Here is a 144,179-nt window from a genome sequence, read left to right on the forward strand (position 1 = left end):
GCACCCTAGAATACCAATATACTTCCTACTGAAAATACAGAACAAGTCAGACTGCTACAGAAAAGAACCAGTAGCAGAATACCAAACGGTCACACACACATAACACAGAGACAGATCCAAAATAAATATGAAACAAGGGACCACACATCAGTAAAGAGATAAGACAAAAAGACTGAACTGGAAACCTCACAAAGTCAGGTGCTGCATGTTCAGTAATGCTAGAGAAACAGATATTGAAATGTAAGATATCAGAGAAGCACATTTGCCAAAATTGGCATAGTCCAATTAATAAATTCAGAACAAATATTGTTTTTTCTACCTGTTGTCTAAGCATTTTTTTTTTTCCATTTGCTTTGGTCTCAGTGTCTCTTTTCTGCTCCTGTCCATTTCACATTTCATCTCCTCTCTGTCCTCCAGCCATCTTCCCTTTGTCCCTAATGCATCCTGTCCAGTATCTCCCCTCTATGTCCCTGACTCCATCCCCCAATGTTCACATCTCCACTCTCAGTGTCCCTATCCCTCCCCTCTGCATCCAGCATTGTCCCTCTGTAGCCCTATCCTATGCTCCCTCCATGTCTAACATCTTTTTTCTATGTCCCTGTCCCATCCGTTGTCCAGTTTATCTCCTCTCTCTTCCACTTCTCCCAACATGGGGCCAGCATCTCTCCTCTCTCCCCTGCCTCCCCCTCCCTCAGTTTGGCATCTCTCTCTCTAGCCCCCCCCCCCCTCCCGGAGTCCAGCACCCCTCCTTTCTTCTTCCCCACTCTGGTCCAGTATCTCCACCCCTTACTCTCACACTACCCCCAAAGTCTGACATTTCTCTCCCCTTCCTCTGGCACCCATGGGTCTGGGTTCTCCCCCTCTCTCCCACCTCTGGTTTCTTCTCCCTCACGTGGCATCTCTCCCTCTCCCCCCCAGTTTGCCATCTCTCTCCCCTCCTCCCCAGTCTGCAATGCTAGCACCTCTCCATCTGTTCACAGTCCTCCAAAAGCAGTGAGTGACCAGCATCCTATAGGATGCCTGCCTATAGGACAGTTACATCAGAGGAGGCAGGACAGCAGCAGAGAGAAGCCCCAGGCAGCTGGAAGTAGTGTGTTTTCCTAGATTCTGGTGACTCACTGCTTTTGGAGAACCACAGGGTGGAAGAGAGGCAGGAGAGATGCTGTTGAACCCATGGGGGCCTGGGGATGAAGAGAAAGGTACATTGAGAGATGCCGGATTTAAGGGAGAGAGGGAGGGAAGGGAGAGAGAGTTGCCACCCAGCTGACAAATGACTAGTTGGCAACACTAAAGGGATATACATATGTTTGAATCATAGTCTCCAAATATTTGTAGTGAATATTAGCTCCCTTCCCGCCCCTCCCAAAATCCCACTATATTCCTTCACTCTTCAATTTTTAAGACTGTCATAAAAATTGGATAGTTGGGACTAGATTCAGTAAATGGCGCCCAAATTTGAGTGCTGAAAAAAAAGAGTCTTGATCACTATTCTATAAATGGCGCTCCAAGTGGAGCAATGTTTATAGAATAGCTGGGATCCGTGCCTGAGGATTTATACCAATGGAAACCTGGTGTAAATCCTTGTGTCTAAATTAGGTGTGGATCCCCCGGATTCTATAATACCGCACGCATCTTTAGTGAATTCCCCAGACCCCCCATGCCCCCTTTTCAGTTGTCTGCTAAAAAATTCAGACGCACATCTTTATAGAAAAGCACCTAGCAAAATGCATATGTAAGTTCAAACTGTTGCCACTTAGTGCTGATTGATTATTAGCATCCAATTATTGGCACTAATTGACTCAATTAAATTGTGCGGACAAATTGGGTGCCTACCCAAATATGCATGCACAATTTTGAACACCATTTATAGAATTTGGGGGTTTATTAGGATTTATTTACCGCCTTTTTGAAGGAATTCGCTCAAGGCGGTGTACAGTAAGAGTAGATCAAACATGAGCAGGAGGCAATTAGAGCAGTAAAAATATTCAAACAACAATACAAAGTATGGCATGGTATATTAGCAATGACAAACAATATGCACTAGAACATTATAATTGGTAGTGAAGGGTAAGGCAAAGTTGTAACATATAGATGAGTAAGAAAGTAGGAAGAATTAGAAAGTAAGGTGATTGATTTGAAGAAAGTTGCACGTGAGGTCAGAGAGATGGTTAAATATTATCTCAGCTAGAGTAGGACTGGATAAACATGTCCCGCTGCAGTATGTGCAGCCCGAGTCAATCCTTGTGTGTGTGAGTGAGACTAACAAGTTAGTTACTTCTTCCGTTAAAAGCTTGATTGAAGAGTCAAGCTTTCACCTGCTTCCTGAAGTAGAGGTAGTCTTGTGTTAAGTGGAGCCTTTCAGGCAATGCATGCCGGAGTGTGGGGGCTACTCCTGAGAAGGCTCACTTGCGGGTATCACATCGTGGTTGATTTTTTAAACAAGGCCAGATCATCCACTGAATTTTCAATAGTGAGGGACAGGCAAGCTCTGCTGGACTCCAGGTAATCTGCCATTGAAAATACTCCCCACCAGTAACAAGCAGACCCTAGGTGCCACTTCCCCAGTTAGCAAAAGCTATATAACTCCTAGAAGGAGAGAATATGACAATGATCCTTATTGCACAAAATCTGAAAATTCTTGGAGTTACCATTGACCGAAACCTCACACTCAATGCTCATGTGAAGAACACAATGAAAAAGATGTTCCACACCATGTCGAAACTCAAAAGAGTAAAACCTTTCTTCCCAAGATACATATTCCGTACCCTAGTACAGTCAATGGTAATAAGTCATCTGGACTACTGCAATGCACTGTACGCTGGCTGCAAAGACCAGACTATCAAAAAACTCCAAACAGCCCAGAATACCGCCGCTAGACTCATATTTGGAAAAACCAAATACGAAAGTGCAAAACCCCTAAGAGAGAAACTTCACTGGCTCCCACTCAAGGAACGCATTGCGTTCAAGTTCTGCACGATTGTACACAAAATCATTCATGCAGATGCCCCAATCTACATGCTAAGCCTCATGGACTTGCCTCCCAGGAACGCCATAAGATCATCCCGCAAATTTCTCAATCTGCACTTCCCCAGCTGTAAAGGACTAAAATACAAGCTGATACACGACATCACCTTCTCTTACATGAGCAAGCAGCTGTGGAATGCACTACCTACAGCCCTGAAAGCTATTGACTAAACAACCAACTTCCGCATATCCTTGAAGACACATCTCTTCAACAAGGCCTACAAAGAGAACCCATAACCTCACAAAACTACCTCACCAATCCTTCCAATTATCAAAGTCCACCTTCCATACTATCCTGCCTAACACCTTCCTACTCTCTTCCCTTACTTAATCTTTATTCAATACTATGTATATCTGATATCATGTAATGACTTTGTCATAACAAACTCTGTAAGCCACATTGAGCCTGCAAATAGGTGGGAAAATGTGGGATACAAATGCAATAAAATAAATAAATATTGAGCTTTTGCTTAGAATCAGGTCATATGTTTATAGTTTGCATATTGTCATGTTTCCAATTTCACATCCACATCTCTGATATCTAGCAATCCAGACTGATTCTCCTAATACAGAGTAGAAGAGCAGCCAGGTTGTGACGCCAGGGGGAGCGAAAAGGGGTGTGAACGCAGGTGCAACAGACTGCCTGAAAAATAGGTGCCGGTGCCGTCCAAAGTCCGTTTGGGGGAGCAGTAGCTCCCCTGGTGCCCCACCTAGCTACCCATAAATATTTTGGTTGTAATAGGCTTTCTTTACTTGTAAGCATGACTACAGGTACCAAATACATCAGGATGAAAGTTACCTGAGACTACAGGTACTAGAATGTATCAGGATGAAAGTTATCATGACAAATTGGCTCCCTTTTCTGCAAAAAGTTCTCTCAGATGTGCAAAGTCTATCTATCTCTCACTTCCAAAAGAGGGACCACAGTCAACCCAGAAAATACACTCAGGTAGTATGTGAAGCCGTGACTTGCTTTTGTTTAATCTAGTAAAAGGGCCTCTTTGGGAGCAGGCTGAAATGTGAAATAGGATGGGGGAGGGGAACAGAGGGACAAGGAGCTGTTTGTGCCAGTCATGAGTGAAAGCAGCTGTCTGAAGAAGGTGTTTAAAGAGAAACTTGCCTGGTGCTGCCAGTCCGACATGGTGTAGTGTGGCAGGAAGCAGGACTGCCAGCTGCTCCACCACTGGAATGCCCAGTGTAGAAATTGTAGACAGTGCCCCAAGGGACTCACATAGCAAAGAATTAAACCCACTGACAACAGGAAAAGGAAAGACAGGTAGTGTAACAGAACAGAAGAGACTAACAAAAGCTCCATGGGCAGAAAGAGAAACAGGAAATGCAGGACAAGAAAACATTTAATTTTTGTAAGTGATGCTAGTCACAAAAGTCAAAATCAAATCAAAAGAGAGAGCGGGGGGTGGGGGGGGGGAGTTAAAAAAAAAAGTATTGTACTAGGATATCAGCAGATGCATAAGAGCTTTCAGAGATCAGAGCCAGTTCCCACCAATATCCCCCTTCCCTCTCTTCCAAAATGAGGCAGAATTTTTTTTATATTTTCAAGGTAGAAAACAAAGACACGAGTAAGCATTCTCCGCCTAATTATAATGTAATTAAAACTTTGCTGATATAGAATAATACAGAGACTACAAACTGCATAATTACTATATTCTGTGCCGGGCAGACTTGTGCGGTCTGTATCCCATGTGTGGCGGTCCGGTTTGGATGGGCTGGAGAGGGCTTTGAAGGCAACTCCAGTACTTGGAATGTGAGGACAGGGCCGGGCAGACTTTGATGGTCTGTGTCCCACAAATGACAAGATGGATTCAGATAGGCTACAGTGGGCTTTGACTGCAAATCCAGTAGTTGAACCTAAGGACAGTGCCGAGCAGACTTCTACAGTCTATGTCCCAGAAATGCCAAAGAAAAACAATGATCAAGTATTTTATATCCTATTCATTGTTGGTTTAATCATGAATTGATAATGAGTGTGACAGTTGGACAGTCTGGATGGACAGTTCAGGTCTTTACCTGCCGTCATTTACTATGTTACCTGCACCATGCTCTGATCGCTTTAGAATAGAGCCTGTTATTTATTTATTTCAGAGTTTATAAACACACTTTTAGCTGAATATTCCGGAGAGCAGTAAGTACAATTCCTTACTATTGCTGACGGGGGGGGGGGGGGGGGGGGGGGGGGATCAGCACAAAAGCCTAACTCACCTGTTATGTTGCTCCATTCCTGACAGCTTCTCCTAGCCATCCACCCCCAGTTCTCAGAGGGGGGCAGGGAAGAAGTAGCACTGTTAACACTGAATGCATTCCTGTCCCTGAAGCACAGCCCAGAGGAGATGTCTTGCTGCCTCCTGGTATCTAGGAGAAGCTGCAAACTCAGGAATGTAGGGTGTGCTGGTTCCTCCTGTTTTTAACTTAAAGTTAGTCTAGCCTCTGATACTTAGGGGAGTTTCTCAGTATGAAACAGAAGTAGAGGGACCTCTCCCATTCCTTATAAGCTGGATCTGGGTAACACTCCTATTATCCATGGGACAGTTTCAGGGCAGGGCAGCTTTAAAGGCACATATTCTCCAAAAATGACAGTTATCCACTCCGACAGGTTTTTCTCCACCAGTATACATGACAAAGATTCAAGGAAGCATAACCTGTCTTCAGGAAATGCTGCTCATGTCGATGACTATCCTAATGTATTAATGCATACCAGTCTGTGTGACAGAAGAAAATAAAATGTGCTAAGCCCTGTGAGACATGAGCTGGTAAGGGACAAATGGGGAGAAGGTGACCTAGTTCTCTCATAAATGATTTCATCACTTTCTACAGATTAGATTTTCAATCTGATGTGAGTTTGGCTGTTGAATCTCAAGCACATTTAGATTTGCCAATTGGATCCAGATTTGCCCAACAGGGTTGATTCAGTCCTGGGCATACCCCATTGCATGCAGGGACTTGTAGTTCTGATGTCCTCATTGTACTCCCTAAGAAAAGCTTGACTAAAAGTCCCTGCAAGTAATGGGGTAAACCCAGGACAGGTTCAACCCTGACAGGTGAATTTGGATCTAGATGACAACCTTACGTATGTTTTAGAGTAGGTATTTCCCAACTCCACCTGCCCCCAGCTCCAACTAGTCAACCCTGGGCTAGCATTCTTGACTTACAACTTGAGGACTGCAGAACGCTTCCCCAACATCATTTTCCACAAAGTCCCTGTAGCAAATGGTTTCACTGGCTCCACCTGTCACTTCTGAAATCATTTTCTTCACCTCCAAGTGGGTCTTGGGAACCCCCAACTTCTCCATCATCCTCTTCAGGGACATCATGTCTGTGGCAAGGACAAAGTAAATGTAAGACAAAAAGTGGCAGACTGCACCCAGAGTCAGAAACACTGTGGATTATGATATCTGACAGAAACAGGTATCAATGGAACAGTACTTGCCTGGTTACTACTACTACTATTTAGCATTTCTATGGCGCTACAAGGCATACGCAGCGCTGCACAAACATAGAAGAAAGACAGTCCCTGCTCAAAGAGCTTACAATCTAATAGACAAAAAATATATAAGTAAGCAAATCAAATCAATTAATGTGAACGGGAAGGAAGAGAGGAGGGTAGGTGGAGGCGAGTGGTTACGAGTCAAAAGCAATGTTAAAGAGGTGGGCTTTCAGTCTAGATTTAAAGGTGGCCAAGGATGGGGCAAGACGTAGGGGCTCAGGAAGTTTATTCCAGGCGTAGGGTGCAGCGAGACAGAAGGCGCGAAGTCTGGAGTTGGCAGTAGTGGAGAAGGGAACAGATAAGAAGGATTTATCCATGGAGCGGAGTGCACGGGAAGGGGTGTAGGGAAGGACGAGTGTGGAGAGATACTGGGGAGCAGCAGAGTGAGTACATTTATAGGTTAGTAAAAGAAGTTTGAACAGGATGCGAAAATGGATAGGGAGCCAGTGAAGGGTCTTGAGGAGAGGGGTAGTATGAGTAAAGCGACCCTGGCGGAAGATGAGACGGGCAGCAGAGTTTTGAACCGACTGGAGAGGGAGAGGTGACAAGTGGGAGGCCAGCAAAAAGCAGATTGCAGTAGTCTAAACGAGAGGTGACAAGGGTGTGGATGAGGGTTTTGGTAGAGTGCTCGGAAAGAAAGGGGCGGATTTTACGGATGTTGTAAAGAAAGAAACGACAGGTCTTGGCAATCTGCTGGATATGAGCAGAGAAGGAGAGGAAGAGTCAAAGATGACCCCAAGGTTTCGAGCTGAGGAGACAGGGAGAATGAGAGAGCCATCAACAAAAATAGAAAACGGGGGGAGCGGGGAGGTGGGTTTGGGGGGGAAAATGAGAAGCTCGGTTTTGGTCATATTTAATTTCAGGTGGCGTTGAGACATCCAGACAGCAATGTCAGACAAGCACACTGAAACTTTGATTTGGATGCAAGGTGAGATATCAGGGGTAGAAAGGTAGATTTGGGAGTCATCAGCATAGAGATGGTAGGAAAAGCCATGGGATGAGATTAATGAACCAAGGGAAGAAGTGTAGATAGAAAAGAGGAGGGGACCAAGAACAGAACCCTGAGGTACGCCGACAGGCAGAGGGATAGAAGTAGAAGAGGATCCACCAGAGTGAACACTAAAGGTGCGGAGGGAGAGGTAGGAAGAGAACCAGGAAAGGACAGAGCCCTGGAATCCAAGTGAGGACAGGGTATCGAGAAGTATGCTGTGATCGACAGTGTCAAAAGCAGCGGAAAGATCAAGAAGAATGAGGATGGAATATTGACCTCTGGATTTAGCCAGTAATAGGTCATTGGAGACTTTAGTAAGCGCAGTTTCGGTTGAGTGGAGAGGGCGAAAACCAGATTGTAGTGGGTCAAGAATAGCATGTGAGGAGAGAAAATCAAGGCAGCGGCGGTGAACAGCACGCTCAAGTAATTTGGAGAGAAAAGGAAGGAGGGAGATGGGTCGGTAATTAGAGGGACAAGTAGGGTCGAGTGAAGGCTTCTTAAGGAGAGGTGTGACCACAGCATGTTTAAAGGCAGCAGGGACAGTCGCAGTGGAAAGTGAGAGGTTGAGAATGTGACAGATAAAAGGAATAAGAGCAGGAGAGATGGCATTAAGAAGGTGGGTGGGAATGGGATCAGAGGAACAGGTGGTACATTTTGAGGAAGAAAGGAGAAGTGTAGTTTCCTCAATAGTAACTTCAGGAAAGGAGGAAAGGGAATGAGGGGAAGGAGAGAGAGGGGAACGGACTAGTGGGAGAGGTGGTGAGGTAGAGAACCAAGGTTTATCTTTTCAATCTTGTGAAGAATCAGCAAGGGTCTGAGGAGATAATGAAGGGGAGTTGGGGGAGGGGGCACCTTGAGGAGAGAGTTCAATGTGGTGAAGAGAAGTCGAGGATTAGAGCCAAGAGAGTTGGTCAGTTGGATATAATAATCCTGTTTTGCACGTAAAAGAGCAGATTTGGAAGGAGGTCAGCATGAACTTAAAGTGTAAGAAATCAGCAAGGGCCCGAGATTTCCGCCAGAGGCGTTCGGTCAGAGCGGGTACAGGAACGTAGGTAGCGGATATTAGAAGTCAGCCAAGGTGGGGTTTTGTAGCGCCTTACAGGGCAAGAGTGCAAGAGTATCTAAGGCAGAGGATAGAGTATTGTTGTAAGAAGAAACAGCCTCGTTGACAGATGTGGATGGTGCCACAGTAGAGAGGAGGTTTGAAACATGGGAGGATAGAGATGAAGGGTCAATATCGTGAAGATTCCTAGATAAATAGATAAGATAGGACGGGACTGGGAGGGAGGAGAATTTAAGTGTGAAAAGTTATAGAGGTGATCAGAGGAGGGAAGATCAGAGGCAAGGAAACTAGAGGGTGAACAGTTGGAGGAGAAGATGAGATCAAGACAGTGACCATTTTGATGAGTGGGGGAGGTGGAGCATAGTTGGAGATTAAAGGAGGACCGTTAAGCGAGTAACTTGGAAATATAAGAGTTGGAAGGATCATTAGCAGGAATATTAAAGTCACCAAGTGAGAGAGGGGGAGGAAGGATCATGGAAGAAGGCAAGCCAGGCATCAAAGTCACTGAGAAAGGATGAAAGGGACTTATCAGGGGGACGACTAAATGACCACTATTCGAAGAGGCAGAGGAGAGAAAAGGCGGATAGAGTGGACTTCAAAGGAGGAAAACAGTGAGATTGAGGTGAAGAAGGGGTTGAAATCTGGAGGAGGGAGAGAGAAGTAGTCCAACACGGCCAGCAGGGCAAGGAGTATGTGAAAACCGCCATGGCACAGGGCTGCGACTGAAGCAGAGTCATCAGGGCGAGCCAGGTTTCTGTTATGGCGAGCAGATGGAGGTGACGCGAGATAAAGAGGTCATGGATATAGGTGAGTTTGTTACAGATAGAGCGGGCATTCCATAGGGCGCAAGTGAAGGGCAGAGAAGAGGAGGGGAGTAGAGAATAGAGATGAGGTTAGAGAGGTCGCGGTGAGATCTGTAGAGTTGGGATAATAGTTGGTGAGGGGGGCCAGGATTGGGATTGATGTCACCGGCTGAGAGTAAGAGTAGGAGTAAAAGAGAGCGGAGGAGAGTAGGAGAGGTGTGGTCACGAAGGCGTCAAGGCCGAGAGGTATTTAGGTGGAATGGGGAAGGCAAAATGGACGGAAGAAAGAGGCAAAGATTAAAAGACAAGAGGGAGGAAGAGGGTAGAGAGAGAAGGTGAGGTGATGAAGTCGATGGATGGATGGTTGGTTCAGATCCTATCTATCAGACAGGCAACAATCCATAATGATTGGCAGTATACTCATGGACACTGACCTGCGGGGTAAACGAGGATCGATACTGTCACCTATTCTGTTCAATATCTACCTCAAGTCCACTAGCTGAGCTGTTTCGGTCAATGGACACTCTGTTCTACATCTATGTGGATGACATGCAGCTACTCAACCATAGTGAACACTAATCTACCTACAGCCTGAATAAACTGATCACTTGTCTAACATCAATTCAAGAATGAGCTAACTCAACAAACTTTGCCTGAACCCAAGTAAACCGAGTTCTCTGGGTCCCTAACACAAGTGGATACATACCTGACATACAAAATCCCTCTTTGGGCTACGAGTATGAACTGCCCCTCAAATCACAAGTCAGGAATCTTGGAATACAGGTTAGATCAACACTTAGCTCTGATCCCCCAAATCCAAGCAACCCTTCAAGAGCTGCTTTACTATTTGCGACAGCTACGCTGCCTCTCTCCTTACATTGAGAAGGTAAATCTCTATCCCAGTTGTGCATGCCATGGTAACATCAACACTGGATTACTGCAATGCACTATACAATGGTCTGACTACAAAGGGCCTGCACCAGCTCCAGTTGATTCAGAATGCAGCAGCAAGACTCATAGAAGGTTGCAAGCGACGTGACCACATCACACCATTTTTGCAAAATCTTAATTGGCTACCAGTACAATACAGGGCTAAATTTAAAACTCTATGTCTGATCTTCAAGGCCCTGAAAGGAAATGGCCCCGAGTATCTGAAGAATAGGATGATCCTCCACACACCGCTAAGGACACTAAGGCCCTCCCAAAGACTTTCACTAACTACACCTCTCCAAAGGACTTACACGATGTGATACCCACAAGCGAGGCCTTCTCCGGAGTAGCCCCCACACTCTGGAATGCATTGCCTGAAAGGCTCCGCTTAACACAAGACTACCTCTACTTCAGGAAGCAGATGAAAGCTTGGCTCTTCAACCAAGCCTTTAATGGAAGAAGTAACTAACTTGTTAGTCTCCCTCACACACACACAAGGATTGACTCGGGCTGCACATACTGCAGCGGGACATGTTTATCCACTCCTACCCTAGCTGAGATAATATTTAACCAACTCTCTGACCTCACATGCAACTTTCTTTAAATCAATCACCTTACTTTCTAATTCTTCCTACTTTCTTACTCATCTATATGTTACAACTTTGCATTACCCTTCACTACCAATAATGTTCTAGTTACATATTGTGTTGTCATTGCAAGTAGGATACCATTATTCGAATATTTTTTACTGCTCTAATTGCCTATTGACCATTATATTTGATCTATTCTTACTGTACACCGCCTTGAGTGAATTCCTTCAAAAAGGCGTAAAATACAATCCTAATAAATAAAAATAATGTCTAGGTTCAATCCTTCCATCTTTTCCAATGAGCTGGCAAAAACCCATAGCCATGACTGTGGGTGAACTCAGGTGGCCTAATACAGTTCAAATGGTAATACAACCTCCCCCTCATTCTATAATCTTACCCATCCAATTTACACTCAATGTGCAAAATTTCATACATGGATTACAGAATGCCTACAGTTACACATGTAATTTAATCGACAAATTAGTCACTAATTATTTGCCATAACTGGTGTTAATTGATGCGAACTGGAACTAATTTGATCATAATTGATGTTAATAGATGCTGATTGACATTAATTATTGTCACAATTGGTGTTAATCAACGCAAATTGTACTAATTAGTCATAATTTGTTAATTGATGCTAATTGGCACTAATTGTTCATAACTGGTTTTAATAAATGCTAATTGGCATTAGTTGTTGGTCATAATCAGTGTTAATCAATCTCATTGACACTTATTATTGTAATAACAGGTGTTAATTGGTGCTGATTTGCACTAATGTGCAGTTACACATGTAACTGCAAATAGTCTGTGTTCTACAACCTTCGTGCACCTCCGAAAGTTATACTGCAATAAATTTCACAAGTAATCTGATGGTTGTGTCAGAGATATTCTGGCTTTTCTCTCTTGTGTGCCCATATACACTCTGTTACCACCACTACATTTTTCCTTCCTGAGTGAGGCGTACTCAACCTATCTCGCCTTCATCGTTCAGATCAAACTCCTAAGAACTTCTCTACAAGATAAAACAAATAAGCTGAAATCACTAGTATCACTGGAAAAAAACTTCTAGTCTTGTCTCCACTAGAAGCATACTTCAAATCTCTTCAATCTTGATTGAACCTTTCATCTTAATTATCTCCTCCAGGTTGTAGGCAAACAGCAAATATACTGTTTCCTCCTCCCCCGTTTTTTCCCTTCTATGTTCTTCCCCCTTATGCCTTACCTTTGAATAGCGCTGATAACACTGTCTCTTTATCTTCTCATTTATATGACACGTTTTTTCTTATTTATACTTTTTTGTTTCCCCCTTTTCTTTTGTGTACCAAGATGGAACATGTTCATACTGTTATATATTGAATTTTTATTCATTAAAAATTAATACATTTCATGAAAAAAAAAATCAGCCTTACAAATACTGCATCTAAACTTTGGGAACTGTCTGAGGTACGGACAGTCAACTCTCTCTCCTCCAGGGTCACAAACAGGATTTGATTTTCTGGATAGCTACAATTAATACTGTTTCTCAATATACTGTATGCACACTGTGCAGCAAAAATCAGGTCCATGCAGCCCTGAAGGATTGGAATTGGTCATTTCTTGTGCAAGTGAAGTTTTCACACTCTGCAGCATTAAGCTGTTTTAACTTACAAATAATTTAAACTTTCACTTTCCTAAGACAGAGACCCATGTGCTCAACTAAAAAACAAACTCGCTTTTCTGCTTACAGTATGCATTCCTCCTCCTATTACTGCTTCTTCCCATCACACAGACATATTCTTTCCTTTGTGTGTGTGTGTGTGTGTGTGTGTGTGTGTGTGTGTGGAGTGAATGGAGGAGGTGCTGTACTAAAGTGAAATGCATTAAAGTAATTCCTTTTTCATTCTATTAATGATATCACCTCTAGATTCACTGCACCCCATAGCATAAGTTAGAAGTTTCTTCCACAGCCAGCTGCTCATATGTAGTTAAAGGCCTCCTTGACCTGACTTCTCTGTGCACTGCTATACAAGCTGCAGGAAAAGGCATTCAGGATCTAAGCAGACAGTGCACTAATTGTTGGAGAGCTGCGGGTGGAGAGATTGCAAAGCAGAAGGCAGAAAAGCCTACAGAGAGACATGTGCACAAGGAGAAAGGGCTGCCTGTTCCAAGGGTGACACAGAATAACTTTGCACCTACAGACAAAATATTTCCAGAAAGCAATACAGAACTGATCCTCACCAGTGACAGGCACAGCACTACAGCAGTCACTGAAATCAGGACCTGACATGGCCAGTCACATTGAAATCAGTCAATACTTTCAATCATATCTTCAAGAACCTCCCAACCAATATTTACAGTTGAATTTGCATGTGCTACCTTCATTGTATGTAGATACTAGTAAAAAAGGCCCGTTTCTGACACAAATGAAACGGGCGCTAGCAAGGTTTTCCTCGGAGTGTGTATGTTTGAGAGAGTGTATGTGAGAGTGACTGTGTGTGAGAGACAGAGAGAGTGAATGTGCGAGTGTGTGTGTGTGAGAGACAGAGAGAGTGAGTCTGGGTGCGAGTGTGTCTGTGAGAGAGAGCGAGTGTGTGTGTGAGAATGAGAGTGTATGCAAGTGCATATGTGAGACACAGTGTGAGAGAGAAAGAGTGTGTTTCACACACATACAGTGTGTGCGAGAGAGAGAGAGAGTGTGTGTGTGAGACACAGACTCTCTGTGAGACTCAGTGTATGAGACCAAGAGAGTGTGTGAGTGACTGTGTGACACATAGAGAGTGAATGTGATACAGTGTGAGACATAGAGTGTGTGAGAGACAGTGTATGTGAGAGAGAAAGACATTGACTGTGAGAGAGAGAGAGAGAGTGTGTGTGTGACAGAGATACATCCCCCCTCTCTGGTGTCAGGCCCCCCTCCCTCCCTCTTTCTGCTGTCTGAGCGTTACTGTGCAGGATGCTGAGCTCTGGCTGTGCTTCAAGGAACTGACCAATCCTATTTAATAGAATGCACCTCCAACATTCTGAAGCCGAGAAACCTCGTGTGGTTGGTCACTTCTGCTTGTGACGAACCCGGAAGTATGTGATGTCAATTCAGGAGATGGATACAGAGAGCAGGAATGCCTCAGCCATGCAGTCAGCTTCAGAATGTTGGAGGTGCATTTTATTACATAGGATATCTCATGAATGACCAGGTACTCCTCAAGGAGATATCACCTGTAGCCGAAGCAGGTCACCTAGGGTGTTGGAATTTGGGGGAAGGGGGAAATTGCAAACAGCTAGTAGAGTCGGCTCAGCAAAGCAGCAAAGCTCATGGGGATCCCCAAGACTCCATCAGTCACAGAAAGAGCTGAGCTGGCCAGGCAGGATCGTGGGTCCCTGTGCTGCATCTACCCACCCACTCCTCTGCTTTTTCTCAAAATATGTGGTCACAGAGCAGAATGTCCTGATGCAGATTTTGTGCATATTGAAATCACCAGGAAGTTTTGGCACTGCAACCCTGTGTTCCTGGCTTTAAGGAAGAGAAAGAAGAACAGCAAGTGATTTGGAGTTGGAGACATGGGAACAAAGCTGATTTGCCTATGGTGCCCAGTATCCTTACTGGTATTGTCAATGACAAAACCAAACTGGAAACAAGGGAGAGAAGAAACTCCTGGGGCTCGAGTATGGTTATAAAATGTTTTCCACACCAACTGCACCCCTAGATAATTTTAAACAGAAACCATAGACAACTCTAGGGTGGAAATAAAGCAGCAATTAAAATTATCGCCTGGAAGAAGATTGCCAAGAAATTAGGGAGATATTGTATTTTGTGTCTCTCTGGAATCTCAGCACTAATATGTCCTTCCAGAGAAATTTCAGCTGGGTCTGACAAAACACATCTTACGTTTAAAAGAGGTGAGTTTTTCTTCCGAATCATCTTCATTGTTGAACTTTTCATCATCCAGAAACTCCTACAACAGAAAAAACAAGGGTCTGAGAAATAATCCAAAGCTTCCAACATGGGACAGTAAACCAGGCTCAGAGGTACTGTTACAAAATGAAGTGTAATACTGGAGGATGTTGTACTTTCTGTATGGCTCATCTTTCTGTTTCACAGAACCAGAAAGGAAAAGGGGATGGGATCTGATATACTGCCTTTCTGTGGTTACAATCAAAGCGGTTTACATAATATGCAGGGACTTATTTTTGTACCTGGAGCAATGGAGGGTTAAGTGATATATCTGTGGCTCCTATATCAGTCCAGGATTCCAAGTTTGTTAGAATTGCGTAGGTGGAACATGATGGGATGGCACAAAGAAAATATCCTTTATTCCAGAACAGGGTGGCAATGGAGGAAGGGGGGATAGGTGTCGGGTCCTCGAGGCAGAACCGGAATATGTGAGCCCTTGGGCCATTGCCAAGGAGCGGTAGCGGCAGGCAAGACCACCCTGGAACTGGATACACAGAAGAGCAGGACTGGAACTCTGGACTGGAGTAGTACTGAGACAGGCAACTAGAACAGGCAGAACAGGAACAACTTCACTTGCGCTTGACCACCGTTCCTCCGGAGTTGAGCTCCGGAGTGCGGGTGGCCGGCAGGACTTGCAGGATAAGGCAGGAACTGACGATCCAGAGGACCCACCCTGGGGCTGGGATACACGAAGAAAGCTAGGCTAAATACTAGACTCGGACTGAAGGCTGCATGCAGCCACTAAGCCAGAAACACAAGACAGACCAAGGGAACAAGACGTACACAAAGGCTAGGCAGAGACAGGATTCAGGATATACACTCAGGATATACACAGTAGCTAGGCAGAGACAGGATTCAGGAAATACAAGCAAGCTAGGCAGAAACATGACGCAGGATACACAAGCAAGCTTGGCAGAAACAAGTCTCGGGATATACAAGCAAAGCAAGCTAGGCAGAGCAGACAGAAGAAGAACTAGGAACTCGTCTTTGGGTAGGCTAGCGGACAATAGAATAATCCAGGAGCAAACAGAGTCTTGGGCAGGCCGAAGCAGAGGATAACCAGGAGCTAACAGAGTCTAGGGCAGGCAGTGGATAATAGAATAAAACCAGGAGCAAACAGAGTCTTTGGGCAGGCAGCAAGCACAATAGAATAAACCAGGAGCTAACAGAGTCTTAGGGCCAGCAGCAGACAATAGCTAACCAGGGATTGCAAAGTTCTTGGGGTGGCTGCAGGACGAGAAATAAACAGGGAGTCGGGCTGGAGCTTCAGACAGCTCCCAACACAGACAGGGAGTACACAAAGGCTGAAGCTTCAGACTCCAACACAGAGCAGGGACACGACGGACTAGCAGTCACAGACACCGAGCAAAAGGGGCAGGAACACACACAGAAGGACTAGCAGTCCACAGACACAAGAACAGAAGGGCCAGAGCCCACATGGAAAGACAGGCTTGTAGCAGCGCAACAGCACACTCACTAACCTGACGACCTTTTTGGCATAACCACCACACCTTACTAGCAAAGGCCCTGACATGCAAGCACAGCACTTCCACTTATGAAGACCTCTCCCTGATGATGTCACCTACTGCAGGACAGAAGCAGGAAACCACACTGACACCAAGAAGAGGCTTGGAACCCCATAGGAAGTGAGCACACAGGAAGGACAGGCCGCAGCCATCTTGGAAGCTGGAACAGAACAGGCGGGAGCCCATCTTAGATGCTGGCTCCCCAGCGAAGCATAGCCCACACAGGTGCCCCTTAGTGAAGTAATCAGCACACAAGGCAGAGACAGAACTAACCACAGATGCAAACAAAGGCCACCAGAACGGTAAGCCGAGGTGGTCACGGCCACAGACATGACAATAGGGATATGGGGACCTCCATGGTGAGATGAATCAGGGCTATCCTGAGGGATTGTGCAGCCCACTTTGGACTCAACCCCATCCAAAATTCTGGCACCCTTATTATGGCTGATGGGGATCCCTAAGCCACGCCAGCTGAAGAGGTCCTCCTGTGACCAGAAGTCACTCCCCTATTCATTGCAGCTGGTAGTACTGCTATGCCATCCCCACCTCCCTGTGCATGCTCAGTTTTTGCACATGCATGAAAACGGAGCATGCATGGGATAGGGTAGGCCAGCATGATGGCAGTGTGTGGACAGCACTGCTGGCTGCATCTAGAAGGGGAGTGACTTGTTCTGGCAGTTGGAAGACCTCTTCAGCTGGCAGGGCTTGGGATCCTCACCAGCTCAGGTATTTATTTGTTGAGGGTCACTGGGGTGGGGGCTGAGGGTGAATTGTGTGCCCACCCATGTTGGGCTCAGGCCCACCCAAAATAGCTTGCCTGGTTACAATACTGTTATGCAGGCAGTGTGGCTATATGGCTCACAAGAAAGACAGGGGCACAAACATTGCTCCTTCTCCATAGTCTCCCTTGCAGTGACGTGGGGTGGGGGTACTAAGGGGCATATCCACACAGGGGTGAAATTCCAGCTTAGGTGATGTGCCTGAGCTGTCACTGGTAGTAGTTCACGGTGCCAGACACTGAAGCGGGGTCCCACTGGGTCCAATACAGCCATGTTCCTTAAACATGTAGAATACTGATATCTCCTATTGAACCAAGATGAATACATTTGAGAAACTGAGATCATACTCCACACACCCACCTTAGGAATGAGGTTTCATTCCTGTCAAGGTATGGGGCAAAACTGATTCATTTGGAAATATTTGCTCTGAGAGAAACAACACAAGAAACCAGGTCAACAGTTTCCCATCTTCCAAAGTGATTCAGATTTTTAAATCCAGCTGAGGGAAATGGCACAAAATGATAGTTACTTAGCTAGTACCTACTGGCCCCCATAAGCTTGCCCTCATTAACAAGGAAGTGAGCCCTTAGGATAGTTATGGCCAGTGCTGCTTTGAGAGCCAGAAAAGTTTTATGAAAAGAGGAAGACTACTATTACTACTACTTATCACTTCTATAGCGCTACAAGGCATATGCAGTGCTGTACACCATACATGAAAAGACAGTCCCTGCTCAAAGAGCTTACAATCTAAATAGGACAAGCAAACAGACAGAACAACTAAGAGGTAAGGGAATTAAAGAGGAGGGGATAGAAGGGTACAACTAAGAGGTAAGTGAATTAAAGAGGTGGGATAGAAGGGTACAGGGCAAGAGAGTAGTGGTTAGGAGGTCAAAAGCAGCGTTAAAGAGGTGGGCTTTTAGCCTGGATTTGAAAACGGCCAAAGAGGGGGCTAGATGTACAGGCTTAGGGAAGACTATTCCAGGCGTGAGGTGCAGTGAGATAAAAGGAACGGAGTCTGGAATTAGCAATAGAGGAGAAGGGGACAGACAAGAGAGTTTTATCCACAGAATGGAGTACCCAAGGGGGGCGTAGGGAGAGGTACTGGGGAGCGGTAGAATTAATGCACTTATAGGTAAGTAAGATAAATTTGAATTGAATGCAAAAAAGGATAGGGAGTCAGTGAAGTGATTTGAGGAGAGGGCTAGTGGTGAGCATAGCGACTCTGGCGAAAATGAGTCCGCGCAGCAGAGTTTTGGACATTGAAGAGGAGAGAGATGGATAAGTGGGAGGCCGGTGAGAAGAGGTTGCAATAATCTAGGCGAGAGGTGATAAGAGTATGGATAAGGGTTCTGGCAGAGTGCTCAGAGAGGAAGGGATGGATTTTGCTAATGTTATAGAGAAAGAAACGACAGGTTTTTGGCAATCTGCTGAATGTGAGCAGAGAAGAAGAGAGAAGAGTTGAAGATGACCCCAAGGTTATGAGCTGAAGAGACAGGGAGAATGAAAGTGTCATCCACAGAAATAGTGAAAGGAGGGAGAGGAGAGGTGGGTTTAGGGGGAAAGATGAGAAGCTCAGTTTTGGCCATGTTAAGTTTCAGATGGCGTTGAGACATCCAGGCAGCGATATCAGATAGGCAGGCTGATACACTGGTCTGGATGCTGGTAGAGATTTCGGGGGTAGAGAGGTAGATCTGGGAGTCATCAGCGTAGAGATGGTATTGAAAGCCATGGGATGATATCAGAGAGCCAAGGGAAGAAGTGTAGATGGAGAACAGGGAGAGGACCCGAGAACCGAACCCTGAGGTACACCGATGGTAGAGGGATAGAAGTGGAAGAGGATCCACCAGAGTGTACATTAAAGGTGCAAAGCGAGAGGTAAGAGGAGAACCAGGAAAGAACAGAACCCTGGAATCCAAGTGAAGACAACATATCCAGGAGTCAGCTGTGATCAACAGTGTCAAAAGCGGCAGTAGATCAAGAAGGATGAGGATAGACTAGAGACCTTGGATTTGGCCAGTAACAGGTCGTTAGAAACTTTTGCAAGTGCAAGTTTCAGTTGAATGAAGATGGGCGAAAGCCAGATTGGAGTGGGTCAAGAACAGCTTGAGATGAAAGGAAGTCAAGACAGCGGCGGTGACGGCATGTTCAAGTATCTTGGAGAGGAAGGGGAGGAGGGAGATGGGTCGATAGTTGGAAGGACAGGTGAGGGCTTCTTAAGGAGCGGTGTGACCACGGCATGTTTGAAGGCATCAGGAACGGTCACAGTGGAAAGTGAAAGATTGAGGATATGACAGATAAAAGGGGTGAAAGTAGGGGAAGATGGTGTTAAGAAGGTGGGTAGGAATGGGATCAGAACAGGTAGTCATTTTGAGGAGGAGAGAAGATGTGTTGTTTCCTCATCAGTGATTTTGGAAAGAAGGAAAAGGACGGAGGGGTTGGGGGATAGGGGAACGGATAGGGGGAGGGAGAGGTGGGGGTGGCTTGGTTGAGAATTCAAGGTTTATCTTCTGGACCTTGTCATAGAAGAACTCAGCTAGGGTCTGAGGAGATAGTGAGGGGGAGTTGGAGATGGAGGCACCTTGAGGAAAGAGTTCAGTGTGGCGAAGAGAGACGATGGTTTGAGCTGAGAGGAATTAGTCAGCTGGATGTAATAGTTCTGTTTGGCAAGCAAAAGAGCAGATGAAGGAGGTCAGCAAAGATGTCCACAATATAAAGGCTAAGCAGCTGCAGTTTTAACATCTATTCTATGCCTCTGAACCAAAATGATTATCTACTTCATAGTGAAAACAGCATTACTAATGTTGTACATGATGTCTTAAGAAGATTATGCAGATCTATCTTATGCATATTCACTATGGATATCTTGAAAATCTGACTGGCTAGATATGTCCCAGGACTGGCTGAGAACCCTACTTACCTGTGCCTTCCTTTCTCAGTGCTCAGAGGTGCTGGCACATTTCGTAAACCTGCAGGCAATCTTTTTAAAACCTTTCCTCGGCCTCTTGTATCTGAACATAAGTGCTGCTTTCTGTTTGTTGGTATACCACCTTTCTATGTTAGAACCAAATCAGTTTATAGATTATTATTATTTGCTACATTTGTATCCCACATTTTCCACCTATTTGCAGGCTCAAGTGGCTTACATGGTACTGGAGAGGCGGTACACAGCCTTATGGTGTGAACAAATACAAGTGATGTTGTGGTAAGATAAAGTTCGTGTGGAATTAGTCAGCGGAAACGAGTTGTGTTATGTCTGTTATGTACTTTACTTTTGTGTGTCGCAGAGATCAGGCATTTAGTTGGCTCTGCGGGGTATGCCTTTTTAAACGATTAGCCTTTAGTGATTCCGGACGTTTAGGTGGTCATACGTTGTTTTCAAGGCTTTTGGTAATGCGTTCCACAGTTGTGTGCTTATGTAGGACAAAAATGGATGCGTAAGTTGACTTGTATTTAAGTCCTTTGCAGCTTGGGTAGTGCAGATTAGATATGTTCATGCTGATTTGGATGTGTTTCTGGGTTGGTATGTCAATGAGGTCTGTCATGTATCTCGGGGCTTCACCGTTAGATAATTTTGTGACCAAGGTACAGGCTTTGAAGGCAATGCATTCTTTGATTGGGAGCCAGTGTAGTTTTCATGGAGGAGGTTTGCGCTTTTCAAATCGCGTTTTTCCCAGATTAAGCCTGGCTGCTGTGTTTGGGCGGTCTGAAGTTTCTTTAAGGTTTGTTCTTTGCATCCCGCATACAATTCCATGCAGTAGTCTACGGGTTTAGTACCATTGATTGTATCCGGTTGCAAATATTTCCTCAGGAAGAATGGTTTCACGCGTTCGAGTTTCCACATTGAGTGGAACATTTTCTTTGTTGTGGATTCACCTTGGCTGTCTAGTGTTAAGTACGGTCAATGTAACCACCGAGGATTTCCGGTTGTCTGAGATAGGGAGGGTGTTAGTCTGGGGTGTTGATACTTGTGGGGTGTCCATGCTGTATTGGGATGAGAGAATGAGACAGTGTGTTTTTCTTTATTGAGTTTTAGTTGAAATGCATTTGCCCATGAGTCCATGATGTTCAAGCTGAGCTTGATTTCGTTGGTGATTTCTGTCAGTTCGTGTTTATAAGGAATGTATTTTATGACACCGTCTGCATAGATGAAAGGGTTGAGGCCTTGTTGAATAATGACTTGGCTAGTGGGGTCCTCATTAGGTTGAGAGGATCGGTGATATGGTGATCCTTGAGGTACTCCGAGGTCTGCTTTTCCATGGTGATTGATATGTAGAGTTTGATTTCACTTGATATGTTCTTGTGGTAGGAAACCCTTGATACGGCTAAGTATATTTCCACCAATCCTGAAGTAATCTAGTAGTCTTAGTAGTTTATTATGGTTTACCATGTGAATGCACTAGACTATTTCCTGTTGAATTTGGCTAGGAGAGTAATTAGTACTGTTTTAGTGCTGTGGAGGGGGGCGGAATCCTAATTGTGATTCGTGTAATACTTGAGAAATTGTTTATATAATAGTAATTGTTTGGTTGCCATGCTTTCCATCAGTTGATTTACCAGCGGGATAGATGCTACTGGATTTCATTTTGTTTTTTTTCTTGGTATCTTTTGGTATTGGGATGTGAGTAGGATATTGCCATTTTCCTTAGGGAAGAGGCCCTTGCTGAAGCATGTAATTTAGGTGGGAGTGAGGTCTGCTATGAAGCGGTCAGGGGGGATTTATTAGGTCGTGGGACAGGTATCTAGTTTACATACAGGCACTGTATTTCTCTGTCCCTATGGATTCACAATCTAAATATGTACTTGGGGGTAATGGAGGGTTGATTGATTTGCTCAGAGTCACAGGGACTGCAGTGGGAATTGAACCTGGTTCTCAGCCTACTGTACTTTCTGTACTCTGCAGAAAAGCAATGATATAGATCTTTTTGATGAGTTAATCATCAGCTCATCTATTTTTAAGTCAGGACAAGTCTTGTCACAGGGGATAGAGACATGCCTGCGTAAGGAGGTTCTTGTTACTGAAGAAAGGTTGCTGTTGTGGTCAGATAGTGTCATGTTCTGAATTAAATCTGAATCAAGGTGAGGTCAAGAAAGCAAAGACGGGTGAATCAAGGCGAAGCCAAGAAACTCAACAGTAGTCACTCACCACCTCCTGATGAACTACAGTGCCAAGAGTGTGGCACAAAGCTTCATATAATGTTAATACTATATGAATCATCCTCAGGCAACAAAGATGGCAAAAAGAGGGAAAAGATCACTAGAACCGGAACCGCTTGGCTACCACAGCTGTCATCAGAACTCATGAGGTGTGAAAAAATCCTGTTGCTCCACTGGTATGGGAATGCAACTTTGCTAATGAGGGTTTGATAAATACTATATATTACAGCTGTCATCAGAAATCATGGAGTATGATAAATGCTGTGCATCACAATGAAGGAATGCAGCTTACTAACCAAGGCATTAGTTATATGCAGAGAATGGAATTAAAGGTTTCAGCCCTCCCTCTGTATTCTTTGTGTGTCCCACATACCATTTATTTTCTCTTTGTCTATTTTAGGAAGTCACTGATGCAGAGTGGAGGAGTAGCTTTTAGTGGCTAAAGTACTTGCCTTGTTTAAATCTCACTATTGCTCCTTGTGACCTTGGGCTTGTCACTTAACCCTCCAGAGACAGGGAGGTACCCAGTGTATCTGAATGTAACTCACCTTGAGCTACTACTGAAAAAGGTGTGAGCAAAATCCAAATGAATAAATGGATTATGTTTGTTCTTTTGATTGGTCAACTTCCTTCTGGCTGGGAACCTGGCACTATATATCATAATTTGCGAGGGGCACTCAGAGATTTCCCCCCCCCCCCCATTACATTTTATACTTCCCTCTTCTCTTGCCCCTAGCCTCGCTATTGATTACAATTTTTCGTGGGGGTGGGGGCTGTAAAGTTGGTTCTCCAGCATTCTCATTCCCAGCCCATCTGGGTGCCAAAGATCTGCCCGCGATTGAAGGGAGGACCTTGGTCATGGCAGTGCCACTGAGTCACTCGCCAGTCCTACAGACAGTAATGCTTATGGCATGGTTTGTAGAAGAAATGGAAGTAACACTGCTTGAATAATCAGAGATGCTGAGGAAGACTCCCCTGTCTCTCAGTGTGAGGCTCTCTGGATGTGCCTGTCTTTTTTTTCTGTGTGAGAAAGAGCAGTTTCCCATATAAGGTTACTGCTTTCTGCTCCCTGGTATGTCAACTATGTACAGATTTAGCTCTGCTGCCTGTGCCCCGATAAAATGCAACATGAGATCAATTAAAAGTGAAAGAAAAAGGTGAGTCCGACCTGCTACAACACGACTTATCCTATAAGACAAAGGCCATGAGGGCCAGATGAAGACGACGGTACACTTCCAAATGCTATTCTTCCTCCAAGTCTCTGTAAAGTTCTGGGTCCCTACCAGGAGCTTATTCACTAGGGACAGACTCGTGGTGTGGTCATGCAAGTTCTATTTATTAGTAGTGAGGGAGTAAATCCACAGATTTTTTTTTGTTAGGACTTTTGGTCCAAGTGAACAGCATTTCCTTCCTAGGATTATTTGTGGTTAATGGGTATATCAGAAGCCTGTTTATGCAGAGATTTTATAAGTCACATCACACATAGTGAACATCTTACAGTTAGAAACAGAGGTCAGAAAGATGAAACATATCAAAGGTCACATAGAGACAGAGCATTTCTTGAACCCGAGTCCTTTGAACATCAGCAGCAATGGAATTACAGTGTTAACAGTGGATGGCATTCAGAGGGTGCTACCTCTCAGCAGCTTGACCCTTTCACCACCAGATACAAATAGATATTTTCACCTGTAAGTGACTTCTCAGAGCTCAAGCTGGCACTGGCCAGAATAGAGTCTCGTGACCTTTGCTGATGAAAAGGTCACTCATCGCTGACAGCCCCATTACCTGGACGAATGCTCTCTTTTCTCTCCCTCCACATCTTTCCCCACATCCCATTAGGGACCCTTTCATAGTCTGCCCAAATTGGGAGGGAAATCAGCAGACTGGGCTCATGTACTTTTTCAGTTACAGCTTGTTTCATTGTAATGCACAGAAAAGGGTGACATTGAGAGAGGTGAAAACTGCAGACTAGCCAGAGGCAGGATCTATAGCAGGCTTCTATTCCAGCAGCATGGAGGATGGGAAGGTTTTTGATGTGGAAGAGTGGTGCATTTCGAACTTCAAGGACGTTGGCAACAGGGTTGGTATTATGCCCCCAAACTGGGCATCTTTACTGATGTTTTTGGGAACAGTCCTGATGCAGGTAATTTTGGATTGGGTTTTAGTTTTGGTCCTAAAGTTAGTAGGAAAGGTGTAGTTTCTTTGTGCTCCTGTTTTCAAGTTGCCCTTCAGTGGATTAATTGTGTTTATATGTGTATGTTTTCATGCTCTGGTGTTTGTTTTCATCTGTCATTCTCTCATTTTTCTTCCTTTTTTTTTTCCTTTGGCTGAGTTTGTTTCTTGAATGTGAGTGAGGTTCTTTCCTATTGATATTGTAGTTCCTTTCCTCTTGTCGATTTTGTTTTAGATGGGAGTGTGGTAGCCGTGTTAGTCCACTCTTAAGGTTATCAATAGAAATCAAACAAAATAAAACATGGAAAAGAAAATAAGATGATACCTTTTATATTGGACATAACTTAATACATTTATTGATTAGCTTTTGAAGGTCGCCCTTCTTCCTCAGATCCTTTCCGATCTGAGGAAGAAGGGCGACCTTTGAAAGCTAATCAAGAAATGTATTAAGTTATGTCCAATAAAAAAGGTATCATCTTATTTTCTTTTCCATGTTTTATTTTGTTTGATGTTTTAGATGGTAAACCGTTTAGATCTGCCAGTTAGTTTAGGTGGTATAGTAAGTTTCAATAAACCGTAAATTATAATATATTTTTATGTTTTAATTTTATTCTTTGTTGAAATGTTTCATATGTTGTAATTAACCTTATTTAACATTTTGCTACAAAGATATTTATTTATTTAGATTTTGCTCAAACCTTTTTAAGTAGTAGCTCAAGGTGAGTTACATTCATGTACTCTGGATATTTCTCTGTCCCAGGAGGGCTCACAATCTAAGTTTGTATCTGAGGCAATGGAGGGTTAGGTGACTTGCCCAAGATCACAAGGAGCAGCAGTGGGATTTGAACCCAGCCACTTCTGGATTGCAAGACCGGTGCTCTAACCACTAGGCCACTCCTCCACTCCAGACTATAAACCTTTAACATTTGCATACAGTTAAGAGGGGTTAGGAATTATGCGATCCACCCCCCTTCGCCGCACACAACCCCGGGACAGGGGCAAGAGTGGGGCCCCCCCTCTCACCTGATTCACTTCTTGCAGCCTGAGGTCCTGCTGCGCCTTCAGCAGTCCGAACATTTTCCCACCTGAGAGAGACGTATAAGAGACCAATGATAGCAGTGCATCAACCCCCCTCCTCCCCATCACTTATATACAAAAGCCCTGAGACCACTCCTTCCCCGCCACCACCTTTGAATTAAAGTTAAGCCAAAGATCCTCAGCTCCTCTAACCTTTCTACTAAAGTCTTAAAACTCTCTCTTTCAAGTACTTTCCCGGGACAGATCGGAGTAGAAGTTCCCAGGAGAGAGAAGCAGTCCCTGAAGCCTTGTGCCTCCCTGTGGCTGCAGCAAGTTTTCCAGTGACTGACTGGATACTATACCTTGGGTGTTGTGCACGGCAGTCATGTTGTTGATAAGAAGATGCCCGAAGACGTGTCCTCCTCCTCTCTGGCTGCTGCCAGCACTGCGCAGCGCTTCTCCCGGGTTCCCCCTTTATGCTCCCGTCCCTGGGCAGCAGCAGCAGCGCTTCCCGAACACGTGGCGCCCTCTGCTGGCAAACCCGGAGAGACCAGCGATTTCCGTTCCTGTCCGGGACAGTGCATAGCTTTCCACTCCCTCTTTCGCTCTCCTCCCTTTCGATGACTGCTTATCTCTTTTCCACTGTTGCCCTCCGCGGGTCAGTCAGCTGTTAGCACAGAAATGGCACAGTCGCCCAGCGAGGGAACTCACGCCTCTGGCATTCGCTTATATGCATCAACGTCTTCTCTTAAATCTTGCAAGTTTGTTCAAAAGTCTGCACATCTGTCTCGTTCATCCCCAATACACAAAGCAGCGTGCGGGGGGGGGGGGGGAGGTCTGGGTGTGAGAAGACCCTAGAGTGTTTACCGCCCTTGAAACCTTGGACAAACTCTGAGAAGTCAAGAAGGTCGGTCTAGTTCCAGGAGATCCTTGTGCTTTTCAGACCAGCTGTGCATTCGAAATACGCCTCCACCCAACAGCTGTTTCTATTTATATTCGGGCAGAAACATCACTTGTTCAAGTAAGGGAACCAGAAGAGTGTACATAGCATTCTTCGCATTAGTCATTTTCACGTTCGTTTTCTTGAATTCTGTCTCCAAAGGCTCTAAACAGACTGAAAACAAATGACTTCATTTCAAGGAGAGGATCAGGAAGAGGGAATGAGAGAAAGAAGCAGAGAAACAGACGGTAACAGAGGGAGAGAAATGCCCATACACAAGGAGAGAGACTGAACAGGGAAATATGTTGAAAAACAAACAGGAAAGAGAGATAGAGGCACTCTCTATCTCTTATATCTTGTCCTGAGTTGGCTCAAAGGTTTCTTAATGTGCAGATTGTTATTTGGTCATATAGATGGTGTTTACTCTTATAAGCGGGATACAGTTTCTGTCCCCCCCCCCCCCCCCCCCCGTTCTATTCAATGTATTTATGGCATCTCTGGGCTTTGATTTGCAATCGGCTGGATTTAAAGTACTTATGTATGCCGATGATATTGCGGTTTTAATTCCAGTAATAATGAGTGTTGGAGATAGGTTTGGTTTCTACATGAATGGTCGGTTATCATTTAAATCTTAACAGTGAGAAAACCAAATTTCTCTTGGTTGGTTGTAAGGAAGCTAACTTGATACCTGGTCCCTTCATAATATTATTACTGCTTATTATCTTTATATACTGCCTGAGTATGAGTTGAGGTGGTTTTTACATACAATTGTACAGGTACTTGCACTGTCCCTAATAGGCTCACAATCTAAGTGGTATATTGTACCTGGGGCAATAGAGGGCTAGGTGACTTACCCAGGGAGACTAGACTTGAACTCAGCTCACCAGGATCACAGTCCACTGTTAGGTAGCAGTGGGAATTGAACCTGGTTTGTGAAGAAACAGTGTATTTTAAGCCTGTAAAATATATTGGATATTTTCCTGCCTTAATTATGTCCTAAAGTGTATTTCTCCTATTTGGCCAGCAGGCAGTGTTTTTTTGCTGTAAAGCGGTTGCAGAGAAATGAATTATCTTTCTTTAGTTTTAGCACACAGATAGGAAGTAAGAAATTTGTTGTTCCAGGCTCTGATTGGCCCAGGAGCTCATTTCTTTTAGAGTGTAATGGTTTTGCCTCCAGTCTTAGTCAGGGAGAAAAGAGAGACAGATCTCTTGTTGAGGTTCGGTGAACAGTTATATGTCCTGATCTTCCCGGGTACTTTTAGAAAGTAAACAAATGTTTAGATAGTTTATAATTGATCCTATTTTAGTTACCTGCCACAAAAAAAGAAAAGTACTAAAGGTCTGTCACAAAATACCTAGCCACTCGCTTGGGGTTACCCCAGGCAGGTGGCTAGGAGTTTTTGACAGTTATGAACAAGTTAAGATGAGTATAGAAATATTTTGTTCAAGAGAAATTTAGATTATTAGTGCAAGCTCTAATCCTAACTAAAATTGACTATTACAATATCATATATTTGGAATATACTAAACATCTAATTAGAAAACTCCACACAATTTAGAATATAGCCATTCGACTTATCTGTGGTTTAAAGAAATTTCCTTAGGAGAAGTAGCCTAGTGGTCAGTGCAGCAGACTTTGATCCTGGGGAACTGGGTTCAATTCTCACTACAGTTCCTTGTGACTCTGGGCAAGTCACTTAACCCTCCATTGCCCCAGCATATACTATGCAAACCACTTTGAATGTAGTTGCAAAAACCACAGAAAGGCAGTATATCAAGTCCCATTTCCATTCCCATTATGCTTGGTTCCACCGATTAGCAGTGGAAGCTCAGATAAGTTTCAAAGTTTGCTGTTTTGTTTTTAAGCTTGTCCAAGGTTTTGCTCCAGTTTATCTATACCCTTGGATTACAGTACTAACATCAACAAATAACACTCAGAATTATTTTCCTTTATCTTTACCCTCTTTCAAAGGATTGTGTTCTAAGAAAATGTTTTCTAATTTTTTTGTTTATCAGCCTCCAAAATTTGGAATGCTTTGTCTGCCTTGATTATTACTGTCTCCTCTTACAAATCTTTCTATAAACTTCTTAAGGTAGTCTTTTATTTATTTATTTATTTTAGGAAACATGTACTTTCAGACCAGTGATGGTTAGTTTGTATGTTATGATTTTCTAAGTACCTTTTGTAAGCTCTCAGGACTGGTGCCAGGCAGCATTAAAAATGGGCTCAGCATGTGGGAAAGCCCCATGTTAAGACACACTAAGCCCATTTTTAATGCATTTTACTAAGAGGGCCCCAAAATTAGCACCAGTAGTTTGGAAGTAGGACTGGTGCCAGGCAGACTTCTACGGTCTGTGCCCAAAAATCGTTAGGGAGAGACAGAGGCATACCAGTGTTTAATCATAAAGAAGTGGCAGATTCAACTCTGGGCACCTTGACTGGATGGACCATATAGGGCTTTGTCTACCAACATTTACTATGTTACTATGGGGCTCATTTTCGATGGATAAAAATGTCTAAAAAGTGGCATAAAGCAGCATTTGGACATTTTTCTCACAAAATGTCCAAATTAGTATTTTCAGAAGATTTTCTATAGGGCGTGTCAGGGGCATGTTAAGGGTGTGATTTGAGCATTCCTAAGATGTTTTTCAGCCATAATGTAACAAAACTAAAACTAAGATGTTTTGAGCTAAACCTGTTTTTATAACAAATAAGGCACAAAAGGTGCCCTAAATGACCAGATGACCACTGGAGGGAATCACAGATGACCCCACAATACCCCCCAGTGATCACTGACACCCTCCCACCCCCCAAAAATGTAAAATAAAATATGACTTACCAGCCTCTATGACAGCCTCAGATGTTGTAGCCGGGCCTATTAGAGCAGCATGCAAGTCCCTAGAGTAGTGTTGTGGTCAATGCAGTGCACTATGGAGTGAGGGGACACAGGTCCTTATCTCCCTCTACCTGTCACACTTGTGGTGGAAACTGTGACCCTTCCCAAAGTCACTAAACCTTACTGTACCCACATATAGGTGCCCCCTTCACCCATAAGGGCTATTGTAGTGGTGGACAGTGTGTTTTGGGTGGGCTTTGGAGGGCTCAGGGGACAAGATAAGGGAACAAAGGTGAGATGTGTACCTGGGAGCATTTTTTATGAAGTGCACAGAAGTGCCCCCTAGAGTGCCCCATTGCTCTCCTGTGATGTCTAGGGGACCAGTCTGCTAAAAATGCTGACTCCTCCTATACCCCAATGGCAAGAATCTCTATGTTTTGCACTTATTCTTTTTTTTTTTTCCAAAAATGGAGCAAACCCAAATGTCCAAAGCATAAACCCTTGTTTGAAATAGTATTAAAAAAATAATGACCTTCTTTCCTATTTGGATTTTGGACATTTTGTGCAAAACGTCCAAAGTTGGACTTAGATGTCATATCGAAAATGCCCATCCACGTTACCTGAGGCAATGGAAGGTTAAGTGACTTGCTCAAGATCACAAGGAGCCAGAGTGGAATTTGGATGGATTTCTGGTTTTCAGCCTGCTGCTGTAACCAAAAGGAGAGAGAAAAAGAAAAGCAAAGAACAGGTCATAAATCCAGAAAGAGGGAGGGAGAAGGACAGAGGAGAGACTCAGACAGAAATATAGGGGAGAGAGAGAGAAAAAGATATTTAAAAAAAACGTGGCGAAAGAACGCTGACTGCGTTAGTTAGCATAGAATGCCCTCTAGTGGCAAAACTATAAAATGTAACCTGATGAAGGTAGTGTGATTGCCCTGTTAGTACAGAAATAAGGGGGAAAGTTATCAACATGAGCTTACATTAAGATGGAGTATTTTACTACAAGTTGTGTTATTTTAACACTGCATCCTATTTTATGCAATCAGACCCTGTGTTAAAATTACCTGTCTTAACTGTAGCCCATGTTGATAACGTTCTCCCTAAATGCCAACAAATAGATTACAGTAACATGGTAACCTCTCTATGCCCTCTTTGAAGTATGAAGGCCAGTTAAGTTTTGCTTTGATCCCATCCTCTTTCTATATAGGGATCCTCTATGTTTATCTCACATGTTTTTGAATGTTGTCACAATTTTGTCCCCCACCTCCTCCATTGGGAGATCAAGTATTCCAGGTCTCCATCATCCTCTCCCTTAAAAGATATTTCCTGATGTTACTCATAAGTCTACCATCCTACAGCCATGTCTGCTAGTTTTACTGCTTCCCCATCTCTGGAAAAGATTTGCCTGTATATTAACACCTTTCAAGTATTTACAGGTCTGTATCATAGCTCCCTCCTTTCCTCTAGATAATACATGTTCAGGGTATACAGCGCAGGTGAGATGTTTTATTTGAACTAACATTGCCTATGTGCCTTCTTATAAAATTATCCTCCCTATGTATTATTTTGACAACCCATATAAAACTTTTTATGCCAGTACAGTTATTTGAATCATATCAGGGGTTGGGAACAATTTATTTTTTATTTTTTTTACTGCTGCAGAACTGGCTACATAGGGACGGTGGCTTGTCATTCATCCCCAGATTACACCTGTTGCGCAATAAGAAGAAAGTTGGGCTTTTTGGATCCCTGGTTGCCCGTCAGCCTAGCTGTGGAACTAAAGCCACTCTCCCCCCTGTCTCAATCTGAAGGGTACAACAAGACAATAGTTTGGAGTCTGGTTTCTCCAGTAGAATAATTTTATGTCCCTTCTGGCAAGCATTGTCCTATTGTAGACTGGCAATTGGTTAACAGATTTTAAAAAACAGAAAGTAGGGTTAAATGGTTGATTTTTGCAGTGGAGAAAGGTGAATAGTAGAGTTCCTCGAGGATTTGTATGGTGACCATCAAACATATAAATGGCAAGTGACCGACTCACCTGCAAATGCGCAGTAGAGACTGGTTTTGGACAATTGTGCATGATTTATCAGATTAAGGCCTTTAGGACTACATACCATTTCCGTATGGTTGTTTTATGCATTGATTTTCCACAGATTGGATTAAGATGCTTTGTGATTTGATGCAGAGTACTGCAAAATGTTTGGTCCATGGGTTGGGTATAAATATTGGTTAAGATCTTGCATTTGTTAGAGCCTACTGGCTGGATATCACTCCCTAGAAAATTTGAGGGCTGCTACTAAGGAGTTTTTGTGGGTACCCACACTGAATGATTTGGGGTTGAGGTTCACACAGCTTGGATCCTTTTTGGTTGTTGCACCGACCTTATGGAATAAATTTCCAAAGAGTGTTCAATTGGAATCAAACTATTTGCAAATTTGTATATAGGTTAAGTCCTGGCTTTTGGAGCTGTGTCAAGGTGCAGAGTTTTGAATGGGGTAGGTCGGAGTTTCCTGTGTAGGGGTGGAAGGTTAGCTAGTGGTTCTCTTTATTGTATTGGATGTGTGTGTGGTGGGGGAGGGGGAGGGGGATAGGTTAGCTACCATTTCTCTTATTGTGTTGAGGGGGATTTTCCTGTGAGGTTACAGGAAGGTTATCTAACTTTACCTGTAATGTATTGGGGGGGGGGGGGGGGAGAAGTTTCCTGTGTAAGGGTGGAAAGGTTATCTAGGTTTGCTCTTATTGTATCAGATAGGTATGAGGAAATGTATGGGTTGTAAAGTGTTTTTGTTGGGAGCAATGTCCTTTATTATTTAGGGTTAAAACTCATCTTTATTGAAGAATCATTCCATTACATCTGAGCATTATATAATAATTACATATTTTCAAGCATTCATATCAAACCTCTCTATGCCATTTAGTATTTTATCCCTCCCTGATTCCCCCCCCCCCCATACCATACTACTATCAATCACTTAGGGCTTGTTTTACTAAGCAGCTCTAGTGATTCCCATGAGGCAAATGGGAGGAAGCCCATAGGAACTGAATGAGCTTCCTCTCATTTACTGCACTGGGAATCAGTAGCATGGCTTAATAAAAGAAGCCCTAGCATGTTTGTAATGGGCTTGAATCTCTACTTCCACCTCTGCACCTTACTAGTCATTTGCAGTGTATTAAGAAGAGCACTATGGAGCTGTATTATCAGTGTCACATATTCTTACAAACTTTTAAATCATTCTCCCAACCCCCTCCTATTTAATGCTGTCATCCGTTCCACACATAATAAAGTGTGCATCTGATTTCCCCATACTGTAACTGTAGGAGCTTCCAGCTGTATCCATTGTAATAATATACTTTTCTTAGCAATCAAACAAGCTTTTCTAGCAAATATAATCTGTTCCATTGAGTCCGCTTCCAGCTTATCCTCTGTATTTGACAAGCATAGTTCTTGTGTTCTGGGCTGTCTCATCATTGCTATTAGATGAGTGCATAAATCAGCCCAGTTTGTACTAATTTCAGGGCATTCCCGCAGGCACTGAAGATATGTCCCTTCTATATCTTTACATTTGGCACGTGCTCCTGAGATGCTGTTCCATATTTTACTAACCCATTTGGGATACATATATAATCTGTGCAGTATTTTCTACTGCATCTCTAAATTGCGCTTTCTTCACTACTGATTCTCTCCCCAACAATCCCTCTAATAAATCTTCCCCTCCATATATTCTCGTTGGAAGACCTGAGCCCATTTTTGTACCATTGTTTGGAATAGAGTGGCCACAATCTTTTTAATGTATTTCTTATAATAAGAACCTACAAACCCTTTATCCACTCCCTTCTGGGGCCACATCCTGTCAAACAGAGTCCCCCTTTCATGGCCTCAGCATTTGTTTTTAGTATTTCTGACACATGATGATATATTTGTGCATAGCAAACTCTATCTTGTTCATTCAGGTGATAGGGGGCCTGCAGTATCTCAAAGAGAATGACCATGATTGGGTCTGGTTCTGTCAAATGTTTCAGCCATTAAATGCCCTTGCTGTGTCATTGCCCATATCCTTAACTCTCCACCCATGGCGGAAACTGTCCATTGCCTAGAATAGGCAAATGAGGAGAGCTCTTTGCCTTTATCACATATCTTTTACAGCTCTCCCTCCATGTCCAACTTGTTGATAAAATGAGTGGATTACATTTGAATAGTGATCACTTTGCATGGAATAAATATGCTAGGGTATAAAGCTTGGCCATCTATTTTTCCAGTTTCAGATTACAAAACTGTGATGTATCCCATATCCAATGCCATGTTTGCCTAAGAAGGTATGCAATGTAATGTATCCTGATGTCAGACAATCCCATGCCTCCTTTAGTTTTAGGAATTTGCAAAAGGGGTTCATATGCGGCTTCCTTCCTGCCCATAGAAAGATACTAAGCATTGTGTTCCACTTCTTAATGTCTACTCGTTTTAATGCTATAGGTACATTTTGGAGCAAATACAACATTTTGGCAATAGTATCATTTTAAATGGTAAATGTTTCCATGTTCTCATTAGATTATTTATTATTTCCATCACTGGTTTTATATTCACTTGATAAAGTTTATGACTCTGTCTTGGGATGATGACTACTAAATATTTTAATTTATAGGGCGCAGTCACCTCTCCATTGGGAATCTCTTGTTTACCCCATAAATGTGGATTTCATTACATTTACCTTCAGCCCCGTAAATCTATTAGTTATAATTTGTTTTTATTTAGGATATTTTGTTAATCATTACATTGTAATCAGTGTTTTGATTGTTTATGTTTGTTGTAAACCAGATTGAACCTCAGAAACAGTGGGTTATAAGCTGCTAAAACAAAATAAAGTGAAATAAATGTTTGTATTGGAGGAGTTTTCTGTGTGGGCGCGGGAAGGTTAGCCAGTTTTTCTCTTATTGTATTGGACAGATGTGACTGAACGTATGGGTTGTGAAATGTTTTGTTGGGGGGGGAGGGCAATGTCTCCAAATGGGTCAGTTCCTAGGGTATGTGGAGCAAGATCGCTATCTCTGGAAGTTACTGCTAACACTCTCGGTAGTATTGCATCACACTAAAGAGAGCTTCCTTCTGGAGTTCATAAGATGTAACATGCATAGTCACCCTATCCTGGTGTGCCTGAAAATTTCATTGCAATCAAGCCTGTGCACCCAAAATAATGGGAAATATTTCTGTAACTTTCTGCCACATTTTTTCAGTCTTGGACTGCATTTCTTGGTACTTGAGGATCTTTTCTCTCTCTCTCCATATGATTCTTAATCACTTGAGACTGACACCTCTATGATCAATGTCATTCTGGTGTTTTTCACTTTTATCACTATGTCCAGTTTCCTTGCATATAGCTTTTTATCAGCCAGAATGGGGATATCCCAAGTGATTATAACCTGTTCATTCTCTGTAATTCTCTTAAGGTTATGATCCCAGTGCTTTTTCAGCACAACAATACTGTAATGTTTGCAAAATGTCTAATGGATAAGATGTGCCACCATATATTGTGTCTTTTTGTGTACAAACCTCTTGTCATCAAAACTCTGCAGCCAGAGTGACCGTTTCCAGCTCTTTTTTTACAGAATCTACAGATGTCTGTTGTACCATCTTTTTTCTAGGCAGCAGGACACCAGTGGTTCCCAAACCTGGTCTGGAGGAACCCCAGCCAGTCAGGTTTTCAGGATATCCACAATGAATATCCATGTGCTAGATTTGCATGCAATGGGGGCAGTGCATGCAAATCTAACTCATGAATATTCATTGCCGATATCCTGGAAACCCGACTGTCTTGGGTTCCCCCAGGACATGTTTGGGAACCATTGCTGAACACCATCTCATTTGTAATCCACTGTCCTAGGCTCAACTCTCAGTTGGTCATCCTTAAAAATGTCCTTCTTTTTGGACATAGATGTTTCTTCCCATTCGAAAATCCCTGTTGGACATCCTACTTTTAGGCCTTCCCTTGCTATTTGGATGACCTGCAGTGTGAAATGTCCAAATTCTGACTTTCCATAATCAGGAGCTGGACGCTTTTAGTAGACGGGCATTTTTTTTAGGCATTTTATGTTGTTCCTCTTTGAAAATGAGCACCTTACTTTAATATTTCAACACTTTTTATGTATTTGGATCTGAAGAAACTATTAAGCAAACCTGAAGGCCTATGATAGCAGCTCTATAGGTATAAATTGATTCTTCTCTTTTTCCAAGAATCTCTTTACTGGTTAATCAAATATTCCAACCTGAGAAACAAATTCAGCAGTACAACTTATTAAATTTTACATTTTCCTTCCCATCCTTTTTTCTCATCTTTATCCTCAGAAAGCTTTGATGTTTGTAGTGTAACCCGCTTTGGGTTTAAAGTGGAATTAAATGTTTTAAATAAATAAATAAAGTAGGGGCCCTTTTACTAAGTCGCATAGGTGCCTATGTGCATACAACGCGTGTCAGATTAGAACTACCACCCAGCTATCGCGTGCCCCAGGCGGTAATTGTAATTTTGACACACATCCAAAACGCGTGGCAGAAAATAATTTCTATTTTCTACCATGTGTCGCTATCCGGGAGGTAATCGTCAGTGTACTTGCGCTAATGATTACTGCCCAGTTAACGCGTGAGACCTTACCGCTAAGTCAATGGGCCTCAGGCCCCAAGTGGGTGCACGCTGATTTTTATTTTGCTGCACGTCCATTTTTGGCAAAAAAGGGCTTTTTTGTAGGCATGCTGAAAAGTGGACCTGCTCGTGTCCAATACACATGCCTACACCAGCACAGGCCATTTTTCGGCACACCGTAGTAAAAAGGCCCTTAATTTGTTACCTTCCACCTCCTTTTCAATCCTTCAACAACACCCCTCCTTATAACAAGTCCCCATCTCCCTCTTAAATCTCCCCCTCCTCCTCTGGCATTCGCTGATTCTTATAAATTACCTCATGGGCATGGAGGAGTTTTCTTGTTTGTACATCCAGTTTGTCAAGGTCTTTAAGAGGCTGGTCTACAATTCCAAAGCTGTATGAGAGTGTGGGAATTGCCAGATGATTAACAGCTTGCATCTTATTCCATGATGTTAATACACTCTTCAGTATTCTGTAATATTCTTTAGTGATCTTTTCTCTCAGTGATTTATGCTTCATTTTTGCTCCTCTCTCCACTCCGAAATATTTATATACACCTTCCTGTTCAAGTTCCTTTACCTCTTCTCAGCCATCAGCCAGAGGGATGTTTTCAGTTTTGCTCAATTTTCTTCTGGTGAATGTTTTTTTTTGTTTTGTTATCTGGGATCTGTTTTAAATCATGCTATTTGTCTAGAACAAAAGTCATCTTGATGTCATCTGAGAAGCTTTTCACTACACTGAGTTGTTTTGCTAATTGTTGGTCACTGGAACTGTGGAGCTTCAGGTCATCTACAAACAGTAAATGTGATGTAACCTTTGGATCATTACCATCTTTAGAATTAAGGCTAAGCCCATAGTCCAAAGAGTTAATAAGAGTACTCAGTGGATTAAGTGCCATACAAAACAAAAGTGGAGACAGGGAGTCTCTCTGAAATATGTCTTGCTTGATCTGGATGTTAGGAATAACAAACTGTCCATCTTATTCATACTTCAGACAGAATGTTGTTTGTCACATTTTCATGGTGATTTTGATGTACTTGAACAATTCATGAGTTTATTTTGTATATTTATTACTAAGGAACGTGGGATGCTATTAAAGGCCTTCTTATAATCGATCTATGCTATACTGAGATTTTTGCTTTTCTTAGAACTGGTCATGATGGCTTTATTCAGCATTAACTGGTCCTTGTTTCCATGTGTGCCTTCTTATTACCCTTCTGTTCTATTCCTATGTTGTTATTAGAGTTGACTGGACTTAATATGATCATTATATTTTGTTGTAAGTTACCTCCAGAGGTCTGGTAAAGGCAAGTGAATAAATAAATACATTTAATAATTCAGAGTTTGCTCTGTGACATTTAAACTTGACTTTCTATTTTTTAAGGGAAATAGAATTGATTTTTCACTTCATGCTAATTGTATTTTGAGGATTCATTATATTTAAGTTTGCATGTTAATTATGGTAATGAGCACTTATGCTTTTGTTTCATTAACACGAATGAAATATTAAACAGGGAAATTATTTCTTCAGGCTGAAAGGACTCTGTCATTTCTCTGCATTTTGTGAAATGAAAACCTCCGGCATCTCTCCAACTGCTGCCTGCTCAGTGGCTTGGTCTTACAGTACCCAAGTTCTCCTGCAGTGTAAACATCAAACTGTATGATCTTGACTGACAGGGAGTTTAATTATCTTAAGATTTATATTCCACAATTCTTGGTGTTTATCCTATCCAAATTGGATTATGTAGGAACCCAGTAGATGACAGCAATAAAGAGCAAAATGGCCCATCTAATCTGCCCAGTAAGATGGTTAGGACAGTAAATGCCACTTTTGATAGGTTGCTTTCCTCCCCCCCCCCCCCCCCGCATTATTAATAAGTGCAAAGTCATTTCACTGGTGTTCTGAGCCAAAACCCTCCATGGTTGGTTTCCATCCTCTTCCTATTTAAGAATCCTCTATAAATAGAGATAACAGCAACAAAATACAGAGATAAAAATGGCAAAGAACATCTATATTCCACAAATAGGAGTGGCCTAGTGGTTAGGGTAGGGTCCTGAGGAACTGAGTTCGATTCCCATTTCAGGCACAGGCAGCTCCTTGTGACTCTGGGCAAGTCACTTAACCCTCCATTGCCCCAGGTACAAATAAGTACCTGTATACAATATGTAAGCCGCATTGAGCCTGCCATGAGTGGGAAAGCGCGAGTTACAAATGTAACAACAACAAAAAATAGAACAGGCCCCTCTCATCCACATAAACATATTCTATAAAGCAGACCCCTCATGTACCTCCCAAGCTCATAAATGGGAAGAAATTCATTTGCAAATTTATCTTCCAGCTATCTCCCCATGGGGAGCATCTCTGATATAGATAACAAAATCCTGGTCAGTCATAAAAGAAACAGGAGCTGGCCAAACAGCCAAAGTCTTCAGGAGTTTCTGAAATATGTCATATTGCTTCAATTCTGAACTTGAATCAGTTAATTCCATAAAGAAGGAGTGCTACCCCCCTCCCCCAATGGAAGACCTTTCCCTGAATTTTACAAATCAATAGGTCATATTCATCACTAAAAAAAAAAGCCAGTTGGCTTGGGTTGAAGCAAAAGGGTAGAACCAGACTGCAGCACTGAATCTGAACTAGGAGGACCTCTGGGTTTTGGCTTTGAAGGTCAAACACATGATATTTGAACAGGAGTCAATGGAGTGACATTAACAGGAGGGTGGTGTTGTACCATCTTCTACCTTTGCAATGCTTGGGCACAAGCTGGTTGCATCTTCGGGTGACTAACTGGATTAATGCAGAATCAATAGTAGCTCCCAACTCTTCATCTCCTACTTTAAGGCACACCTGCTTTTCCCAGCCAGGGTAGCTCTCTTTTATTGGTGTTTAGATTAGGTCTAGTGATCTGTGACAGAGGTATATAAAATCATGGGACATAGGAACAGGCACATAGGGAATGGTTCTTTACCAAATATTAGTATAATTAAGGGACACTGCATGAAAGTAATAGGTAGCAGGTTTAAAACAAACTGCATTTCCTCCATCAGCACAGTTAATCTGTATTAGCAGTGCTATAGCAGTGATCAAAAATGATTTGAACACATTTTCAAAGGATAGGTTAATTTTAAAAATGATTAACCAGACGGACAAGTGGCCTAATGGTTAGTGCAGTGGCCTGACAACCTGGGTTCAATTTCCACTGCAGCTCCTTGTGACTCTGGGCAAGTTGCCTAACCCTCCATTGCCCCAGGTACAAAATAAGTACCTGTATATAATATGCAAACCACTTTGATTGTAACCACAGAAACGTAGAATATCAAATCCCATCCCCTTTACTTCAGGGAATGAGTAACATGGAATGGAGTTTTCTATTAACATGTTCTGGGTACTTCCGTATCACCTGCCTGGTCATTGGTAGTGACAGAATGGACCTAGGGTCTGACTCAGCATGGCACTTCTTACGTTCTTAGGACCTCACCTGACAAAGGACTGCATACAGTTGGTAATGGCATAAACAGGAAGAACACAGCCTGAACTGATTAATCTTTTGACACAGTGCAGTTAATCAGAGATAAGTGGAAAGCGTAACTTAAAGACACAGGATTCCCACTGAAAAATGGAACATTCCCTACCGCAATCCAGATGGTGACAAGAATCCACAGGCTGATGGGGGTCGATGTACTAGGGATATTGCCCATTTCTGGGATCTTCAGCCTTTGTCAGTTCACATTTTGCTGATTACTGACAGTGTTCCACTCAACTCTCTTGAAAAAAAATATATATATATTTCCAAGAAACCAAACCTCAGCAGTTGTTCCCAACTATAACAATAACTTTAATGTGTCATTTCCACCACTGAACACACTAATTTCTGACCACGGGCTCCTCTTGTGCAGAGCAGAACAGATAAAACCACAGAAATGTAACTGTACAGCTCATCAGTACCTGCTCCAGTGTCCTGTGATTCAGCTGCAGCCCTTGGTACATTCAAAGGTAACAGGAGCAGGGAAATCACAGGAAGAGCATCCCATTCTGAGTGGTGTATCCTCACCTAAGAAGGGCAGCAGATTGTCCCACATCAGAAAGGGTGCAAGAGGGGAAGGGTTACATTTCCACCTCAGAAGAGAACTGTAAACCATCAATGGATGTGAAATGCTTACATGCTTTAAATTACTAATGTTCCTAAGAATGATGTTTCTTACAGTATAAGAGGTGTCATCTCATATGTACTGGAAAAAAATACAGTCTCTCAATCCTCTGCCCCACAATCTTGATTATGTGTGTCAACAGGACAGATATAGCTCATTGCAGCTTCACTTTCAGATTCCAGGTCATTCAGGAACATTCTAGAGGTTTAATTTTTCTCAAAAAGAGCACATCGGTCATCAGACTCGGTGGGTGTTTCTGCAGGCAGATCTGGGAGATGTCGCCCGCTCAGTCTTAAACTGGGCAGTCCCTGGGCAAGGTGCGGACAATATCCTCCAGACTCTGTTTCTCAGCTTGGATCTCATTAATCTCCCGCTCGTATTCCTGGATCTTTAACCTCTGCTCTTCTGCCCCCTGCTGGAGCTGCTGCAGCTTCTGGTCCAGGGCCCCAGACTGTGCCAGGCGCTGCTGCAGGAGTTCCAGCTCAGCCCAGCTCTTGCTCAGCACTCTGCTGCTATGTCCATCCTGGCCCGGTGTTTCTAGAGGATGGGTAAGAGGACAAAATTGATGTTAGCACTGTAAAATTGTGTACTATCGTTTTGGTCTTGTATTTTATTTAAAGTTTGATTTGCAGTAATCTGCTTAAGCTAGTTTGTTTGTATTACAGGAATGTAAACGAGACCTTTAGCTACACTCTCAGATCTCTGCTTTTGCGATATTGATCTGTCCAGTAGCGTAGCCAGGTTGAGGGCGCGAGGGGAGCGGAGAGTGGATTGCCGATGGAGCCGGCGCGAATTTTAAACACGACAGATTGCGTGAAAAATAGGCACAGGTGCTGTTGGTAGTCTGTTTGGGGGAGCGGTCGCTCCCCTGGCGACCCACCTAGCTACGCCTCTGGCTCTGTCCCTCTATTGGCCTGTCTTTCATTGCTGGATGCAGACATGAGCCTCACCTCCTTCACTCCCCCTTAACTTGTTGTATTGCACTGCTCTGATGAGCATTTTTTAAGGTGCTGGAAGAAAATCTCATTATGTTCAGACCCATTATTACTGACTCTCCCCCTTACTTCCCTACCCTGTTTCCTTTGGGTTTTGTCGCCTTACCTACTAAAGATTTTATTCTAGTTTATATGTATTTGTGGTATATCAAATACATATAAACTATGATATATTAAAAAAAATAAGGGAAGAGAAGTGGCTCAGAATAGTTTCAGGGCAGACCCTAGTGTAAGGGTGTGAAAGGAAGCAACTGGAAAAGTCACATATAATACTTTTAATGCCAAATCAGTACTGCAGCCTTTGCCATGGGTATGGGGAGCTCTGGCACAGCCCAACCTCTAATCAAGTGCTGTGACATTCAATGTAAAAGGAAAGCGTGTCTTAAAGAGTTTCTCAGCCTTATGGGCAGGGGGAAAGGTCTTGTATGACGTATGTGTGAGGGTTGTAGTGGCACAATATATGGTAAGTGCTGTCTCTCATTCAGTATACAGAGCAAGATACCAATAACTCGTCTTACCTAAAGCATTGAGCAGATTGGCTAATGCCTCCATGTCCAGTTTCAGGGAGTGCCAGGCATTCAGGAAAGTCTTTTTAACACTCCTCATCCCAGCCTTTACCTTCCTCCCCAGCACAGAAACAGAAAACGGTTACCACCAAATGACAAAAAGGATTTATACAATATACCCACCAGCAGTTCCCAAGCAGTACAGAAGAGGGAAACAGGGTGGAAGAGGCTTTTCTGAAGCTGGGTGCCTGATATGCATGTAGAGTAAATGTGTATAGTCTGTATGCATGTAACTTTGTCTGGACTGAGCACAAATGTTCCCAGGTGCAAGGCCTCACATTTCATGCATAGGCTTGAAAATTCATCCTCATGTATGTAAATAAATGGAGAAAAGTGGGTGGTAAAGAGCAGGTATAAATGTAAGTACATGAATTCCCTGAGTTAACTCTGAACATTTTCTGAAGTTCTGCACAGGGAAAAGAATCCATGTACTATTTTGCACTTATAATATTACATCCAAGTTGCCCAATAAGATTCCGATGTGTCAATACCAACCCAGCAATGTCATGCAGCGTGGGGCTAATTTCATATTGGGTGCTTATGCCTGTGCCTTTATAACATAGGCTTGTGCGATGACTCCCGGTGGAACACAAATTTATATCTGCTCTGAAGAAGGTATAAATGTGTGCTGATTCTTTATGAGGGTAATTTTATAACATCTCACTTTGGTTGACAGGGCAAGAAGGCACCTACATGTCCTTATAAAATTACCCCTTGAAAACTGCATACATCGCTTAGGAGCAGGTGGACATGAATTCACTCCTGCTCCACAATGGACCTAGACCTGGGCTGCATAAAAGTACAACACATCGAAGACACCAATTATCGCACCTTATTAAAAGTAAAGTTGCTAGCTCAGAATAACACGTTCTAGCAAGATAAGCATTGATAAGTGTTGTCTGAGCTGGCAACTTCTTATTCAAAGTAAAGGAGTAATAATTGGTGTTTATTTTGAATAAGAACATAAGAATGTAAGAGTAGCCATACTTGGTCAGACCAATGGTCCATCTAGCCCAGTATCCTGTTTTCCAAACAGTGCCCAAGCCGGGTCACAAGTGCTTAGCAGAAGCCCCGGGGCAAGCAGTTGTTTCCCCATGTCTGTCTCAATAGCAGACTATGGACTTTTCCTCCAGGAATTTGTCTAAACCTTTTATAAACCCAGATAGGCTAACTGCTCTTACTATATCCTCCGGCAAAGAGTTCCAGAACTTAACTATTTGTTGAGTGAAAAAATATTTCCTCCTATTTGTTTTGAAAGTATTTCCGTGTAACTTCCTTGAGTGTCCCATAGTCTTTGTACTTTTGGAATGAGTAAAAAAAACGATTTACTTCTACTCGTTCTACACCACTCAGAATTTTGTAGACCTAACATAGTAACATAGTAGATGATGGCAGAAAAAGACCTGTACGGTCCATCCAGTCTGCCCAACAAGATAACTCATATGTGCTACTTTTTGTGTATACCCTACTTTGATTTGTACCTGTGCTCTTCAGGGCACAGACCGTATAAGTCTGCCCAGCACTATCCCCGCCTCCCAACCACCAGCCCCGCCTCCCAACCACCGGCTCTGGCACAGACTGTATAAGTCTGCCCAGCACTATCCCCGCCTCCCACCACCGGCTCTGGCACAGACCGTATAAGTCTGCCCAGCACTATCCCCGCCTCCCAACCACCAGCCCCGCCTCCCACCACCGGCTCTGGCACAGACCATATAAGTCTGCCCAGCACTATCCCTGCCTCCCAACCACCAGCCCCGCCTCCCGATCTTGACTACGCTCCTGAGGATCCATTCCTTCTGCACGGGATTCCTTTATGCTTATCCCACGCATGTTTGAATTCCGTTACTGTTTTCATTTCCACCACCTCCCGCGGGAGGGCATTCATATCTCCCCTTATCTGTCTCTTTCCAAGCGGAAGAGCCATAACCTCTTTAGCCTTTACTCTTACAAGAGGAGTTCCATCTCCTTTATTATTTTGGTCGCTCTTCTTTGAACTTTTTCTAATTCTGCTATATCTTTTTTGAGATACGGCGACCAGAACTGAATGCAATACTCAAGGTGCGGTTGCACCATGGAGCAATACATAGGCATTATAGTATTTTCAGTCTTATTCACCATCGCTTTCCTAATAATTCGTAGCATCCTGTTTGCTTTTATGGCAGCCGCCGCACACCGAGCAGAAGATTTCAGCGTATTATCTACAACTACACCTAGATCTTTTTCTTGAGTGCTGACCCCTAAGGTGGACCCTAGCATCAGGTAACTATGATTCAGATTATTCTTCCCAATGTGCATCACCTTGCATTTGTCCACATTAAACTTCATCTGCCATTTGGATGCCCAGTTTCCTAAGGTCTTCCTGCAATATTTCACAGTCTGCTCATGTTTTAACAACCTTGAATAGTTTTGTATCATCTGCAAATTTAATCACCTTACTTGTCGTTCTGATTTCCATATCATTTATAAATATGTTAAATAGTACTGGTCCCAATTCAGATCCCTGTGGCACTCCACTTTTCAACCTTCTTCACTAAGAGAAATGACCATTTAACCCTACCCTCTGTTTTCTGTCTAATCAATTCATAATCCACACCAGAACCTTGCCTCCTATCCCATGACTCTTTAATTTTCTCAGGAGTCTCTCATGAAGAACTTTATCAAAAGCTTTCTGAAAATCTAGATACACTACATCAACTGGCTCACCTTTATCCACATGTTTATTCACGCCTTCAAAGGAATGAAGCGAGTTGGTGAGGCAAGACTTCTCTCAGCTGAACCCATGCTGTCCCATTAAACCATAGTTGTCTAGATGTTCTATAATTTTACTCTTTGTAACAATTTCCACTATTTTGTCTGGCACCAACATCAGGCTTACTGGTCTATAATTTCCCAGATCACCCCTAGAACCCTATTTAAAAATCGGCGTCACATTGGCCACCCTCCAATCTTCAGGTACTACAGACAATTTTAACAACAGGTTACATATTACTAAGAGCAGATCAGCAATTTCATGCTTGAGTTCTTTGAGTACTCTTGGATGTATGCCATCCAGCCCAGGTGATTTACTACTCTTTAATTTGTCAGTTTGGCTCAGTACATCTTCCAGGTTCACTGATATTTCTTTCAGTTCCTCTGCATCATCCTCCTTGAAAACCATTTCCAGTACAGGCAGATCTCATATATCTTTTTCCGTAAAGACAGAAGCAAAGAATTCATTCAGTTTCTCCACTATGGCCTTGTCCTCCCTGAGTGCCCTTTTGCTCCTTCGTGATCTAACGGCCCCACAGATTCCCTCACAGGCTTTCTGCTTCTGATGTAACTGAAAAAGTTCTTACTGTGAGTTTTAGCCTCTGTGGCAAGTTTCTCTTCACATTCTCTTTTAGCCTTCTTTATTAATGCTTTGCATCTGACTTGCCAGTGCTTATGTTGCTTCTTATTTTCTTCATTTGGATCCATTTTCCCATTCTTTGAAGGACAATCTGTTGGCTATAATAGCCTCTTTTACTTCACCTTTTAACCAGCAGGTGTAGAGACATTCTATTGAAGACTCCTGAGGCAGGCCAGTGTGGCCGAAACACGACTCATGTTGAGTCTTTGGATGCTTTAATAAACTCCTTTTATTTTGGATATCATCCAGTTGCCCCCTTTTTTGTCACTTTCACTGTGTTGGACACGATTTGTGATTGTGAGGGCTCCTGTTCTTCTGTGTGTTTGCTATGTAAAAGTACACACAGTCTTGTCATTGGGGGCAATTTTATAAGAGGTCCTTAAGTACTAAACTGTTATATACATGCAAGAATGCCTTTATGAAATTACCATCTGTATCTGCTTGTGTTTTTTTTATAATATGTATTATACATCACAACGTTGCCAAAATGATGCCTTTGGAATGACTACACATGGCAAGAGCCTAAGGATGACCCGTCTTGTGCTTAAACATGTGCATTCAACTGTACAATTTTAGAAACATTTGTTTCCTCAAGTAAAACAGAAAATGTTTCATAAAGTCATCATCTACATGGACATCTGTTAAAAATATCCAACTGTAATGCGTCCTCACTAATTACTTCCACCCTCAAATACAGTGATGTTGGTTAGGGGCAATCTATGGCAACCACAGAAAATAACTTCCAAATCATTTTAACCCTTTAACTTGGAAAGATTTGGGACCTTGTTCACAACAGACTTTTAACTACTTTGTGCCCATGGCAAAAATCTGTAGTGAATCAGTTCCTTACTGTTATCTGTGCAGTCTTAGGGGTCAGTGTTACTCTATTATAGTACTCTTCACTCCCGGTCCTCAAAAGGTAGGTTTTCAGGATAGCTCCTAATGAATATGCATGAGCATGAGGGAGATTTGCATACCTACTGCCTCCTCCACTGTATGCAAATATCTCTCATCATATGCAGCAGGTGACTTTCTTGTTTGGGGAGGCTGAAGCAGAGACGCAAATGTGCAAATAGTAGCAAGTAACTGAAAATGGATCAATTAGAAAACTAATTAAACATTTGCATATTGTCTAAACAGTACCTGGGAAGAACAGGACATACATCTGTTCACAGAGCCTTAGCAAAGAGATTTGGTTCTCTTTTCTCCCAGCTTAAGACTGAAGCAACAACCAGCAACAACTGCTGCAGGGTTGCCAGGTGGAAAATTTTTTTCCAGCCTAAAGGAGCCCAAAATCCAGCCCAAAACCCGCCCAAACTCAAACCCCGCCCCTGACACCCCCGCCCCCGCGTCATCACCCCCGCCCCCGCCGTCATCAACCCCGCCCCCGCCGTCATCGGCCCCGCCTCCCCCGTCATCGGCCCCGCCTCTCCCGTCACTAACCCCGCCTCCCCCGTCACTAACCCCGCCTCCCATGTCACTAACCCCGCCTCCCACGTCACTAACCCCGCCCAGAAACGTCATTAACCCCGCCCAGAAACGTCATTAACCCCGCCCACCGCGGCCGAAAAAGCCGGCGAAAAAACCGCCCCGAAGCCAAAAAGGAGCCCAAAAAACCGCAACCCGCCGCGGGCAAAAATTTCCCACGGCGGGTCGCGGAAAACCGCCCAATTGGGCGGTAAAACCGCCCCACCTGGCAACAGTGAACTGCTGGGTAATTTCAAACTCCAGGCCAATCAGAGCCCAGTCAACAAAGATTCACTTCTTCACTAAGTGAAACTAAGAGGGCATGCACTTTTCTATAACAGTGTTAACCTAAAACATGCACCACCTGCTGGCCAAACTAGAGAAATGCACTTGTTTTGTCACAATGTTATTTCATCTTTACTAATGAATACAGATTGATACTGTTTTCTGCAAAGCTGTCCCAGTAGTTATGGATCTCAAGGTACGGGTATGTATGCTAGAATGTTATCTGCAGCTATTAGAGGTAGTTTTAATGGAAAGGAGTAGGGTGTGTCAGTTTTAAACATAGCCTTGCTTCATAAATGTTCTTGGAAGAGATCTACATGAATCAGCCCAAGCTGATTAGTGATTGTCTTCTCTAAATCCTCCGAGACAATGATGGGATCTTGCATTGCATTATTTTCATAGTCACAGCATGAAAGGCATATGTAATCTCCTTTTATCTTCAGAGTTCTCCCCCTATGGGCTTTTCTCCACCAACCTACTCTCATTTTTCAAAGGATGACCAGTATTCAATTGTTGCCTTGCGGTAACAGATTGCTATTAAGATTTTACACCATGGTGCTTTTCTATTCACCACTATCTGAATCTCATGTATTTTTTCTTTTCAGCAATTTTTCTATATGTTAAGGAAACATAAAGTAGTAATTAATTATTTAATAATCTGTTATGTCCAGATGAACAGAGGATCATCCTGACTATTTTTTCTTCAGATGTGGGTTTCTGCTGTACCCACTACAGAAGACATATGTTCCCTGAGCCTTGCAAAGATATTCAGTATCATTACACAGTTTGCAGTGCGACAAATCTGCCTTAGGGACTTTTGTCCGAATAGCAGGTGCTGGATAACACTCTTGGGAGCATCTTTCTAATAGCAGACGGTCGCTTGGGTAAGTGTCTTCAAATATTGGGCCCTAATTTACTGTTCTGCCGTATTCTTTCCTAAGTATCTGTTGATCCTTCCTTCTCAATGAAGCAGACAACTCTTTTGCACATTTCTGTCTCAATGGTCTTGAAAAGGATTTTATCCTAAGTCTTTTTGACAAGTTTCTTTTTCAATTCCCTTACCCTTACTTATCAGTAATTGTCTTCCAGCTTCTCAAAGCTCACACTGTGTTCCATTCACTTCATGTGAACATTTTGTTTTTCATTTCCTTCATACAGACTTTTTCCATTGTTTGTAAGATGTCCCCTTGCTGTTTATAGCATCTTTAACTTCCATTTATCAATACTAGCAGTTGCTTGTAATATATGTTATAGATTTGGTCTGATTTTCTAGGTGTGTGCACATTTTTAACCTAATTTCTCCTCCCTTAATAGAAGAAACATAACCCTGTATTCCCTGTATTATAAATTAAACACTTTTTTAAAGACTCTTGGATTCTTACAACAAATTACTTTCTTATGCATTATTCTTTGTTATGTATTCTATACTGTTTATTGTAAGCCACATTGAACTCAAACTTGTTTGGGCTAATGTGGGATATAAATGTCACAAATAAATAAATAAATAAATATGGGTGGTGGGGGAAGGGATGTGGCACTAAGCTGCATAGAATTTCTCTCTTCCTTCACTCTCTTCCCAATGCCTTCAGGAACAAATTGAGCACATGCTAATTATTTAAATAAGGACAATGAATTTCTTAGCTCATATCATGTTATGCAGAAAAGTGCATTAACTTTCTCATAGCCATGTAGTTGTATGAAAGTTGATGGTATTGGGGTGGGAGAGTGGTAGAAAAAAAAGGCTAGTATGCCAACCCTGCATCACAGGGTCACTGTCTTAACCTCTTTAGCAACCAATGCCATACATAAAAGGCCAATTTACTGATCAATATTCAGCTGGCAGCGGTTAGCATGTTTTTTAAAATGCTGATCGTCGCCGGCTAAATTAGCCCCAGATGTCTGGCCACTGGCACTGAATATCTGTCCCTGTGGTGGCTGCAGGGGTTTATCTGGGTCCCGGATGATATTCAGCCAAGGCCCACATAAACAGCTATGCAGGCCCCAGCTGAATATCAGGTGGGACCTGCATAAATAAAAAATACAAAAATAACCCCCCCCCCCCCAGGTCTGGTGCTCCCTTGTACCAATCTTCCCTCCTACCCCTGAAGAAAATAGAAAGATGCTCCAGCTCCCCTGTTTACTTCCATAGGCCTCCTCCGGGCCTACCTGGAAATGTCCTTGGTGGGCTAGGAAGAGATCGGGCAGAAGCGATGCCTCTTGAAAACAACTGTTATGATCTCTACATAAGTTCATAAATATTGCCATACTTGGACAGATGGTACCAAAGGTCCATCAAGCCCAGCATCCTGTTTCCAACAGTGGCCAATCCAGATCACAAATACCTGGCAAGATCTCCCAAAAAGTACAAAACATTTTATGCTGCTTATCCCAGAAATATTTTCCCCAAGTCCAATTTAATAATGGTCTATGGACTTTCCTTTAGGAAGCCGTCCAAACCTTTTTTAAACTCCGCTAAGCTAACCACCTTTATCACATTTTCTGGCAACGAATTCCAGAGTTGAATTGCACGTTGAGTAAAGAAAAAGTTTCTCCGATTTGTTTTAAATTTACTATTTTGTAGCTTCATCGCATGCCCCCTAGGCCTAGTATTTTTGAAAAGTGTAAACAGACGCTTCACGAGGAGGTCACGTGATGCTGTGAGCTGGGAAGGAAGTGAATTTTCGGCTGCTGGGAGCCCTGCCCGAAATTCGAACCTTTAAAGACGTCTCCGACCCCAGAAAGTAGAGAATCTAAGGCGCACACGCTCTCCCAGTATATGGACAAATATTTAACGCGATCGGCGATGGCGCAAACCGCAAAAAACACGAAGAAAAAAGAGGAGAAACCGAGACTTGGCGAATCCAAGATGGCGGCCGCCTCGCCGGCGATTTCACCCTCCCGCCCGGCCTCTGATTTCACGTTGCCAGAACTTACAGAAGCAGTGGTGGGCGCATTGGCCCCCCAGTTTGATCAGCTTTCTGCCCAGATAACGGGGCTGTCGGCGCTCACGACAGAACTTTCACGTCGGACTGGGGAGCTGGAGGCCCGGGTTGCGGAGGTGGAAGATGGTCAACAAAATAGCTCGGGAGAGATAGAAAGACTACAACGCCTGGTCCAGGAGAATGTGCAGCGAGTAGAAGATTTGGAAAATCGCTCGCGCCGCGATAATCTCCGCTTTGTGGGATTTGCAGAATCCTTGGCAGATAAAGACTTAAAACGCACATTGGAAACATGGCTTCAGGCACATTTCCCGGAGGCTGGAGAAGGCCGTACGATCCGAATTGAACGTGCACATCGTGTAGGACCTAGGCCGACAAGAGAATCGAGGCCCAGAGTGGTGATAGCAAAATTTCACTGTTATGCCCAAAAAGCGGCAATATTGCGACAGTATAAAAGCTGCAGGGAAACTACAAAATATGATGGAACCTTAATACGTATCTTTCAGGATTACTCTGCGGCTTTGGCAGCACAACGCCGCGCTTTTTCCACGGTTTGCACCTGTCTAGTGGAAAAAAGTTCAAATTCACCCTGCAATATCCAGCAACCTTGAAAATCTTGGCGAATGGAACCTGGACAACTTATACTGAACCAGATGCTGTAGCGGAGTGGTTGAATCATCACCAGACCTGACATTGGGGGGATTGCCATTATATTCCACAGATGGTTTAACCACACAATATGTTGATGGAGTTCTTAGTTGGCAGTTGCCGGTTGGATTGCTACTTTGCTTGAGTTCTAGAAAGTTTTTGTTGGGCTGCTAACGGCGAAAATTGACTGTGAAAAAGAGTGAGACCGAATGGCTGGGTGAACAAGATGGTAGACCAGAGACTTATGGCGGAATGGCTCAGGAATGGACTGGAGCGGAAAGCTGTTCGAATACCTGACGGTGTGATCTTGGTGGCTTTCTGGGCTATGTGAGACACTAACTATGATACATTTATTTTGATATGAAAGAAGGGTAGGGCTCCTATAGCATCTAGACCTCTGCCTGCTACACTCACTGAACGCAGTGAGATTGGTAAGACAGGCCAGATAGTTAGTGGGGGGAAGATGGGGGGAGGACAAGGGGGGGAGATACAGGGGAAGGGGGAGGGAGAGGGAGGGAATGGAAGCAGAAGCGAGCAGATTGATGAAGGGACACAAAGAAGAGCTGTGGGCTTGGGTAAACCATGGTATGATTGTGTGTTGGTTGATATAAGGAGCCTTTGGTTGAGGCTGGGCAACCGGGGCGTTAAGTTAGGTTTGCTATATGTTACTTTGACGAAGTTAGAAGATTGCTTTGACTGAACATTTAAGATTAGTGACCTGGAATGTGGCGGGGATTACCTCTCCAATTAAGAGATCAAAAATTTTAACACACTTGAACCGCCTAAAGGCTTCCATAGTATGCCTACAAGAGACCAAACTCTCAGACGAGGAACACCGAAAGCTGCGCCAGCAATGGGTGGGGGAGTGTTATTACTCCTCCTCCGGGGCTAGACGGGGAGGAGTGGCGATATTGATTAGGAAAGGGCTCCCATGCACTTCTAAATTAATAGGGAAAGACCCTAAGGGAAGATACGTCCTACTTCATCTCAATATTATGGGACAGGAATACTACCTATGTGTTGTTTATGGGCCAAACGGTTATGATGCAGAGTTTTTCCAGACATTGATAAATCTGGGTCTCAAATACGATACGGCCCCTTGGATTGTGGCGGGAGATTTTAACCAAGTGCTTGACCCGGACCTCGACCGCTCGACGGTCGGGGCATGGAGCGCACTACCCCGCAGTAAAGGATTACCTTATCTCTGTAAGTTAATGGACTTAGTAGATCCCTGGAGGTTACTATTCCCGCAAAGGCGGGACTATACCCATCTGTCGAAGGCCCACAAAACCTGGTCCCGTATAGACTACATTTTAGTTTCCACATCGCTTTTTTCTCGGGTAGTTAAGACAGATATGGCAACAATGGCGATATCAGATCATACTCCAGTCTGGGCTGATATAGCACTGGGACAAAATGTAGACAGATTTAAGTCATGGAGGTTCCCATCCTACTTAGCGGGGGATGGAGACTTTGGCAATTTCCTAGTACAAAATGGAAACTGTTTGAATCTGATAACGTAGCCCACAAAGACAACCCGACATTGTTCTGGGAAACTTCTAAAGCAGTTATGAGAGGGGAAATCATCGGATACTTAAGCGCAAGAAATAAAAAGATCTCCCAAGGCATAATTTTACTGGAGCGTAAATACCAACAAGCTAAACGGGCGCACATACGATGTAGAACCCAGACCAATTATGACAATGTGATTGCGGCACAGGTGGCCCTAGACTCACTACTCCACGAACGGGCCAAGAGGCAAGCTTTTGGCCGTAAATATCACTATTTCAAATATGGTAATAGACCTGGGAAATTACTAGCTAAAGTTGCAAAGGCCTGGTCGGAGAAGACATTTATTTCTACGGTGTTGGCACCTGATGGTTCCCGTAAATCTTGTCCTAAGGATATATTGACCATATTCAGAGATTATTTTTCCCGAGTATACCAACCGGAGGCGCAGCAGGGGGGACCAAAATTAGATGATTATTTGAGAGACGCGGGCCTCCCGGTACTGCCACAGGTGGTCCGGGATCAGTTGAATGCTCCCCTCCAGGCCCGAGAGATTCAACAAACGATCAAGGGTTTGTCCTTGGGAAAATCTCCGGGCCTGGATGGTTTCTCTACAGAATACTATAAATTATTGTCGACCCAACTGAGTGTTCCCCTGACACTTCACCTTGAAGCAGCTGTGGGAGTGGGGAGACTGCCCAGGGATTCGAATGAAGCCTTAATTGTTCTCATCCCGAAACCGGGTAAACCACCCGACTTGCCAGGGTCTTACAGGCCAATATCTCTTCTCAATGTAGATGTAAAAATTTTAGCTAAAGTCCTTGCTGACAGGCTGGCTATACATCTCCCGGCTTTAGTAGGGGACCATCAGGTGGGATTCGTGCGGGGGAGACACCCAGGTCTCAATGTCCGTAGGGCCCTGATGGCAGTGGCGTATGCGGAAGCCACGGGTCATCCCTTAATGTTGGCAGGCCTGGACGCTACTAAAGCATTTGACCAAGTGAATTGGGACTATCTCTTTCAAACACTTAAATACATAGGGTTGTCCGGGTGGTATTTGCATGCAATTGATACACTATATACGGATCCTGGAGCCAGAGTCTTAGTGAATGGAATGTGTTCTCCACGTTTTTTGGTAAGACGGGGCACGAGACAGGGTTGCCCCCTGTCCCCACTTCTGTTTTTGATATACTTGGAGCCCCTGCTGCGTAATATTATAAAAGACCCAGAGGTGGAGGGAGTTCAGCTACCACAGCTTCATGTTAAAGTATTGGCTTATGCAGATGACATTCTTCTAGTACTGACACAACCTCAGACATCGTTGACAATAGCTTTAGACCACATAGCAGAATTCGGATATTACTCGGGGTTCCAACTTAATTCACAGAAGTCCGAGGTGCTACCAATACCTCTCTCCGTGCGGGAGCGCTGGGAGGGAAGGTTCCCGTTGAAGTGGACCGCTGATTACTTGGTCTACTTGGGGATCAGATTGCCAACATCGCTCACGCAACTTTATAAAATCAACTTAGCCCCCTTGTGGAAAGAGACTCAACACACTTTAGAAATGTGGCAGCGCCTTCCCCTGTCCTTGTGGGGGCGTGCAGCTCTGTACAATATGGTCTTGGTTCCGAAATGGCTATATGTGGTCCAGGTGCTATCTCTATTCTTCTTATATAAAGACGAGCGGAAACTACACAGATTACTAGCTAGATATCTATGGAATGGGAAAAGACCCAGGGCTACACTACAACAAACATACCTTCCAATACAAAAGGGAGGATTGGGTGTACACAGCATTCAACGTATGTCAGTGGCGGGTTGCATGAGACATCTTACGGATTGGTTTAGGGGCACATCCTTTTTTTCCTTTCCCATTCCTGAAACTAAACTAGTGAGCAAATATCACTTTAGCTATTGGTTGCATGCACCAGTTGGCAAAGCACCCACCGCCAAAGGATATGCTCCTCTTTTCACGCCGCTGAGACGTGCATGGCGATGGCTGGGCAGAGCTGGAGGGTTCGAGTGCCACTCTTCCCCCTTCCTACCGATTGGTGGCAACGTAGATTTTTCAGTGGGCACGGATACTGAGACTTTTCAGACATGGAGGGAGGGGGGGATAATATTCCTGTTTCAAGTATTAACAAAAGAAGGCAAATGTAAGTCCTTCAAGGATTTGTGTGAGAATGTTGGACTTCCAGCACAGGCTACCCTTTCCTACTTGCAATTGAGCCATTACATTGCCTCCCTCCCCCGAGCGTCGTTGACCTCGCAGAGACGAAGACAAATTACAGATTTGCTAGATTTGGAGGCGCAGCTTTCGGTTCCTCTAAAATTCTATCATTTTAAACTCAAAGAGCTTTGCCCGGAGATATCATATGATCAGATTGCTGGGGCCTGGACTAGAGACTTGGGCTGTTCTATTACTGGAGTGATGGTACAGGCTAATTTGGCAATGGGGTATAAGACCTTTAGAGAGGTGACACTGCAGGAATCTCAATATAAATTTAACATGAGAATGTATATTTCGCCACATAGAGCGTTTAGAGCTGCCTTAAGACCTTTGGATGACTGCCCTAAGTGTGCGGGAACTGGGGCGCATTTGGGACATATGTTCTGGTTGTGCCCCCAGGTCCGTGTCTTCTGGACACAGCTTTGTGCATTCGTCTCGAGTATCTGGGGGTTGCAGTGGTGCCCCTTACCTACCCTTTTATTTGACAAATATAAGGTGAGAGGGAACCGAAGGAGGGGTATGTTACCGTTCCTACGCAGGGCGACTGCTATGGGAAAGAAAACGATTTTATTGAATTGGATTTCATCGGAACCCCCTTCCATGCCACGGTGGCGATCCCTTATGATCTCCCTAGGAGCTCTAGAACGTAGGGAAATAAATGACTTAGCATCCCCGAAAGGAGATCGACTATTACAATGTTGGTTATTGTTCTGGGATACCTTGACTCCCATGGCTCGCAGTAGAATTCTGAATGGGTAAGCTTGCAGGGTGGAGGGTGGGTGGGAGGTGGGAGGGGGGGAGGTTAGATAGGCACATTATGAAAGCAAAAATTATAAATGACCAGGTTGAACATGGATGTAATTAGATTATTGGAACACACTTGTAATGCAATGTTTTTTTTTTCCACTTTATTGTCACCTGTACCTTTTGGTCATTAATAAAAATGATATAAAAAAAAAAAAAAAACAGACGCTTCACTTCTACCCGTTCTACTCCACTCATTATTTTATAGATCTCTATCAAATCTCCCCTCAGCTGTCTTTTCTCCAAGCTGAAGAGCCCCAGCCGCTTTAGCCTCTCTAGCAGCAGCCTTGCCGTACTTCAGGTGCTACTTAAAGTACTATGAAGCTGCTACTAGAGGTTGCAGCAGCAATTTTCAAGAGGAGACAGTGCCAGTTTTGCTGACTGGCTCTAACATTATTCCTAGATATTATTCAGATTTCTAGGTTTTATATAGATCTACTTATCCCAAAAATGTTGGTGCTCAATGTTTTGGGAGATATTTAGTATACTGGAAAAACCATTCTTCCCCCTCCCCCACCACAAAAAAAAAAACAAAACAGGTTTTGGGATCCTAAAGCCTTCTGGGAATATATTATTCTAGTTTCTAGGTTTTTTTGTAGACTTACCTATCCAAAAAAAGTTTGCAGCCAGTTTTCAGAGAGAGCAGCTAATTTAAACGCTGGCACCTGAACTAAAAGTAAAACTTATCCGGATAGTGGCTGAATATTGCTGCTACCCAGATAATTTCTGTGGCCTGCCCTCTTTCTGCTCCTTTACTATATGGGTACTACCAGGTAGTTTAAATGGATTTTTGGCCCTATAGCAGCCAAAACTCCATGCACTGGCAAATTATACATTCACTGAGTGCCGGGGAACATATGACTTGCTTTAGATATTGGCTCATTTGTTGCTGTGGGTTGAATGATATGGGAGATAATGTATGCACAGGCAGACAGACACAGCAATTTACATAGAAAATTCTCTTTTTTAACAAAAGGTTCCATAAAGCTCTTACCTCCTCTGCTTCTTGCAGGTCTTTCTGGAGTATCTCAGAAACTTGAAGCTGCCTGAGTGTTTCCTGCAGACTTCCATTGACACTCTTTGCAAGGTCACTGGAGTGTCTGTGCTTCTCTTTTACCTCTCGCAGTAGCTCCCTGGAGCCCTATGAAGAAGAAGAAAGTGGTCACATTCCCTTAGGTGGTAGCTCTGTCAGCTCTCATGGGAAACAGCATGCAGAGCCTCAGTCTGTCTGACCTGTGAAGCCTCCCTGACGGTTCTCTCAGCATCCTGTGTCTTATTCTTGGCAGTTGTAGAGAGGGTGGAGGCATTTCCCAGCACCCTTACCACCTGCCTGGTCTTTTTCAGGGCATTTTGGATCACTCTGTTTCTGACAATTCCCATCTTCTGCCTCCTCACTGCTCTTTGGGCTTTATTCTGCATCATTATATCTAAAGAAAGAGTCAATAGAAGGAAGCAGTGGTGAGGGCTAATCAATGCTTTTTACTGTCATTTGGCTGGCAATAGGTGAGGGTGGGCATAAGTGATGGGACAGACAGTGGCTCACAGAGACCTCAGGCCACAGTCTGAATGTGGATCAACCCAGCTTAAACTTCAGAGAGTTATATATATATATATATATATATATATATATATATATATATATATATATATATATATATATAAAATCCCATTAATATTCAAAGTGATGAAATTGCATGTGCAGGGATATCTATTAATATTTGGTGGCACTTAACTGGTTAGTGCCATTGAGTATCAGTGCCAACCACTAAACTGAAAGCCAGCTATTTTATGGGTGGTTTGGGGCGGAGTTGGCACTTAAACACTGACCACTAAACTAAAAGACAGCAATCATGTGGCAGTCTGGGGGCAGAGTCAGCACTTATGTGGTTAAGTGCTGATATTCAGTACTTAATCACCTAAGTGTCCACATTTGACTGCATAAAACACAGTCCTATCTTTATGCAGTGTTGCTTAGGCAGTTAAATGCTGAATATCAGACTTACACATAAGAGATAGCCGACCACATAAACCTGGATATTCAATGCAGCGCCTGGACATGGATCAGCATTGAATGTCCAGGGATAATGCCAACAGCAGCTACAAACAATGCTCACTGCCAACAGCTGATTATCTACCCTTACATATATATATATATATATATATATATATATATATATACACACACATACATGTACATTCACAAACACACACATACACACACAGCCACATACACAGCCACATACACACACACACACAGCCACACACAGCCACATACACACACACACGTACACACACATGCACATTCACAAACACACACATACACACACACATATATATACACACACACAGCCACATACACACACACACACAGCCACATACACACACACATGTACACACACATGCACATTCACAAACACACACATACACACACACATATATATATACACACACAGCCACATACACACACATAGCCTCACACATTCTTTTTTTTTTTTTTTGTACGAAAGGGGTTCAGTCTCAGATTCCAAAACTTACAGACTGATTTTGGTAAAGCTACTTTACAAATGAATCAATAGCTATCAGGAGAAGACTTTTCATTTATGTTTCTAAAGTGCAAGTGAAAATTTGCTAAGTTTGTGTTCATCCTAACCCTTTCCTCTTAAAGCACAGAGACCATACAGGATGGTTAACTTCCTTTCCAAAAGGGGAAGTGCTGATTCTGGAAGCTGAGCTTTGCCTCCTTCAGTTCCATGGTCAGGCTGCCTTGATTCTGTTACCCCCTCCCCCTTCCTTCCATGCATCCCAAAGGCCTCCTCAGTACCTTGGACAGCAGCTTTAGGAAGGGATGTCTTAGGTGCTGTTTTTACCTTCTAAATCGGAAAGTAAAGACTTTGCTGCAGTGGTAATCTGCTTTCCTTCTGCAACTGAAGATGTGGCCAGGGTCAGAGCAGAGCTGCACCTCTCCTGCAGCTGTTGGTACAAAGAAAACAGAAATCCAGCAATTAAAGGTGTGAGAAGAGAGAGAGAAGAGATGGGTAAAACCAGGGAGGGCCATGGGGGAAAAGAAGAGTGAAGGATATCACAAAACCTAAGTTTGGTTAGAGGGGGATCCAGCAACCTGTGCACCAAATACAAACAGGAGGGATGGAGCACCAGGTCTCCATCAACACATATAACATTTCAACAAATTATTTAATACATGACTGCATCATATCAAAAACACATTAAATACATAATACAATGATATGAGTAATAGTAATATTAGTGTTAAGATGTGAGACCCTCCCATCATTCTCAGCGAGGCAGATGTGAAGCATGTATGCAGCTGGGGAATAGAAACAGATGAGGAACATACATGCAGCTGGAGGTAGGGTACATGTACAACAGGGGTGACTGCTGTTATTTGTTTACTTTAGGCCTGCACTAACCTCTGGATTCTATATAGCCTGACAAATCCTGTTGTATTCTGGATTTGCGTACGCAACTTAGTTAACAAGCCAATCAGTGCCGATAATTGCCACTTAACAAGCAATTATTGACACTAATTGGCATTTATTTATTTATTACGATTTATATACTACCTTTTTGAAGAAATTCACTCAAGGCAGTGTACAGCAAGAATAAGTCAAACATGCATAGACAATTACAGCAGTAAATTGATATTCAACTAACAATGCAAAGTATAGCATGGAGGGGCATAATCGAAAGGGACGCCCAAGTTTTGTTGAGGACGTCCTTGCAAAATGTCCCGATGGAGGGGCGGGGAAACCCGTATTAACGAAACAAAATGGACGTCCATCTTTCATTCGATAATATGGTTGGGGGCGCCCAATTCTTGAAATTTAGGTCGTCCTTAAAGATGGTCGTCCCTAGACTTGGTCGTTTCTGATTTTTGGCGATAATGGAAACCAAGGACGCCCATCTCGAAAATGACCAAATGCAAGCCCTTTGGTCATGGGAGGAGCCAGTATTTGTAGTGCACTGGTCCCCCTGACATGCCAGGACACCAACCGGGCATCCTAGGAGGCACTGCAGTGGACTTCATAAAATGCTGCCAGGAACATAGCTTCCTTACCTTGTCTGTTTGTTTTATGTAGCCCATTCTTGAATTGATGTTAGACAGGTGGTCAGTTTATTCAGGGCTTTGGGTAAGCCAGGTTCAATGGGTATGAGTAGATGCACATCATCTGTGTAGATGTAGAACTTAGTGTCCATCAACTGAATCAGTTCGGTTAGTGGCTTGAGATAGTACTGAACAGAATAGGTGACGGAATTAATCCTTGTGGTACCCCTCAGGTCAGTGCCCATGGTGATGATGAGGTGCTTCCGAACACTATGGACTGTTGCCTGTCTGATAGATAGGATCTGAACCAAGCAAGTACTGTTTCCTTAATACCTGTTTCTGCCAGTCGTGTTAGCATGATATCATGATCCACAGTGTCGAAAGCTGCTGAGAAATCTAGTGGTACTATCTCAGAGGCAAATCCCCTCTCTCGGTTTCTGTGAAGATCATCTAGTAAGGAAACAAGGATTGTTTCTGTTCCATAACCTGGTCTGAATCCAGATTGACATGGATCTACCCAGTTTCTCTCTTCTAGCCAGTCAATGAATTTATCACACACTGTTTGTTCTTTAAGTTTTTCTAGAAACAGGATGTTGGATACTGGCCGGTAACTTTCAAGTTTGTCCTGGTCAAGATTGTTCTTCTTTAGCAAAGGACACACCATTGCCCTTTTTAATGCTGTTGGTAGTTGCCCATTAGAAAGAGAGGAGTTCATGATTTTTGTGGCACCTTCTATGAGGCCCCTGCTTGGCTGCTGCACTATCTTTGATGGGCAGGGGTTAAGGGAGAATATAGTTGGTGGAAGATTGCTTAGGATTTTGTCAAGGCTCTCCTCTGTTACTGGGTTAAAACTGTCCCAAATGTTGGTGTCAGGAGGGGATTTCCTGTAAATCCTGGTGGAGACTTTTAATTTTGTTGGCAAAATATGCAGCAAAATCATTGCAGTTCAGGTTTGATTGGGCAGGCTGGATCTGTTGTGGGGGTTGCAGTAGGCTGTTTAATATGCTGAACAAGTGCTTAGTTGAATTGGTAGCCTGTGGTGCTACAGGATGTGGAGACCATTAGCCCTGAGCATTTTGGCAGCCCCTACCCCAGAGCCTACTTTCAAATAAGGTCAGACACTTTGTGAAATATCGCACAATCCTACATAAAGACGCTCAAAACCTATAATGAAAATGTACCACACCATAACAGCCCTAACTCACCTATGAAAAGACATTGATATGAATATTATATTGGGCCTAGATCACCAATATACCTGTTAACTGGGAAGCTGGAACAAGCTGGACTGTTACAGATTCTTACACAAACACTACATGCTAGCGCAGGGGTGGGCAACCTCGGTCCTAGAGGGCTGCAACCCAGTCGAGTTTTCAGGTTTTCTTCAATGAATATGTATGAGATCTATTTGCATGCACTGCCTCCATTATATGCTAATAGGTTGCCCACTCCTGTGCTAGCAGAATCCTTCACCTCAGAATATAGACAGACTCTCACCTGATAGAAAATAGGGGACCACAAAAAACATGTAGACAAAACCTGAAATGGAGACCCCCAAGAAAGCCAAAATCTTAAGCAGGGCAACATTGGTAAAAAAGAAACAGAAATTAATTTTCTCCTGTACTTTAAAAAATAAAAATAGAAAAAAATGTACATTTCACATAGCAGGCACATTTCAGTCTTTAAAAGTATTAAATAAAAATATTTTTTTCTTTTCTAACTTTATTGTCTGGGAATTTTATTTTTCTAATTGAGCTGCTCTCCATCTCTTTTCCACTTTCCATGAGTCAGTCTTCTCTGAAATTCTTTTCCAGGTTGGCCTTTCCATTTCTTCTCTTGCCTCTTGTCTTCTACCTTTCCTTCTGTCTGGCACATCTTTCATTTTGTTTTATTCCCCCACTTTTCTCTTCTCTGCATTTATATCTACCCATTTGATTTTACTCTCATTCTCTCACCTTCTAGTCCTCAGTCTCCTTTTCACATCTCATCTACCAGCTGACGTTTCCCCTAATTCCCTCTACAGCACTCCCTTTGCCCCTCTGAATCTCTCCTACCTAAGTCTCCTGTCCCCATCTTTCACCCACCTCCTTACTCCCCCATTCCCATCCCCTGTATGCACCCTCTTCACCCTCATCTACCCTTCACTGCCTCTTGTTCTCTCACCAGCCCCCGCTCCATCTGTCTCTCCTTCCTTCCCTTGTCTCCAGGCCAAACTTCCATCTCTTATCCTATACCCCATGTTCTATTGCTTCTCTTTCATCATCTTTTTAACCCCATTTCCACCCTCACTCAGTCTCTTTACAGACTGTCATGAAACTCCTAGCCACCCACCTGGGGCTACCCCGTGGCCACTTAGAGGGTCTATCCCCAGCATAGCTCAGGTCTGCCTGCATCTGAAACTTGTGCTCTACACTAGTACCCTCCTCCCACCGACTGAGTCCCAATCATCTCTGGGCTAGTCTCCTGCTCTCAAGGTGTTCCCCAGTAATTTCTAGGTTACTGGGGCCACACTACCAGTGGTCTTACAGTTCCTAGAAAGCACCCACAGATCCAACACACAAACCACCAGGATTCTTAGTCAGTCCACACAAGCAGAGCCAATAAACTAAAAGTGTTCATTGTCATAAAAATATTGAACAGTGAACCATAAAAAAGATGGACAAAACAGCACATAACTAAATATGGATCAATTATAAAACTATCTAAACATTTGTTTACTATCTAAATAGTACCTGGGGAAATCAGGACATATAGCTGCTTTTTACAGGGCCTCAGCAAAGAAATCCATCTCTCTTTTCTCCCTAGCTAAGACTGGACAAAAAGCCAGCACATCCTAGCTGAATTTTGAGTTCCTGGGCCAATCAGAGCCCAGAACAAGTTTTAAAAATAAAGGGCCACATCACTGCAGGTTACCTGTTATCTGTGTTAACTAAAGAGGGAGCAGTCATTTCTCGGTAACAGCTTTAAACATAAATATCCACCACCTGCTGGCCAAACTAGAGAAATACACTTCAAGAAATAATATATTTTAGAGGCTTAAAAATCCACTGTTTTGTCACAGAGACCCACCCCTTCCTCGCATACTGGTACCATAAAGTATCTGCCATACAGGACTCCCGGCCCCCCCCCTCTCTCTCCATCTGCCATGCAGGACTCCCTCCTCCCTTACTCAGCCATCCAGGATCTCTTCTGACTCTCTCTTATGTCCCCATCCAACAACACCCCACTGTCTCTTTCTCTCCTCCTCCCTTTGACTGTCTGTCCCCCAGTACTCCTGTCTCTCTCTTTTTTCCTGTTCATCACGCAACATTGTCCCATCTCTCTTTCCCTCACACCACCATTGGCCCTATCTTTCTCTCTCTTTCCACCCCTCCCCCTCCATGCAGGATTCTCTCTCTCTCTCTCTCCATCTGACATGTAGGACTCCCCTCCTCTCAGCCATCCAGGATCTCTTCTGTCTCTCTCATCCCCCCATTAAACATCACCCCGCTGTCTCTTTCACCCCCTCACCATCTAACATCACCTGTCTCTCTTCCCCATCACATCACCCTTCTGTCTCGCATCTCTCAGTATCCAGTTTTACCCTGTCTTTCTCCTCATCCCCTCCATCCAGCTTTGGCTTCATGCATATTCATTGAGGAAACCCAGAAAACCTGATTGGGTTGCGGCCCCAAGCAGATAGGTGAAGCAAGACTTCTCTTGGTTAAGTCTATGTTGGTGCTGCCCCATTAAAACCAAGATTATGTTCAGTAATTTTGTTCTTTATAATAATTTCTGCCATTTTTCCTAGGCTCACTGGTCTATTTTTTCCCAGATTACCACAGAACCCTATATAAAATCTGACCCTACATTAGCCACTTTGATCTTCAGTTACTATAAATGAATATATACATATCTAAAAAACCCAATCTGTAAATTACTAATTAATATAAGTACTATTCACCCCTTGTAATAATATGGAGAAAAGACCTCAGTGAGATACAAATAACCAGAGAAACATTCCTTTGGAAAAAAATCACCATAATTGGTGAGAAAAACTCCATATTCGTATGAAAAAAATGTCCTTAAGGTATTTTCAACATGCATAAAGTCAGTGTCCAAAATGTCCAGAATGCTATGTCATTAGTTAATTAATCCAAAAGGCACATTTGACTAGTATCCAATGAACAGGGTATTGATCATATACTAAGCTTGAAACAAAATCATATACTTGAGCGGCAAACAAAATGAAGCCGCGTCCAGCTTATAGTGCGCTGCTGCCGGTTTCCCTCCTCCGAGTCCACCCTCCCATCATATCAGCTGCCTCCCCAACGTGGCTGCAAACAAAATGAAGCCTCATGTGGGGGTCATTGCACGCCACTTCCGGTTTGCTCCTCCACCCTCCCATGATCTAACTTCCTGTTTTGGGGAGGGTGAAGGAGGGAAGCCAGCAGCGGCACGCATAGAGCTATGTCCCCGCGTACGGCTTCATTTTGTTTGCAGCCATGTTGGGAAGGCAGTGGTTGTGAACCAGTGAGTGAGGGGCAGGGCAGGGAATGGAAGCTATGCTCAGCTCACAGTTCTTTCAGGGTCTGGGGAGGCTTAACCTATGGCAAATAGGTGCCGTTTTCTTTGAAAATCTGTTTGGGGGAGCGACTCTTCCCCCTGTGCCCCATAACTATGTCTATGGTTGTTGCCATTTTTCAAACCTATGTGTGTTGTTATAGAATACACCCAGTCCACACCTAATTTAGTTTTACTTGTAGTGTAACTACTCGTGACTAAATGTAGTCATGTGGACGGGCGCTCAGCGTATTCTGTAATCCGTGCAGAAATTTAGGCTTATCCTATACAGTATGCCTACATTTATGCATACTTTATAGAACACGCCTAGATATATTTTTTTCGTCTCATATTTCTCAGGCGCCATATATAGAATTTAGTCTTAAATGTGTAGCTTATTTGGATGGTGGCCGAATGTTGCCAATATCCAGATACTTCCTGGCACTGCTATCGCTCTGCACTCCCTCTGCCTCTTTACTATGCAAAGAGGGCCTGAAATTCAGCCTTTGGTAGTGGCAGCTTCCAGCCATGGGCTGGACTAACCCCAGATATACAATGCCAGAGAATGCGCGACTCCCAGCATTTAATACCTGGATATGACTGCCGATCTGGGAGTTAACTGGGCAGACTAAAGTTATTCTAAGGACTCTGTGTAAAGGAGATTAAGAGGCTCATTTTCAAAGCACGTAGACTTACAAAGTTTCATGGTAGACCTATTACTAGGTCTCAATTTGCTGCTTTCAAGTTTTCCTCTTTCATTCTGTCTCTGTCTTTACTTTTTCACTGTACTTTTGTTATGCTGTTAACAAAATTGTAAGTTTGATGTTAAACTGTACCTACTGTACAGTGCCTTGAGTGAATCTCTTCGTAAAGGTGGTTAATAAATCCCAATAAATAAATAAAATTAAAGTTACATGTGCTTTGAAATTGAGCACCTAAATGTATAATGAGGCTTTGAAGATTTGATCTTGTTAGTGATTGTTTGTCATTTTGTACTGTGTATGTTTTAAATAGATTTTAGATTGTGCGGAATATAAATATTGTACATAAATAAATATTCAGACTCGTGCCTGTTAACGTACTGCATAGTTAAGACAGCTGTTTCGTTCTCCTAACTTTATGCAGTTACTTAGCTGGTTAGTAGACTGAAAATCGCTGCCAGCTGGCATCAGCGGACGCCCCCCACCCCCCTGGCAGGAGAGTGCAGGCTCCTGGCTTGTTTTTGAAAAAAACAATAAAAAAGCTATGCCTGCTCTCATACACGCAGCTTGTCTGTGTGCATGAGAGGCATCTGTAGCATGCGCAGAGTAGCCATGCTTAGTGATGAGCTGCTCTGCGCATGCTCAGCTGGCCGACTGGCTTCCCCTATATCGCATGCAAATGATCTGGGTCGCAAAAGCCATGAGCAGCTCATTTGCATGTGATTCTCTTTGGGAATCCATCTGTATTTCCAAATCTGTAATTTTGACCAATTTGAAAATACAAATAAATTCTTAAACGGGATCTTAATGCATCTGGGCCTAAGCGCCAGTTAAAGGCCCCATCAATGCTGGCTACGTCCCTGAATAACTCAAAATAATAATTTTACATGCCGTTAACATTACCAAAGTAATAGTAATTAAGTATAGTAATGCCATTACTATAGTTAATAAGTAGTTAATGACATTTAATTGCTGCAAGAAAGAAGTTAACTACAATAACACATTACCGGTAATGCAATACCGCACAACCCTGATGCCATTACAGAACTGGTGCCATGCATGCCCCTTTGGAGTGACTTCATAGAATTCCACCATAGAGGCTGACAGTTCATGACTAAGGAAGTTGTACAATTCAGCAGCCACTGCTGAAACGTAGAACTTGCTTTGGATACTGGGCTAGCCTAGCCATCACCTCTTTAAACTGCTGTGTTCTCTGCAGGTGCCTTTGGGTTTTCTCTTGCTGGATCTGCCAGATCTCGTGCACATGCTGTTCCTTCAGCTCTTGCACCCTCTCCAGTTCCTTCACTTTGCTGCACAGAGCTTCTGTCTCTCTTCCTAGTGGCTGTGGAAGATCATGAATGGGGATTACTGCTTAGTAAATACTCTTTCAGCAAAGGCATAAACAGTCAAAGATTCATCAAACATTAGTGATTACATCAGAGACTTGGTGAAAGGGAAACAGAAGTTGGCAAGCAACGACTGGGCTCATAAGCAACTAATCGCACCTACGCAAAATGGACTTCATGTATTTTCAGTTAGGCCTAGATTCAGTAAATGGCACAGAGAAAAACTCCCTATGAAGCGCTATTCTGTAAACGGTGCTCCAAGTTGCGCTTAGAGCAGATTTGCATGCCAAACTTTGGGCATAAGGATTTACACAAATTTAAACCTGGTGTAAATCCTGGCATGTAAGTGAGGCATGGATCCCCGGTATTCAATAATACATCTTTGGTGAACTCCCCTGACTCGCCCATGCTCCTCCCATGGCTACGCCCCCTTTTGATTTGCAAAGCCGTAAGATTTGCATACAGCTCTTTCTAGAATAGTGTGTAACAAGACACACGTGCAAATCCAAATTGTTGTCAATTAACACCAATCATTGATTGTTAGCTCCCAATTGTTGGCTTGTTAGGCAATTTAGTTGTGAGCACATCTCAAGATAGTGCACAATTTTGTATACCATTTATAGAATCTGGGGATTAATGATTTTTTTCTATCATATGTTTATATATTATGGCAGGAGTAACACCCATTTGATTTTTGTCTAGGTTTGCATAACTCATTTACATATTCATTTTAAGAATGCCAAGTAATAGAAAGTCTCGGCACTTCTGGATTTCTGCTAACAGGACACTGACCGGTGCTGTGGGAGAGGCTGTTTTATTGCTGGTCTGTTGGACAGTGGCCAGTGTGTGCTTTACGTCTGTTGCCACCTTCTCTGATGAGTCCTTCAGCTGCTCATGAGCATCTAGGACCTGCTGGTACCTGCAAAGGGTGGGAGGAAAATCCAGCAAGCCCATTAGAAGGTATTAGTAAGCACCTCTCCCTTTTTGAATGAAAATAGGGGGGATATGAATAGCTGCAGAGAACCCCAAACTATTTTATTTAAGACAATTGAACTGTGCCTGATAGTCAGGGGATCTCTTGGGCACTAGATGGCAGTAAAGACACTGGGAAACATTGACTAGATCAAACAAGCAAACTAGAATATCTATAACCCTGGGCCTCCCAAATCAATGAATATGCATGAGATGGGACAGGTTTGGGAAGCCCTGCTATAAAACACAATCTCTGTCAAATTAGCAATAAATATACACAAAGAGGAAAATGTTATAACAAGACATTTATGTGAGAAGAAATCTCTGTATCTGTATAAAACAAGCTCCCAGAACCAGTCCCACCAGCGCACAAGTTTACACCTGCGCTGAACATGGTGGAACTTACTGGTGAAGTCTAGGTACATAACTCTGAATTTTATAAAATGTGTCTCACAAGTCTGCCCCTGCAAACACATACTGTGTGGAGGAGTGGCCTAGTGGTTAGAGCTATGTTTGTGCAGCGCTGCGTACGCCTTGTAGCGCTATAGAAATGCTAAATAGTAGTAGTAGTAGTAGTAGCACTGGTCTTGACATCCAGAGGTGGCCAGTTCAAATCTCACTGCTGCTCCTTGTGATCTTGGGCAAGTCACTTAACCCTCCATTGCCTCAGGTACATTGTGAGCCCTCCTGGGACAGAGAAATATCCAGTGTACCTGAATGTAACTCACCTTGAGCTACCACTCAAAAAGGTGTGAGCAAAATCCAAATAAATAATACTTTTTACATATACTCATGCGATTTTAGAAATGCTCTTTTATGCATGCAAAACAGGCTTTATACGTGGAAAAATGCTTTACAAAAGTACTCTCAAAAGTCTGACAGTGAGGGTAGAAGACAAGCAGGATGGGAAGTTTGTTTGAAAGAAAAATAAATAAAACTTGGAAGTTTGGTGTCTCACGCTTTTTCTCACATCTGTCATTCTCGGCCTCTGGAGGCGCCCAGGGCTACTGAGTCATTTTCGAGAGAGAAGCAATATTAAAATCGATCATTCCCCATATCTAATATTAACTTCAGAATCTGCAGTGGAAGAAATGATGAAATGCTGCCCTGTTTAGCAACTCATCAGTCCAGGCCAAGTCCTTCAGCTACTACACTGAAATGTTACTCCAATAAATTAATACATACAAAGTAGAAATTAAGGACAGTTCTGCAGTCAAAATGAATATAATTGCTTCCTCCACCCACACTGAATAAAACTAAATCCCTTTAACTTCTAAAAGCTGAAATTATAGGTTTTTCAAGTTATTCCGCTCATGGTCTTTACAGCTCAGCATCCAAAATCCTTCTTACCCTTATTGCTATGGCATCCCACACTGCTGAAGATAGGGCTATTCCCAATGGTGTAGCTAGTACTGAATGGGCCCCCTCTAACACTATTGCTCCCAAGGTATTTGGGGATGGGGAGAAGAGGGGGGTAGAGGAGGAGGAATCCCTTCAGAGCTCCAGTAAACAAACCCTGCAAAAAGCAAACACATTCCAGACCTACACAGAAAATCACAATAATAGAAATAGAAACTGAAAAGCAAGATATCAGAGATGCACATTTCCCAAAGCTGACATATTACAATGAAATTCAGAAAAACAAAATACTTTTTTCTACCTTTGTTGTTTGAGCATTGCTTTGGTCCCAGTGTTTCTTTTCTGCTTTTGTATGTTTTTTCTTAACTCTCTTTCCAGAGTCTCCTGTCCTTTCGAAATTTCTTCTCTCTATATATCTACCATCCATCTTCCCTCTCCCTCCTTTATCAATCCTCTCCAGCATCTCCCTTCTGTGTCCTTGCCCCTATTCTCCAATCTCCTTCCTGTGTCCCTATTCCTCCCCCTGTGTCCAGCATCACCCTCTTTGTGCCCCTGTGTCTATGCTCCCTCCATGCCCAGCATCTGTTCATTGTGTCCTTGTCCTTCCAAATTTCCAGCTCTCCTCTCTCTCATCTCTTCCTCCTGCACCCCCTCCCCACTCCAGGTTCAGCATCTCTCCCTCTTTCTCACTGCTTCTGGCAGGTCCCATCAGTGCCTTTCCTCTGCCAAGTCCTGCCCATAAGATATTACATCAGAGAAGGCAGGATGTGGCAGAGGAAAAGCCCTTGTGGGGCCTGCTAGATGCAGCCTGTTTTCATCACTGCTTCTGCTGCCCACCTGATATGTGTTTGGAGGAATAGGGTACTAGAGAGAGATGTTGGCCTGGTCCTGCACGGGATTGGGGGCAAGACAGTGATGCTGGACCTTCAGTGGGGAGGCGAACAGAGAGAGAGAGAGAGAGAGAGAGAGAGAGAGAGAGAGAGAGAGAGATTGTATAGGCACCTTAGTTAGACAGCAGGTGACCCCTACCATTGAGCGGTCCTGGACTTTTTTCCAGGCTTGCTCAATGGTAGCTACACCCTTGGCTGTTCCCATTACTGTGAAAAGTTTACCAGTCTTCCAGTTCAGCTCGGACCCCTCTGCTGGACTGATACCCGGAGATGTTCTGTAGGACAGCGTGGCTTCTCTGAGCTGCCAGAACAGCCCTTTGGGCTGCAGACTCTATCTGTGAGGCTGTCTGCCTGTGACTGAAGGAAACAGAGTGAGATAGGAACAGAAGTTAAACGGAGACTTCCTGCCATTAGCCAAAGGGCGGCACACCATCAGCATGCACATGCAGTCAGGACTGATTGGGAAGAGTCAATAGTATAGCTAGAGAGAGGAATGAGAGAGTAGGGCCATCCCGAGAACAGTGCAAGTGGTGTGGCTGCACAGGGCACAAGGAAGATGGGGGGGGGGGTGCGCAAATATTGCTCATTGTCCACCATCTCCCATTCGGTGGCTACAGGGCTGGACTGAGGGCGTAGGTGCAGTGTTACACAAGGAACAGTTCAGGACGATCCTGTGAGAAAGGATGGGTTGTAGGTGTTCTTACCTTTCTGTCAACTGCTGGGACTCTAATGCTAGGTAGGTCCAGTTTGTGAGTTGGTTTGGAATTACAAGAGGAATCACCTTTAAAAGCAGAGACAAAATCCATTAGCAAGACATCCCCGCTCCAAAGAGACAGGAAGCACAAAGGGGCAAGCAGAAGGGGAGTTGGATGCAGACCACTGTTGCTCTTCGATGTGTGAGAGGAGAGGGATACAGCAGGTGCTGGATGATCTCAGGCTCCAGAATTGAGATTAGAGAGGATCTATTTAGCTCTTTGACTCCTAGTGTCTTGCAGTCTTTCCCCAGATTGCCTGTACCACATACTGGTTTGTACAGTGTGAGAACCTGTACCACGTACTGGCGTCTACAGTGTGAGAGCCTGTACCACATACCAGTGTGTGTAATGTGTCTGCTGCCTGCTGTAGCTCCCTTTGCATGGACCCCAGGATAGCATCTTGTTCCTGCAGGAGGTGGCAGACTTTCTGGGCTCGATCTTCAGAGCAGCTCAAATTTCTGTTAATGTTGCTTAGCCGACTCCAGACACTGGAAATGGAGTTCTCTAGCTCCACAATCTGCTGCAGGAAGGCATCCCTGGTATCTAAACACAGCCAATATAGAAATGGTAAATCCCTAAAACCTGCGCATTCCTAGCACATGTGCACTTCCAGCAAAGAAAGGGTTAACATCTGCACATATCCACACATTAAAGCTCCTAAACTCTGCACATAAGAGACAATGAAAAGTGACAAAGAAAGTCATCCCAGGCCCTTCCTGCTGAGTTACCTCCATAATCACCTCCCAGAATGTCCCTTAAGGGAACAGCCTGGGTCATGCCTGGCTCTACTTGATACACACATGACTCTGACACTCGGCAGTGTAAGAACCAAGAGTCCAGACACCAGAACAGACTTTGCAGTTTATTCACCCCATTCATATGTCTACCAGGAGGGGTCACTACAGTTTCTATGAGGAGTGTAAGTGGCAGTGGAATTCTATCCTCTAACCCTTGACTGCTGTCAGCCAGGTCCCATTACCTTGCAGCAGGTATGAGTGGTGGAGCTGGTCCTCATGTGATTCCTCTGCCAGTACAGACTGCTGCCAGGATCTGTGCCATGTTCCCTGGCACTCGGGTTTCTGCAGCCACTGCTGAATCTTCTCCAAGCGCATTCTCAGTCTGTCAGCCTGTGGTAAGGAGAGTCAGATTAGGGAGGGGGAAAGAGGTGATACATGGGTTGGGGGGGGGGGGGAGGGAGCACTTTTACCTCAGCCTTCACCAGTGTGTAGCAGAGTGGGCACTCATCACAGCCTGCTCGCACAGGATTATAGAAAAAGTTCACTTCACACTGGTCACACTTGTACCCCACAAAACCATCACGACAGAGGCATGTACCATTCTCATGACACTGAGGTGTGAGTGAGCCCAGTAGGGAGCAGTGACAGTCTGGAAAACAGGAAGAAAGGGAATGCACTGAGGACAGACAAACCAAGACCCAGCTCACTAAGGAGGCAGTTGTAGAAAAGTTATGTGTGTGTGTAGAAAATGTATTTCTACATTTTAGAAAAGGCTCTGCTTATATGTCCTGATTATGCTGGGTAGCGTGAGGAGAATTCAAGGAGGTGTGTCTGGGTGTGGTTTGGGCAATCCTTCATAAGGATAAGCTGTATTTTAAAATTGCAATGCGCATATGTCCAAGAAAAATTTCCCATAGACATTTACACCCTGGCATAACTGTTGGCTAACCTCATTTGGGTATTGGAGGAGAGTCTGAGGGAGGAATTGGGCTTAACTCTTTGGGGTTCAAAACCACTTTAAACTGCAAAATATTTGAATTTAGGAAGACAGCTCCTCAATGAGATCCTCACAGACATTCAAATTTCTAAAACTGCTACTTATTATTTGCATGTAGTGCTACAAACAAGTGATTCTGCTCTTTTTAAACTTTTTATTCTGTAATAACTATTCACATTGTGCATGTCAACACCTAGCCGTGCATCTTTGGAGGTGCTATTCGTATTTTAGAAAAAATCTCTGTTTATTGAGCCTTTTCTAAAACACTAAAGGGTTTTTAAATTTACGAACCTAAACTCCTTGCACAATGTAATCTTCCATATGTCATAATCCCAGAAGGAACTGTGCACTGGGACCCAATCCTGTGTCCTGCTTCTTGAAGATCTTACTGCCCTAGAAGGGAGATCGTAACATTTCCAATATCTTCATTGTGTAAATGGTGCATAGCTAGAAGGGTCACCCCAAGGGAAAAGCTACCACTGTCACTAAAGGGGAACCAAGTTCACACTGGGGTGCCCCTTTGGAAGCTCGTTTGGAGGCAAGTGGGAAGAGTGGGACATCAGGGTAGGACTGAACTTGTTTTGCTGGAGTTGGGGAACAGGTTTCTCAGTGAAATGGGAGTTGGGTTTAATAGAAATTGCTAGCCAGGAGTGGACTGAGCCCCTGGGCCATGAGGACCATTGACTCCCCTCCTGCTGCCTCCCTTGCCCCCTGCCACTGACCTTTTTCTTTGGTCCTGCAGGTAAATCGGCCATCTGCTACTGACACTGGAACTTCCCTCTGCCACTGCCTGTGCTTGTGGAAGAAGGAAGTGATGTCAGAATGGGGCGGGCCACGGCAAGCAGAAGTTCCAGCGTCAGCAGCAGATGGCAGATTTAGCTGCTGGTGTCACCGCCTGCAAAGGGATGGTTTGGGGATGGGAGCACAGGAGGGGAAGGAGACGGGGTGTTCTGGTTCCAGTTCTGATTCCAGAGGAGAAAGAAGGATGTCGCACATAGGGCACGTGGGAGGGAAGTACTGGGCCCTTGGGCACTGCCTGGTTGCCTGTATGGTCAGTCTGCCCTATGCTAGCTGAAAGTGTTATAGAGATTTGTATAGCCCTTTTCTTGCAAGAGAGTTATCTTTATTTTCAAATGCTTAGATAGCTGCTTAGAGAAGCCCTTGGTTGTTAAAGCAACAATTGTAAGCTGAGAGGTTAGAAAGGTCTCAGCCTTTGAATTGTGTTCACCTGACTAACGGAAGGTCTAATGAGTCAATCAACTTGGTTTTTTTTTTACTGGATAGACCAATGGCTTATCCTCCTTAGTGAGATGGAGTGGCCCTGAATTAAGTATTAATCTATTTATTGATGTACATATGTGCCAGATCTATATTTTATCTTTACCAAAACATTTAGGGGTCCTTTTACTAAGCTGTGTTATAAAGTGGCTTTAGCACACCCTTAGGAGTGGAGGAATAGCCTAGTGGTTAGTGCAGTGGACTTTGATTCTGGGGAACTGAGTTCAATTCCCACTGCAGTTCCTTGTGACTCTGGGCAAGTCACTTAACCCTCCATTGCCCCTAATAAGTACCTGAATATATGTAAACTACTTTGAATGTAGTTGTAAGAACCTCAGAAAGGCAGTATATCAAGTCCCCTTTCCCTTATGCAAGATTTTCCTGCAGGCTAAGGCCATTTTTACTGCAGCAGTAAATGACCAATTTTTATTTTTTTTGCATTAATGGCCATACACTAATATCACAATTGGTGAGTCATTTTAAGCTGCGGTAAGTGTGCTCACTGAAGCTTAGTAAAAGCACCCCTTTGTTCATAATTATAAATAATGAGTACCTTCATATCAGAGGCTTAGAAACTATTTTGGAAAATATTCATACGTTTCATAACACGCCTTCTGCAGATTTAGGGGTCCTTTTACTAAGATGCACTAATGGATTTAACGCGTGCTAATGATTAATGCACGCTAAATACTAAGAAGCCTATGTTATACCTATGCGTTTCTTAGCATTTAGCGCGCCCTAATTGTTAGCATGCACTAAATCCATTAGCGCACCTTAGTAAAAGGACCCCTTTAATCATAAAGCACCCCTTAATTTTGAAACAGATTACTAAATTCATAGATATTGTGGTTCTTATTTATCACACTTCTCTGAAATATTGTGCTCCTTATTTCTTGTTTTTCTTATCAAAGGGAGAGCTGTAGTAACTCCCGAGCCTCAGTTCTGTGTCGGGGTATATTTCTCCTCCCAGTTTTATCATTACTGAAACAGAATAAGGAAAAAATACATATGTAAGACAAAGTAGACTCTCTTTCGCAAAACATCTCAAATTAATACTCATGGAATGGGGAAGCACAAAAGGTTTGGGGATTAGTACTAATTTGAGACTCTCTCTCTCTCTATTTTTTTTCCTTATTCTGTTTCAGTAATGATAAAACTGGGAGGAGAAATATACTCTGACGCAGAACTGATGCTCAGGAGTTACTACAGCTCTCCCTTTGATAAGAAAAACAAGCAATAAGGAACACAGAGAAGTGCGATAAGGACCACAATATCTAAGAATTTAATAATGTGCTTCACAGCTTTATGATTTTGGGCCCTGTTTACTAAGCCGCGCTAGAGGCGCATTAGCAGTTTTAGCACGCGCTAACCATGTACACACCCATAATATTCCTATGGGCGTCTACACAGCAAGCGCTAAAAACGCTAGCGCACCTTAGTAAACAGGGCCTTAAATCTGCAGAAGGCGTATTATAAAACTTATGGACATTTTCCAAAATAGTTTCTAAGCCTCTGATACGAAGGTCCCCATTATTTAAAATGAAGAACTAAGGGCCAGGTTTACCAAAGCTTAGTGCATGCTAAGTGCTGTGCAGCCCACTTGATCCCTATGGGTCATGCAGCAGTGAAGGCAAACTAAACTTGAGTAAACACGGCCTTAAGTGTTTTGGTAAAGCTGTATTTATGCAGCTGAAGCGTGTCTCAAGATTTAATTTGGAACACACTTCTTGTTTTGGACATTGGGACAGATCTATATTTTAGACACAATTTATTGTATTTTATTTCTGTATTGTATTATTATGGTATTCTGATTAGTGTATTATTTCTGTAGTGAACAACTTTGGATTGGTCGTATCGTTAGAAAGAAGCACTATACAAATGTAACATAACATAAGAACTACCAAAGTAGGTGAGACTAAACCTCCAGCATCCCGTCTCAGAGGGTACACAGAGGAAGTGCAGTGCTGACCATTCTCTCACATCCTTCCACTGGTCATGGTTTAGGAGTGGTCTTAGGGTCAGCTCAGGATACATTTCTACTTTACTAGTCTGGAAGTGTAGTAGCAGAGATATAAGAAAATTGGAATGTCTTCCAGGGCCAAACTGATTTTCAGGTTTTCAAAGAGTCTAATATATCACTCGATTGGATTTCTCAGAGTTATCCATTTGTATTGCTGGCATTGTAAATTATGTTTGCCTTAGTTCCATGTCCTTGGCATCACATACACTGTACAATTTCTACTACTCAGTACCTCGGCAGCCCTTCATGGAGAATCCAAAGTAGCCAGAGCGGCAATGATCACATGATGTGCCTTCTATGCCTATGTGACAGATGCACTGTCCAGTGACTGGATCACACTGGTGATTCTGGGAACCCACTGAATGACACGCACAGCTAGAACACAGCAAGCAGAACCAAGCAGAGAGTCAAACAAGCATAGAAACACTTCAGGTCTGTCTGATCGAGGCAATTACTCCTGGGTTCTATATAGCGCGGCCAAAATTGCGTGCACAAATCTGGTCATATTCTGATTTGCGTATGCCGTTTAATTATTTAACAAGCCAATCAGTGCAGATATTTGCCACTTATCAAGCATTTACTGGTACCAATTAGCATTAATTAAATTTACATGTACAACTTGCTAGGCGTATTCTGTAAAGCAGGGCCGCCGAGAGGGGGGGACAAAATTCCCTGGACCTGGGCCTCCAGGGGGGCCAGGCGCTGTCGCCGCAGTCTGGCCCGCCCGCCCTCTGTCGCTTCCTGGCATTGAATTTAAGCGCCTCACCTTCGAAAGTGCAGCAAGCAGCGGCAGACCACTTCTTCCTTCCATGTCCCGCCCTCACCTGACGTAACCCGCGAGGGCGGGACACGGAAGGAAGGAGTGGTCTGCCGCTGCTTGCTGCACTTTCGAAGGTGAGGTGCTTAAGGTCTGTGCAGAGGGCCCGGGGGTGGAGAGAGGGCCCGGTGGCGGGTGGAGGGGGGGCCTGGCGACCTCGGGTGGGGGGGCCCTGGGGGCGGCCTTGTCCCGGGCCTGTCCCAGTCTCTCGGTGGCCCTGCTGTAAAGTGGTGGGCGTAAATTCTAATGCCTGCTGCCAAAAAGGGAACCATAGGCGGACGTGCATGGTTATAGAACACACCTGCTCTGTGCCTATCATAGGCGCTGGTATTTACACCAAGTTTTGCTTGGGGTAAATGGACGTGCTAGAGTTAGGTGCAGGCATAGCCACTGGGCACATTCTATAAAACAGCTAGGCGTATTCTATAAACTGCACCTAAATCTAGGTGAGGTTTATAGAATACGCCTGGGTGGAAATATTGTCAGTGCCGATTTTTCAGGTGCCGTATATAGAATTTAGTCCTTAATGGCTAAGTAAATCATAGGAGCCAGCTCTAAGTGCTGTGGGTGCTTGAGCACCCCCGATATTGAATATGCTCCTTGAGCGTGTCCAGGAAGAGGTAAATTTCCATTGGGTTTAGTACCCCTAATAATTTTGAAGAGTTGGCTCCTATGAAGTAAGTAAGTAACTACTACATAACAAAATATTGTGCAGTATCCATTCCCACACCATTCAATAACAAGGCCACCCTGGCACTTCTAACACTCTTTTCTCTGTCCAGCCCATACACTTGAGAAGTGTTTGCTATTCAGAATGGAGCAAAAGTGTCAGTCAGCTGCTCACTTCATTCCTACCCTCACTCTCTAGCTCAGAGAACACAGAGCGAGTCCCAAGTGCCACCTCCCAGAGTTAATCTCATGGAGCTGCCTCCTTTCAGAGCTAATTCCATGATCCCAATTCTCAGAACTAATTCTGTGGTGCTGCCTCCTCTCAGAGCTAATCCCACGGTGTCACAAATCAGCATTGAAGAACAGCTTCTGCAGAGAGGCCTTTTTCCTGATGCAGCATAACTGAGGCTTCTTATTTCTCATGGCTACAGAGCTATTAGGCAAACAAAAAGGTTGTCTAGGTACAAATACGAGACAGCCTTAGTTTTGTTTAGTTTAGTGCTGGGGTTCTCAACCCACTCTCAGGACACATCAATATGCATGAGATAAATTAGCATACAATGACGGCAATGCATGCAAATGTATCCCTTGCATATTCATTGTGGGTATCCTGAAAACCTGACTGGCTGGGTGTGTCCCAATGACTGGGTTGAGAACCCCTGATTTAGTGATTTGTTACACCGCCTCTGGATCATGCAGCTCCTTACATCCCAGCGCTGGATGGATGCTATTGCGATTATCAAATTCTGACTTGTACAGACAAAGAAAGAGATAAGAAGAGTCTGAATTCAAGACCCTGCATCTAACTCCAATACCAAACCCCCTGAAGGCTGCTGGTTCCTGTACATACAGAAAACATCCTTTTGACAGTCTGGCATGCAGCTTGTGACTGTAATGCCTCTTTCCCTCTCTTCCTTCTCTTTCCTTCTCATAGTGGCCAGAGCTCTGCATCCTTCATGGTCCACCACCCATGAGAGCTAATAACTGTTAAGGCCAGCACTAGGGGACTGCAACCAAGGCGATTGCTCTGGGACCCCATGGCACAGGGGGATCCCAAGCCTGCCTCCTACTAAACTTTGAGGCTTCCACTTAATTGCTGCCCTGGTCCCCGGGCATGTTTAACACTGGCCCTGATAAGAGTCCCACAATACCTTTTACATCCAATCCCCAGTTGTAGATCATAGAAGCCGGGTGTGCATTTACTGCAGTCTCGTCCAGTCACATGAGGAAGACACTCACACTGGCCAGTCATAGAATCACAGGTCAACAAGCTACCAGCTGTTCCAGCATGGCTGCAGTTACAAGCTGGGAAAAACACATTCAAATAGAATAATCAATATAGGCAGAACGTGCCATATCAAGGACATTGACAAATGGCTAAATCCACAGCAAGGGTACCCTGCTTCCTTCAAAGAATCCTTTTTCTATCTAAGAAGCACAGAACTCTCAGTCCCAGGATCTTCTGCATAAAGAGTTGGAAAGAGCAGACTATACCACATGACCTGCAGAAAGCGCTAACAGTATGAAGCGTGCCAACAGTAGCTGGGCACCTGGCATGGACGGAAATGCATACTCACACACACACTTCCTCGTGATGTCTGGGGTCAGAGCGTCTCCATAGAAGCCCTCCTGGCACCTCTCACACTGCTCTCCCATCGTGTTGTACAAACATTTTAGGCAATGGCCAGTCAAGGAGTCACAGTTACCAACAGCATTTAGATCAATGTTCTCATTACACTGGCAGGGAATGCAGGGGTGGATAGGGCCATGGTACCCCAGGGGGTCCCCAAAAAAGCCATCATCACAGATTTCACAGAGTCTTCCTAAGAGAACATCACAAAATATACAATGAAACTACCGCAATGTCAACATTTTCTTCAAAGAAAAACATCTCAGAAAGAGACTGATGTGAGCTGAAATGCTCTTGGACATCACTTTGTTGCATTTTACCCTTGGGACTGTACTGACCAGTGACAGTGCTTTGATTCATTGAAGCAGCACCTGCCTGCATCATTACCTTACCTCGTTGCCCCAAGGGGCAGTTGGTGCACACCACTTCTCCACTTTGGGACATCAGGGCACAGGTAGACTGGCCAGGGCAAGGGCAGGACTTACAGTCATCAAGGTTGCCCATGAATGGATTGCCATAAAACCCCTCCACGCAGCGTTCACAGGAGGAACCCTCTGTATTATGAAGGCATTGACACACTCCTAGAAAACCAAAGAGATTCAACAGAGCCTGACAGAAGATACTTACAAGACTGGGTACAGAGGGTATTCCTAAAACCACTTCCCAAGCATGATGAGCAGGAGTCATGGGCTGCCATGTTGAACATATTATAGACCTCCTCCCACAAAGATAATTCGCTTTGTCAGTGTCTGGTAAAGACTGGCAGCCTGTGTGCCTGTCTATCCTGAACCACAGGCACCCCTCTCCTCAGAAAGCATTGACACAGCCCCATTACATTAGAGACTGGTGGAAGGTCACAACCAACATGGCTTACATCAGTGATCAACACTATGTTTCTAGAAGAGGCCATGTTGGCAAAACAAAAACAAACAAAATAAACTTCAGTGTGACAGCCAAGATCATTGCTGAGCATAGCAGACATCACACTAGATTTCGGGTGGGGGAGTCAAGCTCCAAAGACAAAGTTGTCCTGAGAGGTTCTCTCCTGATGCAGAGTTGGCCTGGTTGCTGAAGTGCTTTGGAGTAATTTGTGTAACTAAAATAAAGTTTATCCTTCACATATTTTGTTTTCATAAGACCATTTTCTACCACACATTCTCTATCCTAGTTTCTCAGCTTCTCTCCCTAATATCTGCTCTTCTAACTCTATCCCAGCTAGTCTCAATTACCATCGTCTTTGCCATCCCTCATTTCACTTTCCTGTCTCCACTTCCATCTCTTTCAAGCTGCCTGTCCCTCCATTTTTTAAAACATCCTCCTCTATTTTTTCTCTAGATTTGGTGGCTGTTCCACCACTGGACCAGCTGTTCTGTTTTCTTCTGACTCTTCATAAGTTTGAGCTGCTCGGTGTCCAACATCCCTCACTGTTCTCTGTCTTATGAGACCAGTGAAGAAGTCTAGGCAACATGTGGCTCAAACTTACAGAATGCTGAATGGTGCAGGGAGAAAATGAGTCAGGGGCCCAAACTTAGGATCAAAGGGGGCCACCACTGGCCCCGGGCCTTGCAATGAAGAACGCTGACATATTGATCCCAGAGCCCTAAAGGATTGGATGGCTCAAGGTGGCCATGGGACATCTCACTGTAGCTGCTCATGTTATTTTTGCAAACTATTAAAGAAAAGGGTTAAAATGTCTATTTTACAAAGGCAAAAAATGTGTTTCCCCCCCCCTCCGAACACAGGGTAAGAATACAAAGAAAGTTTGCATGCTGGTAGCACTCCACCAATCTATGCCTCATTGCACACTACTGCCTTCAAAGGAAAATTTAGAGATATGAAGGATAGCCTGATAGTTTGGAGTCACACAGTACGGTGTGGCATGGAAAGACAAAAACTCTGACCTGAGCTGGGATCACAGTTACCATGCTGGTTACATGAGCATGGCACACATGCTGTGTAGGGTCCACCCAGTGGAATTTCCTTCCTGTACCCCAGGACACAGGACTCGCAGAACTGTCCTGTGTAACCCTGTGGACACACACACTGTTCCACCCATTCAGCTGGAGGGGACAGCCCAGCACGGGCAGAAACAAGGCGGACCTCCCTCAGGAATACTGCATCTGCTGATCAGAAAACAGAAGTGATACAAACCACTTACAGATGAGAGGGACAATGCTATAGACACACAGAAAAACATCCAGCTAATCACATACAGGACAGAAGCACACACTGCACTAACGTCAGAGTCACTTACCTTCTAGGTTGCTGTCTGCTCTTACCCGGAGGCCAGTCACATTAGTAAGCATCCGACGAAAATCAAAGGAGGAGAGTGTGGGTTTAAAGTCATCCAACACTTCAGAGAGCCTGTCCAGAAATAACATTAATCAGAGACAAAACAAAAATGGACATGGGAACACAGAAATGCAGTCCCTTGGGAACTGGGTTTGATTTCCACTGCAACTCCTTGTGACGCTGGGCAAGTCACTTAACCCTCCATGCCCCAGGTACAAAATAAGTACCTGAAAATAATAAGTAAATCACTTTGATTGTAACCACAGAAAGGCGGTATATAAGATTCCATCCCTTTCCTCTTTCCTTTTCTCTCCACATTATAGAGAGAGCTGCCCATTCCCTACAAGTATATGCCCATCTGAAGGATGCCTTCAGAATATTAATACGTAGGGAAGGGAAGGTCCCACATCAGGGCAGGGCTGGTTGCCCCTTCTACTGGTCTGAGTGCATTTTACCTCTAAATAAAGTGGGGCAGACTTTTGACCCTCAGCACCTCAGTAGCCTGGAGGATTGTGGTACAAAGGACACCCTGCCCTCTACCTGAACAGTAGCACACAATCCTGCTGGCTGGAGTCAGGGCAGTGCTGGGGACCAGTGCGGACTGCAGAAAGCTTCATGCTAGCTCCTTCCAGGATCAGCTGGATGGCAGGTAAGAGAGTGTCATTTCCCAGAGCTCTCAGCCTCAATGAGAGAAGCTGCCCATAGCTGAACTGCTGCTGTCCCAGGAACTTGTCTGGATAAGAAAATTCAAAATTCAGGTAGTAAAAGAGCACAGCCCAAGAGCCTGGGAACATTTCTAAACCCCTATCTCAATGCACAGAGTACCTCAAAGGCCTGGATACAAATAAAAGACGAAGGCTTACCTGGAGCTACGAAATCTATGGGTGTCTCTTCCTTACTGCTGGTTTCCAGGAAAATCTCACTGCCTGTCCAGTACACTGGGATTTCCTGGCCATCTGTACTTTGCCCCCTCCAGCCATCAGCACCTTTATGACAAAGCATAGAGCACAGGTGAGCAAAGATGAGCAGCACAGAGGCAAGATGGGAGATAGCGTGGTTCAAATCTAGTTATTACAGTGAGTATTTGATCAGGTCAGAGGACCTTAAATGCAGGTCTGGCTCAACCTACATAAGTAATGGGAAAGACCAAAGGTCCATCGAGCCCAGCATCCTGTCCCCGACAGCGGCCAATCCAGGTCAAGGGCACCTGGCAAGCTACCCAAACGTACAAACATTCTATACATGTTATTCCCGAAATTGTGGATTTTTCCCAAGTCCATTTAGTAGCAGTCTATGGACTTGTCTTTTAGGAAACCGTCCAACCCCTTTTTAAACTCTGCCAAGCTAACCGCCTTCACTACGTTCTCCGGCAACAAATTCCAGAGTTTAATTATGCGTTGGGTGAAGAAACATTTTCTCCTATTTGTTTTAAATTTACTACACTGTAGTTTCATCGCATGCCCCCTAGTCCTAGTATTTTTGGGAAGCGTGAACAGACGCTTCACATCCACCTGTTCCACTCCACTCATTATTTTATATAGCTCTATCATGTCTCCCCTCAGCCGTCTCTTCAAGCTGAAAAGCCCTAGCCTCCTTAGTCTTTCTTAGCCAGGTGAGACTGGCTAAGGGCAACAAATCTTAGTCTTGTATCTCTCCCTCTCTCTTCCCTTAACCCCCCCCCCCCCCAGCCCCCTGGCCCACAGTTCGGTATCCACAGGATAAGGGAGGGAAGGAAAAGAGAGAGAGAGCGCGAGAGAGATGCTGGACTGGGATTTTGGCACCCTTTATCGCCAGTGCAAGGGGGGGAGGGGGAGGTAACAAGAGAGAGGGGGAAATACAGGATCATGGGGGGGGGGGGGGGTGAGGGGCACCAATGCAAAGGTTGGCTCAGGACACCACAGTCCCATGAGTCATCCCTGCTTAAATCCTAGTATAGAAGGAGCAAGTTCCAAATGTTTTCATGTGAAAACAGTATTGTTTCTCTCTTTTTGCTGTGACACAGCCTTTTGGGGATAGATGTGCACACATGGATTTCATTTTGAAACTCTCATGCCTCCTTTGAAGCTGCTTCAAAGAAACCTGCAGCCTGGGGCAGTGTGGAAACTTTACCTCTTGATGGAGATGTGACCTGGAAGTCAAACCCAGGTCCTTTAATATGACAGGACACAACAGTACCATGGAGCCACCAGGTCAGCCCACAGATTCATCCTTCTCTCTGTGTGCCCTGTGCAAATGAACCAAAACTTCAAGTGGTTTTGGGGGGGAGGGGCCACCACAAGCGTGACGGTTTACAAGGCAGGTTACTAGCACCACACTCGGCCATCGCAAAGCAATGGAGGTAAATTTTTAACAACAGGCTCTCTACCCGGGTATAGCCAGCCCTGCAATTTGGAGGGGGGGCACCCCCCCCCCCCCCCAAATTTCAGAGCTGGCTATACCAGGGGAGAGCCTGGGGGGGGGGGGGAACAATGCATTACTCTCTCCAGGAAAAAATACAAATAAAATTTAAATGCTCCCAGGTTCCAATCTAATTCATGTTTAATGTAGGATAAAATGCCATAAATAAGTAAATAAATAAATAAATAAATAAATAAATAAATAAATAAATAGACAGACAGAAACTCTGAATGTTGAGCACCTGATTCTCATAACATGATGTCTGTTTTAGAAGCCCTTTACCAGAAGAAAAAAAATCTCTGCACCAATATAACAGGGTTAGGGTGTCCGTATGACCAGCCCCTCCAAATGACAAACCAATTACGATTTACAAAAAATTACTACTCTACCTATTAAAAGTTATTCCCTTATTATACTTCCTCTGTGTACATCCGTATGCACAAGCCGGCATGTTTGAAAATACATATTTTGTTTTGTGCAGTATCCACCCCACCTATTCCAAACCTCCTCCCCGCTACCCCGGTCCCCCGAGCTGCAGGGTCCCAGCACATACCTGAAGGCAGCCACCCTGGTGGTCTAGTGGATTCTTTGGGGCAGGAAGCCTGCTGCTACATCATCTTTAAAATGGCTGCCAAGACTTACAAGGGCAGTCTAGCAAGACTCCAGCGGAAGTCTCACGAGGCTGCTGCTGGAAGTTTGGGCAGCCATTTTTAAAGAGCAATGCGGCAGCGGGAGGGTCAGCGCCGGCAGCAGGCAAGAAAGACTGGGGATCTTTCCTGCCCCGAAGAATCCACTAGACCACCAGGGCGGCTGCCTTCAGGTATGTGCTGGGACCCTGCCTGAACAACCGATTCACAAAATGCTACAAAAATTAACAACCGGCTCTTGCGAGCTGGCTGCAGCACACCACTGGCCATATGTAACCACCATGGGATCTGAGCCTGAACCTTCCAGTTTCTAGCCCACTGTTCTAACCATTAGGCTACTCCTCCCAGGGCTGGTCTTAGGCAGGGGCGATGGGGCGGTTGCACAAGGCTCTGCTCTCCTAGGGGCCCCGCATCTCTGGCACGTCTGTCCTCCTGTCTCGTAACACCTCCCTGCTCCGTACTTTAATGTGCATCCACATTTCAGAAGAAAGCATCAGGCAGCAGCAGTGATTTTCATATCCCGTAAGCTTCTGAGCCCAGGGCCTCCTCGCTGCTGTGTTCCACCCCCTTTTGATGTAATTTTCTGCTTCCACAAGGGCACATACAGCAGCGAGCAGGCTCTGGGCTCAACACCTTATGGGATATGAAAATTGCTGCCGCTGTCTGCTGCTCTCTACTGAAACGTGCTGGATGCACATCAAGGTATGGGATGAGATGGGGTTCCGAGAGCTCTAAACCTCCTTTTAAACTCTGATAAATTATGGCTTCTGGTGACGGGGGGGGGGGGGGGGGGGGGGGGGGGCACTGAACTGGTCTGCACAGGGCCCTGCAATTGCTAAGACCAGTCCTGACTCCTTCACCCACTCATCTTTATAAGACTAGTCAAAATGAATGGTCTTAGGGCCTGATTCTATAACAGAACACCTGAGAAGTCCCAAAAAGCCCCTGTATTCCTTTATTAAATAGGCTCCCAGAACCAGTCCGGGAACTGCATAAATTCTGTTGCACACATTTACACTCCCTCTGAAAAAGGTGTACATCTGTGTGTGTACTCTATACAGGGACTCACAAACTTTATTAAATATGTCGGTACATCACCACCCTGGGAATGTCAATGCCTACATGCGGCACACTGTCTTCTTACTGCATGTATTAAAAGGTCTTTTCCCTATGTAAAAGAGCTGTTACACAGAGAAAACCCCGGATAAAACTGCCCCCGGCATGTCTAGCCCAGATGTGCACAGAAAGCTACCTCATGCTCTTTGGCCATGCTCAGTCCAGAGCCCTTCTGCATGGAAAAGGCTTTGCTCCTCTCTCTGACCTCTAACCCCTATGACATGCAGAGAGGGCTTACTTTGGCTGAAGTTGGAGAGGATGTGATGAACAGCATAATGATCTGCTCTGCTGCATGCCACTGAGTGACCGTAACAGAAGCAGCTGGTGCAGCCATGTGGGTTCTCAGGCTGAAGGTTAAAGGTTCCCGGCAAACATCTGAGAAGAGCAAAGCAAACAAGGATTAGGAGATGAAGGCATATGCTGGAAAGAGTTGTCTGTGGGGGAGAAAGACTAAGAGAGAGGAAAGGAAGAAAGTCAAAGAATGGGGAGGAAGAGTTGGGGGGTGTGTGTGTGGGAGGGGGGGGGGGGCTAAGTGTGATCCCAGCCTCCAGGAAATGGAGCTCATTCTCTGGTACCACACTTTTGTCACAGACGGAGGCCTCCGCTAACACCTGGAAATAGAAAGAAGGTGGAAGAGAGGGTTACCTGTCACAGAGGTAGCCTTCCACATTCTGCTTGCAGGAGCACTGACCACTCTGTGGGTGACAGTTTCCCATGCTGCCAGCTGGGTGACAAGAACAGGGTCTGAATAGCAAAACAGAGCAATTAAAATGAAGGAATTGGGCTGCCTTTAAACCACCTCCACCCTCCCCAGAGATATATACTAAAGGCTCATGGGTGGTCCCTTACCTACAGCCTCCCTCACTGAACGAGTGGTACCCAGCAAGACAACGCTCACACTTCCACCCTGTCACACCGGCCTTACACTCACAGATCCCCAATGTATCACACTGCAGATGCAAAGATCCTGAGAAAGACAGAACAGTGAGATTAAACAGGAGCTAATATAGGAATCACACAAAATGTAAGAAGGGGGATTGCAGCAGGAGTGCCAGCTGCAGGAGGGGAGGAGCTGGCTGCAAAGGGGGTGGGGCCAGCTTCAGGAGGGGAAGGGCTGGTTGCAAAAATAGTGGGGCCAGCTGTAGAAGGGAAGGGTGCAGGGTCAGCAGTTGAAGGGGACTTCCCTCCTAAGCCCATGTACCAGCAGGATTGCAGTGACATGGCTGGCAGATGCCAAGCTGCCCCTCTCGGTAAAAGTTCTTCTGGCAGCGTTCACAATAAGGTCCATCAGTGTTATCCCGACAGTGCAGGCAGTGTCCACCATGGCCAGTGCGTTGGTAGAGGTCAGGGTCAAAGAAGCATTCATCTGATTTGCCATGGCACTCACATGCTGTCCAGAAAAAGCAGAAAACCGAAATGGATAAACATGGCTTTAGCGGTCTACATTCATTCCCTGCAGTCCACACATTAAACTCCATGACAGGTATTTCTGGATCCTCTGACTACACGTCAGTCCAATAAAAAAAATATCACCTACAACTTGGTTACTAACACTTATTTCCATATGGCCCATCTGGTGAAACAGACAGATATCATCAACAGAATGTGCAGCAAACTCTGGTGTAACCCTTTCTACTCCAAAACTCAGTTCCGCAGTGTGCCTCAGTCCTGTCCTGCAACATCCTCTGCTATTTTAGTACCAAGATCCCCACACACAGCTCTGCCAGTGCACCTTATTCCTCTTCTGCAGTGCTCATAACCTGTGGCAATCCATGCCTGCATGACACCCGGGGCGGATCGCCGATGCACCCTCCCCCGGGTGCAGCGCCCCCTCCGGTGAAATGACCCCCCTGGGGTCACGCTGCTGGGGGGGGGTGCCGCAGTGCGCGCCTGTCAGCTGAGTTCGCTAACTTCGCTGCAGCTCCTTCTGCCCCGGCCGGAACAGGAAGTAACCTGTTCCGGGGCAGAGGGAGCTGCAGCGAAGTTAGCGAAGTTAGCGAACTCAGCTGACAGGCGCACGCCGCAGCACCCCCCAGCGGCATGCACCCAGGGCGGACCTCCCCCACCGCCCCCCCTTGGTATGCCACTGCTCATAACTATTCCACTAAAAAGGCTAACACACAACTCTGCCAGTGCATCTAATTCCTGCTCTGTAGTCAGCCCTGCAAGTCCAGTACTGGTCTCTCATTCACAGGGCTTTTTTTGAGGGGGTACTGAGTACCGGCATGCTTTCCATTGTCTGCTAAAATTGACCCATGGTTCCCAAGTTTTAATGAAAGAGCTTGGGCTCTACATACCAATTCTGCCTTGTCATAGATTCTGTGACTGGTTGAAGGGGGCTTGGCTATCATGGGGTAGGTCCCTCAGTGATCAGCCCACCCCCACCCCTGAAGGGTGACTTGATATTTGAGTACCAGCACCTTTTTTGCTAGAAAAAATGCACTGCTCATTCATTAATGGTCCAAGGAAGCAGCAGGGCGAGGATCCACAAAATCCAAAATGGCGGCGCAAAGGAGCACATCAAAATAAAATAAATTCTTTCAAAACACTTTATTCTCGTCAGATCTAGGAATAATATCATAGGAGCCCGACACTGGCTGTGTTTTGCCCACGCAAAGGGTGCATCAGGGCTATGGGTGACTAAAAACAAATAGAACAAATCACATGCCTCTCATGCATTAATATTATGCTGTCTATTAAAATGTTCTATTACATATTGTGTTGACATTGTAAGTAGTATACTGTGCCATACTTTGTATTGTTATTTGAATATTTTTACTGCTGTAATTGTCTATTGCATTTTGGTTCAATACTTACGCTGACATTCATTTGCAGATTCTGCAGTGCCAGGGGCCCAGGGCTGGTCCTGGTAGAAGGGGTGACAGTACTCACAATCCACTCCTGTGGTGTTGTGCTGACAGTTGCACACTAACTGTCCTGTCTCAGTGCGCATACATTCTCTGGCATGGCCGTGGCACTTACACCTGAAGTGGGTGGGAGTAAGAAAAATAAATCCATCTCTCTCCACTGCCTTCCTCCACAGTCCCTTTTCATCTCTCTACTCCCCTCCCCCTTCTCTCCCTTAGTTTTTGGATAGGCTGCAAACCTGGAACATAACACAGCCAGACACTGTTTGTTGATTTGCTTTTTTGCAGGGTGTCAGACTCAGGGTCAGTTAATAGGGATTTTTGGAACTGCCTGTACTGGGGTACTCTCTCATGATTTTGTGGGTCAAGTTTACTGCTTCCACATTCTTATTCTGAGATTTGAGTTTGAGTGGCACTCAGAAGAGGGTGACACTGAGACTGAGGGGAGCATCACCTCCTTGCCTCTAATCCTTAATTAGCTCCTCTCTTCCCCTGCTCCACATCCTACTTCCTGTTACTAAGCTTTCAAGACAAACTCATAAATGTCAAAATAATTAGATGTTTTCTAAGAATACAGCTGTAACTTGAAGCAAGACACTGCTACAGATCCCTGGTGCTATCAATGAAAAGAAGGCATCCAGTTTTTATCTTAGGATACATAACATTCATAGGCCACACTTTGAGTTCATACTCGTCCTGGGAGACTTCAGTAAATAGCACAGACACACAGTCTGGCTCCCCGAGTCTCAAGGCAGCCCACACACAACTTGAGCACTCAGGGGACCAGAACTGGCTGTCCGCTTACAGCCTAAAAGTTCTCCTAGGACAAGCAGGATGCATCAGCCGCATGTAGGTAACGTCATCCATTGACTCCCAATGGACGGAAATGCTCTCCCATAGCTCAGAGATATATATTTTTTTGTGAATCTCTCTGAGCATGTGCAGTAGGCACTCCTTTCAGGTAAGTCGGGGCAATCCCACTTCAAGTGGGAAAGTCCTTCCACAAAAATTGAACAAACAGCAAACAGGGTGGAGGAATGTCCCAAAGAACGAACAGAAGTCAGATATCTTTCAATAAATGTATTCTGCTTAAAAAGTCACATGAGTCATCTAGACCAGACACGGTCCATGTTTCGGCTGTTATGCCTTCTTCAGGAGTCACAGCTGAGGATGAGTGATCATGGTTACTAGGAGAAAATGCCTCATCTTGAATGGAGTAAAATAGCGTGGACCTTGAAAGCATAAAAATGCAAACAGTGATATCAGCAGTGAGGTGTCTGTGTGCATCATTCTTAACTTTGGCCTGACAGAGAACTACCAACTACTCTTGGGACCCAACTCTCCACTGGAGAAGCCAACAGGACCCTCCAAGAACAACATGTGATCTGGACCCAATCCTGCAGAAAATGGCCCCAGTACGACCTCCAGACATGGCACAGGGCAGGAGCAGAACCCGAATCAGTCGGTGGAGCAATCTGCCTGTACAGATACAAAACAAGCATCACTTGCAATCTTGGTCCCAACAGAGATAGGGCTTTACCTCCTGGAGTGCCAGATTTCCATGCTAATAAGCCCTTGGGTGGGTCTAAACCCACCAACTGGAGACTATGGCTTCTGAGCTAGTGCTGAGGACGATGCGCCTTGAGGAACCCTGACAGCTGGGCCACAACAAGGGTCATAGTGCAGCTGATGCTAGCTCTGCACTGCTGCAATACACATGCTCCTGAGCAGAGGACACACATGGGGAACCTGGTCGCACTCGGCACCATTAAGACCTCATTTCTTACTGCTGTAATCATCGTGACCCAGCGCCATACAAATCTTGCTGCCACTGCCTCCATCAGCATCGAGTCCACTGCACCCATCCACTCTCATCAGTGCCAAGCCTCTTGGCCCCAATCACCAGACGCTGCAAGCACAAGAGCAGCACAGGCCTGTGAACACCAGATTCTGAGGCACTGCATGGAGGTCAAGGGCTATAGCACTGAAAAATCCAACCAGACCCAATGGCATTGATTCGTGCCTCAGCCCTGGTGCTGCCCTGCATTGAAGGCTGGTACCACCCATCTCATCTGCAGAAGGATGCACTGAAGGTCAGCCTTTAACTCACTCCCACTGCACCAGCTGCCCCCTCTCTCTTCTGGTCCTCTTCCCTGGAATGAGGTGCAACCTATCTGCGGGTGCCCCTGTGGTATTGGGCAACATATCTCGCCCTCCATTACTCAGATCTCAAATGCAGATTATATACCCCCAACAACAGGGGAAATAGCTGCTGTAGCTGAAGGCCATTGGGATCTCTGAAGTAGAGCAAAACCCCCCAAAACCACATGCAGGCGAGGCCAGTGCTAGAATCTGCTCTACAGCAGTGGCTGCAGGTAAGGTCAGTGCAGGGAGCATGGACTAGAAATAAACTCAATGTACCTGTATTATAACTTGCAAAAGTGCTCATTGCAAGGAGTGTGGCAGACAAGTTCAATAAGTGGGTACAATGTAGAGGTCGCACAACAAGTGCAACAATGCAACTGAGTGTGAGCACATTGCTACAGGGCTCCTGCTGAGGTCTGCAAGCATCAAAATCCTGTCAATATGTAAAATGATGGCCTCAGACCCTGGAACTCACTAGGGGCTGGAGTCTCCACCATGTGCTACATTCTGCACACCCAATGCTTCTCTTGTAGCTAGCCTTCCACTGATGTTCACTTGCTCCCCAGCATTCACTGCCTAGCACAGAGATGCAGATCTGCACTTCCCTTCACCAGGGACTACTTTCACATTCCCACTACAGACCCAGTGCGGCAACCCTGGTGATGCATTCTTCAAGGGGACTATAACAGGCTTATTTTCGAAAGAGAAGGGCACCCATCTTTCGACACAAATCGGGAGATTGGCGTCCTTCTTCCAGGGTCACCAAAATCGGCATAATCGAAAGCCAATTTTGGGCGTCCTCAACTGCTTTCCATCACAAAGACGACCAAAGTTTACGGGGGCGTTTTGGAAGCATAGTGAAGGCGGGACTGGGGCGTGCCTAACACATGGGCATCCTCGACCGATAATGGAAAAAAGAAGGGCGTCCCTGACGAGCACTTGGGTAACTTGGTCCATTTTGTGTTACGACCAAGCCTCAAAAAGGTGCCTGAACTGACCAGATGACCACAGGAGGGAATCAGGGATGACCTCCCCTTACTCCCCCAGTGGTCACCAACTCCCTCCCACCCTAAAAAAAACGTTTTAAATATTTTTTGCCAGCCTCTATGCCAGTCTCAAATGTCATACCCAGCTCCATGACAGCAGTATGCAGGTCCCTGGAGCAGTTTTAGTGGGTGCAGTGCACTTCAGGCAGGTGGACCCAGGCCCATCCCCCCTACCTGTTACACTTGTGGTGGTAAATGTGAGCCCTTCAAAACCCACCAGAAACCCACTGTACCCACATGTAGGTGCCCCCTTCACCCCTTAGGGCTATGGTAGTGGTGTACAGTTGTGGGAAGTGGGTTTTGGGGGGGGGGGGTTGGGGAACTCAGCACACAAGGTAAGGGAGCTATGCACCTGGGAGCAATTTGTGAAGTCCACTGCAGTGCTCCCTAGGGTGCCCAGTTGGTGTCCTGGTATATGAGGGGGACCAGTGCACTATGAATGCTGGCTCCTCCCATGACCAAATGGCTTGCATTTGGTTGTTTCTGAGATGGGCGTCCTCGGTTTCCATTATTGGTGAAAATCGGGGATGACCATCTCTAAGGTCGACCTAAATTTCGCGATTTGGGCATCCCCGACCATATTATCGAAACGAAAGATGGATGCCCATCTTGTTTTGATAACAGGGGCGTATCTGCGTGGGGCCACAGGGGCCTGGGCCCCCGCAGATTTCGCCCTGGACCCCCCTACTGCCGCCGTGGGTACCTTTGCTGGCGGGGGACCCCAACCCCCACCAGCCGAGGTCCGCTTCCTCCTGTCGCTGCGAGGTTTTTTAAGTTCATCGGGATTCATCCTCCGTCACTCTGTGCTGCTGTTCAAAGAAGCTGCTAGCTGAATGCAGTTTTGGACTGAGTCTGACGTCGCTGCTGCACGTTGTACATGAGTCTGACGTCCTGCACGTACAACGTGCAGCAGCGACGTCAGACTCAGTCCGAAACTGCATTCAGCTAGCAGCTTCTTTGAACAGCAGCACAGAGTGACAGAGGACGAATCCCGATGAAGAACTTAAAAAACCTCGCAGCGGCAGGAGGAAGCGGACCTCGGCTGGTGGGGGTTGGGGTCCCCCACCAGCAAAGGTACCCACGGCGGCATGGGGGGGTCGGAAATGGCGGCGGCGGCGGGGGGGGGGGGGCTATAATGTGCCCCCTCACTCTGGCTTCGACCCCCGCTACCGCCGACTTTCAGATACGCCCCTGTTTGATAATACGGGTTTCCCCACCCCTTTGCCGGGACGTCTTGCAAGGACGTTCTCCGGAAAACTTGGGCACCCCTTTTGATTATGCCCCTCTAAACCATTCCACCTGGGCATTCATCAGAGACTGGGCATGGAACCCTACTGGCCCAGGACTACTTACATTGGCTAATTGGGAAAAACAAAACAACCTCCCTTGCTTTCAATAGCAATCTCCATAGACCTCTGTGCACCCTCCCTTCCAACTACCCAAGGTGGGGAGGGGGGGGGAACCTTACTTTACATGCACCAAGCCAGTGACAGGCCTTTATCCTGCAGGAAATGACATGCATTTTATAGGCCCTCATGCCTACCTACTGATACTTCTGCTTTGTGGGGCAGAAGTGCTCAGCACATCAACATCAGGGGTCTGGACATCAGGCTCAGCCCATGCCAGCCCTACATTTCTTTTCAGAAAGACAAGATTGCAAAGCAGCATAGAGACCGCCTTACTCAGAGAGCAGCCAGTCCCAGTAGCATTATCTGCACATGCCAGCAGCTAGACCACCTTTCCCTAAAGCAGTGGTTCTCCTAGGGCAAGCAGGATGCGTCAGCCACATATAGGTGATGTCATCCGACGGTTCCTATATGTGGCTGACGCATCCTGCTGTCCACGGAGGAGAACCTACGTTACAGGTAAGTAACTATATTGAACACTCCAAAAGCACTGCTCATTTCCATTGCCATAGGCGGGCACAATGTTCCCCTCCCTGCTCTCTTAGATCCCAGATGTTGATCATGGCACAGCTGTATGGTACTAATTATTGTTACCGACTGGAATTTCCAGACAGAAACTTCTTCTCCTGCTGCGACTCTCAGCAAAGGAATGGGGGAGGAGAGGGAAGAAGGAGCAGGTTAATATCTGTGCACATTGGAGCAGCCCATTGGGGATGACCAGAACTGATGAAAGAGTCTTGGCTACCCTGCAAAAACTTTCAGCCTTGTGCCCCCCTCAATTAATTTTCACTCCCCCCTCAAATTATGATACTTAAACTCAATAATCATGACCACTCACCCTAACACCACCCCATGCAGAACAAACCTGTAAAAGTGCACAATTGGACCTCACCATTTTAAATATTAAATTGTTTTATTTATAAGTACATAAGTAATGCCACACTGGGAAAAGACCAAGGGTCCAGTCCATCGAGCCCAGCATCCTGTCCATGACAACGGCCAATCCAGGCCAAGGGCACCTGGCAAGCTTCCCAAACGTACAAACATTCTATACATGTTATTCCCGGAATTGTGGTTTTTCTCCAAGTCCATTTAGTAGTGGTTTATGGACTTGTCCTTTAGGAAACCATCTAACCCCTTTTTAAACTCTGCTAAGCTAACCGCCTTCACCACGTTCTCCGGCAACGAATTCTAGAGTTTAATTATGCGTGGGAGAAGAAAAAGTTTCTCTGATTTGTTTTAAAATTTACTACACTGTAGTTTCATCCATGCCCCCTACTCCTAGTATTTTTGGAAAGCGTGAACAGACATTTTACAAAAGCTATTTGAAAACTGCCCATCCTCCCTATATGTGTTGATGGTCAGGACCTATTGGTTTGTTTTGACTCAGCTGCTTTTTGCTGCCTCCCAGAGGCAGTGTCCATAGGTGACCACTGGCACCTACTTTACCTAATTATTAAGCCAGCCCTGGGAATGGCCATGTATCTACATGTACTGAAGCGTTTGCATGCACGATGTATGCATAGGTATGCAAACACATACAGAGGCACAAACTTTATGTGTGTCTGCAGCTGTGCTATGTTTTTCTTTTCCTATTTATTGTGATTACCAATTAAGAGAGGCCACATGTCTGGGACACGAATTCCTGGGCTCTGAGACATGGGAGGTTTTGTTTGTTTTCAGTAGTCTGAAAGTGAAATGCTCAGATTCTGGAAAAGAGACAGACTTTAGACTTTCACTGGATTTCCCTTGACCACCTCCCATCATTATCTGTCAGCCAAGAACCTCCCCTCCCCCTATGCTCCATGGGGAAGAGGGAGAAGGTGGAGAAGAATCTGGAGCAGTTTGTACTTCCCCTGTCAATCCATCCTCTTAGATCTTGTCACAGGGAGGTATATAGGGAGAAGAAGAGGCGAGATGCAGAGAAGGAAAAACGGGGAGGGATAGGAGGGAGATTAATGCAAATCTAGTGTGTACTTTCCTATGTTCACACATGTAACATACATGGTAACATAGTAAGTGATGGCAGATAAAGACCTGTACGGTCCATCCAGTCTGCCCATCCTAATGAGAAGAACTTCAATCATTTTAAAGTAATTCATGATGTGAAGGTAATTCCCCTCTCTCCCAGTCCACCTCTGTCCTAGTGATACTGTTGACTTACCTGCCACCCACAGAGAAATCACTGATGGCATAGAAATAGGCCTGCAGGTCTTTGGGGCGTTTGAAAATGTCATCCCCAAATGTGTTCAGTCTGTTCAAGGAGATGAGGAGATCAGTGCAGGTCACCCAGTCCTAAGGGCAGAGACAGAGGGGCTTAATCGTGCACAATCTTCACTGGAGTACAGAACAACACCCCAGGAGACCAGTGCATATTCAACACTAAAGCACACACCACGAGCAGACAGAAATGAAAGGAGATTGGTGCACTCTCACCACTGTACCATATATCAAAAAGGCATACCCCAACGATCCAACCTAAATGCCTTAACCCCGCAACACAACAATATAAAAGATTGTACTGGACACAACCTAACTCTTCCCCTTACGACCCCCAATGTGTTTATCACACCTGATCATTACTTTGTCGTAACCTCACTTTGTATTTGTTCATACTGGTATTGGTGATCGTCTCTACTGTACTATGTAAGCCACATTGAGCCTGCAAATAGGTGGGAAAATGTGGGATATAAATGTAACAAATAAAGAAATAAATAAATAGATATAATATATACTGACCAGCATCACAGGAGATCAGTGCACACTTACCAATAAAGCACACACCATGTACACAAACTGGTTTCACAGGAGATCATAGCAACATAGTAAATGATGTCAGATAAAGACCTCAATGGCCCATCCAGTCTGCCCAACAAGATAAACTAATAGTATAAGGTATCTACATGTGTATATTTGATTTTGATTTGTCCTTGCCATTTTCAGGGCACAGACCATAGAAGTCTGTCTGGCACTGGCTTTGTTCTCCAACTTCCCACTCCAGCCCATCTAAATCTGTCCAGCCATGATCAGGGCACAGACCGTAGAAGTCTGCCCAGCACTGGCTTGGCTTCTCAATTACTAGTGTTGCCATCTAATCACTGCTATATAGGCAGTGGCGTTCCTGGCCTGGATGGCACTTGGGGCGGAGCGCCGATGCGCCCCCCCCCTGGGTGCAGCGCGCCTCCCCCGCTAGATGACACCTCCCCCCTCCGGCGAAATGACACCCCCCCTGAGTGCACGCCGCTGGGGGGGGTGCTGCGGCGCATGCCTGCTCCTCCGAGTTCGCTAAACTTTGTTTGTTCGCTGCAGCTCCCTCTGCCCTGGAACAGGAAGTAACCTGTTCCAGGGCAGAGGGAGCTGCAGCGAACAAACGAAGTTTAGCGAACTCGGAGGAGCAGGTGCGTGCTGCGGCACCCCCCAGCGGCGTGCACCCGGGGTGGACCGCCCCCACCCCTTGGTATGCCACTGTATATAGGATTCCTTTGCGTTTATCTTATGCACTTTTGAATTCCGTTACTATTCTCATCTCCACCACCTCCCGCAGGAGGGCATTCCAGGAATCTACCACCCTCTCCGTGAAAAAGTACTTCCTGACATTATTCCTGAGTCAGTTCCCCTGCAACCTCAATTTATGTCATCTAGTTCTACCACCTTCCCATCTCTGGAAAAAGTTTGTTTGAAGATTAATACTTTTCACATATTTGAATGTCTGTATCATATCACCCCTGTCTCTCCTTTCCTCCAGGGTATACACGTTCAGGTCCTCAAGTCTCTCCTCATATGTTTTGTGACGCAAACCCCATACCATTTTCGTTGATTTTCTCTGAACTGCTTCAAGGTCTCTTTACATCCTTAGCAAGATATGGCCTCCAAAACTGAACACAAGATTCCAAGTGGGGCCTCGCCAATGACTTGTACAGGGGCGTCAAGACCTCCTTTCTTCTGCTGGTTATACCCCTCTTTATGCAGCCTAGCATCCTTCTGGCCATGGCCACTGCCTTGTCGCATTGTTTCATCACCTTGAGATCCTCAGACACCATCATCCCAAGGTCCCTCTCCTGAGCTATGGTTATCAATTGCCCTCTTCCTATCTGGTACATCTCCTTTGGATTTCTGCACCCCAAGTGCATCACTCTGCACTTCTTGGCTTTAAATTTTAATTTATACAATTAATGTAATACAAATACAGGTTCCAATCACATATATCAAAATATACCATACCTACATACCTACAAACTACAAAAACTGATAATATCAAACCATGAAAGTACTTTTATTATAAAGTTAAATCAACATTAAAACAGTGCAATCTTCTACCCATCCACTTCTAATACAAAAAACTCAAAAAACTTAGTACTTAACTAAAGATCAAGAGGATGCTTCTCCCTCACCACAATACAAAGTCCATATTTTGTATAATATATGACTCCCTAAGGAGCTCAAAATAGTCACAGTTCACACTGCTGTTGTCCTCTCAATTAAACAATCTTTCAAAGGGAGGCTCACATAGCATCCGGTTCACCAATATACATATCTTCTGTATTCAGAATGGGTAAAAACCCCACTTCAAACCTCAGGGGTACCAAAGTGGAGTGGAGGAGTGGCCTAGTGGTTAGGGTGGTGGACTTTGGTCCTGGGGAACTGAGTTCAATTCCCACTTCAGGCACAGGCAGCTCCTTGTGACTTTGGGCAAGTCACTTAACCCTCCATTGCCCCAGCTACAAATAAGTACCTGTATATAATATGTAAGCCACATTGAGCCTGCCATGAGTGGGAAAGCGCAGGGTACAAATGTAACTAAAATAAAAAACTATATTGTGCGTTCACTAGTCCTCTATACAGACTGTATTTTGCTGATGCTTCATCAGGAGGACTGAGCCCCAGAAGAGTATACTTTGCCCAAATCAAGAAAACTTTCTCCCTATTCAAAATCAATGGCACTGTTCAGCTGCCTGGACGCCTTGCGTTCCATCCACTTTGCGTACCAGGCCCCACCTGGAACATAAGACATAGATAAATAGCTGTTGCAGGAGATCTGTGCGGATGGAACGCACACCATGTACATAGAGCAGCACCACAGATCATTGTACACTAATCAATAAAGCACAGAGAATGTGCACAGACCAGCATCTCGGAGAGGGGAAGGCGGTAGAACTAGAGGACATGAATTGAGGTTGAAGGGGGGCAGACTCAGGACTAATGTCAGGAAGTACTGTATTTTTTCACGGACAGGGTGGTGGATATGTGGAATTGCTTCCCACGGGAGGTGGTGGAGATGAAAACGGTAATGGAATTCAAACATGCGTGGGATAAACACAAAGGAATCCTGTTTAGAAGGAATGGTTCCGCGGAATCCTAGCGGGATTGGGTGGCGATGCCGGTAATTGGGAAACAAAACGGGAGCTCAGCAGACTTCTATGGTCTATGCCCTGATCGTGACTGGATAGGGATGGGCTGGAGTGTAAATTTTAAGGGGCTTCGACGTTAGCTTCAGAACTTAGTACAAGAACAGCGCTGGGCAGACTTCTATGGTCTGTGCCCTGAGAAAGGCAAGGACAAATCAAACTCGGGTATACATATAAAGTATCTTGTTGGGCAGACTGGATGGACCGTACATGTCTTTATCTGCCGTCATTTACTATGTTACTATGCTATCACAGGAGATTAGCACACACTCACCACTGGGACACACACCAATATCACAGATCAGTGCACGTTCACCACTGGGGCACACAGCAAGTATACAGACCAGCATCACAGGAGATCAGTGCACACTCAGCACTGGGGCACACAGCATGTGCACAGACCAGCACCACAGATCAGTGCACACCATCAATGAAGCACACAGCATGTGCACAGACTGGCATCATAGGAGATCAGCACACACTCACCACTGGGGTGCACACCATGTATACAGACTGGCATCATACGAAATCAATGCACATCCATCAGTAAAGCACATAGCTGCTTCCCTCACACACACATGCACATAGCAGATGTAGTAAATAAATAGCTGTTGCAGGAGATCTATGCATATTCTGTGCTGGAACACAAGCCATGTGCACAGACTGGCATCACCAATCAAGGCACATCCTCTACTGGAGCACACAATATGTGCATAGAACATTACACATGTGTAGTGGATCAGGACAATGACCTAACCAATCTTTTTCCCTACACTGTATCAGCCACTAGGGAGCTTGGTGGTAGAGAATGACATGGGGACAAAGTTTTTCCCCTTGCTCCATCCCTGTGGACTCTGTCCTCATCTGCAGAAGCCTCAAACAATTATGATTTTATATTTAAATCTTTTTATTAAAGTATAAAAAGGAACAATATGCTGTGCAACTGTTGTGTATAAATTACAAATAGAAAACAAAAACAGTGAGCAGCTATAATAGCCCTCCTCACCGCCACCCTCTAGCCTTCCAACCCCAATAGCTGATTTCTACTAACCCAAGGAATCCCAATTCCCTGTTAAAACGTCCAGGAGTACAAAATACAACCCGTTCTGTATGCCCTAGAGGGGAGAAATATGCCCTATGAAGCACAGTTATGATTTTTTAAATCTGTGGATGAATAAGAAGTCATCAACAGTCTCAGAATTCAGTCTAGCTCTCCTGTCTTCCACAGTCCTTCCTGCAATAGAAGATGTGCTGGTAACAGGAATGCACAGGAGCCCCATGCAAATTTTGCTAGTTGTGGCCAGCATGTTTGCTTGTTTTTTCAAAAAAAATCAATATATCATTGTCTGCATCATTCAAATATAAATAACTATTCAGTTCATTAACAGGCTTCAAAGTAGAAAATGACACAGGGACAAAGTTTGTCCCCATCCTCATGGGCTCTGTCCCCCATCCCTGCCCCACACCGTCCCCACAAGCTCTGTCCCCGTCCCCATGGTTACTACGGGTCCCCATCCCCGTGTCATTCTCTACTTGGTGGGGTTAGGTTGGGGGACTGTCACAGCAGTGGATGGTTTGTTTGTTTTCCCCTCCCATTAAAAGACCATGTGTATACCTGTAACACTCGGTTCTGATCAAAAGCGTAGGCTCCTGGCCGGCCCTCCAGTGTGGAGAAAGCCACATTTCCTCCTCTCAAGGGAGAGATGTCACTGAACTCCTGTGTGCAGAAGGCCACACCTTCCTCCTCACCAGGCCGCAGGTACTCATCTTCTCGTCTCCCATAGGTGAGCATACATGATGAACTGTAGTATTGGTAAGGGATCCAAGGCCCTCCCTCATGGCTCCTCTTATAAATGGCAAAGCTCTCCGGCCGACTGGACTGAAACTTCAGTCTTATATATGTGATCTCGAAGGATTTCCCTAAAGAGAAAAAAAGATGCTTCAGTGTCTCACTATAGATTGGATCGGTGAGGCAGAAGCAGGGAGCCTTTGGGGGTATCACTGTGAAGAATCAAACCTCTGATTTAATTGACTATAACTACTGTTTAATTCCCAGTTCATGCCTATGTGAATTTGGGTTTCTACTTTAAAATTACTATTTTCCACATTCAGTTACTGCAGAGATAAACTGGAGTGCACAGCTCAGAATGTTTTCCTCTCCTGTTGCTTCTTTCTGACCAGGAAATCACCTATCCTGAGAAAGTAGAAACACAGTAAATTCCTGCATGCCTTCTTCCCAAAGCCCAGGCAGACACTACTTCCTATGCCAGTGTCTCTCTGCAGGGAGTTGCCTTTGCATTCTGACCACATTGCTCTCAGGGCAGAGCTGACATCCAGCAGCAGCTCCTGCTCCAATGAGAAACAAACCTTTTGAAGTTTGTCAGGGGTATAATTGAAGCAGAATGTTGGTGTACTGGGATTATGGAACCAGACTCTGTAAGTGGGCCCATATGAAAGAAATACAGCAGCAAATTATAAATCTGTCCTGAAAACAGAAACCACAAACTCCTACTCATATTATCACCTAACTAGGAACACCAGCTGACAGTGCTCTGGACAGCCTGTTCTTTCACAGTGTAGCCATGCAAGAGAGTACATGGGAGTCTGAACGGCAGGCTGTGGGTTAATCTGGATAGATGGGCAGGTGAATGAATGTATGTGAGCGCAGGCCACAGGGCAGGGGGAATGTGGGTGAGCTTGGGTCATAGGGCAGGAGATGTGTGGGTGAATCCGGCCACTGTGCAGGGGGTGCAGATCAGGTTGGGTGGATTGACAGGGGAAGATGAGTGTTGGGGGGGGGGGGCAGGTCACTGAGCAGGAGTTGAGGCTAGGCTACCAGGAAGGGGTTTGCAGGTGAGCCTGGGTGGATGGGATAGGGAACATTTAAACAAGATTTAAAGGAAATTTCCAATGACATCAACCAAAGACTACATATCATGCATTCATGGGCGGATGCATTTCAGTTGAAACTCAATGCAGAAAAAACCCAGTGCCTAATACTTACCTCTCAACATAACACGAACAAATTCACCACCATTAACACACCAAAACTGAATCTTCCTATTTCGGACACCCTAAAAATTCTTGGAGTTACCAATGACCGACACCTAACACTTGAGAGTCACGCGAAAAACACAACCAAGAAGATGTTTCACTCAATGTGGAAATTAAAAAGTGTAAGACCTTTCTTCCCAAGGACCGTCTTCCGTAACCTGGTACAATCAATGGTACTCAGTCATCTAGACTACTGCAACACACTCTATGCTGGCTGCAAAGAGCAAATAATCAAGAAACTTCAGACAGCCCAGAACACTGCAGCTAGACTCATATTCGGTAAATCAAAATATGAAAGTGCTAAACCCCTATGAGAAACGCTACACTGGCTCTCACTTTTTTGTATCCTCATCCGGTTTCCTCACTTTTTTGTTCCATATCCCACTTAAAGAACGCATCACGTTCAAAATATGTACTCTAGTTCACAAAATCATTCACGGAGATGCCCCAGCCTACATGTCAGACCTAATAGACTTACCACCCAGGAATGCTAAAAAATCATCAAGCACATTCCTCAATCTTCATTTCCCCAACTGCAAAGGTCTAAAATACAAACTAATGCATGCGTCAAACTCTCCTACTTGAGCACACAGTTCTGGAACGTGCTACTGCACAACTTAAAGACAATCCACGAACTAACCAACTTCTGCAAACTACTGAAGACCCATCTCTTTAACAAGGCATACCACAAAGATCAACAAATGTGAACTCCTCCACATATATCCAGAATTGTCTTACAATATTTGTTTGTTATACTACTACCAAGCTTTATCATTATCATGTTACCAAAGATCCTTTTGTAATACTAAATGTCTATTTTCTTATATATTTCCACCATTCATGATGTATTGTAAGCCACATTGAGCCTGCAAAGAGGTGGGAAAATGTGGGATACAAATGCAATAAATAAATAAACAAACAAACAAACAAACAAACTATGGAAAAGGGTATGTAGGTGAGTCAGGCAGATGAATGAGGTAGTACATGACCACCCCAAGCAGTGGTGTAGCTATAGGTGGGCCTGGGTGGGCCGGGGCCCACCCACTTAGGGCTCAGGCCCACTTAACAGTAGCACACATTTAGCAGTAGCTGGTGGGGATCCCAAGCTCTGCCAACTGAAAACGTCCCCCTGATGGTAACAAAAACGCTACTCTCCATGTTACCAGTACCTGTGCATGCTCAATTATCAGCGCATGCCTGCTGCAGATTGCCAAGGTGGAAAGAAGCGTTTTTTCACCAGCTGAGATAATTTTTTTGGTGGTGGTGCCCCCCCCCCCACACTTCTTGCCTTGGCCCACCCAAAATCTGTTGTCTGGCTACAACCCTGAGGTGGCTGAGCACTGGGGGGGGGGGGGGGGGGGGGGATGGGAAAACCCAGAAAGATGGGCAGGGTATTGAAGGTGAGCATGGATGGATGAGTAGGAGGCTGTGGATTTATCAGAAACATTATGCTTTTTAATTATCACAGTTGGTTTGTTCCTATTTCCCTGCTCTCTCTTTCCCATTCCAGATGCGACTTTTCTACATTCAAGCTACAGGAATAATGCTTACCAAGACATTGCACATTTGGGGAGAGGGGCATTGTTTTCTGCTTAGCACCAAACATCTTTCTTTTATGGTCTGAGACTGATGTATTAATCCTGCCCAAATTCTGAGAACAAGGAGTCAAGTGACTTGAAGGTCACACAGTAGGTGGGGGCAGAAGTGGCAGTGGACACTCGGTGTCCACAGCTGATATAAATCAAAGGCAACTTAAATCCTCCCAGGATATCTGACATGGAAAACCAGGGTCCCCTGGAAGAAAAGGAGTCAGCACTGAGGGGAAATCGCAGGAGTTGGTTTGGACTGGATTTCCGTACAAAGAGTTGGAACTCTAAGGACTGTGTAGACATCAGCAGTAAAAGCTTCACACACATGGAGTTGAGGAGTAGCCTAATGGCGATTGCAGTGGGCTGAGAACCAGTGACATCCAGGTTCAATTCCCACCTTGGCTCCTTGTGACCCTGGGCAAGTCACCTAACACTTACATTGCCCCAGGTACCAAAACTTAGATTGTGAGCCTACTAGGGACATGCACCTGCATACGATATGTAAACTGCTTTGGTTCTACTCACAGAAAGACAGTATATCCAGAAACACACACACCCCTCGTCTAGAGGAACCAGATGTAAAAGATAGACAAAAGGCTGGTCTCTGTGCTAATGCAGTCTTTGGCTCTCTACTGAGGAATTTGGTGATGTGGGATGACAACTCCAGCTCATGCACTTAGGTCCCTTTCCCACAGATGGCTCATCTGGTGCAGCCAGTATCACCTTGGTCTGAAACTGACCAGCAACACATTCACAATGGCAAAGCTGTGTGTCTTTTAAAAACTGTGGCCAAAGTATGTAAATGGAGAAATACAGTGAAAACTGCCTGTCTGCTGCCTTTGCATAAGGACAAACCATTTGTTCACTTCAAACTGATGCAGGCAGGGCAGCCGCAGACTATGAGCTACTCTGTGCATGTGTCTGAGGCTGGATTTATAACCAGATCTTTTCTCTGCCTGCATCTTTCATGCTAGAGACCGAGACGGAAAACCTACAGTAAATGTCCCACGATTGGGAACAGATGTGTCCAAGTTTGCAGGGACCTGGGAAAGGCGAACCCTGCAGCAGACAGACTGCTGTCCTAGGCTCTGCTCCTTCCACTCCTGGATATTAGAGGTTCAGGGCAAAGATTGGAAGCTCATTCCACACAGCCTAGAGGAGAAAATGAACCAGTAAGAGCTGACATGAAAGAACTGTATTAATGCACAGGCACGTTTCTGCACTCCCTTATACCAGCAATCCTTTTCAAGACAGAGCAAGTAGCAGAGCAAGTGGGGGGGGGGGGGGGGGGGGTGGAAGAGGGAGGAATGAGGACACTGGAGAGACACAGAAAAACCTGGACAGAGTCACAGAGCAACCTGGAGAGGGAGAAGAAACAAGAGGAATGTAAAGCCCAGGTAGGAGAGAGCATAAGATAGAGAGAAGCTGAGCTCCTATGTTAAAACCATAGAGCAGAACAGTCCCTATTATCCTGCACAGCAGTGTTTCCCAAGCTGGTCCTGGAGTACCCCCTTGCCAGTTAGGTTTTCAGGATATCCACAATGAATATGCATGGCTTGATTTGCATATACTGCTTCTATTATATGCAAATCTCTTTCATGCATATTCATTGTGGATATCCTGAAAACCTCATTGGCAAGGGGATACTCCAGGACCATCTTGGAAAACACTGCTGTACAGCACCAGGAACTCTCCCAGGGCCTAAACTATTCCTTCATAGAAAGCTGGTAGATATAGGAAATTGCCTCCACAGGGAGGAGGTAGAAGGAAAATCAGGAGTGCAGGTGCAGAAAGACTGGGATAAGCACAGAAGTTCTCTAGTCAGATGCAAAGCATTAATAAAGAAGGCTAAAAGAGAATATGAAGGGAAACTTGCCTCAGAGGCTAAAACTCACAGTAACAACTTTTACAGGTGCATCAGAAGCAGAAAGCCCGTGATGGAATCCGTGGGACCGTGAGATCATGAAGAAGCAAGAGGGGCACTCAAGGAGGACAAGGTCATAGCGGAGAAACAATGAATTCTTTGCTTCTGTCTTTACCGAAGAAGATATGATCTGCCTGTACTGGAAATGGTTTTCAAGGTTGATGATGCGGAGGAACTGAAAGATATTTCGGTGAAACTGGAAGATGTACTGAGCCAAATTGACAAGTTAAAGAGTAGTAAATCACCTGGACCAGATGGCATACATCCAAAGTTACTCAAAGAACTCATGCATGAAATTGCTGATCTGCTGTTAGTAATATGTAACCTGTCGTTAAAATTGTTCGCAGTACCTGAAGATTGGAGGGTGGCCAATGTGACGCCAATTTTTAAAAAGGGTTCTAGGGGTGATCTGGGAAATTACAGACTGGTAATCCTGACGTTGTTGTGGGCAAAATAGTGGAAACTGTTATAAAGGATAAAATTACGGAACACATGGACAAACATGGTTTGACTGGCCAGAGTCAGCATGGGTTCAGCCAAGGGAAGTCTTCCTTCACCTATTTGACTCATTTCTTTGAGGGCGTGAATAAACATGTGAATAAAGGTGAGCCAGTTGATGTAGTGTATCTAGATTTTCAGAAAGCTTTTGATAAAGTTCCTCATAGTAACATAGTAACATAGTACATGACGGCAGAAAAAGACCTGCACGGTCCATCCAGTCTGCCCCAGAAGATAAATTCATATGTGCTACTTTTTTATTTGTACTGTCCTCTTCAGGGCACAGACTGTATAAGTCTGGCGAGCCCTATCCCCGCCTCCCAACCACCAACTCCGCCTCCCACCACCAGCTCTGGCACAGATCGTATAAGTCTGCCCAGCACTATCCCCTGCCTCCCACCACCGGCTCTGGCACAGACTGTATAAGTCTGCCCAGCACTATCCCCGCCGCCCAACCACCAGCCCCGGCACAGACCGAATAAGTCTGCCCAGCACTAGTCCCGTCTCCCAACCACCAGCTCTGCCACCCATTCTAGGCTAAGCTCCTGAGGATCCCTTCCTTCTGCATAGGATTCCTTTATGTTTATTCCACGCATGTTTGAATTCCGTTACCGTTTTCATCTCCACCACCTCCTGCGGGAGGGCATTCCAAGCATCCACCACCCTCTCCGTGAAAAAATACTTCCTGACATTCTTCTTGAGTCTGCCCCACTTCAATCTCATTTCATGCACTCTCGTTCTACCGCCTTCCCATATCTGGAAAAGGTTTGTTTGCGGATTAATACCTTCCAAATATTTGAACATCTGTATCATATCACCCCTGTTCCTCCTTTCCTCCAGGGTATACATGTTCAGGTCCGCAAGTCTCTCCTCATACGTCTTGTAACGCAAATCCCATACCATCCTCGTAGCTTTTCTTTGCACCGCTTCAATTCTTTTTACATCCTTAGCAAGATACGGCCTCCAAAACTGAACACAATACTCCAGGTGGGGCCTCACCAACGACTTGTACAGGGGCATCAACACCTCTTTTCTTCTGCTGGTCACACCTCTCTCTATACAGCCTAGTAACCTTCTAGCTACGGCCACCGCCTTGTCACACTGTTTCATCGCCTTCAGATCCTCAGATACTATCACCCCAAGATCCCTCTCCCTATCCGTACCTAGCAGACTCTCACCGCCTAACACATACGCCTCTCTTGGATTTCTACTCCCTAAGTGCATCACTTTGCATTTCTTCGCATTGAATTTTAATTGCCAAACTTTAGACCATTCTTCTAGCTTTTTCAGATCCTTTTTCATGTTTTCCACTCCCTCTGGGGTGTCCACTGTGTTACAAAACTTAGTATCATCTGCAAATAGGCAAACTTTACCTTCTAACCCTTCGGCAATATCACTCACAAATATATTGAACAGAATCGGCCCCAGCACCGATCCCTGAGGCACTCCACTACTCACCTTTCCCTCCTCCGAGCGAACTCCATTCACCACCACCCTCTGGCGCCTGTCCGTCAACCAGTTCCTAATCCAGTTCACCACTTTGGGTCCTATCTTCAGCCCATCCAGTTTATTTAAGAGCCTCCTGTGGGGAACTGTGTCAAAAGCCTTGCTGAAATCTAAGTAGATTACATCTATAGCACGTCCATGGTTCAATTCTCTGGTCACCCAATCAAAGAATTCAATAAGATTCGTTTGGCACGATTGAGACTGCTGAGAAAATTAAAGAGTCATGGGATAGGAAGCAAGGTTCTGGTGTGGATTAGGAATTGGTTATTAGACAGAAAACAGAGAGTAGGGTTAAATGGTCATTTCTCTTAGTGGAGAAGGGTGAACAGTGGAGTGCCACAGGGCTATATTGGGACCAGTACTATTTAACATATTTATAAATGACTAGTAAAAAAGGCCCATTTCTGAAGGCAAGGAAACGGGCCTTAGGCAGGCAATTCCTCCCCCCGTGCTACGGCCCCCTCGCCCCCTCTTTCGGCGAACCTGTCGCCCCCCCCCCCGGACCGCTGAAAACTGCCTGCCGCTGCCGTTGTTTACTACCTGTGCTGACGGGGGACCCAAACCCCCGTCAGCCGAAGTGTTGTTTCGCATTCCTTCCTCATCTTCTCTGAAAGTTCCTCTGCGTGCGTCTGACGTCAGACACACGCAGTCAGATGCAAGCAGGGGAACTTCCAGAGAAGATGAGGAAGGAATGCGAAGGGCACAACAACACTTCAGCTGTCGGGGGTTTGGGTCCCCCGTCAGCACAGGTAGTACACAACGGCAGTGGGGGGCGGTTTTCGGCGGTCCGGGGGGGGGGCGACAGGTTCGCGGAGGGGGGGTCGAGGGGGCTGTAGCGCGGGGGGTGACAGATGATTCCGAGGCAGGGGGAGGAGTAGGGAAACACGCTGCGCGTGTTTCCCTACTCCTCCCCTTGCCTTGGAATCAGCTGTCATGACGTCAGTGACGTCAGTGACGTCAGTGCGTGTCTGCCTAGCAGACCACCTCCAGTCTAGGGAGCTACAGTCCCAGGCACAGAACGTTGGAAGTGAGAATTATTATATAGGATATGGAAATCGGAATGACGAGTGAGGTGATTAAATTTGCAGATGATACAAAACTATTAAAGTTGTTAAAACATGAACGGACTGTGAAATATTGCAGGAAGACCTTAGGAAATTGGAAGACTGGGCATCCAAATGGCAGATGAAATTTAATGTGGACAAATGCAAGGTGATGCACATTGGGAAGAATAATCTGAATCATAGTTACCTGATGCTAGGGTCCACCTTAGGGGTCAGCACTCAAGAAAAAGATCTAGGTGTACATAAGTAATGCCACACTGGAAAAAGACCAAAGGTCCATCGAGCCCAGCATCCTGTCCACAACAGCGGCCAATCCAGGCCAAGGGCACCTGGCGAGTTTCCCAAACGTACAAACATTCTATACATGTTATTCCTGGAATTGTGGATTTTTCCCAAGTCCATTTAGTAGCGGTTTATGGACTTGTTCTTTAGGAAACCGTCCAACCCCTTTTTAAACTCTGCTAAGCTAACCGCCTTCACCACGTTCTCCGGCAACGAATTCCAGAGTTTAATTATGCATTGGGTGAAGAAACTTTTTCTCTGATTTGTTTTAAATTTACTACACTGTAGTTTTATCGCATGCCCCCTAGTCCTAGTATTTTTGGAAAGCGTGAACAGACTCTTCACATCCACCGGTTCCACTCCACTCAATGTTTTATATACCTCTATCATGTCTCCCCTCAGCCGTCTCTTCTCCAGGCTGAAAAGCCCTAGCCTCCTTAGTCTTTCTTCATAGGGAAGTCGTCCCATCCCCACTATCATTTTAGTCGCCCTTTGCCGCACCTTTTCCAATTCTACTATATCTTTCTTGAGATACGGCGACCAGAATTGAACACAGTACTCAAGGTGCGGTTGCACCATGGAGCGATACAACGGCATTATAACATCCTCACACTTTTTTCCATACCTTTCCTAATAATACCCAACATTCTATTCGCATTCCTAGCCGCAGCAGCACAGTGAGCAGAAGGTTTCAGTGTATTATTGACGACGACACCCAGATCCCTTTCTTGGTCCGTAACTCCTAATGTGGAACCTTGCATGACGTAGCTATAATTCGGGTTCTTTTTTCCTACATGCATCATCTTGCACTTGCTCACATTAAATTTCATCTGTCATTTAGCCGCCAAGTCTCCCAGTCTCGTAAGGTCCTTCTGTAATTTTTCACAATCCTGTCGCGAGTTAACGACTTTGAATAGCTTTGTGTCATCAGCAAATTTAATTACCTCGCTAGTTACTCCCATCTCCAGTAGTTGTAGATAATACGCTGAAATCTTCTGCTCGGTGTGTGGCGGCGGCCAAAAAAGCAAACAGGATGCTAGGAATTATTAGGAAAGGGATGATGAATAAGACTGAAAATACTATTATGCCTTTGTATGTCTTCATGGTGCGACCTCACCTTGAGTATTGCATTCAGTTCTGGGCACCGTATCTCAAAAAAACATATAGCGGAATTAGAAAAGGTTAAAAAAAGAGTGACCAAAATGATAAAGGGGGTGGGACTCCTCGTATGAGGAAAGGCTAAAGAGGCTAGGGCTCTACAGTTTGGAAAAGAGATGGATGAGGGGAGATATGATTGAGGTCTACAAAATTCTGAGTGATATAGAACGAGTAGAAGTAAATCCATTTTTTACTTGTTCCAAAAGTATAAAGATTAGGGGACACTCAAGGAAGTTACATGGAAATACTTTTAAAACAAATAGGATGAAATATTTTGTCACTCAACAAATAGTTAAACTCTGGAACTCTTTGCCAAAGGATGTGGTAACAGCAGTTAGCGTATCTGGGTTTAAAAAAGATTTGGACAAATTCCTGGAGGAAAAGTCCACAGTCTGCTATTGAGACAGACATGGGGAGGCAACTGCTTGCCCTGGGATTGGTAGTATGGAATGTTGCTGCTAATTGGGTTTCTTCTAGGTACTTGAGACCTGGCTTGGCCACTGTTTGGAAAACAGGATATTGGGCTAGATGGACCATTGGTCTGACCCAGTATGGCTACTCTTATGTTCTTAGTTCTGCACTTCCCAAATCTGTCCTAGGGACTCTAAAGCCAGTCAGTTTTCAGGATATTCTTAATGAATAAGCATGAATTAATTTGCATACATTGAGACTCCAGGGCATGGCAATTTATCCACTCAAACATACAAAAAATCAGTGTCAATTTATCCATAGATATTCTTGTGCAGTCCTTAGGAACAGGTGGGAGAATTCTGCTACAGCTGCAAATAAAGGAGGTGGGATTTAATCCTGACTTCCCCAGACTGTTGCTCTAAATATTAGACTATCCCTCCACTCTGAAAGTATGACATGAACTGAGCAACCTGGGAATGTGCCATTGTTATAAAGTATTTATTGTTTTGTTTCCCTTCCAAAATGACAGAAGAAACACCAAAATGTTTCATTTCTGTTTGGGTTTAATGTGACAGAGAAAACAAAATGAAATACAGTAAATAAAAGAGAAAAAGGAAAGGTTTTGCCTGCACATTCTAAGGGCAGCCTGGATGTCTGCGTTTTGATTACTCAGTACCCATTCTGGCCAGCACAGGACTGTATTGGGCTCCCTCCAGACCACAGAGTATGTTACCTGCACAACTATCTCCAAGAGGCTGTTCTGCCCAAGCCACAAGACTAACATAAACCTTTGCACCAAACAGTGAAAAGTCTTCTGAACTTTAGAAATTAAACAAACTGATCCTTTTCCATCTGTACTTTGCTAGTAACCCATTACACCTCTGACTGCAAGCCCACAAAAGAGAAATATTATATAGTGCCTGTTTCCGACTCAGATAATTCCCCAAACCTCCTCGTTGACCAAGGTATTTCCACTTACCCATGTGTAAGGTGATGTTAACAGAATTGGGATGCTGCACTCCAAATGCCATAGACTGACTTTGCCACCATGTGGGGTCCTCATCATTGTGGAAGTCAGTCAGGTAAGAGGCATTGTGGTGTAGGTTGGGGTCCATGGCATCGCAGCGATGGCACAGCTGGTTAACTCCCCTGGCTCCTGTCTGCAGACAGTAATCTTCAGGGGGGGAGCCACATGTGTTTGTCACCCCCACCTCCTTATTGAAAGCCACATTCTCAAACATGGGTAAGCAGCGCTGCGCCTTGCCCAGTGCATCATAGCAGGAGTCCATCTGCCCCAACACGGAGAGCATGCTCAGAGAGAGAGAGCTGAGAAGCCACAGCCAGCCAGTCCACTCCATGACAAGTCTCAGAAGACAATAAAGTTTCTTCTGGGAAGCTTCGGAGGCTCCTTCAAATGCTGAGTAGCCACCTCCTGGCCCCTTTCCATTCCTCAACACTTCCATCTTGTGGTATCTCCAGGGAACAGGAGGAGAAGTTTGCAAATGACAAAATAGCAAAGTTTCATCTCCTTGCACATTCCAATCTCACATTATTTGCTGTATCTAAATGGGATACCCTGGCTGTTTCACTCATCCTTATTGTATTTTCCAGCTTGGCCACTGTTTGGAAAACAGGATACTGGGCTAGATGGACCATTGGTCTGACCCAGTATTGCTATTCTTATGTTCTTATGATCCTCAGTTTCTAGCTAGGACTACAGATTTGACTTTTTTTTTTTTTTAGCACATTGGCAGTAACCATATGCTAATTTCTGTGCCAGAGAAGGACCCAGGGTATCATGAAATATTCCCACATCTTCTTGTCCTGGTACTGTACCAGGTAAACAAATACAACAGATCCTGGGGGCAGGTCACATGGAATGGCCCCTCCTAGTCTCTTCTTTTCATGTTCGATTATTTGCATGTGAGGCTTCCAGAGTGCTCAGGAAGAGCCTTGCAAGTGGAGACAGGAGATTTAGCAGTAGGGAAAAGAAATGATATTGCCTCCGACCAGTGAACAGTGCAACAGGCTCAGGGCCACTACAGAGAACTCTTCTGAAGGCAAGGTTTAAGTAATACAATACAGGAAGCTGAAATAACCCCTCTCCTCCCCCTCGCACAGTGCTTCTGAACCCATTGCTTGAGGTATACGTAGTCCCATCAGGTTTTCAGGATATCAGTGGTGAATATGCATGAGATAGATTTACATTCCATGGAGGCAGTGCATGCAAATCTAGCTCATGCATATTCAATTTGTGGAAATCCTGAAAACCTGATGGGGCTAGGTGTAGGTCAAGGACTAGGTTGAGAAGCACTGTGGTAGCAGAACATCCCAAGTGACTGGACACAGCTTCTCAGATTATTAACTCCAAGTCATTAATTAGTCACGTGGAGGGGCATAATCGAACGTCGCCAGCGATCTATTTTGGCGGCGGCGCAACAGCTGGCCGGAACCGTATTATCGAAAAAATGGCCGGCCATCTTTTTTTTTGAAAATACGGTTTATCCCGGCCAAATGCCAGAGTTCGCCGGGTTTGAGATCGCCGGTTTTGTTTTTCAGCGATAATGAAAAAATGCCAGCCATCTCAAACCCGGCGAAATCCAAGGCATTTGGTCGTGGGAGGAGCCAGCATTTTTAGTGCACTGGTCCCCCTCACATGCCAGGGCACCCTAGGGGGCACTTCTAAAAATGTTTAAAAAAATACAAAAAAAGCTCCCAGGTTCATAGCTCCGTTACCTTGGGTGCTGAGCCCCCCAAATCCTCCCCAAGCCCACTCCCCACACCTCTACTCCATTACCATAGCCCTTATGGGTAAAGGGGGGCACTTACATGTGGGTACAGTGGGTTTGGGGGGGGGGGGGGTTGGAGGGCTCAACACTTAGCACCACAAGTGTAACAGGTAGGGGGGGGGGGTGGACCTGGGTCTGCCTGCCTGAAGTGCACTGCATCCATTAAAAACTGCTCCAGGGACTTGCATACTGCTGTCAGGGACCTGGGTATGACATTTGAGGCTGGCATAGAGGCTGGCAAAAAAAGTGCTTTATTTTTATTTTTTTCGTGTGGGAGGGGGTTGGTGACCACTGGGGGAGTACGGGGAGGTCATCCCCCATTCCCTCCAGTGGTCATCTGGTCAGTTGGGGCACCTTTTTGAGTCTTGGTCGTGAAAATAAAAGGACCAAGTAACCCCGGCAAAATACTGCTTAACGCTGCTTTTCTTTTTCCATTATCCGCGAAAGCAGGCCATCTGGTAGCCACGCCCATGCCCGCCCATGTCCCTCCTTCGCTTTGCTGGTGACATGCCCCTTTGAACTTTCACCTGCGAGGCGACGGGAAAGCGGCAATGCTGTCAAAAAAGCAGCTTTCGATTATACCGATTTTGCCGCTTTTTCGAGATTGTCGGCCATCTCCCAATTTATGTCAGAAGATGGCCGGCGATCACTTTCGAAAATGAGCTGGATAGCCAACCAAGACAACCAATTAGTAAGACAAGATGTGAATATCTCCTTCAAAAATAATGTTATGTACCAGGGGTGCCAACTTCAGTCCGCGAGGGTTGCAATCCAGTCGGGTGTTCATGTGATAGGAGGCAGTGTCCTTCTGTGGATTAGGAATTGGTTATTAGACAGAAAACAGAGGATAGGGTTAAATGGCAATTTTTCTCAATGGAGGAGGGTGAATAGTGGAATGCCGCAGGGATCTGGGACCGGTGCTGTTTAAAATATTTATAAATGATCTGGAAATCAGAACGACGAGTGATGTGATTAAATTTGCAGATGACACAAGACTATTCAAAGTTGTCAAAACACACGTGGATTGTGAAAAATTGCAGGAAGACCTTAGGAAACTTGAAGACTGGGCATATGATGCACATTAGGAAGAATAATTCAAATCATAGCTATCTGATGCTGGGGTCCACCTTAGGAGTCAACACTCCAGAAAAGATCTAGGTGTCATTGTAGACAATAAGCTGAAATATGCCCAGTGTGTGGTGGTGGCCAAGAAAGCAAACAGGATGCTAGGAATCATTAGGAAAGGGATGCAAAATAAAAGCAAGGAGATTATAATGCCTCTGTATTGCTCCATGGTGTGACCTCACCTTGAGTATTGTGTTCAATTCTGGTCATTATATCTCAGAAAAGATATAGTGGAATTAGAAAAGGTTCAAAGAAGATCGACCAAGATGATAAAGGGGATGGAACTCCTCTCATATGAGGAAAGACTAAAGAGGTTAGGGCTCTTCAGTTTGGAAAAGAGAAGGTTGAGGAGAGATATGATTGAGGTCTACAAAATCCCGAATGGTATAGACTGAATATAAGTGAACATAAGAAAAGTAACATAATTGTTGCCATACTTGGACAGACCGAAGGTCCTTCAAGCCCACCATCAAGTCCAGTATCCTGTTTCCAACAGTGACCAATCCAGGTCACAAGTACCTGGAACAATCCCAAAACAATACATTTTATGCTGTTTATCTTAGAAATAAGCAGGGCATTTTGGACTTTTCTTTTAGGAAGAGATCCAAACCTTTTATAAACCCCGCTAAGCTAACTGCTTCTACCACATTCTCTGGCAACAAATTCCAGAGCTTAATTACACATTGAGTGAAGAAATGTTTTCTCTGATTTGTTTTAAATTTACTACTTGGTAGCTTCATTGCGTGCCCCCCTGGTCCTATTATTTTTGGAAAGATTAAACAAGTGATTCACGTCCATAGTCTGTTATTGAGATACACATAGGGAAAGCCACTGCTTGCCCTGGGACTGGTAGCATAGGATCTTGCTACTATTTGGGCTTCTGCCAGGTACTTGTGACCTGGATTGGCCACTGCTGGAAACAGGATACTGGGCTAGATGACCATTGGTCTGATCCAGTATGGCTGTTCTTATTCATGAGATCTACTTACATGCACTGCCTCCCTTGTATGCAAACAGGTCACATGCATATTCATTTTGGCAACCCTGAAAACCCGACCGGGCGAGGGCTGAGTTTGGACACCTTTGGTATATATACCCAGCAAATGTTTTCAAAGTATTGTAAGATTCTTCACCAGTCATCAAAGTTCAGGCACTGCAACACTTTTGAATAACTGGCAGAGACCTGTAACATAGTAACATAGTAAATGACGGCAGAAAAAGACCTGCACGGTCCATCCAGTCTGCCCAACAAGACAAACATATGTGTAAACCTTACCTTGATTTGTACCTGCCTTATTCAGGGCACAGACTCAAGTCTGCGCAGCAGTACTTCCCGCCTCCCAACCACCAGTCCCGCCTCCCATCACCGGCTCTGGCACAGACCGTATAAGTCTACCCTCCACTATCCTCACCTCCCAACCACCAACCCCTCTTCCCCCCACCTGCTCCGCCACCCAATTTCGGCTAAGCTTCTGAGGATCCATTCCTTCTGCACAGGATTCCTTTATGCATATCCCACGCATGTTTGAATTCCGTTACCGTTTTCATCTCCACCACCTCCCGTGGGAGGGCATTCCAAGCATCCAGCACCCTCTCTGTGAAAATATACTTCCTGACATCTTTCCTGAGGCTGCCCCCCTTCAACCTCATTTCATGTCCTTTCATTCTACCGCCTTCCCATCTCCGGAAAAGATTTGCTTGCGGATTAATATCTTTCAAATATTTGAACGTCTGTATCATATCACTCCTGTTCCTCCTTTCCTCCAGGGTATACATGTTCAGGTCAGCAAGTCTCTCCTCATACGTCTTGGAACGCAAATCCCGTACCATTCTCGTAGCTTTTCTTTGCACCGCTTCCATTTTTTTAACATCCTTCGCAAGGTACGGCCTCCAAAACTGAACACAATACTCCAGGTGGGGCCTCACCAACGACTTGTACAAGGGCATCAACACTTCCTTTCTTCTGCTGATCACACCTCTCTCTATACAGCCTAGCAACCTTCTCGCTACAGCCACCGCCTTGTCACACTGTTTCGTCGCCTTCAGATCCTCGGATACTATCACACCAAGATCCCTCTCCCCCTCAGTACCTATCAGACTCTCACCACCTAACACATAAGTCTCGGGTTTCTACTCCCTAAGTGCATCACTTTGCATTTCTTCGCATTGAATTTTAATTGCCAAACCTTAGACCATTCTTCTAGCTTCCTAGGATCCTTTTTCATGCTTTCCACTCCCTCCCGGGTGTCCACTCTGTTGCAAATCTTAGTATCATCCACAAATAGGCAAACTTTACCTTCTAACCCTACGGCAATGTCACTCACAAATATATTGAACAGAATCGGCCCCAGCACCGATCCCTGAGGCACTCCACTACTCACCTTTCCCTCCTCCGAGCGAACTCCATTTACCACCACCCTCTGTCGTCTGTCCGTCAACCAGTTCCTAATCCAGTTCACCACTTCGGGACCTATCTTCAGCCCATCGAGTTTATTTAAGAGCCTCCTGTGGGGAACCGTGTCAAAAGCTTTGCTAAATTCTAAGTAGATTACGTCTATAGCATGTCGATGATTTAATTCTCCAGTTACCCAATCAAAGAATTCAATGAGATTCGTTTGGCATGATTTCCCTCTGGTAAAACCATGTTGTCTCGGATCTTGCAACTTATTGGCTTCTAGGAAATTCACTATCCTTTCTTTCAGCATGGCTTCCATTACTTTTCCAATAACCGAAGTGAGGCTTACCGGCCTGTAGTTTCCAGCTTCTTCCCTATCACCACTTTTGTGAAGAGGGACCACATCCACCGTTCTCCAATCCCTCGGAACCTCTCCCGTCGCCAAGGATTTATTAAACAATTCTTTAAGAGGACCCGCCAGGACCTCTCTGAGCTCCCTCAATATTCTGGGGTGGATCCCGTCCGGCCCATGGCTTTGTCCACCTTTAGCTTTCCAAGTTGTTGATACACACTCTCTTCCGTGAACGGTGCTCTATCCACTCCATTCTCAGGTATACTTTTGCCAGTCCCTCTCGGTCCTTCTCCAGGATTTTCTTCAGAGAAAACAGAACAAAAGTATCTATTTAGCAAATTGGCTTTTTCTTCATCATTATCTACATAGTGTTTTGCTGTATCTTTTAGTTTCACAATTCCCTTTTTAGTCATTCTCCTTTCACTAATATACCTGAAGAAATTTTTGTCTCCCCTCCTTACATTTCTAGCCATTTGTTCTTCCGCTTGCACCTTTGCCAGACGTATCTCTCTCTTGGCTTCTTTTAGTTTCACCCGGTATTCCTCCCCGTGTTCCTCTTCTTGAGATTTTCTATATTTCTGGAAAGCTAACTCTTTAGCCTTTATTTTCTCAGCCACTTTCTTGGAGAACCATATCGGTTTCCTTTTTCTCTTGCTTTTATTTACTCTCCTTACATAAAGGTCTGTGGCCCTATTTATTACTTCTTTCAGCCTGGACCACTGTCCTTCCACTTCTTGTACGTCCTCCCAGCCCATCAGCTCCTTCTTCAAGTATTCCCCCATTTTACTAAAGTCAGCACGCTTGAAATCCAGGACTTTGAGCTTAGAGTGGCCGCCCTCCACTTCAGCCGTCATATCAAACCAAACCGTTTGATGGTCACTGCTTCCCAGATGTGCACCCATCTATCAGGCACACATCTAGATAAAATTAAGGGCTGTAGTATGAATGTGCACAGAAAAACATTTTGGTTCATTTTCAGCTCATTTTTGTGCTCTCTCTCACCACCCCCCCCACTTCCATTTTCAGAGTGTTTTGGCAGTTCATTTCCCACATTCATTTTAATAAAACATTTTAATGTGTCTTAGAAGTTTTTAATGTATGCATTAAGTTACAGACTAAACATGAGAAATCAATTTAGCATGCATGAAACTTATGGCATTCTAATGAATGCACATCCTTAATTTGTGTTCAAAGCTCATCCCCATCACTCTCTCTCCTGCTCATCCACTACAAAGTGTACCCAGCACTTTCTCCCCTCACAACTCCGCTCTAGCTTTCTTAATTCCACAAAACCCACTCCCATCACTCTCTTGCCCCTAAGATTGTTCAATAGGCAACTGAAGTAAGGCTGCAGAAGGCTTAGAACAAGCAGTAGTTCTGAGGCCTTGACTATGGACTCCTTTTACAAAGCAGTGCTACCGATTAGAATGTGCTGACTGCGAAGAAGTCCATGGGAGTTGAATGAGCTTTACATTCAGCGTACCACTTTGTAAAAGGAGGCTTATATTCTTTTTGTGTGCTGAATGTCAGCCCTTAATTTTATCTAGATGTGTGCCTGATAGATGAATTACATATAGATAGATTTTTATGTGCATCCATTAAAAAGCATCACTATCTGCATTAAACCCCAGTTCTCTAGGACTAGTGAAGCTAATGGAAATGTAAGAAATGTAAACATTTCTTTTAATTGTTTAACACAGACACTAGGAAGAGCAGTCGCATATCCAGACATCAACTTTTGGGAGGGGCCTGAGCCCAAAGTAGGGGAGAGGCAGCACAAAATTCTGCCCTACCTCCCTGGCTCTCTACTCCTGTCCTGCTCTCCGTGCTGCCCCATGACCCCGAAATACCTGAGTTGGTGGGGATCCCCAAAGTCTGCCGGCAAAATGGGTTCTCCTTCATGGCAGAAACTCTGCGACAATGGCAGTTGGCAGCACTTTCCATTGGCCACTGCTGCACCATCCCTCAGTGCATACTCAATTTTTGTACATGTGCGAAAACTGAGTATGTGTGGGGGAGGGGCGGGGCGACAGTGGACAATGGAATGTACTGCCAACTGCCAGCACTGGAGAGTTTCTGGCCATGGAGGAGGACCTCTTTTGCTGATAGGGCTTGGGGATCCCCGCCAGCCATAGCAATTTGGGGGGTCTGAAGAACCTAAAGTGAAGGGGGAGCCAGGCCCTTCCAGCGCCCCCCTGTGGCTACACAACTGATGTGTGAAAAACTTTCAAAGTAGCAAGGGGGGGAAGCATGCAGAACATTGCTCATGCTATTCTTTTCAGCCTCTGTGTGTGTGTATTTCTGCTATGTGTTCTGTGTGTGCACTGCATGTACTGGGTCACTGTGGAAGATGGTGTGCAGTTTGTGGAGGGTATTTTTTTTCGAGGGTTGGGGCATTGTGCAGCATGGTGATGCAGTTGTGTGTGGAGGGGCTGTTTTTGGGAATGGGACATAGCTTTAGAGGTAGAGCAGTTTTTAAGGTGGTGGGTCAGGTGTGGGACTATTTTTTTTGGGGGGGGGCAGTTTGTGGGATGCTGGGGCAGTTGTGGTGTAGTGTTTGGGGGTGGGGCACTTTGCAGGGTGATGAGGTAGTCGTGTGAGGGTAGTATTTAGGAGTGGGGCAGTTAACAGGGGAGTACTTTTTGGATGTGAAGCTGTATGGAGATGTAAGGGAGGGTAGTTTTGGGGGGTGCTGGAGTAGTTTGTAAGGTAGGGAAACAGTTGTGGAGGGCTTGTTTTGGTTGGTGGGGCAGTTTTTCAGGTGGTGAGGCAGTTGCAGTGGGTAATTCCTGGAGTGGGACAGTTTGTAGGGTGGTGGGGCAGTCGCAGGGGTAGATTTTGGGGATGGAACAGTTTCTGGGGTAATGTGGCATTAGTGGGGGCAGTTTGTGGGATATGGTAAAGTTGCAGAAAACAATTTGCAAGGTTTTGGGCAAGTTTCAGGGGGTAGTTTTTGGAGGTAGGGACAGTGGGAGTAGTTTCATGGGGTGGAGGCAGTTAGTGGGTAATGCGGCAGTTGCAGAAAGGTATTTTTTGGTATGGGGCTGTTCACAAGGTGCTGGGGCATTTGGAAGGTGTAATTGTGAGGGATTGGGACCATTTTCAAAGATTTGGGGCAATTGTGGGAAGGTAATTTAGGGGTGGGCAGCATGCAAGGTTGTAGGTGAGTTGTGATGGTAGTTTTGGGGGGTAGCAGTAGTTTGTGGCATGGTGGGGTAGTTGTGGGTTAGTTTTAGGAGTTGGCAGGGCAGTTGTGGGGTGTTACTTTTGAGGATGAGGCAGTTTGCAGGGTGGCGAGACAGTTGTGGAGGGTAGTTTTAAGGAGTGAGGCATTTTGTGCAGGGAGTATTTTTTTTTAGGGTGGGTAGTTTGAGTGGTTGGGAGAGTAGAGAATGGGCAGAGGCGGTTTGAAAGGAAAAATTCCTTTACTACTATGTTACATTGTATGTAAGTTTCTATGTTACAGAAGCTGGAGTTCCTTCTCCCATAGAAATGCATTTAGGCCATCTTGGGGTGGGAGGGATACTTTTTTTTCTCTGGAATCCAATTTGGTCCATTTTCAAACTTGTGTCTATTTACCAGTTTTTCCCTCATGCTAAGTTTCATCCCATTCTTTTCAGTTTTCAAACAGTTATTTTACCTCCAGGCAGACAGACATTCTTGACCTCTTCTGTAAAATTCTTTCCAACTTTCTGAACAAATGAAAAGCAAGCTATGAAAACTTTGCCCAACAGGTGGCAGCAATGAACCAGATCACAGCTATCAAGCAGCCATAAAACATGCACTTACTGAGTTCTAAGCCCCACAATCTTGCAGGCCTTTTAATAGAATAAGTCCTTAACTCCTGAGAAGGGTCAGAGAAAGTCAGCAGAACAAATCACATCTACAGACATTAACTTTTGTCTCCCTTTTCTTAAAAATATCTTTAAATGATTTCAAACAAAGTTTGTCTTAGACTTTAGGATTTCCTGAGGGAATGAGACCTGGAGAAAGAGGCAGGGACAGATTAAATCCTTCTGAGGCAAGACTTTCAAGACCTTTCCTCATAGAGGGGGTCTTTACAAAGTCACTGTAGCGTTTTTAATGCTAGAGATGCCCATAGGAATATATGGACGTTTCTAGCTTTTAGCGCATTCATATTTAATACATGCGCTAAAAGCACCAGCACCAGCAGTATGGCTGCACAGGGTCAGCTTAACATTAGGCAAGACTAGGCAGTCGTCTAGGGTGTCAGTTTCTCGGGGGGGGGGGGGCAGAAAAGAGTAGCTGCAGTCAGTGCAGTACAGTAGGTCCAGAGAATCACATATTACCCTCAAGAACGGTGGCAGTTTTCAGACAGCTAAGTTACCCGGGTAAATGGTGTTTGGCCATTCCCCTCATATGTGTGTATTTATGCATCTATCTATATAAAGATACACAAAACAAAGCTTTAATATTTATAAGTATGATGCCCAATTATGTATTTTTACAGAATTGTTCTGGGAAAGGCAGTAATGGAGCAGTCACAATTGCTGAGTTTTATTATCAACATGGGACAGGGGCTAAGAGCCTGAATCAATTGGGAGGGTGGGGGCACTTAGTACTTTTGCACCAGTTCTGTGGCTGCATGACAACATATGATGTGCATTTAACAGAAATCCACAGATAATTAAACAAAAATGCATCTATGCACATTAAAATCAGTGGATAGGCAATCCACGTAAGGCCAGTTTAAAGAGCACCTCATAGGGATGGGGGGTAGCATTGCTATGTTATCCAGCAGGAAGCCTGGATTCTAATCCGGAGTTGGGCTTTTGTTCCTGGGGATGCTGCAGAGAGAACGTTCACAACCATGGGGTGGGGTGGGGTGGGGATGGGGAGTTTCCAATCATCATTCAGCAGTAATTAGTTGGGAATCCTAAGGGAGTTTCAAATGAGGTTCCTGGGACAACTACTACTACTACTATTTAGCATTTCTATAGCGCTACAAGGCGTACGCAGCGCTGCCCAAACATAGAAGAAAGACAGTCCCTGCTCAAAGAGCTTACAATCTAATAGACAAAAAATAAATAAAGTAATCAAATCAATTAATGTGAACGGGAAGGAAGAGAGGAGGGTAGGTGGAGGCGAGTGGTTACAAGTGGTTACGAGTCAAAAGCAATGTTAAAGAGGTGGGCTTTCAGTCTAGATTTAAAGGTGGCCAAGGATGGGGCAAGACGTAGGGGCTCAGGAAGTTTATTCCAGGCGTAGGGTGCAGCGAGACAGAAGGCGCGAAGTCTGGAGTTGGCAGTAGTGGAGAAGGGAACAGATAAGAAGGATTTATCCATGGAGCGGAGTGCACGGGAAGGGGTGTAGGGAAGGACCAGTGTGGAGAGATACTGGGGAGCAGCAGAGTGAGTACATTTATAGGTTAGTCCTGGACCGGGGGGGGGGGGGGCGTGGAGGCTGCGAGCCCCCTCCGCCCCCCCCCCCCCCGCCCGCGCGGTTGGTTCTGATTGAGTTGAACTCCCAACAAAGCAGAAAAGGTTGAAAGGGAAATAAACACGAGCAGTGGAACACTTTTTTTTTGGGGGGGGGGGGGGAATAAACCCCTTTCTACCCCAGCCCTCTACATTTCCTAGTTGCTAATGCTGTGTGTGGAAAAAAGGTTGATCAGGTCATGGCCCCTGTGCCCCCCCCCCTCATTCTGCTGTCTATGGAAATAGAAATAGTTGTGAGTCATTTTTGGGGAGCATCAAGGGAAGGTTCTCTCTACTCAGCCTCAGAAGGAGAGGGAAAGGGGAAGGGGGTGGGATTTGATATGCTGCCTTTCTGTGGTTGTAGGAGTCCCTGGGTCAAGATGCACAGGGAGGCAAGGGTAACCTGGTGCTGTTGCCCTTCCTCTGTGTGGGGATGAGGGGTAAGGATTCCCCTTCACCTCCTCCTCCTCCTTCCTGCTTCAGCTGAGGGTGATTACTCTTGCAGTTAGGTAATTGGCTGGAGAAGGTCAAGGGTGAACTATGACCTACCAGGAGGTGGACTACAGGTAAGAGGATAAAAGGGGACCATCTAGGTGGCTCACCTTCTTTCCTGTTCTTGCTCTCACCCCTACCCCTGTCTCATGGTATGTCAGGAAGGCATAACTGGGGCTTGAGCCAGTAAAAGTGATTCCTGGGGTCACACTGTGGAACGTAGCCAACCGAGAGCTGGAAGGTCAACTCTGCCCAGGCAGCCGGGCACAGACACAAGCCTTTGGGCTGTGGGCTAGAGGGAAGGGCCACTGGCCATGCCAATCAGGGCATTGGTCCAGCTAGTTGGAATGGCAGGCTGAGGGTTGGTAATTGCAGAGGCTTGGCTCAGGAACTCATTGGATGTATATTATACCTAATAAATCTGTGATGTATCCCAAATACAGTTGGTGTTGTTTGTGTGTATATTAAGTTATAAAAGGGTTGGTGGGGGGGGGGGGGGGGGGGGGCAGCAGCTAATGGCTACCCAGGTCACAATCAAAATGGTTTACATATTATAGACAGGTAGTTACTTTGTACCTGAGGCAATGGAGGATTAAATGACTTGCCCAGAGGAACTGAGGCAGGAACAGCAGCATCAGCACTGTCCCCTCCCCCACTTTTCTAGACACATGCATTCAGCTGCCTACAAGCACACACATGACATCTAGTGAAACATGAAAAAGTCCATCAACTACTTTTTATGTAAAAAATTAACAGGTCCCCAATCCCCCCCCCCCCCCCCCCCGCCCCGGGTGCTGTGTAGGAACAGGCCCTGCAGGCAGGAGCTCCTGTGCCTTGAAATGCTGGGAACTCTGCCCAGCTCTGCCCCTCTTTGTAGCTGTCAGAACACAGATCGATATATGCTAAAGAACCTTTGAAGAGGATGAGCTCTGGGAGCAGACTTAGGCAATTCCTAACACCTCAAAACTCCCAGCTAGCCTCCAGGGTCACCCAGTCTTCCTCCCTCTGTCCCCTCACCCCCTCTTCCAAGGCTGCAGAGACTAGGGAGAGTAGAGTATCAATTCTAAGCAAAAGATAATTTTTCAAATACATTGTAGACCCCATATAACACGGGATCGCTTATAAAACGCAGTCACGGGTTAGATCCTGGGGGGGGTTCTTTTCGTTATTACCTATTATTCTGTAGACAAAGCAGATTCAGTGATAATGTGGAAAAATATCTTGAACTCCAATGTCTGTGCTATATGGGCTGTACAGTATATGGTCACAGAGGCAGAGGAGGTAAAAGCGGGGAGTGCACTGAGGAGGGAAACAGAGAGGGCTGATTGAATCCCCTGATAGAGAGACAGGTTTACACACACATGCAAAGACACAGATCCCTGATGTTAATGCACAGACAAGTCACAACAACTGCAACACCACCAAAAGGTAAGCTAACACAGTAATATGATTTAGGAAGTCTTAAAAGTCTAAAGCATGGCATTTTAGTGATTTCTTTTAAAAAGTGAGCTGAGGTCCATCTGATGTGGCATACAGTGAGACCAGGTGAAAGGAGAGGAAATGCTGAGAAAGAACACCAGTACATGCTCACATAGCTTTGGCTTACAAATCTAGAGAGAGCAGTTCTGGTCCACTGGTGCAGTCAATAACGTCACCTAGACAGAGTTGACTACCCATATCTTTCTTATGGACAGTACTCACGTAGCACATGAGTTTATCTTGTTGGGCAGACTGGATGGACCGTGCAGGTCTTTTTCTGCCGTCATCTACTATGCTACTATGTTACTCACTTACTTAGATTTAGGTCTGACTGTGCACCTGGATGCTTTGGGCAGCAAGTGCTCTCCAGCATATTCGATCGGTCAGAACAGTTTCCCAGTTGGTGTCAAGGTACTGAAGAAAGGATCTTTGAATGTGCTATGCTGTGTCTTTCTTGGTTTCCCTTTCTTTCTCGTCCCACCTGTTGGTATCCACTGCATTGTGATTTTAGGATGTCAGTAATTATGCAGCCTTAGAATATCTCCAACCAACATAGATTACAGATGGATGGACACTAGCTTTATAGAGCTTAATTTTCATCCTAGCGTTGATTGTTGCTTCCTATTTTTGAGGCATCCACTGAAGTGATTGGCATACCTTTCAACACTGCCATCACTGGACATAAGGCTACAAAGATAGGTGAAGTTGTCCAGCTCTTTGGCAGGTGTTGGTTAATGATTATTTGTGGGCAGACTTTTACGGTCTATGCCCTGAAAATGGCAAGGACAAATCAAGATCAAGTATGCATATGTAGTATCACACCATATCTTATGCTATGAGTTTATCTTGTTGGGAAGACTGGATAGACCATACAGGTCTATATCTGCCATCATCTACTATGAGATTATTAATTGTATTTATTTATTTATATTGTTTGATATACCACTATAAGCAAGTAACTGGCTTCAAAGCAGTTTACAATAAAACAATCTTGTTACTGAAGAAAGAAGAGGTGAAGAAGGAGTTAAGAACAATTAGGCTATGCTAAAGAAAAAAAGGTGAGTTTTCAATGAGGATTTAAACTGTTTATAGATAGTTTCTGAATGGAGGGAAGCAGGGAGAGCATTCCATAAATTGGGTTCAACATAACTAAGAGCTGATGCTCGTGTGGAGGTAAGTCTGATAACAGAGGGAGGTGGAAGTTGGAACAAACCAGCAGCTGAAGAATGGAGTGAACATATTTAGGTACAAGCAATAAGAAGGTGGGAGAGAGATTCTGGAGAAGTTGGAGTGCAAGATTTAAACACCAAGATCAAAATTCTAAACTCAATATGTGCTGAAAGAGGAAGCCAATATTCTTTATAAAGCAAGGGGGTGATACGATCAAAAGGTTTTGCAAAATAGAGAAGGTGGACAGCAGTGGATTGCGCTAGTTGAAGATGCTTTAAGAAGTAGTAGGCCAGCATGTAGAGAGTTGCAATAGTCTAGATGCTTAATGATAAGAGACAACAGAAGGGCATGTATTGATGACATGGAAAAATATAACACACAACACGTATTCGGTGAAGTGAAAAGAAGGAGGTTTTTACAACTGCATTTATTTGTGGTTTGAATGTAAGCAAACTGTCAAAGATTACACCAAGAATTTTAACCATGTCTTTAAAGAGAATGGAACCATGAGGAACACTGGAATTGAGAGGGAAAGTATGAGAACAGGTCTGCTGATGTACAATTTGGAATGAACAGTCAGAAAGATAACTACGGAACCACTGAAGAACAGTGTCACAGATGCCAATAGAATGAAGACGGCACAGAAGAAGTGAGAGATCAACCAAGTCAAAAGCATAAGATAAGTCCAAAGATACAAGAGAAGTTCTAATAGAATCATAAAGAGCTGTAAGAAGAGTCTCTATGCTATGATTTTTACGGAAGCCAGCCTGGTAAGGATGAAGGACAAGGGAGGAGTCAAGAAAATCTGTTAAGTGATGATGAACGATCTTGTCCAATACTTTTGAGAAAAATGAGAGGTTTGAAATTAGACAATAGTTAGCAGGGTTGGTTGGCTCCAGGGTTGATTTGTTTAGGAGAGGGGTAACCAAAGCATGCTTCCAGGATGTGGAAACATGGATGGAAGATAAGCTAAGCTGAAGCAGTGGGAGTAGAAGAGGGAGAATTTGAGGAGAAGCAAGTTTAAAGAGAAATGCTGGCCAGGGGTCAAATAAAGAGCCTGAAGGATTAGTGTTAGTAATTGCATGTTTGAGTGAAGTCAGAGTGGGTACTGAGAAAGCAGACCAAGTCGATGAAGGAATAAGTAAGGGTGGTGTTGAGGAAGGGGAGGTAGGGGAAGAGGAAAATATGACAGTGGGACTCTGTAAAGAGGAGATATTGAAAGAAGAGTGTAAGGTTTGAATTTTTTTATTCCAGGAAGGTCCCAAGGTAGTTGGAGAAAAAATAGTGGGGTCATAGGAGGATGGGGAAGAACCTGAAGGGGCAACTGATTCGTTAAGTTGAAATTAAGCAGGGGGTTTGGAAGCTGTGCTGGAGATACCTTGGGCAATAAAGTCTTTTTTTAGTTTGCTGCAAAAGAGTATGATATTGATATCAGTGTGTGTGAAAAGTCTTTAAGGTGGTTGGAGAATGAGATTTATGCCAAGCGTGCTCAGCACTCCAGAGTTGTGTTTTAAGTAATTTGAGAGAGACAGAGAACCACAGAGCAGTATGTTTACGCTTATGCACAAATGATCAGACAGGAGTGATAGTGTCAAGATCCTGATGAAGTGAGGTAGACAGGTTATGAATACGGGAGAAAAAAGAGGGAGATTCAGTGAGTACAGACGAGAAGGGGAAGGAAGTAAAGGCCATAGAGAGTCAAGAATATTGTCAGTAATGATATGTTGGCGAAGTGTACAGGAAGATCGAGAAGGAGGGGGGACCAAAAGAGATACAGGAAAGTAAAGGAGTGCATGATCAGTCAATGGGAACCAGGTGAGATTTAAACGCTGGGGCTTGAAGGGGGAGGAAGAGCGAGTAATGATAACATCAAGAGTGTTACCGGCTGTATGACTGGGAAATGAAACATGTTGAATGAGATCCAATTTTTCTAGAACAGAAAAGGAGGTATGACGGTTAGTCATGAGAATATTAAAGCCACTGAGAATAAGTAATGGGTCTAAAAGGGTACTAGTTCAGCAAGAAAAGGCAGATAGTTCCTCCAAGAAAAAAGAGAAAGGGAGGAGGAGGAGGATTGACAATAGCCAAATAAAAGGAATACTCAGAGGTATAAAAACGTAAAATTCCCACATCAGAAAGAGACAGAGGGACAAAGGTGCAAGGGGAAACTTGAAGGGAGTTTGAATGAATAAAGGCCACACCTCCACCTTGCTGCGCTGTGGGGGAAGCTTACAACTCTCTTGGTTGTCATGTCACCAGGGCAGAGACAAGTTTGGGTAAGACACAGCATATCCAAGGAGTGATAAAGGATTAGATCAGCTATAAGGGAGCCCTTGTAGCGAAGTGAACAGGTGTTTAAAAGGCCAATAGTCAAGACCGAGGGAGAGGTAGAAATTAGAGGCGGTGTAGCAATAGAAAATGGGAGGGGAAAAAGGGTGTGGTGAGCAGGGATGAGACGAGGGATAAGACGGGCAAGACGGACGGTGACCACAAATTGCAAGAATTGAAGACATTGTTGTGCCAGCAAAGTAGAACCAATTAAAGAGAGTTAAAGAGAGCAATCCCACAGAGTCCAAAAAATAGTGTTTGCCGTTGAGAGGAATGTAAGCTGTGCCCTCTCAGAAACATACAGGTAAACAGTAATACATAGACAATGGTAGCATGTTCAGTGATACAGACAGATGCCAACAAATAGACACAGAAATAGACATCAATAGAGTGGTTGCCAATTACAGCCAGGAAAGTAACCTGGTTGGAGGCAGACTTGGCCATTTTGGCCTTTATCTACCATCCTCTACTATCCCACTCTGCAATCTCAGAAATGCATAATATAACTAACCAAAAGCAGTTAGAGCACTTATACCTGTGCTTCCTCTGCCTCTATCTGTTTAGGAGAGACCTCTAAATTTCTAAGACATACTCTTTATTGCATCAGAGCGGGGCCACACAACCCAAAGGCATTCCCCATTCTACTGCGGAGGAATATGGTGGGCCCTTGGGACCATGGCGCCACCAATATTTCACCCAACACAGCATCAGCAACTAGAAAGCGTAGGGGTGGGGTTGAAGAACAGTTTGTTTGGTCCCTCCAATCATAAAGCTCTCATTACCTGCACAACACTGCAGAGAAAGGGTTAATAAGAGAGAAAATGTTTTTTTTTTAAATTTGCTTAATGATCGCTAATTAAGACAGAAGATGATAGTCCCTTAGGTGAAGAAGAAAGATCTGTTAATTAAATCTAGAGAGAGAAGAAGATGGTGATAGGAAGCAGATGGAGAGAATGTCATAGCCAATACAGAGCCTTAATGCCTGAATATTGGGGCCAGTGTAAGGGGTTAGAAAAAAGCCTGACTAAAAGAGGGCTGAGGCAGGTGCTCGAGGAAGAGATGTTCTTAAGGAAGAGAAAGTTTCACTCCCAGGTTCCTAGTAGACATGAGATTCACCCCCTAGTGGCCAAGAGGCCAGTCAGAATATTGACTAGGGGTAGGAACTACCATCTCCAGAATCCATCACTTCCTATGCAAGACTCTCAGGAATTGGAGGGCGGGGGAGATGATTGGGAAATGGTTTCTGATCAGGGTGATGAGAAGCAGCTGGGGGAACCCTGTAGGGAGGGGGCTATGGAATATGATAAAATGGAGGCAGCTGAGGGAGGAGAGTACGGAGATTTCAGCATTAGCTTGGACCCAAGGGGGTAAAGTAAAAGGTTTTCTGGCTGCTACAATACCTAAACTGTTTAAGATTGGGGAAAGAAGGCTGGTGCAGTTGGGAAGGAACCTGTGGAGGAGGCTAGCCTGGTAAATTACCCAAGGGGGCAGAAAGGAGTGCTATGAAGGGATGAGCTATGAGGAAGAAATGAAATGAAACTGTGTTGAGGAATGACATTAGACTGGGTTGATGAAATGAAATGATGATGAAAAGTTAAAGGAACTGACAAACTGCTTGAAAGTATAAAGCGGTGTCAGAAGAAGCTGGACAATAATTAAATCTTCCTGAGGAAGGGAGCTGGAACTGTGTTGGGGAAAGTAAAATCAATGTGTGAAGCAAAAGTTGTGAACGGTGTGACTAAAGATTATGCAAATAAAACCCCTAACTTATAAGAAGTATTGGAGTTGCTGCACATTTTTGGTGAACACTATCGTAAAGATAACTGGGGTAGCAGCCATTTGAGAGGAGTGTCGGAACCGGAGGGTGCAAAGTAAGGACAGGACCATGGTTGGAGCCTTCTAGCCAACAGTGAATCTGGAGAAGCTGTGTCAGCCCTGGCTGGTCAGTGGAAGAGGGACCAGCCGACAACAGAAAAGGAGGTATGACGGTTAGTCATGGGAATATTAAAATCACTGAGAATAAGTAATGGGTCTAAAAGGGTACTATTCAGCAAGAAAAGGCAGATAGTTCCTCCAAGAAAAAAGAGGAAGGGAGGAGGAGGAGGAGGATTGACAATAGCCAAATAAAAGGAATACTCAGAGGTATAAAAACGTAAAATTCCCACATCAGAAAGAGACAGAGGGACAAAGGTGCAAGGGGAAACTTGAAGGGAGTTTGAATGAATAAAGGCCACACCTCCACCTTGCTGCGCTGTGGGGGAAGCTTACAACTCTCTTGGTTGTCATGTCACCAGGGCAGAGACAAGTTTGGGTAAGACACAGCATATCCAAGGAGTGATAAAGGATTAGATCAGCTATAAGGGAGCCCTTGTAGCGAAGTGAACAGGTGTTTAAAAGGCCAATAGTCAAGACCGAGGGAGAGGTAGAAATTAGAGGCGGTGTAGCAATAGAAAATGGGAGGGGAAAAGGGTGTGGTGAGCAGGGATGAGACGGGGGATAAGACGGGCAAGACGGACGGTGACCACAAATTGCAAGAATTGAAGACATTGTTGTGCCAGCAAAGTAGAACCAGTTAAAGAGAGCAATCCCACAGAGTCCAAAAAATAGTATTTGCCGTTGAGAGGAATGTAAGCTGTGCCCTCTCAGAAACATACAGGTAAACAGTAATACATAGACAATGGTAGCATGTTCAGTGATACAGACAGATGCCAACAAATAGATACAGAAACAGACATCAATAGAGTGGTTGCCAATTACAGCCAGGAAAGTAACCTGGTTGGAGGCAGACTTGGCCATTTTGGCCTTTATCTACCATCCTCTACTATCCCACTCTGCAATCTCAGAAATGAATAATATAACTAACCAAAAGCAGTTAGAGCACTTATACCTGTGCTTCCTCTGCCTCTATCTGTTTAGGAGAGACCTCTAAATTTCTAAGACATACTCTTTATTGCATCAGAGCGGGGCCACACAACCCAAAGGCATTCCCCATTCTACTGCGGAGGAATATGGTGGGCCCTTGGGACCATGGCGCCACCAATATTTCACCCAACACAGCATCAGCAACTAGAAAGCGTAGGGGTGGGGTTGAAGAACAGTTTGTTTGGCCCCTCCAATCATAAAGCTCTCATTACCTGCACAACACTGCAGAGAAAGGGTTAATAGGAGAGAAAATGTTTTTTTTTTTTAATTTGCTTAATGATCACTAATTAAGACAGAAGATGATAGAGTCCCTTAGGTGAAGAAGAAAGATCTGTTAATTAAATCTAGAGAGAGAAGAAGATGGTGATAGGAAGTAGATGGAGAGAATGTCACAGCCTTAATGCCTTAATATTGTCTTGTTTTATTGCATTTATTTGTAGTTCTCACGGAATTCTAGTTATATTGTTTTTATTCATTTGCAACCCTTCCTGGGTTTTGATAGCAAGTTAAAATAAATTAATTCACCCATATCCTATTCATGACAAGGTCTAATCCCAGACACCATGGTAGGCACATAAGATCTGAGGTCCCCTACCGTTTCCCCTCCCCTAGGAACACACCTATTGGAAGGACTTATGGCAGTACAGTAGGGAGTAGGTCAGGCAGACTGGGTATCTGGTTGATTCAGTAGTTAGGGAGCAGGTGAGGTCAGGCAGACTGGGTGGCTGGTTGATTCAGTGAACTGGTTTGTACAGGTTTCTCCTATTCAGTATACTATGTGCACATGAATAATCAGAATATTCCAAAGGTCCACAAATTCAGATGCAAATCTCTGCACCTACAACTATTTTCTCATAGGAAATCACTTAGCTTTCCCCTGGTCTTGCTCTGGCTGGGTTACAAGATGCAGATGTAGTGGTAAATTGCACTGTGGAGTAGGCTACATCTTTATGCAGTATACATACAGACCAGGAATGAATTTGTAAGGAGTGCTCATCCAGAACTTCACTAAAACCAAAATAAAAAAAGAATTCTGGAAATTTTGGCGGAGGGTTAAAAAGTGACAGAGCCGGAGGCAGTGTGAAGGAGCCGATTTGGGTCCATCTCTGGCCATCTCTCATCAGTAAATCATGGCCACAGCTGGACTTGGTTGGGACATGGAGCCTGGAACCTGACCTGATAGTGTTTTGCCAATGTGACCTTCGGGCCACCCTAGGACTGGCAGCTCATTTGGTTAAAAAAGCACCAGACAGAATAAGCTGTAGAAATCTGTTAACCCTGCTTAGAGCTGCTGTGTCCCTCCAGGACGTCTCCCTCAGTCACACATGGAGTTTACATTCACTGCACTCTGCCTGCAGCGCAGTTATTAAACTGCAGTGAATATGCCTTCATTATAATTGACTTGCATTGAATTATAATATGTAATAACTATCTGATTAAAAGTTCATTTGAGAAAACTAATATACTTCAGGTTCTCATTTTAATTTGGTTGGCAGGGTACCGGAGCAGGGAGAGATTTCTGCCAAATCTTTTTCACTGCTTATGTTTCTTTACTCTCTCTCCCAGGCATAAGCAGCCCCCCCCCCCCCCCACCCTTGGAGGGGAAGATGAAGTGGCAGAGGCTTGACTCCCAGAAAGGAATACAGCCACACTTAACTATATCAGTGTAGTCAGCCACCTTGTCTTCATGGTAGCCCAGCTTGTCTTCAGAGAGAGGCTGGAGGAACTCCATTAATTTACTACTGACTGAACGTTTTGGTCCTCACCCCAGCATTAACTGTAGAACAGCCCACTGCTCACCTCCTAACTCTATAATAACCCAATCTAACTCGTACGACTTTATGAAAACATCTGAAATAAAAGCCACCCCCCCCCCCCCAAAAAAAAATGCTTGAAATGGGAGATCTATAGAACGTTGTTTATGCAGATAAAAGCTCTCAGAATGCAATCATCCTCTGGCCCTTTATATTCCAAAATAAATTGCCCCAGGCAAGGACATGGAATCTAATCTCATATCCTGGCAAAGTCTTGCCAAGACTGAATTAGTAGCTGGGATTTTAGTGTAGTCAGCAGAACCTGCTATAGGAGCAGAAATGGAGACCAAATTATCTGTCTTCCCCAGAGAAATACCACATTTCAGAGCCCAATGTACACCCCCTAGTGGTGGACTGTGTATTACACTTGCTCTTACAGAACTGTCACTGTCCAAAGGGTTCCCCACTCAGTCAAGGGATTTGACAAGATGTTATTTATTAAGGGATAGTAAGTTTGATAAATAAGAAAAACACATGTGTCCTAACTGGATAGTAGATGTTAAAATTCCAGCTAATGTTCAAATATATTTACACTTGAGTAGTCTCAAAGACATCACAGTAACAAATCTCAATATTCACAGTTAATATTTCATAAAGTAAATCTTCACACACTATTACTTTTAATTAAACTCTACTTGTACAATACAGCTCAAACTTATACTTCTATGATAGATGAGTTGCTTTATTATTGTTACTTGGTCTGTGTATGCACACAGTGTAGAAGAGGTAGTTATCTCCCCAAGCTCACTGCTCTCTTGCATTGAGCATCTTTGGTGATTGGTCTCTGTCTAATCTCTTCTGGAAGGTGGTCAGCTCTTTGTTGCAGGATCCTATTATACTAACTCAATAAACTCAAACAAAGGAAAACCCTGGCTTTCTCTTCTCGTATGTGCACTCTAGTCTTAATCAGTGTCTTCTTTTGTTGGGGAAAGCAATGCATAGCTAACTAGGTTTAAATAAAAAGATAAGCAAGGGAATCCCTACCTACCCCCTCCCCCTTGTGCACGTGCCTCTTTCTTCTTGTTCCTTTATGCACAAACCTCTGAACCCCATAGCTCACACTGGCAGGCACTTAAGGCAGGCTTCTCAGAGGCAGGCATCTATGTACAGGCACTAGGATTGGGTCTTCTTTCAAGACAGGCTCTTTCTCTTCAGGACAGGCACTGTTGGTTGGTCTTTCCCTTCTTCAGGGCAAGGGCTCAGATGCAGATGCTCTCTCTCTTCAGAGCCGGCACTCACAGTCAAACCCTTGGGTGCAGGCACTCATGGTTAGGCTCTTGGGTGCAGGCACTCAGTCAGGCTTTGTTCTCAGGGTTTGGGCTTTTTCCATGGGGTTGAGGCAACAGCCGCATGGGTCCCCTCCAGCTTCTCTGCAGCCCAGCACCCCGTTTCACTCTGCCCAGCTCATACTAGCTCTCTCTCTCTTCTTTGTACCTGAACCCCCCTTCTCTGAACCCACTACTTGCCGTTTCCTCTCCAGGCCCTGATCAGTACTTCCCAGCCCTGCACGGCCCACACACCAGCCTTGCCCCACAACTTACTGGCTCTACAGGCTTGCTTGCAGCCCCTCTCTTAGGCTTGTGTGCAACTCTCTGTCTCCAAGGGGGCCAGCTTGCACCTCTCTCTTTCTTCTACTCCCAGGCTTGCTTGCAGCTCCTCTTGCTGATACCTGCTGTCCTCCCCTGGGCCTGTCTACCAGCAGCCTCCTCCTGCTCTTGCCCAGGGCTTCTTTTCTCTGTCAGCCTTCTCTCCAGGGCTTGCCTGCAGCCCTCTCTGCCCAGGCTTGTTTGAACTGCCCGGCATGTTCCCCAGGTCCTGACCATTTCCAGAGCTGCTCCTCCTCTTCTACCCCATGATTGGCGCTATTTTCACACTGATCTGGGTGCTCTCCTTCCCTATTGGCTCCCTCCTGTGCACACGTGCTATTCACATGTACACGGCTGCCGGCTCACCCATGGCACCAGAAGTGCTGTGGCTGTCTTTGCTGGCCTGCCTCCTGCTTTCCCTGCAGCACCGGTGAGTGCTGTGGCCCACCTGCTGCCTTTCTTTCCTGGCTCCCTCCAGCTTTGGGACTACCCCATGGCCTGGAGTGCAGCCGTGACCCAAAGTTTAAGGCACTTCTGAGTTGGCTGGGGAAGCTGTTCTCTCTCCTTCTCTTGGCTGCCGGTCCCTCCCAGTACCAGCAGCCTGCATCATTGGGCCTCACACCCCTCTCCTGCCTCCTGGAGCCTCCGGCACCCTCCTGATGCCGGCAACATAGTAGCCATAGTGGATCAGACCAGTGGTCCATTTAGCCCAGTATCCTATTTCCAACAGTGGCCAAGCCAGGTCACAAGTACCTGGCAGAAACCCAAACTGTGGCAACATCCCATGCTACCAATACCAGGGCAAGCAGTTGCTTCCACATGTCTGTCTCAATAGCAGACCAAGCACGCTTCCTCCAGGAACTTGTCCAAACCATTTTAAAACCCAGATATGCTAACTGCAGTTACTATATCCTCAAGCAAAGAGTTCCAGAGCTTAACTATTTGTTGAATGAAAAAAATATTTCCTCCTATTTGTTTTAAAAGTATTTCCATGTAACTTCCCTCAGTGTCACCTAGTGTTTGTACTTTTGAAATGAGTAAAAGAAAATCCTTGTTCTATACCACTCAGGATTTTGTAGACCTAAATCATATCTCCCCTCATCTGTCTCTTTTCCAAGCTGAAGAGTCCTAACCTCTTTAGCCTTTCCTCATATGAGAGGAGTTCCATCACCTTTATCATTTTGGTCATTCTTCTTTAAACCTTTTCTAATTCCGCTATATCTTTTTTGAGATACTGTGACCAGAAATGAATGCAATACTCAAGATGAGGTCACACCATGAGTGATACAGAGGCATTATAGTATTTTGGTCTTATTCACCATCCCTTTCCTAATAATTCCTAGCATCTTGTTTTCTTTTTTGGCTACCGCTGCACATTGAGCAGAAGGGGGGGGGGGGTGTAATTTAAATCATTGTTTTTCTCTATATTTACACACAACCAGAGTCAATAACCCCCCATCCCAGACTGTATTGTGCATAAAGACAATCAAAATATTAGATCAAAATACAGTATGCACGTCCGAGGGGAGCAAATTATGACATTCACCTTTCTCAAAGGTGTAAGTAATGTTCAACTGTAAACTTTTTTTTTTTTTGGAAAGGAGATGTTTCAATATAGAATATTACTTTGTCAACACATACACAAAATTTTTCTGCCAGGAAATTTTCTTGAATATGACTCTGCTTCTCCGATGAAGGTGTAACCAGGGGGAGGCTCCCTTCTGTATTTCTCAGAGGCATAGATGCGTTGGTCTGCAGCAGCAAACATTTCAGAGGCTGGTGGCATTTTCTACACTACCAAAGTTATTGAGGCATGACCTGCACCTGATGAAGTACGTAGACTCAATAAATTAGTGAGTCCATTAGTTGCCACCAGCATCTTTTCCATTTTCATTTCCATATCTGTCACTCTTCAAAGGCCTTGGTGCCATCACAAGGCAGCTGGCGGCTGGACAGCCATGAAAGTGAAAGAAGGACAGGAACAAGAGATGATGCTTCTGCATGTCTAATAAACCATAAACTCCTCTGCATTTCTGAAGGTCTAAGTGGAAAGCAAGAGCTTCCTCCTATGTCAGGTGCAGCTAGAGACCCTGAGACTGAGAGGCACCTTCATAAAACTGGGTTCTGCTCCGTGAAATCCGCAGGACTGGAGTTGCCTTGCTGCACTAAGACAGACAGGTTTTAGGGATGCCTAAACTCTGAGCACGGGTAAAGCTATAGCCAGAAGGTTCTTTGAAGGAGCTCAGCAGCTCTGCCTGTCTCAGGAGAACAGAGATTAACATTCAGTGAAAAGCAGTAAAACATTTTGGTTTGTAGCTGTGAGGTGGCTGTTTTGAAAATGGGACCTCATCTAAAAGAGATAGTGAGGGGAGAGAGACAGGAGAGTGTGAGGAGAGATGTAGGGGAGGAGGATGATTATATGCGTTGATTCCAAGGCATAGCTCCCTCACATGCTATTCTGCTTTCCACCCTCCCCATTTCCCTTCTCTTATGGCCCACAGCATAGCTGTGCAGGATGGTTCTATCTTAAAATATGGGAACCAGCTTTGTGGGTGCTGTCAAGCTGAGCACCCCCCTCCCCCCAGTATTGTGCAAGATCTTTCTCTGTGTCCAGAGAAGGGTAATTTGTATTGGGTTTGACACTCCAATCATTCTGAAATGTTGGCGTCTATGACTTAAAGAAACACAGTATGCTGTAGCACTCTGATGTACTAAGAAATGTGCTGATCCAAAGCAGTAACAGCCAGTTTCAGAAAGGAAAAGCTGCAGTGAGTTTCCTGTTTGTGGGCACTTGTGGTCTTCTCCCTAGTCAGTAATGAAGAAATTCAATCTGCTTTAAAGTATATATTAATCAAGTTTCTGTGACTACCTCTTATGCATTAGCCCGGAGACAGAAATCACAAAGCTGAGAGAAGTGAATCTCCCACACATCAGATTTTTCAGGTTTAATCATAATAATTATTTATATTTGACCTGTTCTACAAGGTAAATCCATAGTAACAATGGCCTGACAGTGCAGGTCTGAGCATAGGATGCTTAAGCAAAATTACTAAAAATTATACAGTGAATGCTGAGCAGGAGGATTTGTACCAATCTCCAAATATAATACCTTTTAGAAGACTGCAAAATTGACCTCCTGCCCTGCACATATCAGTGGACATGGAGGGCAAAGTTTCGTATAATTCATTTTCTATATGACCTTCTTCAAGAGACAACAAATCAGTTCACAGAATTCACAAAATAGGAGCTTGTGAAAATCAGAGGGGAGAAAAGGCCTAGAGTAAGTAACGGATATGTAGCAAGATATATTTAAATGAAAGAGGAAGGAGCGGTCTATAGTAAGGGGCAAACATAGACTATGAGAATTTTAAAGGGAGAAAGAAGAGGCATAGTAGCATTATAATTAGGGAGCGGGGAGGAGGGGGTAAACAGTACAATTTTGAGATCCAGGGGAATATATGTTCATAAGCTTCAGTGAACAACAATGTTTTGAGACTGCTGCTAAACATGGAGTAGCTGCAGGTGGATCTAAGAGAGTGATGGGTTGGATACCATAGCGTGGGGCCAAGACAGGAGAAGGTGAATTCTGGTGGGTTGAGGGAGTTGAAGAGTGAGAAAGTTTAGTTGGGAGGACCTCAGGTAGTGGGATGGGGTAGATAGCATAAAGAGTTTGGTCATGTACTATGGTCCGTCATGCAAAAAGAACCTAGAAGACAAAGATTAAGGCTCTTGTTCTGGATCCTGAAACCAATATTTATTTATTAGGATTTATTTACCACCATTTTGGAAAGATTTGCTCAAGGCAGTATACAGCAAAAGTAAGTTGAACATAGGCAACAGACAAATTACAACAGTGAAAATAATTCAGCAGGCAACCAGTGATAGTTAACTGCATTTTTTTTTTTTTGGGGGGGGGAGAAGGTAAGGGTTGTGACATGGTCAAATCAATTGGTGTTACAGAGTAACATCAGAGCAGTATTTTTAATGAGCTAGAAACATCTTAGGGAGCATTTTCATTGCCCAGGTGACTGGATAGCATCACTTGAAGATGCTGAAGAGATGACCTTTTCCAAAAATGGGTGTAACTAATAGTTGGTATGAAAACCAAGGTGATATATGGACTGAAGGTCAGACTGGAATCCAAAATTATCTCTGGTGTTACTGTTGTATTTTTTAGTGGAATCTGCAGCCCCAGAACTTCTGATTTTTACGGATTCAGCTTCTGTCTATGGAGGTTAACCCAGTTAGCAACTGCATCCAAGCAGCTGTTTAACTTGAAAGGTTTAATAAAAGCTACTAGTTCAATATCATCAGCATAAACAACTATAATCTTGTATGTGTCACCAAGGAGGACAGAAAAAAGATAAATAAATTAGCTGGCATAATTGATGTTTGGGGAACCCTGCAGGTGAGGGGCTGGTGTGTGGAAAATGAAGATCTCCAGGCAATGGAAAAAGAATAGCTTACCACCCCCCCCCCCCAGGGGTGTGCTGGTAAATTGTTAACAGGGGGCTCTCTCTCGCCAGCAAAGTAAAAGAGAATTCAGGAGGGGCCCAAGTCCACATTTTGGGATCCATTTGTTAAAGTAGCCATGGAGAACCGGCTCCCAAAATTCTTAAAAAATTAACAAACGGCTCTCGAGAGCCTGTGAGAGCCTGCTCCAGCACACCACTGCCCCCCCCCCCCCCCAAAAAAAGACTGAAACACCAGCTTAACTCTTATCTTCAGAAGCCAAACTTTGAATGGAACTCCCTGAAGCAGCTATTCCTACATAGTGAAACACAGGGCTATGTCTGAAGACTAATCTTTGTTCCACTGTCTCATATTTTAGGTTAAATTGCACAGGAACTTCTTTCAAAACTTTGGTTAAAAACTTCCCCCTTACATAAGAGATCACTCCACAGACAGCAGGTACTGCTGGACTGTGTTTAAATTTGGTTCCTAAACCAACCAGGGGGTCCTTTTGCCACACTGAGGGAAAAAGGGCCCTGCGCTAGCGGTGGGGGCCATTTTTTCCCATGTGTCAGGACCCTTTTTAGTACAGCAGGTAAATTAAGCCCCCAGTGTAGACCAGGCACCGCCCTGTACAAGTGTAGACCAGGAATTGTCCTGTTTACTCCAGACACACATGGCCAAGAGAACTCTTCCCACATGGCCATGCGGCAGGGAGCCCTTAGTGCCACCCATTGAGGTAGCGATAGGGCTCCCGCAGTAACCCGGTGGTAACCGGGCAGTGCATGGCGATGCTCGATTATTACAGGGTTATCACCGCGCAAGTCATTTCCAGGGGTTTTCTCTTCCCCAGAAATGGCACGCACTCAAGGTGGGACTACTGCCAGCGGCTGTGTTGGGCTGGCAGTAGTCCTGGAAGAGTGAGTGGTAAGCCTGCGTTGGGCTTACCGCTGCTCTGTAAAAAGGGCCCCTCAGATTTTCTCTGTTTTACTCAGAGCCTGCTTTCCAGCAGATAATTCAGTTGTCAATATATTTGATACTATTTTGTGAGAGGATTACTGGTTTCCTCTCACACAGACTTCTCCAGCTTTAAACCCTTTTTCACACTGTCCCACAAAATCTTTCTTTCTGACTTTATAAGAGAAGCAGTTTCCAAGAGAAACTCAGGTTATTTCTTCAAGTCTCTCTTCCAAACACTGTCTTTCATGCAGGGAACTCCAGTTTCACACCCTGTACTTTTAATATTCTTTTTTTTTCCTCAAATGAGCTTTACAGTTATTCTTTTTGTGTAAAAGGAGAAATCTTAAGTACATCTGTTCAAATATATTGCAGGTTCAAATTCCAGCTTTTCCTCTTAGGCACTTGCACACCAACCGTTCAAATTTTCAAGATTCAAAACACTTTTCCTTTATCACACTCCTTAGAATACTTTCCAATTATGTCTTTTTCCTTAGTTCACTGATAAACAGCAAACATACCCAGTACAACTTTGCCTTTTTAGTACTGTTTTACAACTCTCCTGAATTCTCTCAGAAGTACCCTTAAAATTCTTTCAGTTCTTTGTTTCTCATTCATTTACCTGTATATAATAAATGTAAACCACTTGGTTGTACCACAGAAAGGCAGTATATCAAATTGATGACCCTTTACTCAAGTGCTCACAAAAACAATTCAATTTTACCAAACATTTTTCAGCTTGGAGCTTATTTTTCTCTCAGGTTCTCTCTCATGCAGGTCTGCTCACCTCATAGGCCCAGCCAGTTCCTGTCCCTCAACTCTGTCAAGGAGATAAAGAAAAAAGCACTTTTTGCCGAAGCTTGCATGGGGCCTTTCTCCACTGTACTCAGCACAAGGCAATCCTTTGCAGCAAACTGCTATTTCCCATAGACACAGTCAGACACAACACTTAGCTTTTGCAACAAATTATCCTGTTTCTCCTTGACCCCTGTTTCTTTTCTTTTCAGGCTCTTGCTGCAGGAATTAAGCCCAAAACCTGGCCTGGCAAAGTAAAAAAAAAAAAAAAAAGCAAACAAAATAATTTTAATCATAGCTTACAATTAAAAAAAAATTCATAGTAAATGACGGCAGATAAAGACCTGAATGGTCCATCCAGTCTGCCCAACAAGATAATTCAGAGGTTAGCATGCACTAAATAATAAGAAGCCCATTATATTCCTATGGGTGTCTTACCATTTGGTGTGTGCTAATCATTAGTGTGAGCTAAGGGGGTCTTTTACAAAGGTACCCTAATGTTTTTAGCAGACGCTAAAGACTAGAGGCGCCCATAGGACTATATAGCACTTAGCGCACACTTATTTTTAGCGCATGCTAAAAACACTAGTGCACCGCGTGGCCTAGTGGTTAGTGTGGTGGACTTTGGTCCTGGAGAACTGGGTTCGATTCCCACTGCAGCTCCTTGTGACTCTGGACAAATCACTTAACCCTCCATTGCCGCAGGTACAAATAAGTACCTGCATACAATATGTAAGCTGCTTTGAACCTATGAGTGAGAAAGCAAGGGGTACAAATGTAATAAAAACAAAATTAATAAAAGGATCCCTCAATGAGTTTCTTTGGCTTAGCTAAGACAATAACATATGAAGACTTGTCACAAGGGGGCTCAGTGAAAGCATCCATTGAATATCTGCTCTCTTCCCTCATTAAATAACATCAACAGTCAGGGGTGAATGAGAGATGAGGGCTTTCTTCTGGATCGCATGTTATATCTGAAAGATAAGTTATTAGGTTGATATGCTTGTTTTGGGCAGTTCTCAAGACAGCTTTCTTTGTTAGTTAGCTTACTACTTTTCGTAGTGTGAGAAGGGAGTAATAGATTTTCTTTCCTGCCATCACCTCTCTGCATGGCTGGCTTGTTTTTTCAATGAACAGAAGCCCCTGTGATACCATAATCATGGGCGGGGAGGGGGAGAAGTTGGGGTATTCTTTTAGGGGTGTGATTACATTCAGGAGCTGCACAGATGAGCAGGCTTGTGGTGCATGCTTGAATGACAGCCATGTCTGCCCATCGCTCCACTCATCCACCTATCCTATCCACATTCAGGGCAGTGTTGCTGGAGATTTAAAATTAATACAGTAAAAACAGAGCATGCTATGTGGCAAAGTCTAATTTACCATTTTAATCACAGAGTATAAGCACAGGGAATTTTTAATATGAATGGGAAGTATGTAGAAGTTTCAGTTCACAGTGATTACAGAAATACCAGCAGAGATTTGTCCTCACAGTGGTCACTAAAATACTTGTATTTCCATTATGAACACAAACCTCTACATACTGGAGGGGACAAGGTCTGTGATGAAGGTTAGTTATCTAATTAGCCCTTGGATGCCTGGTTTGTTTGTGATAAGGTGTTTCCTGAGTTGTTTATACATTTCCTCTGACTTTTTTTTGAAGGGGGTGGGGGGGAGGTAAGGAAGTTTGTGTGCTGCATTTCCATTTTAATCAAAGGGACTGTTATGGTATACATTTATTTATTCATTCATTCAAATGTATTCATCCCCTGCTTCCCGTGAAACTCCGGGCAGTGTACTATGCTTATCATCACCTCAAAGATGGTATTTGTCACTTCTATTTTTATGAGGACAGGAAGAAAATGTTTGATATGAGGAGCAGTCCAGTTTTTCCTACTTAAGCACACAACTGTGGAACGCATTACCAAAAGCCTTGAAAACTACGAACGGCCACCTAAACTTCCGGAAAACACTAAAAACTAACCTGTTTAAAAAGGCATACCCTACCGATCCAACATAAATGCCTGATCTCTGCAACACAACAAAACTAAAGAACGTAATGGACATAACACAACTCTTCCGTTGTACGATTCCCTAGTGTGGCTGTGCCACATGAACTTTATCTTACCACAACATCACTTTGTATTTGTTTACACCGGAGTCTGTAATGCCTCTCCGGTACTATGTAAGTCACATTGAGCCTATAAATAGGTGGGAAAATGTGGGATATAAATGTAATAAATAAATGTTTCTGCACAGAACTGTCACGGAAAAACAGATACCCTCATGCGTAAACTTATAAAATACTAGCATTTATGTGGGTAAGTGAATACTCAGGTGCGTAAGTGCTAGCTGAGTGCTCAGTGTTATCCTTTAAATGACATACACAACTTGCTTAGCTTGTAAATGTAAGGGGAGGAACATGGGCAGGACCAACATTACATGCATAACTTATAGAATACTGTAAGTTACATGCTAAATTGCCATATTTAGGCATACCTACTTATTCCCGCTGTTGACATGGCGTCAGTGGGTGCATGCGAGGGAGTGAGTGGTATAGCGGCAGTTGTCCCTAGGAACACTCCCTCACCGAAGGTGCAGGTTAGCCACCTTATAGCAGGTGGCACTAAGAGAATGCAGTTTAGCTGAGTCAGAAAAGCAGGGCTAAGAGGGAAGGAAGGTTAAATGCCCTGAGAGAGTGTAGAAGCAGTGAGGTCCCGAGGCAAGAGGTCTCTAGGAGAGGGAACCCGAGTTCAGAATGATATTTCCTAGAGGGAGGCTCCAAGTGAAGGAAGTGTTGGCTGAGCTGCAGTACCTGTGGGGGAGTCCCATAGAAGCAAGGTGTGGCCCTAGCTCAGAAGTTTACATGAGAAAGAACAGAAGACTGCAACGGTAAGGGAGTGTCTTTATTTTCTGTGGTTGTTATTGGGGTTGCTGCTGTGGTGTACCAAGGGCGGGGTGGTGGGGGCAGTCCACCAGGTGCATGCTGCAGGAGGGGTGCTGGGAGCAGCCGTGCGGCTGTCGGTTCCGCTGGTTCCCTGCACCCTCTGCTGTTACTTCCTGTTCCGGGGCAGAGGGAGCAGGGAACCAGCGGAGCCAACAGCCATGCGGCTGCTCTCAGCACTCCAGCAGGTAGGAAGAATCCACCGGGGGGGGGGGGGGGGGGAAATGGGACGCTGTACCTGGGGGTGTCGTGCTGCACCCGAGGGGAGTGCTCAGCGGCAATCCACCCCGGGTGGCAGCCGATCAAGTAACGCCACTGTGTTGCTGACTAGGGTTGGAAAGAGCTGTGACAGGGGAACAGACTATATTGCTTAATTATTTTCTACCAATAAAGTTTCCTTTGATTTTGCACTGCAAACTGCTTGGGTCTGTGAAATCCTGCAGCCAGTCACACTCACAATATGCCTAAATGTAGGTACGTTAATGCTGATTTATTCTAATGCTAGCCGTTAAGCCCGTAACAACGGGCTAGTTTTTTGTTTTCCTATGGCCTCCCCCCGCCGTCCACCAACCCTGCTCTCTCCCCTGCCCTCCCCACAGCGTCTGTTTCCCTCAGTTCCGCCTCCTCCTTCCCTCCCTGCTCCATCCTCCTCCGATTTCCATGCCCATGTCCAAGCCCTCCTCCCTATTGGGCTGTACTGCTGGTGGAGGCGGGGCTTGGACTTCTACACTCTCAGCGTTCTGACTCTACTGCGCATTTGCAGGTGAGTTGGTCACTTGCCGTTTATATGTTTGATTCTATAACAGACTTTTGGTTCCCAGATTCCGTTATAGAATTATTGCTCAGTATGTGGCTTTTGGGTGCTTAAATTTTGCCCCCATAATCTACATAACCATTTTAGATCACATTCCTTGAATTCGGTAAAGGTGCGAGCAGATAGAGGGCCACTTTTACCAAGCTGCGACAAAAGGTGTCGGCACATGTTTTACATGCGCACCGAGGACACCTTTTACCTCAGCTGGTAAAAGAAAAGTCTCGCCTTCCTGCAGGAAATGTCCATATGGCAAGTAAAGCACTTGCCGCATGGCCATTTTTGGGGAGCCCTTACCACTATCCATTGAGGTGGCAGTAAGGGGTCCCGCAGTAACTGGGTAGCATGCAGCACTGCCCGATTACCACTGGGTACACTCTGTCGCTACAAAAATAAATAAATTTTAGTAGCACCAGAAATGATGGCGAGCTAGGGGTGGGAAGTACCGCCGGGCTGCTGCAGTAGCTTAGTAAAAGGAGCCCAGAGTTGGTAAATGAACTGGATTCCTGTATTAGAAAGGGTTTGGTAATGCATTTAGAAGAAAAGAACAGAAAAGGGAGTGTGTCCTCCACAGAAACATAGAACAACCAACAAGGGCAGCAGTGGTCCAGGGAAGGAGGAATAGCCAGAGTAGTCACACTGTCGCGTCCCGCGCCCATACCTGCTCTCCCGTGGTGGGGGGCGGGAGCCGGCGGTCTTCGCGGCGCCGGGGGACGGCCGGGGGGGTCCCGCGGAGGAGCCGACGCTGCCGCGGGACTAGCGTGTCAGGTCGGGATTGGCGGCCAGCGAGGACGAACGCCGGCCTCTTGGGAGGGGGAGGTCGGCAGGAGGTTCACGTCGGCCAACATGGCGGCGCCGGAGCCGACGTCTTCTCCGCTCCAGAGCCGGAGGGCTCTGGAGCTCCGCCTACCTCGCGCCGGATTGGCGAACCCGGGCGATGACTCCGCCTGGAGTTCGGGCAGAGGCAATCCAGGGGCTCTCCCGACTCCCCTGGGCCAGATTGGTGGGTTGCTTGCCGGGGATGGGGTGGCGCGAGATTTAAACCCAGGAACCAGAGGACCTCTTTGCTTCCGTTTCGGTTCCCGAAGCCCGTGCAGCGGGTTCGCGTTGCATCATTTGGATTATCCAGAGACTGTGCTATCCTTGTTCTCAGCTTGCTAGACGTTATTCAGAGACTGTGTTATCCTTGTTCTCAGCTTGCTAGCCGTTATCCAGAGACTGTGCTATCCTTGTTCACAGCTTGCTAGCCGTTATCCAGAGACTGTGTTATCCTTGTTCTCAGCTTGCTAGCCGTTATCCAGAGACTGTGCTATCCTTGTTCACAGCTTGCTAGACGTTATTCAGAGACTGTGCTATCCTTGTTCTCAGCTTGCTAGCCGTTATCCAGAGACTGTGCTATCCTTGTTCACAGCTTGCTAGCCGTTATTCAGAGACTGTGCTATCCTTATTCACAGATTGCTAGCCGGCCCCCAGAGACTGTGCCATCCTTGACCACAGGCTGCTAGCCGTTATCCAGAGACTGTGCTATCCTCAACCGTGGGCTGCTACCAACTTGTCTAGAGAGTTCTTCTACACTTGATGACTGTGTTTGCTGGCTGTACTCCCGACACGAGCCAGGTCAGCCGTCCACCCCGCGGTTCCAGCAGTCCTGCTGACCGCCTGCAGCTGGGGGCTCAACCTCTGGTGAACAGCGGTTGCCACGGGTGAAGATTGGGGTGCACGGCTGTCCTCTGAGGTCTCTCGACCTTGCGGGACCTAAGGGCTCACCAAAGTGAAGACAGGACAGGAACCGGAAGCCATGAGCTCGCCTACGCAGCCTGACCTACGGGACCTGGCTAAGGTACTTCAGCAGCAGCAGGAGCAGCTAAACGCCCTGTCGGGG

At 44.8% G+C, this 144,179-nt stretch overlaps 2 protein-coding genes across 4 annotated transcripts; both read right to left on the minus strand.

Moving 5' to 3' along the window:
* Positions 1-6,187: 6,187 nt before the first annotated feature.
* Positions 6,188-26,020, minus strand: LOC115472540 (allograft inflammatory factor 1-like). The gene is given in 6 exon segments (XM_030206835.1): positions 6,188-6,229; positions 6,231-6,355; positions 11,876-11,903; positions 14,755-14,835; positions 25,489-25,550; positions 25,845-26,020. Coding segments are annotated over 6 exon segments (363 nt in total). The 5' UTR covers positions 25,870-26,020.
* Positions 26,021-39,711: 13,691 nt separating this feature from the next.
* On the minus strand, positions 39,712-109,809 carry LAMC3 (laminin subunit gamma 3). 3 transcript variants are annotated; one of them, XM_030207815.1, is made up of 28 exons: positions 109,431-109,809; positions 98,581-98,885; positions 93,725-93,855; positions 86,914-87,080; positions 85,298-85,486; positions 84,946-85,063; positions 84,742-84,840; positions 84,335-84,471; positions 80,800-80,922; positions 80,477-80,669; positions 79,899-80,008; positions 79,546-79,764; positions 78,037-78,225; positions 77,592-77,837; positions 77,166-77,319; positions 74,761-74,903; positions 70,704-70,882; positions 70,476-70,623; positions 69,834-70,039; positions 69,446-69,522; positions 68,964-69,098; positions 66,313-66,439; positions 65,367-65,516; positions 57,736-57,838; positions 56,102-56,295; positions 55,863-56,009; positions 41,551-41,650; positions 39,712-40,574 (listed from the first exon to the last, which is right to left on the minus strand). In XM_030207815.1, exons 1-28 carry the CDS (start codon positions 109,807-109,809, stop codon positions 40,330-40,332), a joined length of 4,713 nt encoding a protein of 1,570 aa, XP_030063675.1. In that variant the 3' UTR covers positions 39,712-40,329. The 3 variants fall into 3 exon arrangements, with proteins under 3 accessions (XP_030063675.1, XP_030063676.1, XP_030063678.1); XM_030207816.1 differs by having other exon boundaries at positions 79,546-79,767; positions 109,431-109,796; XM_030207818.1 differs by lacking the exon at positions 41,551-41,650 and having other exon boundaries at positions 40,454-40,574.
* Between the last annotated feature and the right edge of the window lie 34,370 nt (positions 109,810-144,179).

The sequence above is a fragment of the Microcaecilia unicolor genome, chromosome 6, assembly GCF_901765095.1.
Source record: "Microcaecilia unicolor chromosome 6, aMicUni1.1, whole genome shotgun sequence".
NCBI lineage: Eukaryota > Metazoa > Chordata > Amphibia > Gymnophiona > Siphonopidae > Microcaecilia > Microcaecilia unicolor.

What these genes read in the sequence shown, in the direction of transcription:
- LAMC3 (XM_030207815.1), bottom strand. Translation starts at nt 109,809, where the DNA reads ATGGAGTGGACTGGCTGGCTGTGGCTTCTCAGCTCTCTCTCTCTGAGC. An exon ending in CATAGATTTCGTAGCTCCAG is followed by an intron (nt 80,670 to 80,799) that starts GTAAGCCTTCGT and finishes TTTCTTATCCAG; the next exon opens with ACAAGTTCCTGGGACAGCAG. An exon ending in CAGCCTCTCCCACAGCACCG is followed by an intron (nt 65,517 to 66,312) that starts GTCAGTGTCCTG and finishes GATCTTCCACAG; the next exon opens with CCACTAGGAAGAGAGACAGA.